The following is a 144,179-nucleotide window of genomic DNA, read 5'->3' on the forward strand; positions in this document are numbered from 1 at the left end:
CTGGCTATACTATTCATATACTATTTATTCCCCAGCCACAGTATTATCACTCTGTTTATATTGACTATATGAAATTACCTTAAATTATGAATTGTAAATGAAATTTTGGTGTGTCTATTTATTGTCATCCACTAGAATATAAGCTCTATGAGAGAAGGATTTGATCTATTTTGAGTTCACTATAGGCACAGTCCCTAGATCAGTACTTGGAACAGAATAGGTATATAGGAAATAATGGATTAAATCCTGGTATTAAATAGTGGATGTTAATGTTGTTCATACATATTTGTATTTCTCTTGAGATTATTTCAGGAAACCTCAGAATATACTCTTTCCCTTAAGTGTTTGGTGCTAACAGAGGATGTATCTTAAACTATTACTTGTAGCATCTTGAAACAGCAATGCTGTTCCTAGCTTGCTTCATGTGGAGAGCCCCAGTATGTTTTTTTTTTTTAATGTTTTATTATTTATTTTTGAGAGAGAGAGTGTGAGTGGAGGGGAGGCAGAGAGAGAGGGAGACACAGAATCTGAAGCAGGCTCTAGGCTCTGAGCTGTCAGCACAGGGCCCGACACAGGGCTCGAACCCATGAACTGTGAGATGATGACCTGAGCCGAAGTTGGACGCTTAACCGACTGAGCCACCCAGGTGCCCTGAGCCCCAGCGTGTTTTAAAACCTAGGCCATCCTGGGGTGCCTGGGTGGCTCAGTCGTTTGAGTGTCCGACTCTTGAGTTTGGCTCAGGTCATGATCCCAGGGTCATGGAACTGAGCCCTGCATTGGGCTTTGCACTGAGTGTGGAGCCTGCTTAAGATTCTCCCTCTGCCTCTCTCCCTCACTTGTGCACTTTCTCTCTCTCTAATATAAAAAAAAATATTTTAAAGGAACTGGTCTGGATTAAAAAATAAATAAATAAAACTTAGGCCATCCTTAGGAGGGACTTCTAAACCAAAGTTAGAACTTAAAAATGTGTTAACTCTTTGCATCATTACTCCTGTTGCCCTTGATGTAGGAGATCAAGTTTTATAAGTAGTTGGGAAACAAACAAAAATGTGACAGTAAAGAATTTACTCAAATTTTCTCCAGGTTAATAGTATCAGAAGTGAAGAGTGTGGGGATGGGCTAAATGGGTAAGAGGCATTAAGGAAGACACTTGCTGGGGTGAGCACTGGGTGTTACACATAGGAGATGAGTCACTGGAATCTACTTCTGAAATCATTATTGCACTATATGCTAACTAACTTGGATGTGTATTTAAAAACTAAAAAGAAAAGGAGATGAAGAAAACATTCTCAGGATCTAATCCCTCTTCTGATACTAGACCCTAAACAATTTTAACACTGTTATCATGGTCTCTTAAGATCTTTTTGGGCCAGACCAATAAACAAAAAAGGATTTGAAAAAAAAAAAATAGTACCAGAAGTGAAGAGATGTGTGACTGTATTTATAGAAGACATTTTTCTTTAGACTATCATTCTAACTCAGATTTTTTTCACTTTTTAATCTACATGGACTTTAATTTATTTCTTTTTCTTTCGGTAATCTTTATCTTAAAAATTACAAATTTATGTCACATTTCCTATGTGCAAAACCCTGTGCTAGTTCCATTATAAAATAGTTTTTACTGTTGTATAAGGCGTATACAGGCGTCTGGGTTCAGATTGTAAGAATATGTTTTCTCTGTTTAGGTGTTGAGATTTGCTTTGAACTTTATAATCCTCGAATCCAAGAGATCCAAGTGGTCAAATTAGAGAAACGGCTGGACGATAGTTTGCTATACTTACGAGATGCCCTTCCTGAATATAGCACTTTTGATATGAATATGAAGCCAGTCGTACAAGAAATGAGCCACGACGTTCCTGTTAATCAGGTATGAGTTGTATTTGTAGAAATGAAAGTTCTATATAGAGTAAGAAAGAGTCACCTTAATGAAAACTTTTAGAAGAATTTTGCTTGCTACTAAACAAATTCTTTCTTTCTTTCTCTTTCTTTTCTTTTTTTTCTTTTTTTCTTTTTTTTTTTTTTTTAATATCATCTGTAGCTGAAAGTAAAAATGAAGCCTAAGCCCTGGTCCAAACGCTGGGAACGTCCAAAATTTAATATTAAAGGAATCAGATTTGATCTTTGTTTGACTGAAGAGCAAATGAAAGAAGCTCAGAAGTGGAGTCAGCCGTGGCTTGAGTTTGATATGATGAGGGAATATGACACTTCAAAAATTGAAGCTGCAATATGGCATGAAATTGAAGCATCGAGAAAATCCTGATTCTGAGACTCAGTCTGGTTATTTGCAGAGGATGTGCTGACTCCCAGAGGATTTACTTAAAGACCAATTTAATTTTGTATATAAGGACATAGTCATCAAATCAATTAAACATTCATTAGTTTATGAGTACTGTTGCAAAAAAATAAAATTAGCATGTCAGTTTATTACTTCAGAGTCAAATCATTACCAAAATTCTTTTCATTGAGCCTGGAATCTGAACACGGAAGTGATGGGATTTCTTTCAGTTTGTGGAATAAATTATAAAAAGTGTATGATATAAAGAGTAATAATAGAGTGAGTATTGATGTAGCCACCTCAGGGTTAAGAGGTGAAACATGTAGTAAGATCCAGGAAGGTTAAGAAATAGAACATTTACTAGGGTTTGAGAAGCTTCTTATGTGTCTGCAATTGCATCCTTCTCCCCTCCCAGATACAAGCACTATCCTGACTTTGTGTTAATCATTCCCTTGTGTCTCGTTTGATTTTATTGTATACATATACATTCTAAAACAATATAGCTAGTTTTGGAAAACCTGTTGGCAGATAAAAAAAGGACAAAATTATCATTATTACATGAAGGCTTCATGGAGAAGGTAACAGTCTTTTGCTCATAGTCTGGCTGCATTTTCTCTGATTGTTTGCAAAAGTCACTTTGAGGTAGTTTGTGGCCAAGGTCATGAGTGAGTCCTGCTTAACAAGAAGGCTCACCACAGGGCATCTGACAATTGATGTCTGGCAGAAATGGGGTTGGAGGGAGTAGACTTCTATATTTTCTGGTTTTCAGCTCATGAAGAATCAAGCTCCAGCTCACAGGATAGGTCAGAACTATGCTTCTGTAGGACAATGTGTGTATCCTTGCTGATCCATGTAGCTGAGAGTGGAATGGAAATCTGGCATATAATGGCATATGGTATTGAGGGCAACCCTCAACCTGTTTTGAATTATGCTGCTCAGATCTACCCTCTGGTGCCTGGCTAATTTGGGATTTGCATTGACTTCTGTGCTGATTTTTTTCTGGATGTTTTGTTTTTTATTTTATTGGTTACTAGTTTATTTTGGTGGAGCACATCTTTTGGTAGCTTTCAGAGGAAGTAGGTATGGAGGTAAATCTTTGGAGTCCTTGCATGTCTGTCCTATTTGATTGTTAATTTTATAGAATTCTAGGTGTGAAGTAGTTTTCCTTCTGAATTTTGAAGATATTGCTACACTGTCTTGTTTCCAGTTGCGTTGAGAACTGGAACTATTTCGATTTCTGTTCTTTGTGACCTGAAAGCTTGTAGACGATCTTGCTCCTCAAGGTAATGAAATGTCACAGTGATGTGCTTTCGTGTGGGTCTGTATCCATTATGTCCGGTATTTGATGAACCCTCTCAGTATGATAACTTGTGTCTTTTGTTTCTGGGAAACTTCTTGTTCATTGATGATTTCCTCTCCTCTGCTTTTCTCTTTTGGGAGAAGTTAATTTGATGTTGGTTCTCCAGGACTGGATCTCTTTCCCCCCTTCCCCAACCTCATCTCTCTTTAATTCAGTCTTCTAACTCTTCTTTGCCCTCATAATTTTAAATCTGAAGATCCCTTTTTGATTTCTGGATGCTCCTTTTCTTACATGGTGCTTTGTTCTTATTTTATATTTTTGCCTATGGATGTCTTCTGTTACCATTCAGTACATTCATGATAGTGTTTGTGTGTTGTTGTTTTGTTGGGGTTTTTTTATGAAGTTGTTTTTCTGTAGGATCTGTTTTCTTCAAATTTCTTCTTTGTGTGTGTGTGTGTGTGTGTACACACACTTTTTTTTTTCTTTTCCTGTTTTAGGCTTTTCCAGGACATCTGACAATCCTTGGCTGTCTATTTCTGGTCAAATAGTGGACTAAAAAGCTGATTAGGAGCCTTGGACTTGTGAGAAGGGTTGTTTTTAGGGTTATTGGGGTGGACTTGTTTTGGGAGTTCTGTCCTCCACGTATGTGAATGTCTTGGATTGGTCACATTCTCCAGAGTAGAGGCTTCCAGTCTCCCTCCTGGATGGCAAGGATCTGTCTGCTGGTGTTGTGAGAACCTGATGGGGGAAGAAGCATGGGGTTTCAGTCACTATATGTGTATGTGCTAGCTTGTCCAACTTTCCCCTCCCCACCAACATGCTACTGGCTTGCTACGCTCAGTACCGGAAGTCCAGAAAAACCGTCTTTCAGATGTCTAGAGAATAAACTTCTGGCCTTTTACTGTCGTGGGGAAGGGCTAGACAAGCAATGGTGAGGAATAGAGGAAGGGATATTAGGCATATAACCTCCAAATACTTCTCATTAGGTTCTTCTATTAGCCACTGTCCTTAACCCCCAGCTGCCGGGGTATTGAATCTGCTGACTGGACAATTATGAGGGCAAATTAGGTTGATTCTCACCTTTCTCCACTGCTGGCTTGATTTGCCTTTCTTGAGTCTGCTAATCCACCCGTTTGCTTTGTCAGAATTGTGTTCTGATTGTTTTTTGTCCTGTTCTCTCCTCTGGTTTTGTGTCTCATTCATAGGCTTTCAGTGGTTTGTACTGCTTGCCTCTTGTCCTGTTTTCTCTGTCCTTGTGGATTTGTTTTTTCCCTATGGTGTATTTTAATGGTAATTTGAATAATTCATCTGACAAATTAGCCTATGTAGCCATTTTTTCAATAATAGATTTCTTCTCCAAAATAAATTTTTAGATATTAACCTTGGGGTTCTCAACATTCAGTGCATCCTTCATCTTTTTTACTAATAGTTGTTACACAACATTCTGATTACACTTAGGAAGCAGTGGAATTTACCACTTATATGTATTACTTGCTGAGAAAGCTCAAAAATTTTAACAAGAGTCTGATATTTTTCTTCTCTTTTTTTTTTTTTTTGGGAGAGAGAGAGAGAGAGAGAGAGAGAATGAGTGGGGGAGGGGCAGAAGGAGAGAGAGAGAAAGAGAATCAAGAATCTCAAGCAGGCTCCATGATGCTGGGCTCAGTCTCATGACTATGAGATTGTGACCTGAAGCTGAAATCAAGAGTCATGCTTGACAGACAGCTACACCGAGGTGCCCGATACTTTTTTTCCCTTTAACTTGTCAAAAGATAATCATTAAAGCCTGTTCATTTTTTACCTTGGTAAACATACTTCATTCAACCTTGGCAGAGGAGCAGATGAATGATACATTTCAAGATCTAAAGCTGGGGAAATATGATCAGCTCGTAAGTACATGTGTTCATAACACAATGAATACTGTTTTCACTCTAAAATTATCTTTAAAATTCTTGTGAGTTTTCCTCCAGAAACAAAGTAAATCTTAATATATTAATGTGTATAGGATAAAAATTTGTATTGTAAGATAATATATAGCAAAATTTGCCCTTTAACCATTTTTAAGTGTATGATTTGGGTGGCATTAATTACATTCACAATGCTGTGTGGCCATCACCACTAGAACTTTTTCCTTACCACAAACAAACTCATTAAGTAACTCTCTATTCCTATCCCCTCTCTTCCAAGCTCCTGGTAAATCCCATTCTACTCCTTATTTATTTTTTACTCTTTATTAATTTACCTATTCTAGATACTTCTTTTAAGCAGAATCACAAAATATTTGTACTTTGCGTTTGGCTTATTTCGCGAATATGTTTTCAAGATTCATCCATGTTATAACATCAGAATTTCATTTCTTTTTATGGCTAAGTAATATTCTACTGTATAATCACTATATTTTGTTTATCCATTCATTTCTTGATGCACACGGGTTATTTTCACCTTTTGGTTATTGTGAATAATGCTGCAATGAAGACTGACATGCAAGTATCTCTTTGAGTTGCTATTTTTATATTCTTTTTAAACATATTCCAGGTTTATACCCTGGAATGTAATTGCTAGTACATATATATTTAAATATTCCTTTCCATTTCTTTAACCCCTTTTCTGGATTTGCATTGGGGCTGTTTAATTCCCACCTATTTATGAATTTTCCACTTTCCCTTTTGTCAGAGAGGATACTTTGTATGATTTCAAAGTATCATTTTAAAATTTATGGAAAGTTGTTTTGTAGCTTAACGTGGTCTGTCCTGCAGAGTGTTCCACGTGCAGTTGAGAAAACTAGATTGTGTTGCTGGGTGGAGTGTTTTGTAAACATCTGTTAGGTCTAGTTAATTTATAATGTCCAAGTCTTCTGTTTTCTTATTGACCTGGTAAGTGTTTTATCCATTTTGACAGCAGAATGCTGAATTTTCCAACAATTATTATAGAACTCTCTAGTTTTCCCTTTAATTCTGTCAGTGTTTGCTTCATGTATTTTGGGGGCATATTGTTCACTACATAAGTTATTCTATCTTTTGGATGAATTGACTTATCAATATGTAATATACTTTGTTTCTTGTAACAGTTTTTTGCTTATAGTCTATTTTGCCTGATATTACTACAGCCACCTCTGCTCTCTTGATTACTGTTTACAGAGAGTATCTTTTTCGGGGAGCTTGGCTGGCTCCCCAGTAGAGCATGGGACTATTAATCTCAAGGTGTGAGTTCAAGCCCCATGTTGGGGGTAGACTTTACTTTAAAAAAAAAAAAATTATATATATATATATACATACATACATACATACATACACACACACACATATCTTTTGTGTCTGGCACTAAAGTGAGTTTCTTATAGACAGCATAGAGCTAGATCTTGTGTTTTGGGTTTTTTTTTTATCTGTTTGAGAATCTCTGTCTTTTGTTTGGAGAGTTTAATACATTTACATTTAAGTCAATTAGTAAAAAGAATGGACTTACTATTTTGTTATTTGTTTTCTTTATATTTTATACCCCTTTTGCTTCTCGTTTTCTCCATTACTGCTTTCTTCTGTGTTGTTGATTTTTTTGTAGTGAACTGATTGTCTTCTCCATTCCTTTACAGGTATATTTGTTAAATGTTTCCTTTGTGGTTACCATGAAGATTACATTTAACATCCAAAATTTATAATAATCTAGTTTGAACTGATACTAACATAACTTCCATAGCATACAAAATCTCTACTACAAAGTTCTGTTCTGCCTTTATATTATTGATGTCACAGATTTTATAGAGTGCGTGCTCCATAACGGGTTTATAATTGTTTTGTATGCATTTGTCTGTACTTACCTTTACTGGAGATCTTTATTTCATCATACAGATTCAGGTTACTGTCTGATGTTCTTTTTTTTCTGCCCACAGTACTCCTTTAGCATTTCCTGTAGAGCAGCTCTGATTGCAAGGAACTCCCTCGGGTTTTGTTTATCTGGGAACATCTTCATTTCTCCCTTATTTTTGAAGGATGGTTTTGCCAGATAAAGAATTATTGGTTGGCGGTATTATTATTTGAGCACTTTAAATAGTCACCCCATAGCATTCTGGCCTCTATGGTTTCTGCTGAGAATTGGCTGTTACTTTTATTGAGGATCTTTTGATCTTGAGGAAGAACGTTTCTTTTTTGCTGCTCTCAAGATTCTCCCTGCCTTTGTTTTTCGACAGTTTCATTCTACTGTCTTGGTGTGGGCCTCTACATTTATCCCACTTGGAGTTCACAGAGATTCTGGGTTTGCAAATTCATGTCTTTGCTCAAATTTTGGATGTATTTGGCCATGATTTCTTCAAATATTCCTTCTGCTTCTTTCTTCTGGGACATTGATAATATGCTGGTCTGTTTGCTGGTGTCCCTCCAGTTCCTCAGGCTCTATTCACTTTTCTTCTTTCTATTTTCTTTCTAGTCCTCAGACTTGGTCACTGTATTTGTCCTGTTTTCAAGTTTGCTGATTCTATTTTCCATTTTGGTACAATTAGCTGTTAAACTCTACTAGTGAACTTTTAATTTCAATTATTTTACTTTCTAGCTTCAGAATTTTTTGGTTCCTTGTGATAATTTCTGTGTATTTATGGATATTCTCATTTTGTTCACCTATCCCTTTTCTGATTTTCTTTAATTCCTTGTCCCTGGTTCCCTTTAGTTCTTTGAGTATATTTAAGACAGTTGCTTTGAAGGCTTTGTCTATTAATTCCAATGTCTGTGGTTCTCCAGGGATGTTTTCTATTATTTTGTTCCTTTGAGTGGCCATACTTTCCAGTGTCTTTGAATGTCTTTTGACTTTTTTTGTTGAAAACTGGACATTTAAATATTATGGTATGATTCTGGATATCAGATTTCCCCTCCTTCCCCAGAGTTTCCTTTATTACGATTATGGGACTGCAGTCCATTTGTTTACTGATGTTTCCAAGCTATTTTTGCAGAGATTTGATTCCTTATTGTGTGTGATCACTGAGTCTGTTTCTTAACCTGTACTTAGATAGTATTTCCTTGAAAGCCAGGAGCTAAAACAAATACCTCTCCCAGTCTTTGCCAATTGTCTCTTCTGGGTTACTCCCTCAACACTTACCCAGGCTCGCACTAAGCCTAACAGCCCGAGTGGAAAACTTGGGATCCTCTCGGATCTTTTCTTACCGTGCTTCTTGCCCTTGGCGTACGTGTGGCTTTCTAAATTTCTTTTGAATATATGCTTTTGAGTATCTTAATTTCCCAAAGGAACTCCCCCCCGTTTCCCCTCCCCACCAAGCTTTTTCTCCCAGTGTTTAGGTGATCTGTTGTGTATCTCAATGATATCTTTTCACCCAGGCCTTTGTGGATTGTTGGTTTGCCTTACACCCGTATTTGAGCAATACCTGTTGCTTTCTGGACCGAGTTTAAGGTGAGAGCAGAGATGAGTGCTCCGCTTCAGTCCTTCCACTCATGGATAGGCTAGTGTAGATATAAACCATAATTTGTCAGTGGTCTGTTCTGTTCCTTCCAGCAATGGGGACCAAGGTCCAACACAGAAACTACCGCTGCCATTTTCAAGACTGCTGCCACATCAAAAGGGCAAATAAAAATGTCACAAAGATTTCCTATCATTATGTTTATTATTTTTTCCAGTTTTATTGAAATATAGTCGACCTATAGCACTGTGTAAGTTTAATGATATGACTTTCATGCATTGTGAAATAATTACCACAAAAAGTTTATTAATAATCATATATAAAACAAAACAAACAACAACAACAAAAAAACATGGGAAAAGTTCCATCCGTATCGTCACAAATGGCAGGAATTCCTTTTTTATGGCTGAATAAGATTCCTGTGTGTGTTTTCCCATTCTGCAGGTTGTCTTTCCTTTTGCTGTGCAAAAAGCTTTTTTAATTTCATGTAGTCCCAATCATTTTTACTTTGTTCCTTGAGCTTTATGTAGGTGGGTGGCATATCCAAAAAATCATTGCCAAGACCTATGTGAAGAATCTCTTTTCCTATGTTTTCTTCTAGGAGTTTTATGGTTTCCAGTCTTTTATTTAAGTCTTTAATTCATTTTGAGTTAATTTTTGTGAATGGTGAAAGACAGGGGTCTAGTTTCATTCTTTTGGATGTGAATATGCAAATTTTCCACCACCATCTATTGAAAGACTATATTGAGTATTGTCTGTTTTGTCATGTATGAGTTGCTTGTGTAGGCATGGGTTTATTTCTGGGTTCTCAATTCTATTCCACTGGTCTGTATGTCTGTTTTTAAGCCAGGACCATACTGTTTTGATTGCTATAGCTTTAAAATATAGCTTGAAATCAGCAAGTTTGATGCCTCTACTTTGTTCTTTCTCAGGATTGCTTGGGCTATTTGTTTTCCATGTAAATTCAGGATTTTTTTTTTCTTTTCTGTAAAAAATGCCATTGGAATCTTAATGGGAATTGCATGTAATCTATAGATGGTTTGGGGTAGTATGGGCATTTTAACAATATTAATCCCTCCAATACATGAACATGAGATACAGTTCCCTTTATTTGTGTCTTCTTTGATTCCTTTCATCAGCATTGTATAGTTTTCAGTGTATAGAGTTTTCACTTCCTGTTTAAATTTATTAAGTATTTATATTATTTTTGATGCTATTGTAAATGGGATTGTTTACTTCACTGATTTTCCAAGAATCACTGTTAGTTTATAGAAACACTACTGATTTTTGTAGGTTAATTTTGTTTCCTGGAACTTCACAGAATTCTTTGGTTAGATCTAAACGTTTTTTGGTAGAATTGTTAGGAGTTTGTACATATAAAATCATGTCATGTGCGAGTAAAGTCAATTTTACCTCCTTTCCAATCTGATGCCTTTGTTTCTTCCTCTTGCCTGATTGCTCTGGCTAGGATTTCCAGTACTACGTTGAATAGGAGCTGTTGAGAGGGGGTGCATTTGTCTTGTTCCTGATCTTAGTAGAGGGAAAGCTTTGAACCTTTAACCATTGAATATGTTAGCTGTTGACTTGCCATAAATGGTCTTTTGACAATTTATAATGTGTCTCAGTGTAGGTCTATTCAAATTCAACCTATTTGGGATCTTTTGGTCTTCATAGATCTGGATGTTCATTTTTCTCTCAAGGTTTTGGAAATTTTCAAGGATTATTGCTTTAAATATACAATTGATCTTGAGCAACACAGGTTTGAACTGTGTGGGTTCACTTGCGCGTGGGGTTTTTTTTCGACACTATGGTACTGTAAATATATTTTCTCTTCCTTGTGATACTCTTAATATTTTATCTTCTCTAGCTTAACTGTAAGATTACAGTATGTATTATATATTAAATCCATATGCAGAATATGTGTTAATTGTGTTATCAGTAATGCTTCCAACACTCATAGGCTATTAGTTAAGTCATAGGCTACTAGTTAAGTTTTGGGGGAGTCAAAAGTTTTATGTAGATTTGCAAGTGTGTAGGGGTTGGCACCCTTAACCCCTGCATTTTTGAAGGGTCAACTGAACTTTCTATCCCTTTTTCTTTCTGGAATTCCCATAATGATATTGTTTCTTTTGATGGTGTCCCATAAGCTCCATAGACTTTCTTCACTCTTTTTCATTCTTTTTTCTTTTTCCCCTCTGGATAATTTCAAATGTCCCATCTTCAAGGTCACTGATTCTTTCTTTCGTGTGGTTGAGTCTGCTATTGAAGCTGTCTATTGAATTCTTCAGTCATTGTATTTTTCAACCCTAGGATTCCTGTTTGTTTGGCTTTTCTTTCTTTGTTGGACTTCTCATTGTGTTTATGCATCGTTTTCCTAACTTCCTTTAGTCGTGTGTGTGTGTGTGTGTGTGTGTGTTCTTGCAGTTCACTAAATTTCTTTAAGAGGATTATTCTTTTTCTGACAGTGCACAGATCTCCATTTCTTTAGGGTCAGTTGTTAGCATTTTACTAGTTTCCTTATGGTGTCATGTTTATCTGTTTTTTTTTTTTGCAAACCCTTGACTGCTTATGTTGGTATCCACACATTTGAGTAAGCAGTCTCTCTTCTAGACTTTTTAGGATTGCTTTGGCAGGGAAAGCTCTTCACCATCTTCTCAGTTTGAATGTTTAGACTTGTCAGCTGGTAGCATCCTTGGGCAGGCGGGACTTGCTATTTTGGGGTGAGGCCACTGCTGGAGCTCTGAGGTGGGCGTGGGATGCTGCTGGCTGAGAACATTGGATAGGACTGCTGGCTTATTTCCCTGATCAAGCAAGGCTGTAGATTGGGCTCTGTGGTTGCCTGGGTTCTCTGGTCAGGCTTACTAGGCAGGATGAGGTGCTATATTCAGCAGCAGGTAGGATTATGAATTAGCCCCCCTGTGCTAGCAGGGCAGCAGAACAGGTCCCAGGTCCTGCACCGCAACTTGTTTGGGGATGTACATGGGACAAGACTGTGCACTGAAGTCTCCGGCCCGATGGAGCCAGCTGACCCTGCTAGAGTCTCCACTTAAGTGTTACTAGGCTCATGGAGCTTTCCTGGTGTTCCAGCCAAGCTTTCTGGGCCAGCGGGATTCAGGAGCCACCCTCAGCAGTGGGAAGGGCTGTCAACTAGCTTCCCTACCTAAATAGAGCAGGAGAGTGAGCTCCAAGCAGCCTCCCAGCTGTTCCTGGTTAGTTTTCCCACTCAGATGGGGCCAAGAACTACTCAGCAGTGATTGGGCCTATGATGTAGCTTCCCGCCCAGAAAAAGCAGGAAAGCCTGCTCTTAGCATCCTCTTAGGTGTTTGTAGTCAGGCTTCCCGGTTAGGAGGGACCAGGAGCTACACTCGGCAGTGTTACAAACTTTTCTTCTCCACCCTGGGTGGAGCAGGGGGCCTAGCTTGAAGTCTGGATGAGTAGGCTGTTTGTGGTCTTGACCAAAGCTGACTTGCCCCCCAGGTTCTCCCGCTGAATGGTGCCACTGGCTTTGCTCGGAGGATGGTCAACTCTGCCCTGCTGCTCTCTCTGCTCGAGCACAGTGTCCAGTGTCCTGACCAGGCTTTTCCTGGAGGTAAGACTGGGTGGGAGTCCCAGTAAGTGACCAGATGTGCGGGGGGGATGCCGGACGTCCATCCTGTGTTCTCTTTTCCCCCTGGGGGAACCACAGGCTCAGGGAAGGCCTCTTGTTGTGGTGCTGCCTCAGCCTAAAGAGGGGCAACGTGGAGAGCGTGTAGATGCTTCTCTTTTTTAATGCAGTCTGTCTTGGTCCCTGTGGTGTGTGTGTGTAGGGTGCTTCAGCCTCACTTCTGTGTTCCAGGTTTTTTCAGTGGTGTCCATGCATACTTGTCAATTCTCGTGAGGAGGCGCGAAGTCTGGAACAACCTATGTTGGTATCTTGGTGACTTCCTGCCTTTTTATAAGTTGCCTTTTATTTGATCCTGTGTTCGCTTGGTTAATATAAACATGACTGCTTCCCACAGTTCTGCAAAAGTTGGTTGTGACCATTCCTGCTTGTCTTTCAATGTTTCTGTGGGAGGACAAGACCTTGAATCTGCACATTCCATCATGTTGCTCAAGAGTGTGTTGTGTTTAAACCTCCATTTAGCGTTGCAGTAGGGCAATTAATGGTTTAAAAGAAATAACTCCCTGAGCCTTTTGTATAATGCACAGCATTCAAACTGTTAGGTTTTTCCTATTAGAAAAAGAATGATATATTTAACTTTTCAGTTTTCAGGGATAAGCTAGTCTTTAACCCATTAGAAGGGCTCCTCTGTTCCAGACACTGTGCAAGGCATCTCATGTCTCTTATTGTTCATCAAACCTTATGAGACAGGTGCTTCTACTCCATTTTACAAATGAGATCGCTTTAGAGAGGTAAGCAGCTGTTCTGAAGTGGCACAGATGGTGGCTGGTGGGGCTAATGTTGAACCTCACAAATGCCTGAGTCAGATCTCTTTGGTTTTCTTTTTAAAGTTTATTTATTCATTTTGAGAAAGAGGGGGTGGGGAGGAGCAGACAGAGGGAGAGAGCGAGAAATCCCAAGCAGGCTTTGTGCTGTCAGGGCAGAGCCTGACATGGGGCTCGAACCCATGAACAGTGAGATCATGACCTGAGCCAAAATCAAGAGTCAGACGCTCAACTGACAGAGCCCCACCCCAGAACTAACTATCGATCTATCTATCTATCTATCTATCTTTATAAATGTTTATTTTAGAGAGAGCACGCGAGCAGGAGAGGGGCAGAGAGAGAGGGAGACAGAATCCCAAGCAGGCTCTGTACAGTCAGCACAGAGCCTGATGTGGGGCGGGAACCCACAAACCGCAATATTAGGACCTGAGCTGAAACCAAGAGTCGGATGCTTAACTGACTGAGCCACCCAGGCGCCCCCTGAGAATTCTTTTAAAATCGGTTTTTAAAAAAGTCTCCAGGGGTGCCTGGGCTGCTTAATTAGTGGTCCCTGCAACCCTTGATATTGGGGTTGTGAGTTTGAGCCCCATGTTGGGTGTAGAGATTACTTAAAAATAAAAGCTTTTTTAAAAAAATGTAAAAAGTCTCCAGACTTTATCAAAATACCAAGGACAGTGATGGATTTTAGTGTTTTAAAAAGCTCCTGTGTGATTCTAATGTACAACTGGTTCTGAGAATCACTGCATTTAACATTTTGCCTCCTATAGAAACAGCAGAATGGAGGTGAAATTCAAGGCAGGTCATTTTGCTTTAAATTAGGCCTCTAACTAAAATGCTTGGGGCGTTTTCAGTGAAGGCAGTAGAGTGACCAAATTGTCCTGGTTTGCAGGGGACTTCTCCGATTTTAGCACCAGAAGCCCTGCATCTTAAAAACACCTTAGTCCTGGCAGACTGGGAAGGCTGGCCACCCTACCAGGCAGAAATTTATGAAATTTAATGGTCTATAATAGTCGTTTATGATTTAAAAATCCTAGAGGTGTTCCTAAAAATTTGAGCACAATAGGGAAATCGTTTCCCTATGTTTTTCCCTCTCTAGCTTTAAGAAATCCAAATGGGGCACCTGGCTGACTAAGTGGATAGAGCGTGCAACTCTTGTCCTTGGTGTTGTAAGTTTGTGCCCCACATTGGGTGTAGAGATTACTTAAAAATAAAATCTTATACAAAAATAAGTCCAAATGTGTCTAGGAACATTCTGTGTTTTTCAGTGAAAAAGCTATCAGTGGTTCTTTCTCACTTTATAGAACATTTAGTTTTTAAGACATTTTTAATCTTTTTTTTTTTAAAGTTTACTTATTTTGAGAGAGAGAGAAGGGGTTGGGGGAAAAGAGAGAGAATCCCAAGCATACTCCTCGCTGACAGCATGGAACCTGACTTGAGACCTGAAGTCATGAACCTGTGAGATCATGACCTGAGCCAAAACTGAAAGTCAGATGCTTAACCAACTGAACCACCCAGGTGCTCCTGTTTTGTTCATTTGTTTTTGTTTTTGTTTTTAATTTACATGCAAGTGAGCTTATAGTGCAACAATGATTTCAGGAGTAGAATCCAGTGATTCATCCCCTACATATAGCACCCAGTGATCATCCCAACAAGTGGGATGGGCCCCTTGCCCATTTAGCCCATGCCCCCCACCCACAACTCCAGCTACCCTCAGTTTGTTCTCTATATTTAAGAGTCTTTTATGTTTTGTCCCCTCGCTGTTTTTATATTATTTTTGCTTCCTTTCCCTTATGCTCATCTGTTTTGTATCTTAAATTCCACATATGGGTGAAGTCATATTTGTCTTTCTCTAATTTCGCTTAGCATAATATCCTCTAGTTCCATCCACGTAGTTGCAAATGGCAAGATTTCATTCTTTTTGATTGCCGAGTAACACTCCATTGTATGTATATACCACATCTTTATCCACTCATCTGTCGATGGACATTTGGGCTCTTTCCATACTTTGGCTATTGTCGATAGCACTGCTATAAACTTTGGGGTGCACATGCCCTTCTGAAACAGCACACCTGTATCCCTTGGGTAAATACCTAGCAGTGCAATTGCTGGGTTGTAGGGTAGTTCTATTTTTAGTTTTTTGAGGAACCTCCATACTGTTTTCCAGAGTGTCTGCACCAGTTTGCATTCCCACCAGCAGTGCAAAAGAGTTCCTCTCTCTCCGTATCCTCTCCAACATGTTGTTGCCTGAGTTGTTAATGCTAGCCATTCTGACAGGGGTGAGGGGCCATCTCATTGTGGTTTTGATTTGTATTTCCTTGATGATGAGTGATGTTGAGCATTTTTTCATGTGTCTGTTAGCCACCTGGATATCTTCTTTGGGAAAGTGTCTATTCATGCCTTTTGCCCTTGTTCTCTGGATTATTTTTGTGTGTGTTGAGTATGATAAGTTCTTTACAGATTTTGGATACTAACCCTCTATCTGATATGTCATTTGCAAATATCTTCTCCCATTCTGTTACTTGTCTTTTAGGTTTGCTGGTTGTTTCCTTTGTTGTGCAGAAGCTTTTTATTTTGATGAGGTCCCAGTAGTTCATTTTTGCTTTTGTTTCCCTTGCCTCCAGAGATGTGTTGAGTAAGAAGTTTCTGTGGCCAACATCAAAGAGGTTTTTTTTTTAAATTTTTTTTAACGTTTATTTATTTTTGAGACAGAGAGAGACAGAGCATGAGTGGGGGAGGGGCAGAGAGAATGGGAGACACAGAATTGGAAGCAGGCTCCAGGCTCTGAGCCATCAGCCCAGAGCCCGACATGGGGCTCGAACTCATGGACCACGAGATCATGACCTGAGCTGAAGTCGGACGCTTAACTGACTGAGCCACCCAGCCGCCCCTCAAAGAGGTTTTTGCCTGCTTTCTCCTCGAGGGTTTTGATGGCCTGTCTTACATTTAGGTCTTTCATCCATTTTGAGTTTATTTTTGTGTATGGTGTAAGAAAGTGGTCCAGGTTCATTCTTCTGCATGTCACCGTCCAGTTTTCCCAGCACCACTTGCTGAAGAGACTGTCTTTATTCCATTGGATATTCTTTCCTGCTGTGTCAAAGGTTAGTTGGCCATGTGTTTGTGGGTCCATTTCTGGGCTCTCTATTCTGTTCCATTGATCTGAATGTCTGTTCTTGTGCCAGTGTCATACTGTCTTGATAATTACAGCTTTGTAGTACAGCTTGAAGTCTGGGATTGTGATGCCTCCTGCTTTGGTTTTCTTTTTCAAGATTGCTTTGGCTATTTGGGGTCTTTTCTGGTTCCATACAAATTTTAGGGTTGTTTGTTCTAGCTCTGTGAAGAATGTTGGTGTTATTTTGATAGGTATTGCATTGAATACATAGATTGCTTTCGGTAGAAATGCTATTGCATTTTTAACAATATTCTTCCAATCCATGAGCATGGAGTATTTTTCCATTTTTTTGTGTCTTCAATTTTTTTCATAAACTTTCTATAGTTTTCAGCATGTAGAAATTTCACCTCTTTGGTTAGGCTTATTCCAAGGTATTTTATGGTTTTTGGTGCAGTTGTAAATGGGATCAATTTCTTCATTTCTCTTTCGGCTGCTTAATTATTGGTGTATATAAATGCAATCGATTTCTGTGCATTGATTTTATACCCTGCAGGTGCCCCTGTTTTTTAAGGAATTTTTAATGGGGCCCCCTAGACCGCAAGAAATGCTTAGCACCATTTATTACTTTATTTAAAAAATTTTAATCATTATTAAAGACAGAGTGTGAGCAGGGGATGGGCAGAGAGAGAGGAAGACCCAGAATCTGAAGCAAGCTCCAGGCTCTGAGCTGTCAGCACAGAGCCCAATGCGGGGCTCGAACTCACAAACCGTGAGATCATGACCTGAGTTGAAGTCTGATGCTTTAACCGACTGAGCCACCCAGGTGCCCCATGCTTAGCACCATTTATTAACCAGTTAGGTCTAAATATTTAAAAATAATACACATTTAAAATATTGCATCCTTAAATTATAATTACTAATTGGGTTTTGTGTATCTGCCCCTAAGCAACTTATCAAGCCTTGGAATCAAATTGGACATCACTACTCATTTTCTGTTCCACATGGAATTTCATGAGGTACTTGCTTTTATCACAGTGTCAGAAGTTCAGAAATAACAAGTAAAACCAGTGAATCACCAAAGTAGTAATTAAAAATAGTTTGTAAACTGGGAGCACTTAAACCAAAACGTGGAATAAAGCTCAGGTGTGTGTGTGTCTTTAAGTTTTATTCATTTCAGTAATCTCTGTACTCAATGTGGGGCTCGAACTCATGACCCCGAAATCAAGAGTCTCACATTCTGACTGAGCAGCTGGATGCCCCTCAGTTGTATGTTGGTGTGAGCAGTTTATATGGTGAGAAAGCAGTGACAGTTTATTCTAAATTCATTGGTTATATTAGAATTTTCTTAAATGGTAGTGAATTGGTCAGTGGTTACCTCACACCAACCTTGGGAAACAGTTTAAGTTTTATTTATGATTTTTAGAGGTGTAAACAAGAAATGACCCAGGTCATCAGTCTGGCAAAATAAGCTAAATTAAGCTTTGCTTGTAGGACTAAACTGGTTTTGCCTGCCTAGGGAATTTTCAAGGCTGGTCTCCATTTGCTTTTAACAGCGGCCTCTGGAAACCCAGCTTCACAAATACGTGTTGTCTTCTAAAGTACTGTAACATGATGTAACGTTGACACTGAACAGCCTTGAGCTAGAAGCTCCAGTGGTTTGTGAGTGGTGTTGAGTACTGCTGTCTCCCTTGAGAATTTAAAATGTCCCACAATGTCCTGTGGGTTACGACAGTGCCCAGGGCGTCTCAGCTCAGTTTGGGAACTGTTGGGGCTATAGATACTTAATTCTGTCTTGAAACCATCTACATGAAAATACTCAATTGAATCCTCAACCTGAATCCTCTTTTTACAGGCTTTTTATTAAATGTCAAATCTTTATTGACATTAATTCACATTTCTCTGGACTACACGCGACTTGACTAAGAGAATATTGTCAACAAAAATTAGTCCTTGATTCTCTTACAGAATTTTCCTGGGGGCATTTCTGGTTAGCAGATCACACTGAATCCCTTATGTGAAATCCTTCAGGGCAGTGATTCTAAGGTACTATTCTTGACGGAAATGTGTTAGGTTTAGGTTCATTTGGGTGGAAAAGGGGTTGAAAACCACTGGTCTAGTGGCGCCTGGGTGGCTCAGTCGGTTAAACGTCTGACTCTTGATTTTGACTCAGGTCATAATCTCCTGGTTTGTGAGTTTGGGCTTTGCGCTGACAGTGCAGATTGGGACTCTCTCTCTCCCCTCTCTCTGCCCCTCCCCCACTCACTCTAACTCCGTCTCTCTCAATTATAATAATAAACAAATCCAACACTGGTCTAATGGACTAGGCATGTTAAAAACAAAAGTATCTCTGGATATCCCTACCAGTTTTCCTCGGTTAACATCTAATGACTTTAGAATGTATCACGAAGAACAATTAGTATGGTATTCAACGGTACTCAGCCCATGGGTAACAGTGTGTGAGATAGTTCACTATTCCAGACACTTGTCTGATCTATAAAGTATTTTAAAAAATTGATGCACCACTATAACATTCAATAAAACACACAGATCTTAGGTTTTCCATTCAACAAATTAACTTTGAATACACTCCTGTACCCATCGTGCAAATCATGTTATAGAGTATTTTCATCACTACCAGATTCCTCGTCTATTTTCATTCCTCCATCATTTTAGGTCTGTTCTTACGTTGAATCATAAAGTATGTATTCTTTTCTAACTTCTTTCATTTAATGATGTTTTTGAGATTAAGTTATATGCATTAGCCCATTTCTAATGCTGAGTAGTTTTCCATTTTATGAATACACCAGTTATACCTTCTGTTTTGGGCTATTAATAAGGCTCTTATCAACAGTTATGTATACTCATGTTTTTGTGAACATATACATTTTGAGAGAGGGAGAGAGAGAGGGAGAGAGAGACAGAGGGGGAGCAGGGTAAAGGCAGAGAGGGAGGGAGACACAGAATCCGAAGTAGGCTCCAGGCTGAGAGGTCAGCACAGTGCCTGACGCAGGGCTCAAACCCACAAACTGTGTGATCACGACCTAAGCCAAAGTCGGATGCTCAACCGAGCTACCTGGGCGCCCCGACATATTTTTTCTTGCATAAATGCTCAGGAATGGTTTTGCTGAATCGTATGGCAAATGAATGTTTAACTTTACTAAGAAACTGATGAATAGTTCTCCAAAGAGGTTGTTCCATTTTATACTTCCAGCAACATAGGAGTGTTCCAGGGGCTTCACATTCTTGGCATTTGTGGATGTTTTTTTTTTTTTTTTTTCCCCATGCTAGGGCATGTGAAATGGTGTATCATGGTGGTTTTAATCTGTACTTCCCAGAGGACCTAAGATGTGTAAATTTTGAATTTTGATTAAGTCCAACTTGTCCTTTTTTTTTTTTTTTCTTCGTTTAGTACTTTGTGTCCAAGAAATCTCAGATATTTTTTTTTCCTACATACTTTTTGGGTTCTACGTTTAAATCCATGATTTTGTGTGTGTGTGTGTGTGTCCGAGTAGAGAATAAGAGTCAAGGCTTTTTATTTCATACATTTGTTTCACCAATATTGTTATACTTTCCTTTTCCCACTGAATTAACTTGCCATCTTGGTCAAAATTTGTGTACATCTGTTTCTGGACTCTTGACTGATTCTAATACCACAGTCTTGATTACTTAAACTTCATGTAAGTTTTTTGTTAGTTTATTTTAGTAATCTCTACACCCAGTGTGGGGCTCGAACTCACACCCGCGAGTTCAGGAGTCATAGCTCTTTCCACTGAGCCAGCCAGATGCCTCCTTTAAATTTTGACAGCAGATAAGCATGTCTTCCAAATTAAGGTTGTTTGGCTCTTGTAAGGTCTTTGCACTTCTACATAATTTTTAATATATTAACAAACCAGTCTTTTTTTTAAGTCTAATGGAATTTTGATAGGGATTGCGAAGTATAAATCAATTTATGGAGAATAGACCCCTTAACCGAAAACTGTTTTCCAATTCACGAACGTGATGTCTCTCAAGTCCAAGTTTTCATCTCAGCAAAGTTTTGCTCTTTAGTGCCAAGGTCTCATAGATCTATAAATTTGTTCCTAGGTATTTGATGTTTTTTTTGCTACTAGAATGTTACTGTTTTTAAACTTTAAGTTTCTAATCAGATCACCAGCATGCCCCAGGCTTTGATTTTTCTAAGATCTTGCTAAATTCACTTAGTTCTGGCTGGTTCTCTTTTTCTTGCGGAGTAAGATTTTCTGTGTAAACAGCCATATCATTTGTGAATGACTATTCTAAGCTCCTGTGTTCCATTCTTTATGACTTTTTCTTGACTGATTGGCTCTTACAGAACAGTGTTGAACAGAAATGGTGAGAGCAGACATCCTTGGTTTGCTTAGTATTTCACCATGAAGTATGATGTTAAGTGTAGATATTCTTTTGCAGATGCTCTTTGTAAGACTGAGGAATTTAACTCCTAGGGTTTGTATTGTGAGAGGATGTTGAATTTTGTCCAGTGCATTTTCTATAATCATTGATAGGATATTTTCCTCTGTTCACAGGTAAATCATATTGATTGACTTTCTAATGTTAAATAGACCTTGCCCTCCTGGAATAAAACCTATTTGGTCAAGATGTATTATCAATACATTGCTAGGTTCAATCTGCTAATGTTTGAAGGACTTTTATTCTTGTGTTCATGAGGGATATTGGTTATTGTTAACAGCTTTTTCAGGTTTTGAATCATATATGGTATTTCTTGGGAGTCCTCTACATAAATATTTTGTCACAGGCCTAAGAAATGCAAAAATCAATTGTTTTGAGGTGTTTTTAGTGTCCAATTTTGGGTTCCTAAGAGCCAATATAAGTTTTTTTTACAGAATAAGAAAGATGACTTTTTAAAATTTCATATTCTTTATATGAACGAAAAGCTGAAAAAAATCCGGGGAGAGAATTGAGATGTGAGATGAATTGTTAACAGGAAGAAGAGAAAAAATCTGCACTGGGGATTAAGGAAGTTTCACAAATGTTTTTGATTATCCTCCATTATAGCATATGACAGATAAAAATCTTGAGGTTCAAACTCCAAGTATAATGAAGCCTACTATAATGAAATTTAAATTATTGGGAGTTTAAAGCAATTTGTAGTTTTGAAAGCAGTTCTAATATTTCCCATTCTACAAAAAGAAAAATCTCTCTAACCAAGTTAAAAATGTAAACATGTCCAACACAGCTTTAATTAAAAATGCAGGGGCACCTGGGTGGCACAGTTGGTTAAGTGTCCGATTCTTGATCTCAGCTCAAGTCATGATCTCAGCTCATGAATTTGAGCCCCACGTTGGGTTCTGTGCTGATGGTGGGGAGGCTTGTGGGATTGTCTCTCTTCTCTGCCCCTCCCCTGCTTGTGCTCTCTTTCTCAAATAAACTTAAAAAATTAAAAAAATTACAAAAGTCAGGGAAATTTCCAAATGTACACTTTATTAAAACTAAAATTTCATATGCAATAAAGATCTGCCTTTTGTGTTAACATACACATGTACGTTTGTGTAAGTAGAGAAAAAGTCTGAAATGGTAACATTAAAATGAAAACAGCAGTTACCTCTGGGACAGTAATTGGTGCAGGAATGCTAAATGCTTTCTAGAAGAGATCCTATTCTTATATAATTTGTGTAACTAAAAGAGCATTCAAACTGTTCATACTAGTGAATCACCAATAGAAATAACACATCAATCTGTTAAAATATACACAGCTTCAGGGACACCTGGGTGGCTCAGTCGGTTAGGCATCTGACACTTGATTTTGGCTCAGGTCATGATCTCATGGTTTCATGAGTTCGAGCCCCACGTCGGGCTGTGTATGCTGACCATGCAAAGCCTGCTAGCATTCTATCTCCCTCTCTCTCTGCCCCTCTCCTGCTCATGCTCTGTCTCTCTCAAAATAAATAAATGTTAAAAAAAAAAAAATACACGGCTTCAAAACTAGAGGTGAAAATGTCAGAAGCCACATGCTGAAGTCCTATAATATAGTATTTTTTTTCCTGATATTCTTTGGGGCAATAATTTACAAAATATATACTCAGGGTCACCCTGGAGTTAATGAACAGATTTAAGAAAAAATTATTAGTAAACTCATTTTGAGAAACTTTCAGTCTCTTTTCAATTACATAAATATTTTATCGGAAAGTTTATTACATGTTCTGAATATTCAAAATATGTGTATCCTGTCTAAGCCTATCACCAATGACAAAAACTCTAACAGAAGAGAAATCTAAATACCTAACAAGTAATGTTAGCACACTAAAAACATCATACATTAAGAGAAAAAATGACAATATGGAAAATAGTAACATAGGATAGACAAAACATTGGTATCTTTAAAACAAAGTTCTTACAAAGCCATTAACATGAGTGGATTTCAAAAAGAATTACAAATGGCCAAAAAAGTACTTAAATTAATAATTTAAGCCAAAAGAATAATTAAAATTTTTTACATCTACTGAATTTGTACTGAGTTAAAAAAAAAAAACAAAACACCTATGGCGGGGGGGGGGGGGGGGGGGGGGTTTGCTGGCTTATTACACTTGTTTTGGCCCAATACATTGGTACAGATTTCTGAAGGTCAATTTGACAATCAATAGTTAGCAAAAGCCTTAAAATACCTTAATCAGTTAACCCTTAGCAAATGATTCATTCCAATTAAGATTTCCATTTTAATTTTTTGTGAATAGAGACGGGATGAAGAGAAGTAACAGATGTTGCTACGATCAGTTCAGAAGACTCACCAATGCCAAAGCAGCAAGGTTTCCCCAACTCCTCTCTTACAGTGGAAAAGAAGTCCAAAGAATCAAAGGGAAATATGTTAACTCTTACTGCTCCTGTGGGCTTACTTCCTGCAAACACCACAGAGGGGCAGCCTTTCGCGATACCAGAAGGTAAAATAAGGCGAAGGAATGGAGGGAGTCCTGCGGGCACCGCCGCCCAGAGCAAATGAGCCATGAGTGATTATATTAAAATCTCACGTTAGTACTTCCCCCAGTTTGCTCAAACTTCTTTAGTTACTGATTTAAGATGGTCTAGGTGACATTCTTCTATGAAGGATTCTGCTTGATTCAAAGCTTTTATTTTCACCAGAATAAGAACTATTTCTTTGACTTCATCCCTGGGAAACAAAAAAAGGAAAATGAAGTGCATGAGACAGGGAACCATTAATTGTTAATCTGAAAAAAAGTTTAAGCCAGTATCTCATATTCCACACTTTACCTTTTCCAAATAAGCATTCCAATACAGACTCTTATTAGATGTGTATGCTGGCAAATTTTAATGTGAATGGCTGTAAAAAGTTAAAGCTATCATCAGAAAGCTGAGTTGCGGCATGGGGGCTATCAGCTTGTATGGGCTATTATGGTGGGAGTCTCAGTGGGAATATTTACCCACAGAAATACTACAAATCTAGGTTTTTTTCTTAAAAAAATTTTTTTTTTCAACATTTATTTATTTTTGAGAGACAGAGACCAAGAACGAGCAGGGGAGGAACAGAGACTGAAGGAGACACAGAATCCAAAGCAGGCTCCAGGCTCTGAGCTGTCAGCACAGAGCCCGACGCGGGGCCCAAACCCACGAACCGCGAGATCATGACCCGAACCGAAGTCAGTTGCTTAATCGACTGAGCTGCCCAGACGCCCCTTGGTTTTTTATTTTTAAAAATGCTTTAGTTTTATTTTGGAGAAGTGCTTAATCAGAATGCAACTGTACTTAAACCCCTAAACATCTAGTGAGGTGAATGAGACACCCAAAACAGACCTAGCTACTCCTGGGTAAACATCAGGCTGCAGACCTGCACTTAACAATTACTGAGGTTTTAAAATGGCTAGGAAAATGAAAAACACTTTGAAAACATGCTATAAGAGGTTTTTGATTTATAGTTTCCCAAATCCCCTGTGCAATAGTTTTCTGGAAATGCTTACTTTGGAAGAGATTTACATTTAAAAATACGAACTACTGGGGCGCCTGGGTGGCTCAGTTAGTTAGGCGTCTGACTCTTGATTTTGGCTCAGGTCATGATCCCAGGAACTGTGAGATCGAGCCCCGTGTCAGGCTCTGTGTTGCACTGACCGCGCAGAGGCTGCCTGGGATTCTCTCCTTTTCCTCTTTCTCTGCCCTTCTCTGCTCAAAATAAATATGTAAATGTTAAAAAAGACATGAACTATTATGCGTGAGGTGTGAGTATAAAATAGTGATTCCTAAGACTGCACATGAAAATATCTACTAATTCTATAGTGATAGTCTCTAAGGACTTATTATTTATTGATTTAAAGATTTTGTTTTTAAGTTATTTCTGTGGGGTTTGAACTTGCAACCCCGAGATCAAGAGTTGCATGCTCCAGCCGAGCCAGCCAGGGGCCCCTCCACAGAGTTTTTCCAGATGTAGAGTGAAAGTACAAATTTTCCTAAAAATTGCTGAGTGTAAAAAAGAAACCTTGAACTATGCTTATGGAGATACAAATGTGCACAATTACCTGAATTCACTTCTGGATAATTTCTGTGCAGACTGCAACAAGAACTGAATGAAGTTTTCTAGCTGGGGAATAGACGTTCTCATGGCAGAGCTTTGGAACCATTTTGCTGGTAAATATGCTGCTATCTGTTAATCAAAATACACAGTCATTTTTTAGTAACAACAGTTATCTAAGGCCTTTTGCTAACATCAATCATCTCATTTAATCCTTATAGTGATCATGCAGGTTGTATATTTTCCCATTTTATGGCTTATGGTTGATTATATTTTGAGAAGTTTTCTCGGTCAAGGGTTATACTTTCAAAAAAATCCTGTATTTTAATGCGAAGAGCTTAAAATAGGCTATTCTTTATGACTAATCATTAGTGGTATTTGTGGTACAGAATAAATTTAGTGGTACAGAAGAATTATGGCTCTGATCTTCTAATTTAATACACTGCTTTAAAAGTTGATGGCAGCATAAAGAGTCAATTACATTCAATTTTTCTTTTTTGGGGAAAATACCACTTTACTATTATGCTATAGGTAATGCATGATTGGGGGAAGTTTGGTAAAAACAGAAAAATGTTTAAGTAAAAAAAGAAAATTTCCTCAGAGCAGAAGAAGACTAGAAGGAAAGAGAGAATGAGAGAAAGGAAAAACCTGAGATCATATACAAAGAAACTCTTTGACAAACAGGTTATGCTATAGTTGGTAATATCAAGATCAGTACTTACAAATGTAAAGTTGGGGGGGGAATATATACCCTGTACACATTACAAAATGTTAAGTGGAAGTTCTGGAATGTATGCTTTTCAAAACACAGTTGAGGCAAAGATTTAGCCTATTCTTTAATCACCTTTTTCAATTATCCAGAAAAAATGGGGAAACATGGACTGCCGAGGGGTAGAAATATTTAGCTCTTTTCCAAGGTTTAAATACTAGTCCTTACTGGACTGAAATTTAAAGTTATTTGCACATGCTTTTCACTTGTTTGTATCCCCAATCTCAATAACATTTCCACAAAACTCCTTCACTTTTCCATAAATGATCCCAGGACTTAAAGCCACACAGGACTTAGCATGGTTATCTAGCCACAAGCTGTGGAGGGAATGTCCTGTGTCGTCTTCTCTACTTCTGATAGTAGACTCTTCTGGTCAAAGAGGACTAAACTGAACGTGAAATACAGAGCATGGGCATTGAATTCAATTTTGGGGAGATAATGTAGTTTAAAACTATGTGATATAAAAACCATAGCCCAAGAAATCAGAGTGGGGTAGGAATTGCTATCCAATGTTTTATGTTGTTTTAAAGTTTATATTATAAACATTTTTCCATATTCTGAAATTCTTAAAAATGACTTATCTGATGAACAATGTTTTTGGATATCTAAGTTGTTTCCGACTATTATAAGTAATGCTACAATAATATTCTTTGTACTTAAATTCCAGTAGAAACAGCTCTTTACAACAGCAAACCCAAGACTTCACTGTAGTTTCAAGTCAGCCCAGGAATGCCACTTCTTAACCTTCAATCCTGAAATTTCTGGAGAGGCACTAGTGAGGTTGTCATCATGATTAAAAAGGTGGCCTTCTCCTCCCCAGTATAAGACAAACTCCTGGCCTGAAACAATCCTTTTCTTTTGCTAATACCTTTTTTGCTCCACCCTCTTTCTTATGAAAATCTTCCATTTTGTACAACTCCTGAGAGATGTCTCTGCTTGCTCTGTGGAATGCTGCCCAATTCATTAGATCTCAAATTTACTCCACTGAATTTTCTGTTTTAACAAATTTTTATGTGCATCTCGGATTTTTAACTTAGTAATTTTACCTCAAGGAATTTATCCTAAGTCAAAGGTAAGAACTTTAAAGGTTTTGTAGCCATCATGCCAGAAGTCTCCAGAGTTCTATCCCCTATTGCAGCAGTGGACTGTTTCTCAGAACCTCTGCACCACACGTTGGAGGTGTCCCTGACATGATGTGACTGTGGTTTCCTCATGCTTTTGACAATACAAGCAATTAGGAAATAACAGCAAAAAAAAAAAAAAAAAAAAAACAAAGCAAAACAAAACCCAGCCAGCATAACAGGTAAAATAATATTCTTACTGTATTATTTTGCATTTCTCTGATTATTAGTATTCTTAATCTTTTCTGTGTGTTTAGGAATTATTAGAAATTCTTTTTATATATTCTTTTTTTGGTGAATTTCCTGTTACATGTCTTTTGGCCATTTTTAATTGGAATACCTGAATTGTTTACTAATTTTAAAGAGCTTTTTAAAAATGTAGATATTAATCCTTGTTATGGTTTACAACTTTTATCAGTTTTTCAGCTCCCTTTCTTTTAAACTTTTCATTGTAGAAAATTTCAAACAGGAGAAGGAAGAAGTATGGTAACCCCAACGAACCTATCCTCCAGTTTTAACAATAATCAAATAAATAATCCTGATATTTAATGCTTTTTCATTCACTGAAGTTTTACACTTTCATCATCAAATCACTTACCTTTTTTCGCTTATTTCTTCTTTTAAGTTCAAAAGGATTCCCTTACCATCAGCTATATTTATCTTCTTGGTACAATATTTTATAGTTTCATTTTTATACTTTATTTCATCTGAAATTTATATTGGTATTTACTGAGAAGTGAGGATTTAATACTATTTTAGTTGGTTTACCACTATTTACTACTTTTTCTTCTCCCTGCTGGTGATAATTCAAACCAGTATACTAATTCTTACTGAGGTGTTGGTTGCTTTTGGGTTTCTAGTCTATTAAATTGATTTGTTATTATGTGAGTACCACAATTTTAATTACTCTGTTACAAAATAGATTTTAAACTTTAAGGAAAAAAGTAATCTCTACACCTAAAATGGGACTTGACCTCATGACCCTGAGATTGAGAGTCACATGTTCTACTGACTGAGCTGGCCAGGTACCTCACAAAACAGATTTTAAGAATCCATTCCTACATACTTACCTGGCTGCACTTTTTAACAACATCTGGCCCAGGACTGGCAGTAAGAAGAGCTGTCATAAGGTAGCGATTCAGCAGCTTCCCGAGTCCTAGTTCTTGCAACGTGTCATCTGGGAGGAGTCCATTCCAAAGAAGGATATTGCGGAAAAGCTAAAGTGCAGTATCAAGTGAGTATGTGTAGCTGTTTCTCTAAAGAAAAACTGTAATAGTTTCCAGCAAACATAAAACACTGGTCAAATTCTTTTAAACTCTCCTTATTAGTACTGGTAGAAGTGTCAGTTTTATTTATTTTTTAAAGTTTATTTATTTTGAGAGAGAGTGAGAGTGAGTGATCATGAACAAGCAAGCAGGGGAGAGGCAGAGAGAGAATCCCAAGCAGACTCCCATGTTGTCAGTGCAGAGCCCAACATGGGGCTCGATCTCAGGAACTGTGCGACAGTGACCTAAGCCAAAATCAAGAGTCAGATGCCTAACTGACTGAGCCACCCAGGCACCCCAGACGTGTCAATTTTAGAAACAGCAGAAAAGATTTTTTATCAATTACCTAATTCTTTCCAAGCTCTATATATTTGCTCATCGTATCTCAATTTTTAGGACTATCACCCCAAATCCATCTCAAATAAGTTCACTGGAGCCTTCCTTTCCAGATCAAAAATTTTCCTCCTCAATTTACATGCCCAGAGCCTGGGGCCATGGGGAAGACCACAGGACTCAGGGAAGGATTCATAAAGGACTACTGTTAAGCCAGTGGTACTGGGGCACTTGAGTGGTTCAGTCAGCTAAGCGTGTAACTCTTGGTTTTGGCTCAGGTCATGATCTCACACTTGGTGAGTTCAAACCTTGCATCAGGTTCTTTGGCACTGGGCTCTCTGCTGTCAGCACACAGCCCGCTTTGGATCCTCTGTCTCCCTCTGTCTTACCCCTCCCCCACTCACTCTCTCAAACATAAACACTTAAAAAAAGAAAAAGAATGAAAAAGACAACTCCTCAAAAAAACAAAGCCAGTGCTACTGTTACCAATGGATGATCCTGATATACCATCAAAGCTGACAATCTTATTGCTCTGATATATAAGATTAATAATCTGTGAGTCTGGAGATAAATTGGGTAAAACACTCATAAGAAATTCTAACAAAATTAACATTGGTTGCCTTTTTTCCTCCAAATCCATCTCTTTCAGTGCATTTTATGGTGTTTTCCATTTTCTTTCCACACTTTGTGCTATATTTACTGCAGTGTCTTTCCACACTTCGTGTCATTGTTGATGCTGCTCCCTCTTCCTGGGAAGTCTTTTCCCTGACTCAACCATGTGATAAATAATGGATTCACCCTATTAAAATCTAGACTTGCTGAGGTCACTTACAACCTTCCAATTGTCAAATCCAGTAAACATTTTCAGTCTTTCTCCCAATTCTTTTCGGTGGCATTTAATACCCTGCCTTCATTCTTAAAAACCCTTTGATTAGTTCTCATGATGCCACCCTCTTGTGACCACTCTAAGCTTCACAATAAATTCTAAGGTTTCTTTTAAGACTTCATTTCTCTGCCTGCCTCTTACGTCAGTGTTTCCCAATGTTCTGAGCCTTCTTCTCGTACTTCACCTCATGAACCTCTCCTCAGAGGCTGTCATTTCTGACCATGGCTCCAAACACTGCCTAGATGTGGCTGACTCCCAAATTTCCAGCTCAGATCTGTCCCCTGCAATTCAGACACCTATATCTATTCCTGTATTTGTCTCACGGGTATCTTCAATTCACTATATCTGAAACAGACCTTTATCTTTCTCCAAACCTATTCCTACTGTATCCCCTCCAATGCCCTCAAAGAATGTCATTATAAGTTACCAAGTTGCCAAAGTCAGAAACTTGGCTGGCACCCTACATAGTCTTCATATGTAATTAATTAGTCATTAAGTACTTTCAGTGCTTCATCCTAAGTATCTTCTGAACCCAACTTCTTACCATCCCTCCCTATTACCACTAACTTAGCCATGACTTCATCCTTTATCTTATTTTTCTAAATGTTTATTTATTTTGAGAGAGAGAAAGCAAGCATGCGCCTGAGCAGGGGCGGAGCAGAGAGAGAGAGAATCCCAAGCAGGCTCTGTGCTGTCATTGCAGAGCCTGACGTGGGGCTCGAACTCACAAACTGTGAGATCATGATGTGAGCCGAAATCAAAAGTCAGATGCTTAACTGACTGAGCCAACCAGGTGCTCGCCTTCCTTTATCTTTTAGACCAGGATAGGGCAATGAGGGATTATGGGTTAAATCTAGCTGGCTGCCTGGTTTTGTAGAGCCAATAAACTAAAAATGGTTTTTATATTTTGAAATGATTAAAAAAAAAAGTAAAAGGGTAACGTGAAGATTGTGATGTTAAGATTTCAGTGTCCAGAAGTGAAGTTTTACTGAAATACAGCCATGCTCATTTGTTTACAAATTGTTTATAACTGTTTTTGCACTACAAAGGCAGAGCTAAATGGTTCAACAGAGAATGTATAGCATTCAAAGCCTAAAATATTTACTATCTGGTCCTTTACAGAAGTTTGATGATCTCTGCTCTATAGTACTCTGGATTTAAAATTTAAAAAACTTATTTTTGTAGTTTTTGCTTACCTTTACACTCGACCAGAACTGTCTTTCTTGGAACTTTGAATGTGGTGATGTTTTGTTTTCTATAGTGCTAATTTGAAACAGAGAAAGAACAAAATGCAAACTGTTAATCTTCCAGAACCAGAGTTTAAAAAAACTCAGTTTTTTTTTTAACCAAACTAAGCCTTAACACATTAACAGAATGTACATGGAATGCTCTGATGACATCGAAATTACAAGTACACTTTGATCCAACAACCCTATTTCTGAGAATGCCTTCTATACGTACACAGGATGGTAGGTCTATAAAATTATTCCTAGCATTGTTGCTAATGGTTTATCACTCACATGCCCACCAGTTACAGTACATTATATGAAGGTATATTATGCAGCTTAAAGAATGAAGAAACTACTCTTGTGATGACGTGAAATGACCTCAAAGATGTACTAAGTCAAAAAAAAGTAAGGTACAAGACAATGGTTACAACTGTACTCCTTTCCTATAGAAAAGGGGGGGGGGGGAGTAAAGACTCCATCAAAGCTACTAGAACTGATAAATGCATTCTGTAGTCACAAGATACAAAATTAATCTAGAGAAATTTGTTGCATTCCTCTACACTAATAATGAAGTAGCAGAAAGAGAAATTAAGAAAACAGTCCCATTTATAACTGTACCAAAAAGAATAAAATATCTAGGAATAAACTTAACCGAGGAGGTGAAAGACCTATACTCTGCAAATTATAAACTATGGATAAAAGAAAGAAACTGAAGATGACAAAAACACACGGAAAGTTAATTCCATGCTCAGGGACTGGAAGATCCAATACTGTTAAAACGTCTGTATTACCCAAAACAATCTATATAGATTTAATACAATCTCCATCAAAATACCAATGGCATTTTTCACAGAACTAGAACAAATAATACTAAAATTTGTATGGAACCACAGAAACTCCACAAAAAGTCAAAGCAACCGTGAGGAAGAGGAACAAAGCTGGAGGTATCACAATTCCAGATTTCAAGATATATTACAAAGCTGTAGTAGTCAGCGGTATGGTACTGGCACAAAAACAGATACATAGATCAATGGAACAGAATACAGAGCCAGAATTAAACCCAACCTCATATGGTCAATTGATGTACAATCAAAAGGGCAAGATACACAAAGTGAAAAAGACAGTCTCTTCAACAAATGCTGCTGGGAAACTGGACAGCAACATGCAAAACAATGAAACTGGACCACTTTCTTACAACACACACAAAAATAAACTTACACCACACATACACAAAAATGGATAAAAGACCTAAATGTGAGACCTAAAACCACAAAAATCCTAGAAGAGAGCATAGGCAATAATTTTTTGACATCGACCTTAGCAACATTTTTCTAGATCCGTCTTCTCAGGCAAGGAAAACTAAAAACCAAAAATACCCTACTTGTTTCATAAAGTAAATCCACAATTCACAGATACTTTCTGGCTTTCTGTGCCAGGCACTATTTTGAGCGCTCTCTTTATCTTCACAAGGTCCTGTAAAGTAGGCATGAATTTACATACAAAGATACTGATGCACACAAAGGCCCAAAGTCAAATATCTAGTAATGCTAACTCTGGGCTCCCAGAATCTGTGGACTTAACTACTCTGTGATGCCACCTGTCATGTTCTTAACATAAAAAAACCTATGTCCAGGTGTCAGGCATCATACATGGCATACAAAATGTGACTAATATTTTTTTGAAATCTCAACTTGCATCTTAATAGGTGTATTTATATTTGAGAACACTTAATATAGTTCCTTTTGCATTACTTTCTTAAATCTGTATTACATGATTAACTATTTCATATAATCTAGATGTTAACAGCTCTTACCTCTTTGGATACAGAGGAATAAAAACATCATCTTCTATTGCTTTCTTCACTCTCAAAACAATGGATTTAAGTAAGTCCTATTATATAAAAATTTAAAAGCATCAGTGATAGTCATAGGTCTATTTACCAAAAGAAGTAATTTTAACAGTATGGTACAAATATCAATTAGGTACAAGAGAACTTTATTCACCATGTTGGTGCATTTTCATTGCTGTATAGTATATTCTGTTGCATGAATACTAATAATGGGACATTTAGGTGGTTGTGAGTTTGGGGACTATTATACACAATACTGCATAAAAGTTCTTGTACGTGTCTTTTAACATACATAGGTATAAATTTCTAATGGAATTTAGTTTATGTCTCTACATTCAACTTTGTACACAATGCCAAAATGTTTTCTGAAGCAGCGATATTCCGTTTACATTTCCACAAGCTACATACAAGAAATCCTGCCTCCCTACATCTTTACTAATAGGTGGTATCCTTTTGTTTTTTAATGTTTGCAATTCCTGGGATATGCAGTCATACTTTATTATGTTTTTTAAATATTTTTTTTACTTTGAGAGAGAAAGAGAGAGGTTGGGGGGAAAGGGTCAAGAGCGGGGAGAGAGAATCCCAAGCAGGGTCCATACTCAGCCTGGACCCAGTATGGGGCTCGATTCCACAACCTGGGGATCACAACGTGAATTGAAATCAAGAGTCAGTCCCTCAACTGACTGAGCCACTCAGGTGCCCCTGTTATGGTTTAATTTTTATTTTCCTTTTGAGTAATGTCATGATGAGCGTCCACTCACTCTTATTTGGCATTTGGACATGCCATTTTGCTAAGTACCTGATTAAAAGCTGCTTGTCTTTTTTAAAAATTAGATTCTTTCTTACTGATTTGTAGAAGCCTTTTATATATTCTAGCTATGGGTCCTCTGTTGGTTTATCAATGCACTTTGATGTAGTAAATTCACTTTGGCACATGCATTTTATTGTTTGTGTATCAAAAATTGGGAACCAAAATATTCAATCATAGAGACTTTTTAGTCATCATGATATATCCATTCATTGCAAGAAAATATTAAAGTTTATAAAGACTACTGTAGTAACATACAAAATTAAATATTTAATGAGATAAGGGAAAGAAGTAGGATCCAAATGTACACAGTCACTAAGATTATAACTTTGAAGTAACAGGCTGGATGAAAACATCCTATAATGGTGTCTAGTCCTTGTACTAGGATGAAAATATAAAGGGAGTTTGAATTTTTCTTCATGTATTACCAAAATTTCTATATTACCCTCCTTCTTAAAAAGAAATCCATATTTGAAAAATAAAAATTCCACACAACAGGCTATTTTTCAAGTCAGTGACAATGTGTGTTATTACAAATTAAGCTGTCAAAAAACTCTATACTGACCAAATTACTCATAAATGTAAAATTCAACCAAATATATTTTTTTTCACAAAAAGTATTTCTAACTGAAGTCCTGTTTCTTTTTCCAGTTATCTATGACATATTCCTCCATGGCCACATATCAATGTTTAATTAATATTAAAAACAAAAATTCAATTTTTTATATTCCAGTTCTTAAACATTCTGATATTTTAAAAGAATAAAGATCATTTTTCTAGGCATTGTCTCCATGGAGTAGTATTTGGAGATATATATATATATATATATATAAATTACTGAGTTAGTGTTTGTACTAGAAAAGTTATGCTTTTTCTTCTTCCATTTAATTTAAATGTTTTTTTTTTTAATTTTTTTTTTTCAATGTTTATTTATTTTTGGGACAGAGAGAGACAGAGCATGAACGGAGGAGGGGCAGAGAGAGAGGGAGACACAGAATCGGAAACAGGCTCCAGGTTCCGAGCCATCAGCCCAGAGCCTGACGCGGGGCTCGAACTCACGGAGCGCGAGATCGTGACCTGGCTGAAGTCGGACGCTTAACCAACTGCGCCACCCAGGCGCCCCTAATTTAAATGTTTTTGAATGCTGGCCTGGACAGTTTTTTTCTTTTTTAAGCAGGCTCTATCTGGGCTTGAAACTCACAACTCTGAGATCAAGACTTGAGCTGAGATTGAGAGTTGGATGCTTAACTGGCTGAGCCACCCATGCACCCCTCCATATTGTTTGAACTTTTGTTTCTTAAAAATAGTTCTCTCAAACAATGCTATAAAGGACATTATTGAGTCAAACAATGGAAGTGGAACATGGATGGTAGATTAAATATAGTCAAGTTTACTGAAAATGATTAAGTGTCTCATGGTTATGTAACAGACTATCTTTATTCTTAGCAATTAGGCAGTTTACTCTCAAATTTGTTCAGGAGAAACAAATCATCATGTGTATATATGCAATGGGACAGCAAATAGTAAAGCAAATGGGGCAAAATATTAATGATAAGTGAATCTGGGTAAAGGGCCCATGAGCATGCTATTTTTACTTGTGAGAATTTTCTCTGAGTTTGACATTTTTTCTAAAAAGACTGTTTAAAACAAATTAGTATATTTTAAAATTCTGAGCTTATTAACTTTGAGTATTCAAAATACATTATTTTGTGGGGGAAAAAAAAGTTCTCCAAACAGTAACCACACAACCACACACACACACCTCTATATATGCTTTAAACTAGTTTTGAAAAGACTCTTTAGCTAGCTGGTTTTTACACTGCTCTTTATATTCACAGATAATCCTGGGTGGCTTGGGCAGATGTTGAGGTCCTCAAGGGAGAGTGTGGGCAGGCACTCACTACAGCACGAGCAGCTGTGCTTTTGTGTGTTTGTGTATAGGGGTATGTAAGAACTAATTTGATAAAAGGTCTGCTGATGAAAAAAAAATTTTGAAAATTAGCAATCTAAATACATAACTGATATTATTTTCACATTTGCACTAACTAGTCAACTAACCTATGCCTAAAAACATTTAATGATAGGTAATCACTATCTCGTGAGGCCACCCATATCTTTGGGCAGCTATTAACTATTAGATTTCAGTTAACAATGAGAAACAAACTTCTCTCCTGTTCTTCCACTCGCTGGTCCTGATTTACTTCTTAGGATTATACAGAACAAACAAATCTAATTTCCCTTCCACATGACAATTCTTTAGATTCTAAGACTAATACCTCACTTTTCTACATTTTCTCTTTCCCATATCATCTTAGATACTCTCCATTTAATATACTTATACCCAGAATTAAATGCAACACACCCAGGAAAATCTTATCCATGAGTATAGCACATATAACATTTTTACTCAAAACAGCACACACCCAGTAAAAAGAGTTCCCCTTAGTCTTTCTGTTACTCAAGTGACACTGCTGACTCATATTGGGTTTACTGTTGATTACAGATCTCTCTCTGGTTTACCTATATTGTTTCAAAGCTATTTCTTTCCTTTTATTTATGCAGCTGAATTTTTGAATGCAAGGGTAGTACATAATGTATATTCCTTTCACATCGCAGATTTTGAGAGTCCATTTTCTCAGTATTTGAAATCTTTTTGGATACTATTCTACTATCCAGAAGTCTGTGATAGAATTCCTAGCTTTGTGCCATTGACAAACTTTATTACCATGCATTTTACATCTTCATCTAGTTCAAAAAAAAATATTGAACAGGGCAAATACTGAGAAGATATCTCATACTAAAAGACTACCTCCATAGGTAGCCACATCCCTCTTGGTCAGTATTCTTTAGGTATACACTACCAGTTTCTTGTATCTCACCATACCACTGTTAAGCTTATCATTCTCCATTTGATCCATAAGAACGATCATAGCATACTTAAATACATCACCTGCTCTAACTGCACAGTACCTTATTTATCATGAAAGTAACTGAGACAGTATGAGAGAATTTGAGTTTATAAGCAATCACCTGTATTTAGGCACTCTATCAATGACAGATTACAGTAATCACTACTGTTTTTTAAAAAAGTCTTCATAATCCACCTCTGTAATCTATTTTAGAACTTAACAAGAATCAAAACTATTCTCACCAGGGATTAGCTTACAGAATCATCTGGTTCTTACTTCGAAAACAGGAACTATGCTGTATGATTCCACTCTTCTGGAACCTTTTTCATCTCTTCAATTTCTTACACATCACTGAAAAAAATACAGTGATCTCACTGGCAAGGCCAACCGTCTTAGTAGCCAGAAACATTATGTAGTTCAGTGATTCTTAACTAGGAGTGACTGTGCCATGCCCAGGGAATATCTTACGATGTCTGGAGATATTTTTGGTTGTCAAGACTGGGGAGCACTACTGTCATCTAGCGGGTAGAGGCCAGGAAAGCTGCTAGCATGCTACAATGCACAGGACAACTTCCCACAACAAATAATTATCTGCTCCAAGTGCCAAGGCTGCTGGGTCCAAGTGCCTGATATAGTCAAGTGTCTTACTAATCACACAAAGAACCCATTTTCCATATTCATAGGAGGAGGGCTTCCAGAAGAAAAAATTACTGGTCTAAAAACTTCATGAGTCTATCTGTAACACTTTTGAAAGATTTTAGTTATTATAAGTTGCAAAGTGTCAGACCTATTGCTTACTACCCAAGTAACCTTTTACAAGTGACATGGCCCTCTGGGCCCCACCTTCTTCCATCTGTAAAATGCAGTTAAAGTCAACACATTTTACAAGGTTGTGAACATCAAGTGAGATAATGTGAAAGTGTTTAATAAATGGTAAAGCACTGGGGTTACCTGGTGGCTCAGTCGGTTAGTGTCTGACTTTAGCTCAGGTTGTGATCTCACAGTTTGTCAGTTCAAGCCCCACATAGGGCTCCCTGGTGTCAGCACAGAGCTCGCTTCGGATCCTCTGTTCGCCCCTGCTCTCTGTCCCTGCCCTGCTTGTGCTCTCTCACTCAAAAATAAATAAACATTAAAAAAAAATGGTAAAGAACTATTTATATTTAGGTTATAATTACATAGTCTCATACAAGGAGCAAACACAGGATTCCATATCTACTTCCTTATAGATCTTCTCTACTAATCCTGGTTCCATGCTCTGTAACAACACAGAATAAATCTATTCCTTCTTCAAATACACAATCTTCACGCATATCTTCTTCTAAGTTAAATATCTCTACTTTCTGCAATGATTTTCATATGTTATCTGTCTTTATCCTTTTGGAGAAAGGTGAAAAATGCCCTCTTTCCCATCAGTTGCTATGTTTAAATCCTTTACTTTCCATTAGGTCCCAGTTCAAATGCACCATGAACATAAAGTCTTCCACTGTGAAACATAACTTCTTTCTCCTGTTTCTCTTTTGAAGTTTCATAGCATTTTATCTGGGCTGCTCAGGGAAGGCCACGTGGTCAGTGACATGGGCTTAGGCTTTAAAATAAGATTAACTAAGGTTCAAATCCTGGCTCCTGACTCAAGATATTACTATGAACAAATTTCTGACATTCAGTTTCTTCATCTGTAAAATGAAGCTATCATCCAATTTTTAATAGAGCTGCTAGAACCAAGTGAGATGTCACAGGTATAAGACCTAACAGAGTGCCAAGTACACAGTGGGAATTAAATAGGTGTTCCTTGTCCTCCTCCACCTCTCACTTCCTATTTATTTTTAAAGTTCATTTATTTTGAGGGAGAGAGAGAGAGAAAGCAGATGGGAAGGGTAGAGAGAGAGGGAGAGAGAGAATCCCCAGCAGGCTCCACACTGTCAGAGTAGAGCCCAATGTGGGACTTGAACTCACAAACCATGAGATCATGACCTGAGCTAAAATCAAGAGTTGGTTGCTTAACCAGGAGCCATCTGGACGCTCCTCACTTCCTATTTTAAGTAACAATTTATGTAAATCTTATTTCCTTTAAGATTACATGCTTCTTGAAGGCAGAATCATGCCAACTTCCCTCTTCTCCCTCCTACTTCTTACAGCTTCCCTCCTTCATAATAATTCCAAGTGCTAAAATTTAATGGTGTTCAGAATATGAATGTGACATGTCTCCTTGCTTCTCAACCACCTTGGTTATTCTACTCCAGATACTCTCTAGATAGTCAATCTCTCTCAATTCCTTTAAAGTTCAACATATAATTGGTTTACTGAATTAACTGCATGAATATATGACATTCTCATCAACAGAATGATTAAAAAACAGAGTACCACAATAAAAGTATAAGATTTACTGGACTCTCATCAAGGCCTCTATAAGGTCCCTCCTTATATGTTAAGTAAAACTCAATTCTAAATCATGGTAAGATGAAAACCTATACTCTGAACTTTTTTTAAGGATTTTTTTTTTTTTAATTTTAAGTACAACTACACCCCAATGTGGGGCTCGAATTCACAATCCTAAAATCAACAAGACTCACATGCTCTACCAACTGGAGCCTACCAGGTGCCCCATATCCTATTGAACTTTGAATCTTAAAGGGATTACCGTTCTTAACTTTGGCAGACTACAAATATACAGTTAATATCATGAATGTTAACCCAATTTTAAAATAACCATTAAAGCAAAGCCAAAATACTACTAGATTTTTGCCAAAAGAACAAAGGTAAAGAATTCTTTTCTTTTAGAAGGAACAAATTTGCACTAATTCATTTATGCCTGCTCATCTCTGCAGTGCCAATGTACATTCACAAACCTACAAGATGGCTGGCTGGACCACGAGAACAAAAATCAGACCACTGAACAGAGAGGAATAAACTAATTAGAATAAAAGCAATAATATGGGTCTTATTACATGTATGTGTATTTTATAATTAATAACGATTGCCATCCCTGTTAAAGTGTTCATAAATATCAAGGTATAGTCTTTCATCTAATTATTACAAAGAGCAAGAAATGGTCAATCCTAGTTTTTATAAATCAAAAGTAAATCTATCTTTCACCAAATTGCGTTCTGGTAATTATTTCTTCTGCATCTTCTGTAAACAAACATTTATAACAAAATTACATTAAGTTATAAATAAGAAGTTTGTAACTCTAGAAATTACCTGTTTGCCTTTACTAACTTCATTTCCACAAGTGGAAAGTTCTTCAAGAATCACTGTGCAGTGTGTTATTAAACTTGTTGTCTGTGAGGTCGACAAGGGATCCCAAATGAATTCTACAAAGTCTGAAACAAAAGTTTCAGTGGTGTACAATTTATTTCCTAGATTGCTTTGCCTGTCACGTGTAACTAACTCAGGTCTTCAGAAAAGACTTCCCTCCTTTGTATTAAAATCCATGCCATTCATTACCATTATGTATTTGCATACATCTTCAATTTCCTTGTCCTTTTTGGGCTCTGCTGAACTTGTCTCACTCAATCACAGCCCTAGTTAAATCCACTGGTCATTGAGTCTGTGGCTCCAACTATGTGGCTAAAACATGGCTAGAAAAAAATACACTTTAAATTTATCACTGTGAAACCCCAGTGAACTCTTCAAGCTGTCTAGTAATCATTGTTTCCCTGGCCCATTCCCCCTCCCTCCCATGCAGATGATTATTTCCTGTGCTTTCCTTCCTCTTCACTCTGTTAATGGACTTGACTCTTCTAGATGACTACTTTTTTTCTTCTCTTCCCTTGCTCTCATCTTCAGCTGATTACTTCCTCAACGATGAGAAAATAGATCAGAAGAGATGTTCTATAAAGGACTACCACAGAATTTACACACCTACCTGCATCTATACCCACATATTCTTGTCTTCCATTCTCATGGATAAAGCACCACACTCCTCGCTAAGGCCAATCTTTTATTTGTGCAAAAGTTATCAACCCCTTTGGCTTACTGGAAGATTCTGTTCCCAGAATTCTACCCTCTTTATTTAAATATTTTTAAAATATTTATTTATTTTTGAGAGACGGTGGCGGGGGGCGGGGGGAGCAGGCAGAGAGGGAGACACAGAACTCGAAGCAGGCTGCAGGCTCTGTGCTGCCAGCATGGAGCTCAATGTGGGGCTTGAATTCACAAACTGTGAGATCACAACCTGAGCTGAAGTCAGGTGTTTTAACTGACTGAGCCACTCAGGCACCCCCAGAATTCTGCCCTCTTAACTCCGGTATTGCCATTGCTTCTACTGGATCTTCCCCATCAGTCTCCAATTATTCTCTTACATTAAAAATAATGCCTCCCTTGACCCTTCTTTCCCCTCTAGTACGGCCTTATTTCTTTCCTTCATTTTATAATAATTCTTCAAAAAACTCTCTGAACTATTTCCAATTTATCTCCTCCTATTAACTCTCGAATACACTTCAATTAGGCCTGATCTCCAACCATTCTACCTAAACAACTACTTTTACCATCATAGGTGACCCTCACATTGCAAAACCTAATGGTTGATTCTAGTCCCCATCTGATTTATCTGCAACAGTTGATCATTTCCCTCACAAACATTTTTAAAAATTTTTATTTATTTTTGAGAGAGAAAGAGAGAGGGAGAGAGAGAACAAATGCAGGAGGGGTAGAGAGAGAGAATCCCAAAAAGGCTCTGCCCTATCAGTGTAGAGCCCCATATAGGGCTCGAATCCACGAGCCACGAGATCATGACCTGAGCCGCCCAGGCATCATCAAACATTTTTTTTCTTGGAGTCTGGGATACCACTCCGAGTTCTGCACCTACCTCTCTGGTCTCCTTTGCTGGCTGCCTTTCATCTCTTTTGACTTTAAAAACGCTGGAGTAACTCAGGACTCAGCTCACTTACCTTCTCTTTCCTATTCATGTTTATCCCTTAGTATTTAAGGTCAGTTTTGCAGCTTTAAATGTCATCCACGTGCTGATAAATTCCAAATTTATGTCTGCTACTTGGACCTCTCCTTTATGCTGATATATTCAACAACCTAGCTGATATCTCTACCTGGATGGTAGGCATCAGAAACTCAACATTTGTCAAACTGAGCTCCTGATAACACCTCCTTACCCTAAAGCTCCTCTCAGTCTTTTCCATTTCAGGAAATGGCGAATCTGTCCTTCCAAATGCTCAGGCCCAATCCCATGCGGTCACTCTTGATTCCTCTCTTGCTCACACAACAAATCCATTCTCAAACTGTTAGTGCTGTCTTTGAAATGTATGCTTAATTCGACCACTTTTCAGCACCTCCACTTTTAACACTCTAGTCCAAGCCAGTATCACCTGTTGCTTAATTACTGCAAAAGCTTAAGTAGTCTGCCCACTGTTCATTCTCAACACAGTAACTACAGCGATTCTGTTAAAATGTTAGGCAGATAGTATCATTCCTCTGTTCAAAACTCTCTGGGCACCTGGGTGGCTCAGTCAGTTAAGCAACCAACTTCAGCTCAAGTCATGATCTCGTGGTTTATGAGTTCAAGCCCTGCATCAAGCTCTCTGCTGTCAGCACAGAGCCCACTTAGGATTCTTTGTCCACCTCTCTCTCTGCCCCTCTCCTACTTGTTCTCTCTCTCTCTCAAAGTAAGTATACTTAAGAAAAATAACTCTTCAATTACTTCTTACTTTTTCACTTACAATAAAAAAAATGAAGTCCTTACAAATGATTATAAGGACTCACATAATGTAGCTCATGTCATTTTGTTAACTTCTACCTGCTTTCCACCCTTCCTCACTCTAGTATAGCTACACTGGCCTATGTGCTGTTTTTCAATCAAATTAGGCCAGCTCCTGCCTCAGGGCCTTTGTGTTTGCTGTTTCCACTGCCTTGGATTCTGTTTCCTCAGATATTCATATGGCCCACTTCTTCCTTTCGGAATTGGCCAATCTATTTTATTTTATTTATTTATTTTTTATTTTAGAGGGAAAGCGTACATGAGTGGGGAGGAGAGGGAGAGGGAGAGAGAATCTTAAGGAAAATCTTAAGCTGGCTCTAGTCTAAGGAAGAGCCCAACATGGTACTCTATGCCATGTCCCTAGGATCATGACCTGAGCTGAAATCAAGAGTTGGACGCTCAACTGACTGAGCCACCGAGGCACCCCTAGCCAATCTATTTTACATTGCACTCCTCTTCAATAATTTGTATCCCTTTCCCTTACCTTTTCATCTTAGCCCTCATAACTAATATGTTCTAGATTTTATCTTATTATTATTTTTTTTTACAGAATATAAGCTCCTGGAGGGAAGGGATTATTATTCACTATATATGCTGAAGCAACAACAGGGTCTGACATAGGACAGATCCTTGTAAAACACAAGTTAAATAACAGAAAAAATGAAATAGGTTAAAAAAAAAAAGCAAAAAACAAAACAGTGATTTCTCAAGCATCTGGAAAGTTAGGCTTCTAATAACTTTAGAGATAACTGGTCAACTAATACTGAGAGCCTACTATGTACCTAATGTTCAGTACAAGAGACAGCATAAACAAGATTATCAGGTAGGTAGCTGCCTTTGAAGAACTCTAATGGCAAATACATTTATATCAGCAATTACAATTCAATGTGTAAGTATCACTACAAGTTCAGAGTGCTACAGGAACCCAGAAAGGTGTGCCTAAACCAGTTCCTAGAAGTGATGTCCATACTGAGTCCTGACAGATAAAGAGGAGTTAGCAAGATAGAAGAAGTGGGCTGGGAGGTTTGTCAAAAGGATGAAACATAGAAGATACAAGAAGAATACAGCTGAAATACACAAGTGGGGATGAGGGAAGAGAGGAGTGGAGCTCAGCAAGAGATGGGGTTGGAGAATTACTAAGCAGAGAGGTGATTCTGAAAGACTAAGAAAGTCATGTTAAAGAGTTTAGACTTCATCCCAAGGGCAGTTAAGAATAATAAAGTGTTTTAAGTGAGGTATGACAGAAGCAGATTCACATTTTAGACAGATTACTTTGGTTGTTGTATAGAAAATAGGTTAGAAAATGGAAAAAAAAAACAGATGTGGCAATTGCTTATGGAGGGAAGGAAGGAAGGAAGGAAGGAAGGAAGGAAGGAAGGAAGGAAGGAAGGATGGAAGGAAGGAAGATGGAGGAGCGAATGACTTGAAAGTCCTGGTTTGAATACACGGGTAGATAGATGGAGATGTCACTTTCTAGATAACGAATATAAGAAGAACAGATCTACAGCAAAGGATTTAAGTATGATCTGACATGTGGACTGTGAGGTGCCTGTTGAACATCCAAGTGGATGTATTCGGAAGGTACTTTGATAAGAAAGATCCGGATTTTCTCTCCGGTTCCTTTGGACTTAAAATTGTGTAGAGGAGTACCATCCAAAGTAACTTTCTAAATGATGGAAAAAACACATTATATCTGCACTATTTGATGGATACGACCTACATATGACTACTAAGAATTTAGTGTCATTAGTGTGACTGAGGGACTGAACTTTAATTTTTATTTCCTTGAAATGTGTATTTTAATAACCACATTTAGTTACTGGTTACCACAATGAACACAAATATAGATAACACTAAAAGAGAGCATGAAATAGCCTAGGGGTTCATGAAGAGTACAAGGGCATCCATGACAGAACTTAAGAATAAATACACAGTATTAATTTCTCATAATTCTACTTACTTGAGGTTTAATTTTAAGTGAAGTATTTGGAGTTTTCAGAAGAGTATTTAAATCAGTCATACACATTCTGTGCTATCATTAAGACAACTAGGTAAAAGTAGTAACTTAATACAACCATGACTGCACTGCAAGATATGCTGAGAAAAATCTTAAAGTTTTAGCCGAATTGGCTAAGAAGCAATAGAAAGTAGTTGCTTCATCATTTAAGACAGTTCTATAGACTTTGCTATCAAAATCCATTCTCAGGGCCATGGTGAAACAGATCTTTATCAAGTACAATTTCAGTTTAAATAAGCCTTCAGACTGAAGCACAAGCATCAATGCTAAATGCAGATATGAAGATGTAGTAATGTTTTTTAAAGAAAAAATAACAAGGGGCGCCTGGGCGGCTCAGTCAGTTAAGTGGCTTTGGCTGGGGTCACAATCTTGCAGTTGGTTGAGTTCAAGTGTCTCGTCATGCTCTGTGCTGACAGCTCAGAGTCTGGAGCCTGCTTTGGATTCTGTGTCTCCCTCTCTCTCTGCCCCTCCCCTGCTCATGCTCTGTCTTGCTCTCTCAAAAATAAACAAACGTTAAAAAAAAAATAACAAGAAAGGGGAAGAAGTCAAGGGAAAGGAAGAAATACATGCAGTAGGAATCAAATAAATGACTTAGGGGTTATAAAAGCAACACTAATGTCACAAATGCTAAAGGCTGAAGAATACTAGCTAGTCTAGTAGCCAATTACTTGTGCAAACAAGCTCTTTTAACCACCTTCAATTATGACATCTCTTGATTTTTAATGCATATTACTTTCCTTGTATTTGAAAACTTCTGATAAAAGAATCTGTGACTGTAACAGAAATTAATGATCTTCGATCTGCCAGAGAAGAATTTAATTTTATCAAGTTTACAAAGCAGTACCTGTAAGTCGAGGAATAACTGTTTTATTGATGATAGCAGACAAGATTTTCTTATCAGAACCATCTTCCTTCTTTGAATCTTCCATACTGCTAGCCATATATTCTTCTATAGATGTGAACCATGGCATCTGTTTTAAGCCTGCAGCATCAAACTTATAAATAAAATTATTAAAGTTATCAATAAATTCTTACACAGTTTATTTTTAAAAAGTTAGTTTTTTCAGTAATCACTAGAGCTTTTCTGAGGAAAAAAAAGAGTAATTCCATATTTTAACCCCCTGTATAAAGCACTAGACCAAGGGTAGGCAGGATGGCATGACTAGGACAAGATGTCTCAAAAATATGACAGAAAACTACATTCCATGCATCACTCGTATGACAAATATGCCAAAAATACCATATTCAGAACCTACCACACTTTACTACTGAAAAAAATATATACATTTGTAAGAATATCACTTAAAATAAATACAGATTTTGTTTACAAAAATTCAATTTACATCATACAAAATTCACTTTTGGTTCCCTCAATTCTCATAGGCACAAGTGTGTATTTTATAGGTGGTTTAGCTTATGAGGCAAGTAGCAGATGGCCAATTATGATCTGTTGAATGAATGAATGAATGAACAGATCTCCACTAGGTGTAACAGAGTACTCAATTTGGCCTGAGTGCTTAACAACGAGGCTCCTGTGCAACAAACTGCTTACCATCTTCTTAGGGATAAGCTTAGTTTCTATACTATGAAGACTGCCTGGCTGTGAACCCAACACAGTGAGCAACAGACATGCATCACTGGGGCAGAGAAAAATAAAAGGACGTGGTTCTGTCGCCTTCACTTCGTCAAATGTTTTTATCTTCAGTTTTCCTCTATTCTTATAACTTTGTTTTCTCATTTCCATTTTCTTACTAGGCACATCCACATGGATGTTCCACTATCATTTCAGCATCCATGTACAAAGTAAAACTTCCTTCAAAATCTTCTTCCCTCTGGAAAGTTCCCGTTTCTATTAATGGAACTACCGCTGTTCTAATAACCCGGAATCAAAACACTGGGGTCACCTTTCAATGTGGTGTGTTAAGGTTATTCTTGGTATTTTACTAATTCTTTAATTTTAATTCCAATATAGTTAAAATAGTTATATTAGTTTCAGGTATACAATATAGTGATTCCATAATTCCATACATCACTCAGTGCTCATCACAAGTGCACTCCTTAATCCTCATTGCCTACTTCACCCATTCCCTTAACCCTCTCCCTTCTGGTAACCATCAGTTTGTTCTCCACAGTTACGAGTATATTTCTTGATTTGTCTCTTTTTCCTTTGCTCATTTGTTTCTTAAATTCCACATTTGAGTGAAGTCATATAGTATTTGTCTTCCTCTGACTTATTTCACTTGGCATTATACTCTCTAGCTCCATCCATGTTGTTGCATATGGCAAGCTTTCATTCCTTTTTATGGCTGAGTAATATTCCATTGTGTATGTAGAGACACACACACATACCCCACATCTTCTTTATCCTTTCATCAGTCGATGGACACTTAGGCTGCTTCCATACTGTGGCTACTGTAAATAACGCTACTACAAACGTAGAGGTGCGTGTATGAATTAATGTTTTTGTATTTTGGGGGTACATACCCAGTAGTGTGATTACTGGATCAGAGGGTAGTTCTATTTTGTAACTTTTTGAGGAACTTCCATACCATTTTCCATAGTGGCTGCACCAGTCTGCATTCCCACCAACAGTGCATGAAGATTCCTTTTTTCTGCACATCCTCACCATCACTTGTTTGTGTTTTTTATTTTAGCCATTCTGACAGGTTTAAAGTGATGTCTCACTGTGGTTTTGATTTGTATTTCCCTAATGATCAATTATGTTGAGCATCTTTTCATGTGTCTGTTGGCTGTGTGGATGTCTTCTTTGGAGAAATGTCTATTCGTGTCTTCTGCCCAATTGTTAATTGCATTGTTTGGTTTTTTGAGGGTGCTGAACTGTGTAAGTTCTTCATACATTTTAGATGCTAACCCTAATTTATTAGATATGTCATTTGCAAACATCTTCTCCTGTTCAATAGGCTGCCTTTTAGTTTTGTTGTTTCCTTCACTGTGCAGAAGCTTTTTACTGATTCTTAATTCACAAAACCTCCTATAACCAACCCTTTATTTCTCTTCCCTTTATCACTATCACTGTATTTAAGGGATTCACTACCTTGGACTTGGGCTACAGCAATAGCCTTCCAGTATTATCTCACCTGTTTCTTCCCTCCAAGTTAGCCAGCTGCTAGGACTTCCTAAAACACTACTTTCATAATTCTACTCTTCCCATTATTTATCAAAATAAGTTCCTATCTCTTAATTTAGGATCTGAACCTCTATGCAGCCTCTAGCTCCTGAACTAGGATTTCTCCTTACGTACCTTGACAAAAAAAGTTTTCCTTTTTTTCTCCTGTTTTAAATCTTATATAACCTTCAAATCCTCATTTAAATCCCTCCTCCTCAGTGTAGCTTTCCAAACCAAATAGTCCCAATATAGCATCTCCAACTTCAAAACTCTTGGTACCTATATCACACAGACTAAAATTCTTAAAAGCTAATACTACCTTCACATTTTTCAATGATTTAAAAATGACCTTAACTTACCATAGAAGAAGCTGAAAGACAACAAAAAAGTGTTTCCTTGACAGATGTTTAGTGCTATTCAGCCTTAAATATAAGAGAAGAACCAAGAAAACATGAATGCAGACTACCACCCCAAAGCACTAATTATCAATTCCAACTCTGTGTATTTTAAAGCTAACCTAATAACAAGGGCACTTCAGTAATGAACAGGACAGAATTATTTCTTTCACATGTTAAGCTTAAATACCTTAAGAGGATTCCAATCAATCAACTGAAGTCGGATTAGGGGATTTAAAAGCTTCGGTATGCATAAACTAATGAAAGCTTCATAATAAGAATCAGGAAACTTTTCTCGCCATTGTTGAAATTTCAACAAAATATTTTGGATATTACAAAAATCATCATGTACATCTTCAAAAATCTGCTTGTGATCCCGTAAAATTTCACCTGTAAACAAAAGGAGTCTCTGTATATTTTGCATTTTAAGTTTCTGAGCTTTGCTTCCTATAAACATCATCACATGTAATGACGTATGTACTCAACAGAGCTGAAAACTTTCCTTTGATATTAACAGATAAATTACCTTTTATTTTTAAAAAATCACTTTAATAGCAATAGTGACACTAACAAAATCGACCACTTATTGATTCCCTGCTATTTCAGCATCATAGCTATCTTCTCTACAAGGTAGGTGTGACTATTTATAGACAAAAAAATGAGCAAACAACATGAGACTCAGGGAGGTCAATGGATCGAAGGTCACACAAAATAGAGACAGTCTTCAAACCCATCTGTTTGACTGTAAAACCCACATTAAAAAAATTTTTTTTTAACTTTTATTTATTATTTGAGAGACAGAGTGGGGGATTGGAAGGGGCAGAGAGAGAGAGAGAGAGAGAGAGAGAGAGAGAGAGAGAGAGAGAGAATCTGAAGGAGGCTCCAGGCTCTGAGCTGTCAGCACAGAGCCTGACGCAGGGCTCGAGACCATGAGCTGTGAGATCATGACCAACCTGAGCCAAAGTTGGACACCTAACCGACTACACCACCCAGGCAGCCCTGTAAAGCCCACATTCCTTCAAATATGTGACATTTTACCTATGAATCACTAAAATAATGTTATTAAATTTAAATGTTTTATTTTCAAAAGATTTTATTTTTAAGTAATCTTTACCCTAAACATGGGCTCTAACTCCTAACCCTGAGATCAAGAGTCTCATGCTCTACCAACTGAGCCAACCAGACACCCCTAAATTTAATTGTTTTCAATTAAAAATGATAATATAGAAGGTATACAATAGAGAAATGAAACCAAATTGTTCATGGCTCCTTTATAAAAAATGAGAAAAGCTGAGGGAAAAAACTGTAAGGATGCAGAAAACTCACGATGTTCCTCCATTTTATGCCATTTTTTCAAAGGTAGGAAAAATCTTTTTTTTTTTTTTTTTTTTTTTTAAGTAAACTCTACCCCCCGTGTGCAACTCGAACTCATGACCCCAAGATCACAAGTCATATGCTCTATGGACTGAGCCAGCCAGGCACCCCAGGAAGTCTTAAAGGGGAAAAAAACATGTTCCTTTTTCCTTGAATTTCCCCAACGATATTTAAGAGCAATCACAGCAAAGCATTTCCTACCATTTCGATACTTCAAATTAAGACATATTAGAAACCTGGTAACTGACCTTGGGTTTTTTGGAAGTCAATCATGTCTGCTGAAGACAGTTCATCATCACTAGATGTCCCTTCCTGATGATCACAATTCCCAGAAAGTGCCCTTGCTTGTCTTCTTTGTGACCTATGTTTTGCAATAAACCGAAAACAAATTTAAAACAGTTCCTAAAAACAAAAACAAAACAAAAAACAGTTCCTGCTGAAAAGAAATACTTTAAAACAAAAACTAGGAGTCATCATTTATTTACAATGTCTAGAATATATACCATATTATTATTATTAGCACACAATTTTGTTATTATTTTTGGCATTTTAGCTTCGTTAATCTGAATTGGTGGTTCTCCCTCTTTTTCTTAAAGTACATTCCCATGGGCTACCCAGATTTTAAAGAGGGGGTAACAATAACTGGCTTCTAGTTATAAGCAAGTCCCAGACTGATAAATGCCATCTTACCCATTCCTTTTGACTGATCCAATATACCAATGTGTCTTTAAACCCTGGGGGTAAGGACTGTTTAACTAAATTTTGGTTTTATGTCATTCTCACAAATTAATGTTCAGTTACGGTTATTATACCATATGGGCTAACTATGGTTAAGTAGTGAAAAATACTTGCTCAAGTCTTCACTTTATATATAGCTACCTTCGAGATTCAATCTCTTCCAAAATCCATGGAGTTTTTTCACCTACAGCCAAACTTCCATTTGTTGATGTCTCAGCTTTGCCTGTTAACAAATATAATTAATTTAATACTGCAAATTCTTAAAAGAAATAAAATGAAACATTCTGAAAACAAAAGTTGTATTTTGGGTGTAACATGTAGGTATATATATAAACACACTTACTTTGCTTAAATCGCATACTTCATCATATAACGAAATTATAATGTTAACTCCCTATCACAATATTGATAGGCATTGAGCCTGCTAGCCTAAGATACCCTGGCTGGTGAATATAGTTCAGCACTTGAGAACAGTAATAAAATTCTACCGTGTTTCTTTTTCTTGTATTCTTTTTCAGGTGTTTTCACCAGTTTTTTTTTTTTTTCTCATCCCTGAATTACTAGAAATATTTGCATTACCAGTAAGTTATTCATATTATTTGTTACTTTGGTATGTACCATAATTTATAACTAACTACAAGTCATGTGTTTGAAAGTCATTTTGCTTTAATCAGCTACTTGGTTACGATCTCATCTCCTTCACTATTCCCCAACAGAACCTAATCAAAGGAAGGCATCTCTGAAAATACAAAACCAGTGTGAGAACTAAAAGGCAGCATCCAAATCTTGAGATCTTACAGATGATTCTCTACTAAAACCCACCAAAATGTCTTTAACCTCCACACTTAATCCGTGGATCAGCCATGAAATCTTTAAGTTAGATTTCTGACACAGCCTACAGACTTATGTCAACTCATCTCAACAAAGTCATTATATAGCCATATACTGTCTCAAATACCAAATGATTAGAAGTTGTCATTTTTATTTTTTTTGTCTTAGGCTTAATTCAAGATATTTTGAAGCCCTAGTTCTAAATATTTTGGGGTTTTTGCAAAGAAATAGGTGAAAGGTTAGTGGGAAAATACACAAAAAGGCATTTTTTTATACAGAAATAAAAATACTTTTATTCTCTAGCTGATAAATCATAAATGATATTGAATATGAAAAACACTAACGTGATAATTGTTGTAAATACGTTGATTCATGTTTTAATTCATCTTGCCTGCGTTTCATAAAGGTCATGGCTTGTTTTAAAAGGAGTGCATGCATGGATGACTCTATTTCTTGGATGCTGATAATCTGAAATACACATATAAGTAACATTTTGTAGGTCATCAATAATCAATTATAAAAAGTAATACTCAGATAAGCATATGTATGTGCTCAATACTCATATAAAAGAAACACTTCCAATACTACCACATTTTAATTAAAAAAAAGATTGTGAGATAGAGACCTGGCTGCCAATACTTTAATATTGATAATCAACTTACTGCACTGAAACAGCTATAAATATCATAAAAAATGAAAGCAAATGGGTTCGAGTCTGGAACATGGATAGGAGTGAATAGATAAGAAATAGGATTTTTTTTTTTTTTTTTAATTTTGAGAGAGAAAGCACACGTGCGTGAGTGAGAGAGGGGTGGGTGGGGGGTGGGGTGGGAAGAGAATCCAAAGTAGGCTCTGCACTGTCAGTGTGGAGCCTGATGTGGGGCCTTAACTCACGAACTGTGAGATCATGACTGAGCTGAAATCAAGAGTCAGACGCTCAACTGAGCCACCCAGGCACCCCCAAATAGGATTCTTTTTTATTTGAGATATTAGGAGGAGAAAATAAAGGGTGCAGATATTTTTCATAAGCCGAGGGGGCAGACTGTAGGAGAGCACTTGAAGAAACTGTTAAATCTGAAAAAAGGGGAGAATGGAAGAGACCTAACCAGACAGGTAAGAAAGCTATGAAGCAAAAATGAATGATTAGTTTCTTACATTTCTTGAGCAACAATTCTCCCCACTCCAATGATGTTCCCATAGCAGCTGCCCTGGGTACATCAATGTGTAGGCCAATGAAACTTTAATTCTTCAAGGATCAATGAATTAAGTTGTATTGCAATAAATACTTCAGAAAGTAACTACCAAGTGACAGTAAAAGGTAGTCAACTTGAAACAACTGGAGAGAAAAAAATCCAATTATTTGGTAATATTTTAAATGTAAATAAAAAGCAATGAAGAAAGTAGAGTGTATTTTTTAAATGGTTTGTCTACTTAAAAAAAAAAGTCAACTCAAGACCCAAATGTAAGGACTTAGTATGTATAAAACAAAAGCAGACTTATAAAGGGAAAGAATGATTCATAAATCTGATTAACACAAAAATGTCAAATGATCAGGATGTCAAAAAAAACACTGCAAACGAAATCAAAAGACAAACTGGAAAGTTTACCTATATCAAGTGGCATTAAAAATTTTAAGCAATAAAGAATTTTCACCATATAAGGAAAAAAAAAGGAAAAAAAGAAAAATTGCCAATATGAAAAAAGATAAGGCAAAGACAACTCACAAAAAGAGACTGCATGTGTTAATAAAACAAAGGTTTTGTTTGAGATCAAAATAAGTATGTACAAGCAAAAAATATTATTTATTAAAAAAATTTTTAATGTTATTTTTGAGAGAGAGTGTAAGTGGAGGGGGGAGGGCAGAGAGAGAGAGAGAGAGAGAGAGAGAGAGAGAGAGAGAGAGAGAGAAAGAGAGACAGACAGACAGACAGAAGATCCTAAGCAGGCTCTGTGCTGACAGCAGAGAGCCCAATGTGGGGTTCCAACTCATGAACCATGAAACCATTACCTGAGCCAAAGTCGGATACTTAACTGACTGAGCCACCCAGGTACCCCTGCAAAAATCATTTTTTAAATGAAGTAAGCTAAAAGTAAAACTGATGCAATCTTTCTGGTATTCAAATAATTTAGCAATGTTTCATAAGCCTTAAAAGATATTTAGAAACTTTGACTTAATAATTCACTTTCTAGGAATTTTTTTAAACAAATGGAATTTTAACACAAAAATTTATATACAAAACTTTGTTATTTATAATACCAAAATAATCGCAAAAAAACCCCAACTGTCCAATATTAAGGGGATACTTAATATCACAGCATGTCAAAAATGTGTAGGAAAACCCTGAAGGAAATTAGTTGTGGGATTTTAGACTTAAAAAAAAAATCTCATGGTAAGGGGATTTCTTTATAAAAAGGAAATATTGTATTTATGACCATGTACCTTTTCATTAAGACAGTCAATTAAATTTTCCACATAAATTTTCATGCTTTTATAGAATTTAAAATTTAGAGCTTGATTTGATGAATTCTCTAGTTTCTGGATGGTACTCTTCGAACTCTTGACATCTTGTATGTATTTTTCATATTCCCTCAGGTGTGAGCGGTGAGTATCCTGTAGCAGTGTTAATCTAAATAAACAAAATAAAAATAAATGAAAACTGCCTTGTTTCTCCAACTTTGATTTCTACCACGATAACTACCAATCTAATGAAATTTTTTTAAAAGCTATCTTATAGAGCCCACCAAGGAAACGGACAAGCCTATAAACCTGTGTTTATGAGACTTGCTGAGCAAAGGACACCACAATGAAAAAGGTCTCAAAGGAAAAGGGAGGAAAGGACACTTACAGGTTTCAGGTGCTTGAGCTAATCAGAGGATAATTTTACAGTGAAAGTAAGTGTGGACTGATCAGAATTTGTAAACTAGGTGAGTTGCTAGACAATCCAAGGTCTTATATTTGAAATACGGGAATCCATGTGGAGTTACTGTTAAATCAGTTTGTGGTCTTTCTTCGAATATGGGTATTACTGAATAAGCTGGTATTAAAACCATTTGAACATGTTATGATTTGGTATAATGTTTTATGACTCGATGGTTTTATCTGTCATTAGAATTTGATGTTCTTTCAGGCATATTTCCTGTTTTTGCTGTAGTCCCCCATACACTGCTTTATTGATAACACAGCCTACTTTTATTTATTTTTTTTTATTTTTAAAAATTTACATCCAAATTAGTTAGCATATAGTGCAACAACGATTTCAGGAGTAGATTCCTTAGTGCCCGTTACCCAACAGCCTACTTTTTTTTTTTTTTTTAACTCTTATTAGTATCACATGTATCAACTAACGTAGCAAGAAACAAATGTCAAATATAATTCAATGTCTGCTTATTTTTTAGAAGTCAGTTATCTCTCTCTATATTTGCCAGTATAGGAATAAGAAACACTATTTCTTTAAAAATATCTGGAATGTGTTTTCCACTAACATTCGACACTGTGAGTACATTACAATTTGAGAATTAACGACAAATGAAGTAACAATTCATAGTATGTAGACTTGAACTTTCTTAAAAAAATTCAACTCCTTCAGCTAACTTGCTGTGGATAATGAAAAATCATTAGTAAACACTTGCTTAGACCAAATGTCATCTTTTTTTTTCTTAAAGACCAAAAATGTCTTCTAAGTTTCCCTGGAACAATGACTAATGCATTCGTCTTTCCAAGTTTTTCCTTGCATTATGTAAAGAATAGAAACAGTTAAGAAATAAGACAATAATGTACAGAAAGCATTAAAAAAACTGCTTTAATTAAGTGGAATATTATTGGTTATAGCAGTAAGATCATAAATACATATTAAATGAAAAAAGCAAGGTAGAGAACAGGGGATATAATGTGCTTTAGTTCTGTATAAAAAATGGGGCAATATATAAGTATATATGTACTTGTATAGACATACATACAGACTACTTCTGGAATGAAACATAGGAAACCGGGAGGAGTGGTTCTTTGGGGAAGGTGACTTCCTTTTCTCTGTATATCCTTTTGTACCATTTGATTTTGTCTAGACAATAAAAACGTATTTTCTTTTTAAAATAAACTCAGTTAATGAAAAAATAAAATACACTAAATTTAAAATTAAAACCTATCCAGATAAAATGAAATGCTACTCTCTATTAGTGATCTGCTACCTTTTTTTCCCTATAATGCATGCAAGACAACTCTCTCAAACACAATTCCAAAAAAGGCAAAAAAAAAAAAAAAAACCCGCTAAGTCCTGAATTATATGCAATTCTAGATGCAACAGCTGTAATTCTAGCTCTTTTCTTTCAGTTAACAAAGGACTATCAGAAGGACAGTAAATAGGGAAGTTATTACAAAAATAATACAGAATCAAGGCAATTTTCATCATTTAACATCACTACTGAAAACCAATCATCTAGAATAGAGGTTGGCAAACTTTTTCTGTAAAGGTCCAGATAGGAAATATGGTTGCTGTTGCAACTACTCAATTCTGTGATGTAGCTAAAGCAGCCACAGACAATATGTAAACGCACAAGTATGGCTGTGTCCCAATAAAACTTTACTTACAAAACAGGGAGTGGGTGGGGAGTTTGCCAACTCACTATAATACAGAGGTAGCCTAATATCTAAAAACTGGTATCATCTAAAGACTTTTATGTTTATTTCACTATACAATGCTCTTGAATGTCCTTTTCTTTGTCAAACCATATAAATGAACAACTATGACCAATATATTTTAGCTGCAATATAATTAAGAAGTGAAGCTACTTTAAAGCTGATTTATATAAAAGACACAGGGTAAGAAAATTTTGAACCTATTACCAAGTATTAGAAGAAAAGTTCCTAAGTATTTAAAAAAAAAAAAAGGCAAAGAAAATGTTCTTTACGAATACTAACTTTGGCAGGAGAACCAAGTTCTCTCTTTGTATCACATGTTACATAGGACTATTTAAACTTTTCCTATCATACTCATTCTTTCAAACATCTAAAGAAGCACACTAGATTCTGAGTAGTAAAACAGAAAAATATTTAAGACAAAACAACCTATCATGATGGGTTTGCCTTATCTTTAGCAAAACATACTATTTATATTAATACTCTCCACTTAAGAGGTAAGTTTTAATAGTAGGAGAATAAAAGGTAGATGTGTCCAGACTGGCAATCTATTTCAAGAGCCATAAAAATATGCATAATTTTACCCAGGTCACCTTTTCTCAGACATTTAAGAAATAATGTAACAGATTAAATAACTTACAAGAACATTCATTATCTTTATCATTATTTATGAGAGAAAACTTAGAAGTCAGAATGTCCAACAGAGAAATATTTAAGTAAATTATTATAAATCAAGTATATTAACAAAATACGCTTATTTTACTGCAGTCAAAAAACATGTAACAAAATTTATAATCTTAACCTTATTTTTAAGTGTGCAGTACAGTATTAACTTTATGCACACTGTTGTGAACAGAACTCTAGAACTTTTCATCTTGTAAAACTGAAACTTTATACCCACTGATCAACAATTCCTCCTTCCTCTCCTCCTCCTAACCATGGCAACCACCATTCTATTTTCAGTTTCTAAAAGTTTGATACTTTAGAAAGATCATGTAAATAGAGTCAATGTAGTATTTACCTTTTGTGAATGTCTTATTTCATTTAGTCCTCAAGGTTCTTGTTGTAGCATATACTGAGATTTCCTTTTTTAAGATTGATAATACTCCACTGTATGTAAAGATATTTTTTTTTAAAGGTTTATTTATTCTCAGAGAGATAAGCACCTGCTTGTGCACAGGGGAGGGGTAGAGAGAGGAGAAGGAGAATCCCAAGCAGGCTCCACGTTGTTAGCACTGAGCCCTACGCAGGGCTCAATCCCATGAACCCGTAAGATTATGACCTGAGCTGAAACTAAGAGTTGGATGCTCAACTGATGAGGCACCCAGGCGCCCCTGTAAATTGTTTTCTGTCTTGTGTTATTTTGTGCACATACACACACACACACACACAAAAGTGGAATTGCTCGATCATATGGTATTTCTATTTTTAATCTCTTGAGGAATCTCCATACTGCTTTTCACAGCTGTGGCACCATTTTACAGTCTCATCAATAGTGTATAAGGGTTCCCTTTCCTTTGCATCCATGAGAACACTTATTGTTTTCACAGTGGCCATCCTAATCATTGTGGCTTTGATTTATAATTTCCTGATGTTTAGTGATGACCATTTTTTTCATATGTTTTTTGGCCACTAGTATGTCTACTTTAAGAAATGTCTATTTTTCAGTTGGATTTTTGTTGTTGCTGAGTTGTACGAGTTCCGATACTTTGGATCAGATAGTTTGCAACTCTTTTCTTACTCCACAGTGTGCCTTTTCACTGTTCATTATTTCCTTTGCTGAGCAGAGGCTCTTTAGTTTTAGTCTGATGTAGTCCCACTAGTTTATTTTTGCTTGTATTGCCTATGCTTTTCTTTCTCAAGACTTTTCATTATTGGTTTGAATAATCAAAACAGTCTTGGGTCCTTCCAGATTCCATATGAATTTTAGAATTTTTTTCCTATTTCTGCAAAAATTGCCACTGAAAATTTGATAGGGAATGTACTGTATCTGTTGACTGCTTTGGGTAAAACTGGGTATTTTAACAATATTAAGTCTTCTAATCCATGAACATGAAATGTCTATTTATGTCTTCTTCAATTTCTTCCAGCAATGTTTTATAGTTTTCATTGTACAAATCTTTTACCTCCTTCGTTAAGTTTATTCCTGAATTTTATTCTTTCTGATGCTATTGTAAATGACTTTTTTTAAACACACTCTTTGGATTTTGTATGGTTAGTCCATAGAACCATAACTTTTTGTGTTGATTTTGTATCCTGCAAATTTGCTGAATTAGTTCTAACAGAGTTGTGTGTGTGTGGAGTCTATTTAGAGTTTATGACATATAAGATCATATCTATATAGAGTTAATTTTACTTCTTCCTTTCTTACTTGGCTGCCCTTTATTTCTTTTACTTGCCTGAATTCTCTGGCTAGGACTTCTAATTCTTTGTTGCACAGAAGTGGCAAGAATAGGGGTCCATGACTTGTTCCTAATCTTACAGGAAAAGCTTTTGGTTTTTCACCATGGATTATGTTAGCTGCGGGCTCTTCCTATATGGACTTTATTATGTTCAAAAATTTCCTTCTATCCCTAGTTGGTTGTTTTTATCATGAAAGGGTATTGAATTTTGTCAGGTGCTTTTTCTGCCATCAACTGAGATGATCATGTGGTTTCTGTCCTTCATCCTGTTAATGTAGTGTATCACACGAACTGATTTTTGCCACCAATCATCCTTGTATTAAGTAGATCTCACTTGGTCATGATGTAGAATCCCTTTAATATGTTGTTGAATTAGGTTTGCTAGTGTTTTGTTGAGGACTTTTGTATCAGTATTAATCAGGATTAGTGGCCTATAATTTTCTTGTTAATATTTTTGTCTGGGCTTTGGGATTAAGGTAACACTGACCTCATAAAATGGGTTTGGAAGTGTTCTCTCTTCTTCAGTTTTCTGGAAGGGTTTGAGAAAGAATAGTGTTAATTCACCTTTAAATGCTTGGTAGAATTCTCCAGTGAGACCATGTTATCCTGGGCTTTAGCTAGTAAGGTTTTGATTCAATCACCTTACCAGTAATAGGTTTCATTAGATTTTTAATTTCCTCATGAATCAGTCTTGGTAGGTTGTACATCTCTAGAAATTTAACAATTTCTTCTTGGTTATCAAATTTGTTGGTATATAATTGTCCATATTAGTCTCTCTCTCATGGATCCTTTTAATTTCTGTGACATGTTTTAATTTTTTGATTTGAGCCCACTCCGTTTTTTACTTAGTATAGAGCTAAAGGTCAATTTTTGTCAATTTTACTAATTTTTGACACAAAAAAACAAACCTAAGTTCGTTGATTTTTTTGTTGTGTATTTTCTGTTACCTCTGCTTTGATCTTTATCATTTCCTTCCTTCTGTTAATTTTGCACTTAGTTCTTTTTCTAGTTCACTGAGGTGTAAAGTTAGGTTGTTGATTTGAGATCTTTCTTTCTTTCTAATATAAGTGTTTATTGCTATAAATTTCCCTCTCAGTAATGCTTTAGCTGTGTTCCCTGTTTTGGTATATTGAGCATTTGCTTTCATTTTTCTCAGGAGATTTTAAAATTTCTAATTTGATTTCTTCTTTGATCCACTAGCTGTTCAAATGTGGTTTAATTTCTACATATTTATGAATTTTTGCTTTTCTTCCTGACTTACAGTTTCATTCCATTGTGTTTGGAAAAGACACTTGGAAAGACTTCAATATTAAACTTGTTAAGACTTGTCTGTTACCTCACATTAGATCTACCTTGAAGAGTATTCCATGTGTGCTTGAAAAGAATGTATATTCTGCTGCTGTTGGGTAGAAATGTTCTGTATGTCTGGTTAGGTCCATTTTGTTCAAGATCACAGTTTCCTCATTGATTTTCTGCCTGGATTTTCCATCCGTTATAGAAAGTGGGATACTGAAATCTAATATTATTACTGTATTACTATTTCCCTCTTCAGCTCTGTCAGTATTTGCTTTACACAGGTGCTGTCATGTTAGAGGCATATATAACTGTTTACTATAATTCCTGATAAACTGATCCCTTTATATCCTATGTCATTCTGTCTTTTAAAATAGTTTTTAATGGGGAGCCTGGGTAGCTCAGACAGTTGAGCATCCAACTTTGGCTCAGGTCATGATCTCACGGTTCGTGAGTTCAAGCCCCACGTTGGGCTCTGTGCTGACAGCTCAGAGCCTGGAGCCTGCTTCAAATTCTGTGTCTCCCTCTCTCTGCCCCTCCCCCTCCTGCACTCTCTCTCTCAAATAGTTTTTATGTCACTACTGTTCTTTAGTGTACTATTTGCATGTGATATATTTCTCAATCCTTTCAATCTCAGTCTCTATGTATTCTTAAATCTACGTCAGTGTCTTACAGACAGAATATAATTGGATTTTGATTTTTTTAATCCATTCAGCCATTCTGCTTTTTGACTGTAAAGTAATATTAATACAGAAGGACCTGCTATTGCCATTTTGTAAACTGTTTTTTTTTAAAGTTTATTTTGAGAGCGAAAGCACCCATGCACACTACTGGGGGAGGGGCAGAGAGAGGGAGAGAGAGAATCCCAAGCAAGCTCCCTGCTGTTGGTGCTGAGCCTAATGTGAGGCTCAATCTCATGAACCTGTAAGATTATGACCTGAGCCAAAATCAAGATTCGGATGCTCAATGAGGCACCCAGGTGCCCCTGCAAATTGTTCTCTAGCTTGTGGTTATTTTGTGCCTTTTCCTCTCTTGCTACCTTAGTGTTTTGAATTTGTAGTGACATGCCCTCAGTCTTTTCTCATTTTCTTTTGTGCTTCTATACATTTGTGTGTGTGTGTGTGTGTGTGTGTGTGTGTGCACATACCATGGGGATTACAAAAAACATCTTATAGTTCTAATAATCTATTTTAAGCTGATAACAACTTCAATCACATACAAAAATTCTTATTCCTTATTTCCTCCACTTGTTACTGATGTCCCAAATCACATTTAAAAACGTATTATTCATTAACAATGTTATAGTTTTTTGTGTTTATCTTTTAAATTTTATACCTGAACTGATTTTTACATCACCCTTAGAATACTACATGATTCTCTATTTGTCTACATACTTAACCTTTACCAGCTCTATATATATGTATTTTAAACTTTTTTTTTTTTTAATTTTTTTTCAACGTTTATTTATTTTTGGGACGGAGAGAGACAGAGCATGAACACAGAGCATGAACGGGCGAGGGGCAGAGAGAGGGAGACACAGAATCGGAAACAGGCTCCAGGCTCTGAGCCATCAGCCCAGAGCCCGATGCGGGGCTCGAACTCACAGACCGCGAGATCGTGACCTGGCTGAAGTCGGACGCTTAACCGACTGCGCCACCCAGGCGCCCCTATATATATGTATTTTAAACCAAAGCTGTGTCAAGTTATTATTTTCTTTAAGTAAACTCTACACCAAACATGGGACTTGAACTCACAACCCTGAAATCAAGAGTTGCATGCTCGCCTACTGACTAAGCTAGTGAGGCACCCCAGACAGCCTTAGATTTTCATATGCTTCATGCTACTGGCTGGCCTCCTTCCATTTGAACTCGAAGGACTTTTTTTTTTTTTTTAAGTACACTTCCTTTATTCAGGGTGATAAACCAAACCAGAATCCCAAACATGTAAAAACCCAAGGTGCTAGAAATACAAAATTAATTCACATTCAAGCTTGTCCAGACCCTGGCCACAAACCCTAGTGAGGTGCATGTGAATACTAAGTCATGGAGAGAGGGACAGGAGTGAGGCCAAGAGAAAGGGTAGAAAGGGGCTCCCATAGTCCCCTTAGGGATCACTTCACAGTGGTACCTCTACCTTCCCAGTGACAGTGAAGGCTAAGTCCTAACCTTTTAACCCCCACCCATCCCTAGCCAGGGCTTTGAATGCCAGTCCCAAATGGTTTTACCCTCTCTTGCCCCATCCTCACTTGCTCAGACTTCCAGCCTCACTCTTCTCCTCCTCCATACTCTTCTCTGTGATTAGTACCAGATTAGGGTACTATTTGAACTACAGTGAAACTAGGGTAGAGAAGTTAGGTACTACTTGAACTACAGTGAAGCAGGGTAGAGACAGGTGAAAAAAGAGCAGTCCAAGAATCTCCCTCTTCATGGGATCCCAAACTATACAATCAGCTCCTCTTTTGCGTCTGCTTGGATTTGAGAAAGTGCACTGTAGGCATAAGCAGCTATCCTGGAGACCCGCTGCAAGTCAGAAAAGGAGATGGGCTTGCTGGCCAGCACTTGGGACTGGCTGGTAAGACATGGCAGCAGCAGCAGCTTCTTCCAGTGGGTTAGGCTGCTCAGCACAGCCAAGTGGGTGCCGTACTCCCTTGCCTGGCTCGTGTACTTGTGCTGCTTCATGCTCTGGGAGTCTGTAGCAGACACGTCAATGATATTGCTGGCTCCCTTAGCAAGCATGGGGAGAGCAGGGCCTGCTCATCTATGTGAGTGGAAGGCAGGCTGGTAGTTGGGCTCAGCTCCATTGAAGGCTTTGGTAGGGGCGCTTCTAGGGTCAAGCAGTAGCAACTGCTCCTCTTGATCTTTATCTCAGTCCTTATTCTCACTGCTCTAGCAGTGACCCATGGCTGGGTTCAAGTGTTCAAGTTGCGCCGAGGAGGGACATGTCCAATGGCAGCCCTTTTAGTCACATCTTGAAGCACTCTCTTTTTAAAAAAAATTCTAGGGGCGCCTGGGTGGCACAGTCGGTTGAGCGTCCGACCTCAGCCAGGTCACGATCTCGCGGTCCGGGAGTTCGAGCCCCGCGTCAGGCTCTGGGCTGATGGCTCAGAGCCTGGAGCCTGTTTCCGATTCTGTGTCTCCCTCTCTCTCTGCCCCTCCCCCGTTCATGCTCTGTCTCTCTCTATCCCAAAAATAAATAAATGTTGAAAAAAAAAATTAAAAAAAAAAATAAAAAAAATTCTAATATTTGTGTTTTTATTTATTATTATTTTATTTTTAATGTAATTTATTGTCAAGTTGGCTAATATACACTGTATACAGTGTGCTCTTGGTTTTGGGGGTAGATGCCCATGACTCATTGCTTACATACAACACCCAGTGCTCATCCCAGTGCCCTCCTCAATGCTCATCACCCATTTTCCCCCTCCCCTCCCATCAACCTTTCTGCCTCCCCCCATCAACCCTCAGTTTGTTCTCTATATTTAAGAGTCTCTTATGGTTGTAATAAACGATTTCACATCATGATCCCATCTATGACCTAAGTCATATACGGATTATATCCTTCTTTTAACAGAAACTAAAACATAAAAAGGAAAAATGATCTGTTTAAGATTACTTATTGAGTCAAAGACATAGAACTCAAATATAAGCTTTCTGTTATTTAATTCTTGTTCAATTTTTTTTTTTAATTTACATCCAAGGTAGTTAGCATATAGTGCAACAATGATTTCAGGAGTAGATTCCTTAATGCCTCTTACTCACTTAGCCCATCCCCCCTCCCACAACCCCGCCAGTAACCCTCTGTTTGTTCTCCATATTTAAGAGCCTCTTAGGTTTTGCCCCCCTCCATGTTTTTATATTATTTTTGTTTCCCTTCCCTTATGTTCATCTGTTTTGTCTCTTAAAGTCCTCATATGAGTGAAGTTATGATATTCGTCTTTCTCTAATTTCACTTAGCATAATATCCTCCAGTTCCATCCATGTAGTTGCAAATGGCAAGATTTCATTCTTTTTGATTGCTGAGTAATTCTCCATTGTATATACATACACCACATCTTCTTTATCCATTCATCCATCGATGGACATTAGGGCTCTTTCCATTCTTGGTTATTGTTGATACTGCTGCTATAAACACTGGGGTGCATGTGCCCCTTCAAAACTGCATACCTGTATCTCTTGGATAAAAACCTAGTAGTGCAATTGCTGGGTTGTAGGGTAGTTATAATTTTAATTTTTTGAGGATGCTCCATACTGTTTTCCAGAGTGGCTGCACCAGTTTGCATTCCCACCAGCAGCGCAAAAGAGATCCTCTCTCTCCGCATCCTCGCCAACATCTGTTGTCTGAATCGTTAATGTTAGCCATTCTGACAGGTGTGAGGCGGTATCTCATTGTGGTTTTGATTTGTATTTCCCTGATGATGAGTGATGTTGAGCATTTTTTCATGTGTTGGTTGGCCACCTGGATGTCTTCTTTGGAGAAGTGTCTATTCATGTCTTTTGCCCGTTTCTTCACCGGATTATTTGTTTTTGGTGTTGAGTTTGAGTTCTTTATAGATTTTGGATACTAACCCTTTATCTGATATGTCGTTTACAAATATCTTCTCCCACTCCATCAGTTGCCTTTTAGTTCTGCTGAGTGTTTCCTTCGCAGTGCAGAAGCTTTTTATTTTGATGAGGTCCCAACAGTTCATTTTTGCTTTTGTTTCCCTTTGTGTGGTGTTCTTTTTTCTGCATGTCGCTGTCCAGTTTTCCCAGCACCATTTGCTGCAGAGACTGTCTTTATTCCATTGGATATTCTTTCCTTTGTCAAAGATTAGTTGGCCATATACTTGTGGGTCTATTTCTGGGTTCTCTGTTCTGTAGATCTGAGTGTCTGTTTTTGTGCCAATGTTTATTTATTTTTGAGAGAGAGAATGAGAGAGAATGAGAATGAGCGAGCGAGCAAGCAGGGGAGGGGCAGAGAGAGAGAGAGAGAGAGATACAAATCCGAAGCAGAGTCCAGACTCTGAGTTGTCAGCACAGAGCCTGACGTGGGGCTTGAACCCATGAACTGCAAGTTCATGACCTGAGCTGAAGTCAGCGTTTAACTGAATGAGCCACCCAGGCGGTCCTTGAAGGACTTGTAATAACATTTTTTTGTAAGGCAATTCTAATGGTGATGGACTCCCTTGGTTTTTATTTATCTGAGGTCTTTATTTTTCCTTCATTGTTGAAGGACATTTTTACTGGTTATAATTATCTTGGCTGGGAGTTTCTTTCAGCACTTTGTACACATCATCGCAGTCCTTCCAGCTTATAAAGCTTCTGTTGAGAAATCTGATAATCTTAGGGGGCTCCCTATTATGTGAAAAGGTGCTTTTGTCTCACTGCTTTCAAAATTTTTTCTGCCTTTGAAAATTTGATTGTCTCAGTGTGAGCTTCTCTGGTTTATCCTTCTAATCTTTTGAGCTTGAACATGGATGTCTACTTCCTTTCTCAGATTGGTAAGTTTTTGGCCATTAGATCTTCAGACAAGTTCCTGCTCCACTCTCTTCTCCTATGTGGACTTCCATAATGTGTACATTGTTCTGCTTGATGTGTCCTGTGAGTACTTTATGTTTTCTTCACTCTTCATTCTTTTTTCTTTCTGTTCCTTTGACTTGTAATTTCAAACCAATGGCCTTTGATGTTACTGCTTCTTTCTTCTGCTGGATCAAGTAGGTTGTTGACCCCCTCTAGTGGATTTTTCAATTCACTTACTGTATTGTTTGGCTACAGAATTTTTTTTTTTTAATAGTTTTGTTTTGTTGATATTCTCACCTTGTTCATGTATTATTTCCCTGATATTGTTGTGTGTGTTCTCTTATAGCACATTCATCTTCTAGAAGTAGATTATTCTGAATTGTTTGTCAAGTAATTCATAGATCTCTGTTTCTTTAGAATTGGTTCTAGAGATTTATTTTGCTCCTTTGGTTGTGCCAGGTTTCCCGATTTCTCCATGTCTTGTTATTTTTTGTTGTTGTCTTATACATTTGAAAATGCACTTAAGGGAAATAGCTTCATATAGTGGAAGAACATCACCAATCAGCCTGGCTAGAGATTTGGAGGGCAGGGAGAGGTCTTCTCAAATCTTTTACAAGGAATACATCTCCTCTGGGTTTCTATATGAAACTTCCCTATATGAATTTGTGGGTTTTTTAGGTGTTTGTACTCTCTTGCTCCCTTTGGTGTTTGTCTGAAGTCCTCTAGGCTTTCTGGGTGTGCAGGAACTGAGCTCTCTTTTGTTCTCTGTGGCCCCCAGATATCCAAGATATGACATTCAGGATGCTGACATAGCCAAGGCAGGCAACAGTCCCTCAGGCAGTTCCTCCAAAAGCCCAAACATTAGATGTATGTTTCACTCTTCTTTTTTCCCTCTCAATGGAGAAGCTGTGAGCTGGGCTTTTTTGTTCTCTCACAAGCAGTGTGGGCTTGCAAGAGTGGCTGATGCCACTGAAATGAAATGGCTTTTCTTACCCATTACAATGTGGCTCTTGGCTTTGAGCTTGTTTGGGGTAGTGCAACTTTCTGTTTTCTGGAGTTCTCATAAAGGTTTTTTGGACTGTATATTGCTAAGTTGGTATTCTAGGAAGAAATGAGGTATAGAGTTTCCTACTATGGCATCTTGCCATCACTCCCAACTTATTATTTTCAAAAATTAAAGGTTATTTAACAATGCAGATACAAGCTTACAAAAATATTAAAACAAGAATTTAATACTTATGAATTTTAACCATGTGGTATGTATCTATTATAAAGATTAAAATGACCTATATAGAAAGGAAATCAGTTGTACTAGTGGGGTAACACAGGTGATGCTATTTTTTCCTACAAATATGTTTAATATTAGTGTTCGTACTTAATAATTAAAAAGAACATAGTGCTTTTTTCACTATTAAATATCTGGGACAAATTATTTTAAAATCAATACTACTTACCTAGTATTTAATTGCTTCTTTATAATTTCTAAATTTACTGGTGGAAATGAAGTGGAAGTATCAAACTTCTTCACTGTCTGAGATTCACTGTTGTAGGAAAGATCTAGATCTCGTCCCTAAAAATATGAAAATTTGTATTGTTTTAAAAAACTCGTTAATCTTACAAATATCAACAGCATGAGAGAAGACTGGGTATCCAATGTCTCACCAGATCAAAATTCCATGCCTTTGACATTTTTCATAGTTACAATAAAACGTTTTTATAATTCTCACAGTTTTAAAATATGGAACTTTAAATATGCATGCAAGAGGCAAATTACAAAATCTTACTTTTCACAAAAGCTTGCTTTTTGGTTATTTATTTTAGAGAGAGAAAGAGAGAGTGCACAAGTGGGGAGAGGGGCAGAGGGAGAGACAGAGGGAATCTTAAGCAGGTTCCATGCTCAGTGAGGAGCCTGACGTGGGGCTCAATGCCATGACCCTGGGATCACGACCTGAGCCGAAATCAAGAGTTAAACCCTCGACCAAATGAGCCACCTGGATGCCCCCCATATTATGCAATTTTAAAATTAGTTATAACTATGTAATAGAAACAGGGGAAAACATTTATAACATTTATAACAAGCAAACAAACCAGAATTTGAAATTGTATGCTATTGTGGTTCCCAAACTACATGCCAAGGCATCCACGTGAACTCAAAGGGATGCTATGAAATATTTTAAACATACATTTTATTTATTTATTTAAAACAATTTTTTTTAATCTTTTATTTTTGAGAAAGAGAGAGAGAGAGACAGAGCATGAGCAGGGGAGGAACAGAGAGAGAAGGAGACACAGAATCCAAAGCAGGCTCCAGGCTCTGAGCTGTCAGCACAGAGCCTGACACGGGGCTTGAACCCACAAACTGCGAGATCATGACCTGAGCTGAAGTCGGACGCTTAACCAACTGAGCCACCCAGGTGCCCTTAAATATACATTTTAAATATAAATATTTTAAATATTTCCAGGGAATACATATTCATCATTTATTGAACTACTAGTTTTAACTAGTTCATAGCTCCAACATTAGATTGTGCTACAGTCCTTTGATGAAGTCTTATTAGTGAAGGTGGGTTTTTGGTGGATGTAATAAAAAGCAAGTACCTACTGAAAATCAATTTAGAAAGGAAAATGGCAGTGTCTAATCTTGAGGTGTCATGCAGTGCCCAAGAGGTGCACACATTTCATTAGTAAGTGTGGTTATTTAAAAATGAAATTAAAAGATTTTTTTTCTTCAATTTATCAGTGTTATTTTTTTCAAAGACCACTGAGTTATTAGGACATAAATAGTATTAAATTCTATCGCCCTAAGTACTCAATAAATGGAATTGCTTTAGTACTTTTGGCCTAAGGGCATCAGAATAAAGTTAAAGACACTGTGGGTTCCATGAATGGGAAGTCTGGGAATTTCTGATATACACTATGCCTATAATTAAACAAATACTTAAAAAGGAATTATGCAAACCTGAGCAGAGTAAGGACTGTGACATGTTTTTTTCTCCAAGTATTTTTTTTTCATGCTGTTGCTACACTGATTTCACTAAAAAGGGGAGGGGGATCCTAAATCTATTATAGTTATAAAAATAGCCCTCTAAATCATTTCTCTGGTCAGAGATTTCTAAATATTGTTACAACCAAAGACTTACTTTACTTAGCTTCTTAGTTTTAATAACACGGAGATCTTAATACTTTATTTAGAAGAGCAAATAATCTTTCAAAGCACTGTTTTTTGCTTTGTTTCTTGTGTGTGTGCAAGCAGGGGAGGGGCAGAGGGAGAAATTCTTAAGCAGGCTCCATGTCCAGTGCGAAACCCAACATGAGATCTCATGACTACGAGACCAGGACTGGGGCTGAAATCAAAAGTCGGACACTTAACCAACTGAGCCACTCAGGTGCCCCTCAAAGCATTACTGTTAAACAGATTAAAAAATAATAACTTTATATTTATGTAATATATCAGCACTTTATTTTAAATCATTATGATTTTGAGACTTATAGCCACCTACTCATGTAGGTAACATTATCTTCCTATTTTATTGATGAAAAAACAGATTTAGAAACTTTGGGGAGCCTTGGTAGCTTAGTCCATTAGGCATCTGACTTCGGCTCAGGTCATGATCTCATGGCTCCTGGGTTGAAGCCCTGCATCGAGCTCCGTGCTGACAGCTCAGAGCCTGGAGCCTGCTTCAGATTCTGTGTCTCCCTTTCTCTCTGCTCCTCCCCGCTCACACTCTGTCTCTTTCTCAAAAATAAACACTAAAAAAAAAAAAAAAAAAAAAAAAAAAGAAAATTAAATAATTTGCTCAAAGTTTCACAAATATTTATTGACCACTCACAACATTAGGCACAGAAGGATAAAACACTGAATAGTTCATAATTGTCGACCTCACGGAGCATATATTTCAGTGGTGTAGCCAGAACCCAAATCCAGGACTTTTGAGCTCAAGAACAATTATTTTTATTAGTTTTCCTCTAAACATATTTGTTTAAACTTTACATTTACACACCTACCGTATGTTGCAGTCACCATAAAACTAAAGATAAAAAAAACATGGTCCGCTTAAGTGGCCTAATAATATGTGGAAGGTGTTTATAATCTAGTGGGAAAAGAACATGGTATATAAGGTGTAGTGAGTTGAACAGTGACCGAACGATAGGTCTATGTCCTATCCCCTAGAACCTGTGAATATGACGTATTTGGAAAAAGAGTCTCTGTGTTTGTAATTAAGCGAAGTATCTCAAGATGAGAACATCCTGCATTATCTAAGTGGGCCCTAAATCCAATGTTAAGTGTTCTTGTAAAAGACACATAGAAGCACAGAGAAGAAGGCCATGTGAAGGAGACAGCAAGGGGTTATGCAGTCACAAAGCAAGGAACACCGAGAGTGACCAGAATTTGAAAGACAAGAGAAAATTCTTGCCCCTAGGTCTTCAAAGGGTGCACAGTCCCGCTAACACCTTGCTTTCAGATTTCTAGCCTCCACAACTGTGAGAAAATCAACGTCTATTTTAAGCCATCAAATTTGTGATAATTTGTTATAGCAGCCACAGAAAATTAATATACATGGTATAAAAAAATTATTACCTCTGTGATTTTAACTGCTTTCCTCATCTGCTGCCATTCCCAAATATCTTGAGTTTCATCTTCCTGACTCTCTTCACTTGTTTCTTCATTTCTAGGTGCTAGGGGGAAAAACAAAATCATGAATGGTATTTATCCCTTCTAATAGCATCAGCTAACATTTTTGGGGGGCTTATAATGTGCTGCTGGCTTAGCAGCTTTACATATGTTAACTTATCCTTCACAATTCAAGGAAGAAAGCACTATTATCATCCTTATTTTATAATGAGGACACTCCTATCAGGAATTTAATAATAACTTGTCTGAGGAATGTGCTGAAGTGGAGACCTGAATCTGGGAATCTGTACTCATCACCAAACCGTCCCACTAAAAACACTTCCATAGTTTCACATATGGAGAAAAAAACTTGAAAAAAAGTGAAACATTTGGTATTCCTTTACAGAGATTATAAATTCTTTTTTTTAAAATGCTTATTTAGGGGCGCCTGGGTGGCGCAGTCGGTTAAGCATCCGACTTCAGCCAGGTCACGATCTCGCGGTCCGTGAGTTCGAGCCCCGCGTCAGGCTCTGGGCTGTTGGCTCAGAGCCTGGAGCCTGTTTCCGATTCTGTGTCCCCCTCTCTCTCTGCCCCTCCCCCGTTCATGCTCTGTCTCTCTCTGTCCTAAAAATAAATAAACGTTGAAAAAAATAAACATTTAAAATGCTTATTTATCTTGAGAAACAGCAAGAGCCCACACACGAGCAGGGGAGGGGCAGAAAGAGAAGCAGAGAATCCCAAGCAGGCTCTGAGCTTGATCTCATGAACCATGAGTTCATGACCTGAGCAGAAATCAAGAAATCAGATGCTTAACCTACTGAGCCACCCAGGTGCTCCCAGAGATTATAAATTCTACCTGAGAATCTAAATATTGAAAAATAATTTCTGGGTTATAAAGAACCAAAAGTCTCATTCCGAAAAAATATTATTTGAAGTGACAAAAATTTTGGTAAAACATATTATTGTTTATAAATGAGAAATGTAAGAATAGTCCTTTGAGACCCAAAGACTATTGGGTGAGGAAATTTTTTTATTAGAGCAGGGGAGATTTTAATAAATGAAGCCTAAAATCTCTGTATATGCTTCCATGTTAAAAAAAAAAAAATCTTTACAAAGGTTATGATGAAAGTTTTCAATGTCAAAAATAAGACTGCACAATTTTTTCATCTGTCAAAAAAGATCAAGTGGAGGTCAATTAAATATTATTACACGTTATGTTTGGTAATAGCATTTTAATAGATTTATCTTTTACAGACGATGTCATTGACCAAATTGGTATTAAATAAAAACCAACTTCTAACACTTTTTAAAATATGAGATATTACATTAAGTTTTTATGGAGATTTGATCACGATAGTATATTCCAGCAAAAAATCCCTTAATGTTCACATATTGTAAATAAATTAAGTATGTACTTGTTTCATCAGCCATCCTTTGTCTAAGTGTTTGAGGCTTTGGGGTAAACAGTATTCTCTTTTCATGGTCATCAGGCTCACTCTCAGGATCTTCATCACTGTTTTTCTTCATCCCAGTGATGACAGAGGTATGTTTTATATCCAAAGAAATATAGTCATCTTGGGTCCTGGCCAATTCACGTTTCCTGCGGGCTGCCTGAATAAAAGCTGCATCAGGGATATTTACTGAAAGAAACAAAGAAGGAGACACTGAAAACCAAACACCAACAGAAATACATATTCCCTGTATTTAAATAAAATAAAAAAGGCACATTTTTCTAATTTTTTCACTATTCTGATAGAATGTAACTACACAGCTCAAAACTTACATCCATTATGAAAATTATTTTTATAGAGATTAAATGTAAATTAGAAAATTAACCAAGTCTAGAAGTTTCAGAAAATATACTGATACCACTTCATTTTATCTTTGAGCTCTCTTATTCATCAGATGTTGTTGCTGACTTTTTGTTGAGGGGTATTTCTCACTTCCAGAAGCTCTGAGATTGTGAGGGAAGTAGGGATGTGGAGAGCTGAACATGGAGTTGCTGAGTCAATGAGAACTGTAGACGTGAGAATGATGGGGGAGAGGCCAGTTAAGACTCACAAAGACGGACGCTGTATTATGCCCTGCCCTACCCCAGACCATCCAAGCATATAGGGAGTGAGAAAGAAACTAAAACCACACAGCCAACTCAGTCTCTAAGGTCCTGTGGTGATTTCCACATGAATAAGTGAAAAAGTGTAAAGAAAATAATCAGGTTCATTGAAGAATATTTAAGTGACAACTTTTAATAGAGCCTTGCTTTAGTTCATTAGTTTTTTGTTTTCGTGTTTACTTTTGAGAGAGTGAGAGCATGGGTGGAGTAGAGAGAGAGAGACAGAGGATCCAAAGCAAGCTCTGTGTTGACAGCACAGATGTGGGACTCAAACTCACGAACTGTGACATCATGACCTGAGCCGAAGTCCGATGCTTAACCAACTAAGCCACCCAGGCGCCCTTAGTTTTAGTTATTTTATAGAGTATAAACCACATTAATGTGGACTCTTCCAACTCAAAACAAGTTTCTTCATGCATGATCTAAGCTGAAATTTATCTTAACTTTCTGGAAAAAGAACAGTTTCTTAAGCAAAATACTAAGGTAAACAAAATGGGAAAAGAAATTTTCACTACTTGAAGCACTTCAAAATGTTACTTAGGGATGTCAAGCCACCAAGGCTCAAGTAAAATGTTCTAAACTTTACCACAAACTGATCCAGATTCTTTTTTTTTTTTTTTAAGTTTTTTTTTCTTAATGTTTACTTTTGAGAGAAAGGGAAAGAGACCCAGAGCATGAGCGGGGAAGGGGCAGAGAGCAAGCGAGACACAGAGTCCAAAGCAGGCTCCAGGCTTTGAGCTGTCAGCACAGAGCCTGATGTAGGGCTTGAATCCACAAACTGCAAGTTCATGACCTGAGCTGAAGTCAGATGTTTAATTGACTGAGCCACCGAGGCACCCATGATCCAAATTCTTTGAGAAACAGAAAAGGTGATGTGCCTGGAGACATGAAAACGTTCCAACTTTTGAAACAGAAAAAAAGAGACAATTCAGAAATTACTGACCAAAATGCTTGACAGCAGTCCTAAGGAAAACAAAAAGTGCTTGAATTATGAAATGATAAGTGGTGATCACTGAAAATCAGTATGTTCATTAAGAACAAGGAATATCAAATCAAGTGATTTACTTTTTACAGACTAGTACTAATTTATAGATTAAGATCAGGGAAATGATGCAGGTCAGATGTTTCTCCATCCTCCCAAAGCATTTAATAGTTTCCTTGTGGATAATGTTAAAATACGCGGGGAAAATTACATATTGCACTGGATTCTTAAGTGGCTGAATAATTACTAAAAAAAAAAAAAAGTTGATCATGAAGCGCTGTAGTCATCAGCTACAGGGCCTCTGTATTTTGTCTTGTCTGCACTGCCCCTGTTTTAATGATCTTAATGTGATATGAAGATAAAAAGACATGTCTTTAAAGCTGGGAGGGACAGCTAATATAACCTAAAACAGAATTAAGACTCAAAACCTTCACAACAGGCTATATAGCATTTCTTGATGCTGGTTACACATTAGTATCACCTGGGGATCTTGATAATCTACTGGCACCCAAGCTCCCCATCCCAGAGATTCAGATTCAGTTGATCTGAGGTGGAGCTGAGCAACAGTGTATTTTTACAGCCCTCTGGGAAACTTATTGTAAAATCAGGGTTAAGATGATATACTCAGGTTCAAATACTCAAGTGTGTGAATACAAAAACAAATACTTGAAGTGGAAATGATGTTTGCAAATGACTTGGTGGGGTTTAATAAGTCACAAGGATGGACTCAGCAGTGAGATACTAGTTGTACATAAAGCTAATCCTCTCTCAAGCTACAATAAAGAAGTAAAATTTCAAGAGTATTATCCTCTCTTGTCTAGGCACCAACATCTAGCTCAAAGGTTCCCACAGAGCAGATGCTGGCCAGACATGGAATGAATTAATAAAGTTAGCATACTGCTGTATAATAACAACATGCAGATTTATAAGTTAAATAATTTTCACATATATCGTCTTATCTAAGGAGTAGAGATTGAGATCATGCTCCATGAGTAACACACTGTATCTGCAACAATATCAAGGCAGATATTTCACTACTGGATCATTCTAATAATTCCACTGTATGAACAAAAAAATAAATGCACTCCTTGGTCCATGTACCAATCTCCAAACTTCTCCCATGCCTTCATATTTTCTCCAGAAGAAAAAAAAATGTATCCCTCACAGAACAAGTTTTCAACTCTCAGTGTTTCTGAAATGCACATTTCAGAACGGAAAATTCTTCTCTGTGCTGTACTGTCCTGTACTCTGAGAGACACTTATCATTTCTTGTCTCTAGGGCACTACAGGCCAACAATACCTCAGTCACAATGATGATTAAAAACTATCCCACACATTTGCGAACACTGTCTTCTGTCCTTAGGTGGACATTGCTACCAACACTTTATAACTACTGGCTTAAAAGGCCTAATGTGCCATCTTCTATAGCAGTACTGTGACCATTTAAATTTATCCAAATTCAAAATCCAGTTCCTTAGTTGCATCAGCCACATTTCAAGGGCTCCACAGCTATATGTGGCTAGCGGCTAATGTACTGGACAATGAAGACACAGACCGTTTTCATCATCAAAGAAAGTTTTATTGGACAGCCCTCTATCTAGAATCTAGACAAAGCTTCACCTATCTACTAGGTTTCAATTCTTAATACTGGTTTCATCATTAAGCACTTTTGTACCTTGTGAACTTGTATAAGAAAAAAAAATTACAAGAGCCACTGTTTGTTATTTAATGTTGATAAAGCAGTTATTACTACGTTGCAAGTGTTTAAAAACGCATTTAGGGGCGCCTGGGTGGCTCAGTCCGTTTGAGCGTCTGACTTCGGCTCAGGTCATGATCTGATGGCTCAGAGCCTGGAGCCTGTTTTGCATTCTGTGTCTCCCTCTCTCTCTGCCCCTCCCCAGCTCATGCTCTGTCTCTCAAAAATAAATAAATGTTAAAAAAAAATGTGTAAAATAAAAAAAATGCATTTAAACAATTACATTTTAAGTTAATTTATTTCTTTTATAAAACTACATAATTTTATTTTCTCAGAAGGGGTCCCAGACTTGATGAGACTGACAAGAGTCCACAGCACAAAACAAGTTACAAATCCTTAAGCTTGAGTAATAAGCCAGAAAAATACTTTCAGCTGTGAGCCATCAATTCTCTGGTACAGCTTCTAAACTCTGTCACTGTAGAGCAAAAGCAGCCACAGACACTTATTTGCAAAAGCAGGTGATGGATCATATTTGGTTCACAAGTGGTAATTTACCAACCCCTGACCTGATCTTTCTAAAAGACAAAGATGGTCATGCCATTTATTTGCATAAAATTTTCAGTAGTTCTCCCAAATCCTGTATTATCTGACTCCAATTTGTCTCTCTGCATTTTTTGTTGTTCCTCTATCTTACGCTCCAACCAAATATTTTCATTCCAACAACTATTTTTAGTTCTCTGCATATGTTATGTTGTCTTCCCTAGAGTTTTACATTTGCTATGTCCTGTACCCCAAACATCCTAACAAATTCTTACCACCCTTCAGATATTGGCATTAATCACCAAGTGTAGCACACTGGTTAAGAACACAGCTTCTGGGGCAGATTGCCTGGGTCTGAATCCTGGCTCTGCCTCTTACAAGCAGTCTGACCTTGAGCGTGTCATGTAATGGAAAAGAGCAGTCAAATCTGGCACTTAGACAATCATTAGTAATGATGTACTTGCCTCATACTTCACTAGAGTTAGTTGTGTTACCAATAATAAGAACCAGTGGTATAGAAAATACTATTAGAAATAAAGTTAACCAAAATCACAATATTTACCAACCTACTGACGAAAATTCTTCTTCCAGAGAGCTGGAGCTGTTGGATGATGAACTGTGATCATCTTTACTTTCTGGGGAATGATGTGTTTCACTCTCTTCATCCGTTGAAAGATCAACCACTCTGGATTCTAACAGGACATTTTTTGAATATAACAAAGAGTCAAGATAGTGTAATCAATAACCTAAATTCTACACAACACATAGCATATATACAGTACAGTGTTTTAATTTTCCTCCATGTATTTGAAGCAATGTACAGATCTTTCTCCATTTCCATTGTTTCTGAAACCAATGATCTAATACATGTACAGACTTACCCTATTTATACAATCTACTTATCTAATAAAATATTCTCTTAAAAGATGCAATGAGAAAAGGAAACCATACAGAAAAAAAAGACAACAAAAAGTGAAGGCACATTTAAAACAAGAAAGAAAAATAATGGTAGTGAAGTTGAAAAAAACCTAATGTACACTTACTATATGGTAGGCACTGAAATCTGCTTTACAAGGTCTATTTCACACAATTGTAGAATTTCACAATTCCGTAAAGTAAATGCCTGCTATTATTGATGAGGACATTAGGGACTAGAGAGGCTAAGTAACATGTCCAGTGTCACAAAGTTACTAAGTGGAGAAGAGGGCTTTCAATCTAATTTCACTCAACTCTGGAATTTAGACTCTCTTCATACCATACTTCAATGGCTGGTGGCAAGCAGTCCTGTAATGAGCACTGTGGTCTCAAATCACGAATCTCTTTGCTTCTACTCTGTGATTTTGGAAAGGACAGTCTGCCAAACAGTCTATTAAACAAAGATAACATTAAGAGATAACACCCATAAGGGTGTTGTGAGAACTGAATGAACAAAATATGAAGGAATTCATGGTATTACTGACAAGAAAGGGCTTGTCAGTTCACAATTATTTTGTATTTTTTTATGAATTTTAAAACTTAAAGACTACATAGTACTCTTTATCTTTTTTTTTAATTTTTTTTTAATGTTTATTTTTGAAGGAGAGAGAGACAGAATGTGAGTGGGTGAGGGGCAGAGAGAGAGGGAGACACAGAATCGGAAGCAGGCTCCAGGCTCTGAGCTGCCAGCACAGAGCCGGATGCAGGGCTCGAACCCACGAACTGTGAGATTGTGACCCGAGCCCAAGTCGGACACTCAACCAACTGAGCCACCCAGGCGCCCCAGTACTCTTTATCTTAAAAATGTTCTGCAATTAACAGACCTATGTAGAGTTAAAAAAAAAAAAAATCTGGAATTAAGATCAAAACTTAGAAGACAAAGGAATACAAGTACAGATTCCCTCTTTCTTTGCTACTATTTATGACAACCCCTACCTGTTCCCAAAGTGGATGAACACCAGAGCAGTGGTTCTCGGAGCATGGTCCATCAACCTCTGGAAGTCCCTAGGACCCTTTCAGAGGGTCTGTGAGTTCAAAACTACTCTCATCACAATATTAGCATGTTATTTGCCCATTTTAATCTGATGCTATTTATATAATGAAGCAACAGCAGAGGCGGGTAAAACTCTTGGCTTCTTAGTATAAATCAAGACAGTGACAGCAATGTGTAGTAGCAGCCATTGTATTCTTCATCACCATGCATTGCCAGGAAAAAAAAAATCCAGTTGCACTTACCATCCTCAATGCAGCAGTTAAAAGTCACTAACTTTATTAAATCGTGACCTTTGAGTCCATAGCTTTTAAATATTCTGTGGAACAAAATGGAAGTGTGTATAAAGCACTTCCGGGTCACGCTGAAACACAATGGTTGCCTCACTGAAAAGCACTTGTGTGAGCAGATGCAAGGTGAACTAGCCATGGTCTTCAAGGAGCAACACCATTTTACTTGAAAGAATGACAAATTCTAGTTATTTCTACATGTACAACTGACAAATTGTCTCAGAAATGAGTAAAGCTGTGCCTATCACTTCCAGAATTAGAGATTTCAAGTGAAAACTGGAATTGTGGAAAACATATCCTGCACCGTGAGCATCTTTGCAATACTTAAAGACTGATGATTAGCAGTAACACAGCAGTAACACACTAACAGTAACAGATTTTGGGGGAGATACTGTATCATAAAATGTACCAACATTTGCAAACTCTGTGAACCAATGCTTTCCATAGTCCGTGCATGATGTAACCAATCATGCACGGGCAAAAGTTCCATTCAAGTGCAAAACAGACCCGTGGATTTTAATTTAACAGACTGGGGAAAAAAACCTGACAGATAACTGTTTCAGCTGCTTGTTGCAAACTGACCTTTAAGAAAGTACTGTTTGTTGACCTTTGTTGTAACACCAAAGCAGAACGCCCTCAATCACCTAAAAGGCTATTAAGTATTCCTATTACACCCTGTACCTGCGGTTTTCTTTTTCATATTTCAAATGAAACAACCTATCACAAGACTGAATGCAGAAGTATCAAGATTTGCAAATGGAAAACAATGTCACTATTTTTTTGTAAAATAGTTACGTGGGAGAGACAATTTTTTTCTTTAACCTCAAAACTAACTGAAAACTGCATTCTTATTAAGCTCCAATTCTAACTGGAACACATTTTATGTAAATATCTTCATGCTGCCTAAATTCCAGATTTAAAAACGCAAAGGTACTTCAAAACTACTGCACTGTAGTTCCCGCCATTATTGGTAGTCTACGGCGTCTTCAATTCATTGTGCTACTTGGTGACATCCACCGTCGTTGTAATCTGCGTTCCTGCAAATAACTGATGAAAAATACAACAAGCAAAGGAAGCGTGCCAAGACCTAGATTCTTCTGATGTACTATTCTGGCTAAGTGTTTTCTAGAAAGCTAACTGGGGACGTTTCCAAAAGTACATGAAACTTTCCCCTAACAGTACCAGAAAGCTTTTTTTTTTTTTTTTTTTAATTCTATGACGATTAGGTTCTTCGTAAACAGCAAGTACCGCACTAAACCTATAACTGGGGAGAGTTCACCCGACGGTGCGAACACACACGAGCCACAAACCCCAAAGGATTCTTTGTGGTCGCCCCAAGGAGCCCGACTTGGGAGATGCGGGCAGCGGGCGAGTGAGTGCTGGGAAGCGTGCAGTCTGGCTCCAGGTCCCCGGAATTCAGCACTGCTGGAAGTTAGAGCGGTCACGGAAACCACCGGAGAAGCCCGAGGGCCTCTTCCCGCAGCCCCGCCCCTCGCCCCGCGTCACGTCGGCTCCCCAGCAGCCCAGCCTCACCTGGGACCGCGGAGCCTTCAGCGCGCGGAGCCGCCCCCGCGGCGCGCCGGGAACTTGCCCACACTCGGCCACGACCGCGAGGGCCCCGGGCCCGAGCACGCCAGTCCGTCACCTCCGCGCGGCCCCCGCCACTGGGCGGCCCTTCCTCTGGAGGGCCCGGGGCCGCCTGCTGCCCCGGAGCCTCGGGTTCAGCAGACCGCTCCTCGGCGTCATCGCTATCACTGGAGTGGGCTCGGCGCTGCCGGAAAGTCCTCTTCGGCCTGTGAGCCATGGCTGAGGCCCGGGCGCCAAGCGCGCGGCCTCTTCCGGTACCCGCCTGCGGGATCTCTGGCGTCCACGCTGGTGCGCGCTCCCGCTTATAAGGCCTGGCCGCCGCGTGCGCGCGCTCGTTTCGCGCGCCGTCCGCTCCGCCTTCGCCCTGCGCATGCGTGTTCTGCCTCTTGCTCTTTCTATCGAGTTCGGTTCCCAGGGCCGCCCTGGTTCCCTGGGCTGGCCTTGCAAGGTGTTCTCTTTGCAAGGCTTGGCTGTGCTGTAGTGTTATGTGGTTGAAAGAGTCCTGTAGCCTCCTCGCGGTGAGCGCCACGATGGGCAGCACTCACAGGCTCTCCTGTGCAAACCCTATCTAGGAATCAGGCACTATACCCACATCCTAGACTGGAACTGCATCTGCTCTTCTCTCTCCAACCAAGAATTAAACAAGAAACCTGAAGTGTGTGGGGGTGGGGGGTGGGGTGGGGAGGGTGGTGGGGAGATTGCTTCTGAAAGCTAAACAGTAAAATCTACACATAAATGATAGGTGCACGAATGAGCAAATATCAAACAATTGCTCTCAGGTGGCAAGGTTTCAAAAGAACCTGGTTAAATGCCTTCGTCCCTAAGAAAAAAGAATATCTGAGAACAGAGAGTGATGTTGACAAAGATGCACAGCTGTAAGAAGGATGGCAAAAACCGTGGGAAACTCGGACTGTATTCATTAGCTCTTCGGAGAGTGAGGAAGCCTTCACCAGGGACTCTGCGTTGTTGGTCTCCTTGGTAAAGCCCATTCTTATTGGATGCCTCTGATCATACCATCTGAAGCAAATAACCATTCAGTTCATTTAAATTCTCTTGCTGGGCTTTTTCAGTCCATGCTTTAAAGTTCAGGAAGTCTTTCCAAGAGGCTCGTGGAAAAGATTGTTTTAAGAGAGAAATTTCCAGGTGCTCACCTCCCTCCGTACGTAGCTGCCTGAGAACCCCTACATTCATTCAGCTTCTGCCAATGTAGCCTTTCCTCCCCTTCTTATGAAGAAGAGACACGATTCTTTGTCCATTCCAAATGTACTACAGTACATACCCCCACATGTAAAAGCCTTTGCAGCATGTAAAATTTTATTGTAGGACAAGAAAAAAAATACCTCTGAAGTCATCATAACCATTCTGGAAGTCAGAGGTTTCCAATGGCTTACTTTCAACAAAAATGGAGGACCAGTAGCGTCAGCATTGCTGAGTTGGTTAAGTAGCCTGCAGACTCTTGATTTTGGCTCAGGTCATGATCTCACGGTTTGTGGAATCAATCCCTGTGTCAGCCTCTGCCCTGATAGCATGGAGCCCGTCTGGGATTCAGTCTCCCTCTCTCTGCCCCTTCCCTGCTTGAGTGCATGCACACGTGCTCTGGCTCTCAAAAACAAAACAAAACAAACAAACAAAAAACTTTAAAAAGTGGAGGGCCAACTTGAGCTGTCAACTACTCAAAATAATGTTTAATTATGAATCACTGATTTTCGCATGGAGTTCAGACAGAGTTCTAAGAATAGATAGGCATTGAGAAAACATACCCTTTCATACGTGGAGGGTTTTCTCAGTGCCTGTATAATATAAAATCAAAATATAATAATGTAACAATTAACCCTATACCATTGTAGCAATAAGTTACAGCTGTCTGTGGATGCATGAACTAATGTGTGTGGGCAGACCATCTTTGTCATTATGGGATGCTTTCCCAACAAAAATGTTCTTTTGTCAAAAAAATGTAATGTGTTTTTGATGTATTTATAGTGTTTTTCAAGTGTGTTGAAGTTCACTGGCCAAAAGCTACCAGGAGGACACTAAGTCAAATAAAGTTTATTTACCTTGTCTCAGAAAAAGAACATACAGACCAAAGAAACCATGCATTTCTTTGTAAGAGGGAGTAGAGTGTGGCTTATTAAAAGATTTAAGTTTGTGGTAGGAACTTTTTTTTTCAAGTTTTTAAATTCTAATTATTTAACATACGATGTATTATTTGTTTTAGGTGTAGAATTTAGTGATTCATCACTTACACCCAGTGCTCATCAAAAGCACCATCTTTAATCCCCATCACCCTATTTAACCCATTCCCCTACCCTCTCCCCTCTGGCAACCATCAATTTGTTCTCTATAGTGAAGAGGCTGTTTCCTGGGTTTCCTCCCTTTTTGCCCCCATGTTCCTTTGTTTTGTTTCTTAAATTCCACTTATGAGTGAAATTATATATTTGTCTTTCTCTGTCTGAATTATTTCCCTTTCTGCTGGGAGTTTTTTTTTTTAAATGTCTTATTTATTTTTGAGAGAGAGAGAGAGAGAGAGAGAGAAAGAGAGAGAGAGAGAGAGAGAGAGAGTGTGTGAGTGAGGGAGGAGCAGAGAGAGAGGGAGACACAGAATCTGAAGCAAGCTCCAGGCTCTGAGCTGTCAGCACAGAGCCTGACTTTCTGCTAGGAGATTTTTGAGAGCTCGGGGAAGCAGGGTCAGATTTCGATTGCATAATGTCAAAAAGCTGGGAGAGTTCAGCACCTGGGTACTTTAGTAACTTTTTTCAAGAAATGGGAGGAACAGAACAAGAATCTGGGGTTGGAGTGTCATTAGCAAGAAAGTGGCAGTCACTCAGAAGAAAATTTGCAGTTACAGTATGGTCTTGACTTCTAGTTGAGTTGATTTTCACTTTCTTATTATTAAAATTAGAATGATGACTCAATCCAGGATAAAAAATTAGAGCTTTGCATCACAAAAAATTATATATATATATATATATATATATATATATATATATGTAAAATACACACAACACACAGATACATATATAAAATGTATACATACACACCACACACACTTTTATAGGGAAATATACATTGATAAATAAGAGACTTTCAAAGGGCACCTGGGTGGCTCGGTCAGTTAAACATCCAACTCTTGATTTCAGCCCAGGTCATGATCTCACGGTTCCTGAGACTGAGCACTGCATTGGGCTCTGCACTGATAGCACGAAGCCTGGTTGGGACTCCCTCTCTCCTCTCTCTGCTTCTCTCTCTCTCTCTCTCTCTCTCTCTCACACACACACACACACACACACATACATACATACATACATACACAAAATAAATAAAATTTAAAAAATTTAAAAAATATGGGGCACCTGGGGTGACTCAGTTGGTTAAACATCTGACATCGGCTCAGGTCATGATCTTGCAGTTGGTGAGTTTGAGCCCTGCATCCGGCTCTGTGCTACAGCTCTGAGCCTGGACCCTGCTTCAGATTTTGTTTCCCTCTCTCTCTGCCCCTGCCCCACTTGCTCTCTATTATGCGTGGGCTCTCTAAGATGGATAAACATTAAAAAAAAACACTAAAAAATTAAAAATTAAAAAAATTAAGCATAAATGATATTTTATTAGATAAAATTTTGTAGGGCATAAGAATATGAATTGGAGGAGAAAAACAATGGTGTAAAGGGCTTGCCTTTTTTATTTTATTTTATTTTATTTTATTTTACATTTATTTATTTTTGAGAGACAGAGAGAGATTGAGCACCAGTGGGGGAGGGGCATAAAGAGAGGGAGACAGAATCCTAAGCAGGCTCCAGGCTCTGAGCTGTCAGCACAGAACCCCACTCAGGGCTCGAACTCATTAGCTGTGGGATCATGACCTGGGCCGAAGTCAGATGCTTAACTGACTGAGCCATCCAGGCGCCCCTAGATTACATTAGGTACATTTAAATGAATGATAGAACACATCCATTTAAAATAAAAGTGCCAAAATGTACAATACACCAGAAATTACATCCTTGGCAACTGTCAAAATTTATGATGAGAACTTATAAATGTATACCTGAAAATGTGATGAGATAATGGATTTATTATTTATTTATTGACAGAGGGTGGGGAGGGACAGAGAGAAAGGGAGAGAGAGAGAGAGAGAGAGAGAGAGAGAGAGAGAGAGAGATTGAATCCCAAGCAGGCTCCGTGCTGTCATTGCAGAGTCCCGATGCAGGGTTTGGTCCCACAATGGTGAGATCATGGTCTGAGCTGAAATCAAGAGTCAGACGCTTAACTGACTGAGCCACCCAGGTGCCCCTGAGATAATGGAATTTTAAAACTTCTGAATGAGTATTAAAGGAAAAAAAAGTGTGGAGTTCACCATCACAGATGACTAGAGCACCTCTAGCTTCTTTCTACTGACTATGGAAACCCCAGTTGCTCAAAAGACAGAAAGAACACTTCTTGCCTGGAAAGTGTCATAATAAGGATTGTATTTTTAAAATTGATTGGAGGGTAGAGTTATGGTTAAAATAGACATTGCAGTGCATTTTAAGGGTATATCCTATCAGTAAGCCAATTCTCCTCTAGAAATCCACCCCCTTTCCCAAATCAGATTTCTGTAGCTATGTCCACCTCCTGGGAGAAGGCTAGCGGGATCAAAATAGATACCAAACGATGGCAGATGAAATAGAATCTTTCACTAGGATATTAGCTTTGAGAATGAACCACAATTTATTGTCTCCACACAGTCTTGAGTTAACACTGCTGCTGGGAATGAAGAACTTGACAGCTGAGGCCAGGGTAGTGGCAACACGTTTGACATGAGGAAGGTTGGTGGCTCTTTAGTTTCTCAGGTGAGAGAGTGTCAGAGGAGATGTAGTGGGTGACAGGGGAGAAACAGGTTGCTGAGCATACTAACTTTGGTGCAGCTGTGAGAAAGACCCCTTCCCCAAGTGTACCCAAGAAGTTGCAACTTTAAAGGGGAAGATGCCCCACGTGTTTACACATGGAGATAGGAAAGGAGTAGCCAGAGAGCAAGAATTGCTCTTTTTCATGAATGCTAGGAGTTTTTCTCCAAAGAGGGCAAGGATAATGCCAATCTCTTTTTCGCCCTACACCCTATTTACAATAATAGGTTGTTAAATTAATCCAGTGATTATTAGGAGGCTTTGTATTATTTACCTGTTATATAATTAAAAACTCCAAGTTAGTAATTGGCATATGAAAAATATCAGCTTCTGGAAATCAGTGTCATATTTACTCAGACTTTTTCCCCTGAAATGAAATGACATTTTATTTAGCTTCTCTTGCCCTTGATCTGTGGGTTCTGAGCTCCCTCTAGTGAGACACAGGCTACTTACAGAAGAATTGTGTCAAATAATCATTTGGAAATTGCTTCCTTTTTATTATAGAGGTATTTTTTCACTCTTGTTACAAGTAATGGGTATATATTCACTTTTTAAGCCAAACTATGTCAAAATTTCTCACATGACAAAATTTTGCACAGTCATGTTTATAAGTATCACTCTCTCCCCTGAAAATTGAAAAAAAAGAAGTTATTGTGGAAATACATCCATAAAATATGGACCTAACTGTACTTTCACTTTTCCGTATCTAATATTTGAGCACTTACTATGATAGAAAATTTGTGCTGGGACGAGAGAGTCACAACATACATGGGATCCTGCTTCTGATGGTCAAGTGCTATTAGCCAAATTAGCCCTAGAGGATGACTTAACTGGAAATGCTTTTTTTTTTTTTTTTTTTTGAAAGGGCAAAGGAAGCAAGAATGGGGAAAAGACAGTCTTTTCAATAAATCATGTAGGGAAACTGGATAGCTACTTGCAAAACAATGAAACTGGACCACTTTCTTATACCATACATAAAAATAAACTCAAAATGGATTAAAGACCTAAATGTGAGACTCAAAACCATAAAACTCCTAAAAGCAAACATAGGCAGTAATCTCTTGGACATTGGCCTTAACAACATATTTATGGATGTGTCTCCTCAGGCAAGGGAAACAAAAGCAAAAATAAACTATTGGGATTACATTGAAATAAAAAGCTTTTACGCAGTAAAGGAAACCATCAACAAAACAAAAAGGCAACCTAGTGAATGAATGGGAGATTTTTGCCAGTGATATGTTTGATAAGGTGTTAATATCCAAAATATGTAGAGGACTTATACAACTCAACACTAAAAAACTCTAAAGAATCCAATAAAAAAAAAAATGGGCAGAGGACCTGAATAGACATTTTTCCAAAGAAGACATACAGACGGTCAAGAGACATATGAAAAGACGCTCAATATCACTAACCATCAGGGAAATGAAAATCAAAGTCACAGTGAGATATTACCTCACACCAGTAAAAATGACTAGTATCAAAAGATAAGAAATAACACGTGTTGGCAAGGATGTGGAGAAAAAGAAATCTTCATGTACTGTTGGTAGGAATGTAAATTGGTACAACCAGTCTAGAAAATAGTATGAAGGTTGTTCAAAAAATTAAAAATAGTTATGCCATATTATCCAGTAAGTTCACTGTTGGATATTTACTCTCAAAACCAATGAAAATAGTAATTTGAAAAGATATGTGCGCCTCCATATTCACTGCAGTGTTATTTACAATAGCCAAGATATGGAAACAACCCAAGTGTCTATAGATAGATAAATGGATAAAGAAGATGTGGTGTATATGTACAATGGAGTATTACACAACCATAGAAATGAATGAAATCTTGCCATTTGTGACAAGATGGCTGGAGCTAAAGGGCCTTATGCTAAGTGAAATAAGTCAGACAGAGAAAGACAAATACCATGTGATTTCACTTATACTTATAATCTAAAAAACAAGCAAATGAACAAACAAAAAATGAACAGACGCAAATACAGAAGACAAATTGGTGGTTGCCAGAGAGGAGGTGGGTAAGGGGATGGGTAAAATAGATGAAGGGGGTTAAAACAATTTTGGGTATAAACTTCCAGTTATAAAATACACAAGTCATGGATATGAAAACTACAGCATAGAGAACATAGTCAATAATATTTTAAGAACATTGTATGGTGAGAAATGGTGACTACACTTTTTGTGGCGAGTATTAGTAATGTATAGAATTGTTGAATCAATATGTTATATACCTGAAACTAATATAATACTGTATGTCAATTATATTTCAATAATAAAAAATTGTGGTAAGAACACTTAAAATGAGTTCTACCCTTTTAACAAAAATTTATTTATGTAAAGTTTATTTATTTATTTTTAGAGAGAGAGTGTGGGGAAAGAGAGAGAGGGAGAGTGAAAATCCCAAGCAGGCTCTGTGGCCATTAGCTCAGAGCTCAATGTGGGGCTTGATCTCATGAACTAAACTAAGATCATGACCTGAGCCGTTTTCAAAAGTCAGATGTTTGACCAACTGAGCCAGCGAGGTGCCCCACTAAAATTTGTTTAAAGATTTTATATTTTTAAGTAATTCCAACATGGGGCCTGAACTCATAATCCCTGAGACCAAGCGTCACATGCTCTACCAACTGAGCTAGCCAAGCACACACCTTTTAACAAGACTATAAGTGTACTGTACAATATTGTACAGCAGATCTCTAGAACCTTTTCATTTTGTGTAACCGAAACTTTATACCTGTTGAACATCAACTACCCATTCTTTCTCCTCCAAGATTCTGGCAACCACCCTTTTCCTTTCTGCTTCTAAGAGTTTGGCTATTTTAGATACCTTATATAAGTGGAATTATATAGTATTTGGCTATTTTAGATACCTTATATAAGTGGAATTATATAGTATTTGTCTTTCTGTGACGTAACATAACATCCTCAAAGTTCATCCATATTGTTGCACATGGCAGGATTTTCTTCTTTAATGCTGAACATTTCATTATACATGTATACCACATTTTTATCCAGTTGTTGGATGAAGGACATTTAGGTGGTTTCCAAATCTTAACTATTGTGAATAGTGCTGCAATGAACATAGGAGTGCATATATTTATTTGAGATCTTGATTTCAATTCTTGTGGATAAATACCCAGAAGTGGGATTGCTGGATCACATGGTAGTTTTATTTTTAATTAAAAAAAATGTTTATTGATTTATTTTGAGAGAGAGAGAGAGAGAGAGAGAGAGTGTGTGTGTGTGTGTGTGTGTGTGTAGGGGAGGGGCAGAGAGAGGGAGGGAGAGAGAATCCCAAGCCGGCTCCTCACTGTCAGGACAGAACCCAATGCAGGGCTCAAACTCATGAACCAAGAGATCATGACCTGAGTCGAAGTCAAGAGTTGGATGCTTAACTGACTGAGCCACCCAGGTGCCCCTATTTTAAATTTTTGAGGAACCTCCATACTGTTGTCCACATTGACTCTGCCATTCTACATTCCCACCAATAGTGTGCAAGAGTTCCAATTCCTCCACAACTTTGTCAACACTTACTGTTTTTTGTTTTAAATACTAGTTGTCCTAACAGGTGAGTAGTGATATCTCATTGTAGTTTTGATTTGGATTTCCCTGATGATTAGTGATGGTGAGTATCTTTTACATACCTATTGATCACTTTGGAGAAACTCTATTCAAAACTTTGCCCATTTTAAAATGGGATTATTTGTTTATTTGTTTGCAAATGAGTCATAGGAGTACCTCATATATTTTGGGTATTAGTCTCTTATCATATGTACAATTTGCAAATATTTTTCTTCCTTTTCATAGGTGATTTTTTCTGTATGTTGGATATTTCCTTTGCTGTACAGAAACTTTTTAGTTTGATGTCATTCCACTTATCTATTTTTTATTTTGTTGCCTGTGCTTTTGGTGTTTCATTGAAAAAAAAATCATTGCCAAGACCAATGTCATGAAGATCCCTAACATTTTCTTTTATGAGTTTTATAGTTTAAGGCTTTATAGTTTAAGGTTAGAACTCATTGCATTAATATATTTTGAATTGATTAGTTTGTGTGTGTGGTGTAGAATTAAGTTCCATCTTTTTTTTTTTTTGTTTTTTTTTTTTTTTTGAGAGAGAGACAGTGCAAGTGTGAGTGGGGGAGAGGGACAGAGGGAGAGAGAGAAAATCCCAAGCAGGCTCCACACTCAGCATGGAGCTTGATGTAGGGCTTGATCCCATGATCCTAGGATCATGACCTGAGCAGAAACCAACTCAGTCAACTGACTGAGCCACCCAGGCAACCCCTGGGTTCTCTATTCTGTATTGTTGTTCTATTTGTCTGTCCTTATGGCAGCACCATACTGCTTTTCATTATGGTGGCTTTGTAATATGTTTTGAAATCAGGAAATATGAAGTCTCCAACTTTGTTCTTCTTTCTTAAGGTTGTTTAGCTATTTGGCCTGCTTTATGGTTCCATGTAAATTTTAGTTTTTTTAAAATGTTTTTCTATGAATATCCAATTGATCCAATTAATTAAAAATTATGGAAAACTTCCAAACATATATAGTAAGTACACAGAACAATTTAATATACTCTTATCTCTCAGCTTTGATAATTTTCAACTTATTGGTAACTTGTTTCATCTCTACTCCAGTTCACTTTTCTCCTCATATGTGATTTTTCATCCATAATATTTCAGGTATCTCTAAAATGTAAGGACTATACTATTAAAAACCATAATTATAATACAATTATCTCACTTAAAAATAATTAATACTTTTTAACATCATAAAATGTCAATTACTATTCAAATGACAAATATTCATAAACATATATGTACACATATATATGTATATATTTACTTTAAATTTGAATCAGGATCTAAATGAGGGTCAAGATAGTGATTAGTTTATATCTTTTAAGTTTATTTTAATCTGTGATAACCTCTCTTTCTCTCACTCTTGGTCTTGCTTCCCTCCCTTGCATTCTTATAATTCATCTGTTTAAAACACTGCAGATTTGTTTTCCAGAGTTTGGTTGTTTTTTTGCTGATTGCTATGTACATGTTGTCATGTTTAACATGCTTCTTTGTCTGTTGTATTTCCTATAAGTAGAGGTTTACTCAGATTCAGGTTCAACTTTTATAGCAAGGATATCTCATAGATAGGGTTATTTTCTGCCATCAAAAGGCATATACTGTTTAGTTGTCTGTGTGTGTGTGTGTGTGTGTGTGTGTGATAACAACTGCCATCAAAGCTTAATATCTAGGTCTGATAATTCAATAGGGTTTGAAAATGGTGATATTCTATCATTCATTAAAAAAATAACTTATTAGCTGGAAGGTTTTTTAGAAAAGAAACTTTGGGACACCTGGGTAGCTCAATCAGTTAAATGTCTGACTCTTGATTTCAGCTCAGGTCATGATCTCATGGTTCATGAGTTTGAGCCGTGCTTCAGGTTCTGCACTGACAGTGCAGAGTCTGCTTGGGGTTCTCTCTTTCCTTCTCTTTGTCCCTCCCCTGCTTGTGTGTGAGCCCTCTCTCTTTCTCTCTCAAAAATAAATAAATACACTTCCAAATTTTTTTAAAAAAATAAGCGTTCCTCGTTGGCTTAGTCGGTTAAGTGTCTGACTTCAGCTCAGGTCTTGATCTCACAGGTTTGTGAATTTAAGCCCCACGTCGGGCTCTGTGCTGACAGCTCAGAGCCTGGAGCCTGCTTGGGATTCTGTGTGTATGTGTGTCTCTCTCTCTGCCCCTTCCCCGCTCGTGCTCTGTCTCTCTCTGTCTCAAAAATAAATAAACACTAAAAAATAAAAAAAATAAAAATAAAAAAGAGAAACTTCTCATCTAATATTGGGTATTGAATAGTATCATTCATGCAGGAGAAAAAGAGTCTAAATGCTTATTCCTTTCTCTTTATTTAAACATTTTCAAAAAAAAGTTGCTTCATAACATCCCCCTATAATGACCAATTAGTATTTTTCAGGTTTTATATGTGCTCACAGTTTAAACACAGAGGATGTGTTTCAGATCACTACAGTTGTTCTTCTAATTGACAGTCAAATTATCGCCACTTTAGCCAAGGGAAACAAATAACGTATACCAATGTTACTTAGGCAAAGAGGAAGAAGGAAGAGGAAGAGGAGGAAGAGGAGGAGGAGGAAGGGGAAATATTATCAAAATACAGGGTGTTTTATGAATGGCAATATAGGTAGTTCTTGTACAGACCTGGAAAGTAGAAACTGGACTCTTTCCATATCTTTTGTTGGCATGTCTGCTTCCTTATCTCTCATGAGGAATGAATCAACTCATTCTCTCAACTTCTTAATTTTCATAGTGGGTAGAAATCCTTCTGAGTTTTACTCCATTCTAGCTTTATCTTTTCCTCAGAACCTCCACTATTCTTATCATTGAGAACCCTCAGGAAAAAATGAAGAGAACATGAAGGGAACAAAATGAAGGGAACTCTAAAACTATAACTATTAAACTTTCAAGAAACTTCACATTTTCAAGGCTGAATTCTTGCCATTAGCCATGATAGCAATAATGATTCTCCTTCTTGGAACCCAAAATTATCTCCTTGTGAGTTAAAAAGAGGTTGCTTTGAGAATTTAGGCATTGTTCTCAATCCTAAATTCTAGCCTATTATAAGCCGATTAAGACTGAATGCTACTGGAGACTAATACGGAGCTTCCAACTTAATTATCAACAAGCTGCATTTCTAAAACCTACCCACCTAGGTAGACTCTGCATGATCTGAAACCTGGATATTTAGTCTTGTAAAGGAAACATTAGAGAAAAAAATTTCCTGAAGCCTCAATGGAATAGACATTACCTGGTGATGCTAACAACTGACATCTTGGTAACACTCCAAGATTTTGATCTCAACTTAAAAGACATATATTACTTTCCTCTGACTATTTGATGTCCATTCCATTCAGAGACCTTAAATTTATAATTTTTAGGAATTGTCCAGAAGGCTCTGACTACAGAAATCTTTTGCCCAAGATGACAGAACACATTGCTAATTCCAGAAAAAGTAGCTTCCACCCAAGAAAAGATTTATTTTCTAATTTTTTTATCACTCGTTTGCTTTTCCTTTACTGTACCGTCAATCTTATTTATTATTGTAGTTTTGATACCCTCTCTGAACTAAGTAAAAGACTTCTCAATGCAATCTCCCTTATCTTTATTCTATTATTTTGGACTCTGTATGGTGTTTGCCACTTAAGAAAAAAATGAAACTTCCTGATGTGTTTTTCTCAGATCACAGCTAGGCTGTGAATTTAACTGTCTGCTGACAAATTTAATAACTGTTCCCTCAAACCCTTCAAAAGGTAGATTATCTTTTATAGGACCTTTCATAACTTAAATTTTCCTCACAACATTAATCTCAAACTTTATTTAGTCTTGCAGAAGTGAAACCTTGATTTCATGTTAGAAAAATGCTTTTGCTAAAATCATTACAAGTATATCAGCAAAACCTAGCCTTTCAAAAATAAGAACTAATATTAGGGACATTCTTCCTATAGTAGTCAGTTTGTTCTCTTCAGAGATACACGTACTTTGCACCTCCTTTAACTCCGCTCAAGGAATCTGCCCAATTTGAGGAACAAAAATTTTGCCTGTTCCTATTGTATTAATGTATACTTACACTCTTCGTATACTGTCTCTGTTAGAGTACTACTTACATGAAATATACCTGCTTTCCACGCACTAATGTAATCTGTGCATTCAGAATAATGGTTAAAGATTTCCAGAAAATTAAAAGTATTGGGAAATCATGTTTCCCTGAAAACAATGTCCAGAATATATAAAAAGAAGCAAGCACAGGCTATTTGGAAAAATTTCAGGTAAGGAAAACGAATTCCCTCTTCATGCTTGGAAAGCATAAAGGAAAACTAACTCCTTCTATACATAGGCTACAATTCCCACAGTTAAAAAAAAAAGCACTACTGAAAAACAATGTAAAAAATTAGTAAAACTCACAAATTATACACCTTTGCCTCTTATAAACCGATAAACCAGTTTAAATTTAAGTTCATTAGCTAGAGTTATTGTAGAAAGTCACATAGCCTTAGAATTATTTTTAACTAGTGAAGGAAAAACATACGCTATAGCAATTATTTTTTTGTGTTTATGTACTAGAAAGCAAGTAAAACAGTGCATGACTAAGCTAAGGAAAAAGCTACCTGGCTTTCTCTAAAATAGACTCAGGTAGATTCTGGGACATATTTTCATTGCCTAGGATTTATATTGTAGGCCCCTGGCTCTGAGACTTATTACAAAGGTGAATAAATAATCATTTTGTTTCAGGTAATTGCCCTTTCTTCTTTCTTTCTTTCTTTCTTTCTTTCTTTCTTTCTTTCTTTCTTTCTTTCTTTCTTTCTTTCTTTCTTTCTTTCTCTCCTCTCTATTTTTGCAGTTGGCCAATGTATGTCATCCAGAATCTTAAATGTTACAGCATGACCATTGTCCTGTGAGATGACTCAACAACTCATCCTATGTCAGAAGGGAAAAGGGATGAACTGAAACCTTATTAGCTGTAAGTTGCAGAGCACCTAAGCTGGTCAAGTACAAGTAGAATTCCCAGACACACTGAGGAAACTGTGAGGCTGTATACCACAGATTTAAATGACACCAACGCTCAGGACTATGACGTTTTCTCCAGCAATGCTCGGGTGCCATTGGATGCCATGAAATGGAGTGGGGGAAAGTCATAGATTCCATGAATTCATAATTGGGGACATTGAGACAGGGTAGGGCTACGTAGTTAAGGGCAAACAACAGAGAAGTCTGATGGGGCATTGATTGAGTCCAGACTGATTACAGAAGGAAGAGAGGCCCAGGGAAGGTGCCTGGACAAAGCAGACAGGACAGGTGAAAGGAATAAAAGTCTATAGCCGATGAAGAGTTAAGGCAGCAGGAATCAAAGTGTAAGAGAGCTTAAGGAATGGAAGACTAAGTAATAAGAATAGTGGTGTTTTGGTAAACAGCCAGCTCTTTAGGAGAAAAGCCCTAATTTGTAGTGTTTTGCTACAAATTAGCAAAACCATGGTACTGGTTTAGATACTGTCACACTTACCTAGCTGGCCCCTTCAGCTGCTGCTGAAGACCCATGTAAGACTTCAGTTCCCTGAAAGTTCAGATCCTCCTCTTTCTTCTTCTAACTCTGCCTCCCCTTTCAGAGAGCACCTCTTCCCTGTGTTGCAGGTGCTCTGTGTTCAGTGAGCAAAGATCCGTCTCTGTGTCCAGTGCACTCAAACACTGGACTGCAATCAAACACTGCTCCTGCCTCTCCCAGAAGGAAAATCACTTGTGAAACTCTGCTGCTCTTCCCTTGCCAGTGACCATGCCTTACGGTCCAGTACCAATAAGTGTGTCCCTAGGAAAGATAAATAATTGGATACCCATTCAAGCTGCCTTTAAAAAATAATTCACCTTTAGGGGCACCTGGGTGGCTGGGTCGGTTAAGTGTCTGCTTCAGCTCAGGTCATGATCTTCCAGTCCTTGAGTTTGAGCCCCACGTGGGGCTTTGTGCTGACAGCTCAGAGCCTGGAGCCTGTTTTGGATTCTGTGTCTCCCTCTCTCTCTGCCCCTCCCCCACTCATGCTCTGTCTCTCAAAAATGAATAAATGTTAAAAAAATTTAAATAAATAAATAAATATATAAATAAAAATTCATATGGTGTGTACTTCTCTGCAATAGAAAATATGATATAGGGGCACCTGGGTGGCTCAGGCTGTTGAGCCTTGGACTTCGGCTCAGGTCATGATCTCACGGTTCATGAGTTCAAGTCCCAGGTCGGGCTCTGTGCTGACAGCTCAGAGCCTGAAGCCTGCTTTGGATTCTGTGTCTCTCTCTTTCTCTCTCTGCCCCTCCCTTGCTCATGCCCTGTTTCTCTCTCTCTCTCTCTCTCTCTCTCTCTCTCTCTCTCTCTCAGAAATAAATAACAATATTTAAAAAAGAAAATATGATATCAAAAAAGTAAAAATAAATAAATAAAAATTCACCTTTATTTACTGGGGACAGGAAAAGTGGGTTTTCTATTAAGTAGATGTTACATTTACTTCTTTATAGTAAAAATAATTTACCTGGTTTTGTTGAGCCCCATACAACTTCTTAAATTTTATAGGATAACATTAATCATTTGTTCTTTGCACATAGTATTTTGTCGTGTAGTATTTGGCTTCAGGATTTTAGCCATCTTGATCTGTGGAGGACTGTTAGCTGGCTACTCTTGGTTTGTAGAGTATAATTAACTTCCTGCATATTTCTGAAAAATACTCAATAGCAATAGGTCACCCATAGGAGTGTTTTTCTTTAAAAATTATATATATTTTTTTCCACATGAGGGCACTGTCTACTTTGGCTTTGGCAGTTCTCTGAGGACACATTTCCCATTTTGCCCATTGCTGTCGTAGCACCCCTTCTAGATCTGCTTAACTCTACTGCATCTATAACGGTCAGGCTGCAGTTTTACATGGGAGTTGAGCATGGCAGGTCCTTGCCTTACAGAAAAGGAAAAGTGGGTAGTACTTCTCCAAAAGCTCTTGTCTGTTGTTTGAAAACAATGTGGTCCTCCAGCCTGAGCCAAGCAATCTCTTTGGTGGCCTGGCCTGACATAGATGGTCAACAATGCCATCCATAGACCCTGGCAGAACTTGGGTGACTGGCAATATCTATGGGTCAGCTTCAAGGCTTGCTGGGTGAGGTATTAGATAAGGTTTCTGAGGCCCTGAGGATTTCTGAATAGATATATTCACTGCAAATAGTGAAGTACATTTGGTACCATGTCTACAACTTACTGGCTATTGTCCCGGGACTGCTGGCCCATCTATTCTCCTAATTACTACAAATCCCACTGGCAAGCACACACTCCTGTGGGCAGACAAATTCCTCCAAGGGTGCTGGGTCTATGGGTGGACGTTCATTCGAATACAAGACTGAACGCTCCGAAACTTTGTACCACATCCTAGGTTCTGGCTACAGGAACTGATGCTTCATGGAATTCTGGGTGATTTGTTCTTGCCTTTGCATTTAAATGATGATGGACCCAGTGTTTTGACCCAAGGCCCAGGAAGCTGGGCACATCTAAGGCCAGTTATCTCATGAGGAGACAGCTGCTACTGACACTAGGCTGCATGAAGTCCGCCCCAAGAGGGCACAGCATGCCAGAATAAGACACACAGACGACCTAAGGTCGGGGCAGCTGAGGGAGACTGGGGCATTCACAGTGCTCCAGAGATGTATTATCTGAATCTCTCATCATCCTGTAACTGTCAGCCTGAACAGCCAAGGCATGTTCTATCCTGGAATCTAGGGTGCTATGGGTTCGAGCAGACACTTGCACCCTCAGCAACCCTGTCACCTGAGCTTTTGCTGCAAGAGCAGCAGGCAGATAACTACACACAAAAGTGCTGCTCTGAGAATCAGTTGCTCACAGCTGCCACACTGGCCGGGGCCAAATAGGTAGGGGAGCTAGTCTCGAATGTGGGAGACTGTGTATCCCTTCTGGATACCTTACCCAGGCACTTTGACTATGCCATGATACCATCTGGCTAGCTGAATCACAAAAGATGATCCAAATGGGCTTTTGTTGGATCAAAGGCACAACATCATCACTTCTGATATTTTTGACAGGACCATGAAAAGACCCCTGTACCTAAAAGAGCTGCTGTGTCCCCTTGAGATGGTCTTGCTTTACAGGACATTCCTTTTCATGTTTCCATTCATGTTATGCTTTGGGAGTGATGGACGTTTTCTCTAAGATGCCATACCAGGCATGATCCTGCATGCATCTCGTCCCACTGGCGTCTTGATATCATCCTGCTGTCTGCCTTCTCAGGCTGCTAATCCCCTTGGGATTGGACACAACTCTTAGTTTGTAGCCTGATTTGAAGGGTGTTATATCAGACTCAATTCCTGAAGACACATGGTCAAACAGGACAAATAATTTGAGTGCTTAGCCAATCCATGTTGGCTATCAAAATATTTATTGAGTGAGCGTTTATTGTTTGCCAAGAAGTGCTACCTGTAAATTGAGTATTAGTTAGTAAGACAAAGAGGTAGAGAAGGCAGCTTTCAGGCAGAAGGGAAAACAAGAGCCTTTTGATGGGAGAGGCATGGTGAGTTCAAGGAGCAAGGTGATGCTCATTGTGTTGGAGTGGGGAAGAGCTAGGGAGTGGGGCTACATGGTGCTGGAAAGGCAGGCCAGTGAGAGACATCCATAATTTTACTGACCCTGCTAAGCATTTGGGGCTTTATTCTAAATGCAGCACGACTCAAAGATAACTTACATTTTTATTTCTCCTTCTGGCAATGCTTTCTAACTATAATGGGATTTATATCTGTGATGAGAAGGAAAACTACTATTTTAAGCAAAATTGACTGTAGCAACTTTTATATTATCGGGCAGTGGTATAATCTCAGGGAAGCTGGTTTTGTTCCTTTGTGTTTTTTTGGATTTGTTGTAAGAAAACACCATAATAAACACACCTCAACATAATAAAACGCATCGATGAAAATCCCACAGGTAACCCCATACTCCATGGTGAAAAACTGAGAGCTTTAACTCTAAGATCAGGAAGAAGACAAAGATGTCTATCTTTACACTTTTATTCAAAGCGTCCATCCACTTTACACTGGAAGTCTAAGCCTCAGAAATCAGACAAGAAAAAGAAACAAGAGACATCCATATTTGTCAAGAAGAAAAACTGTCACTGTTTACAGATGACATGACACTATACATAGAAAACCCTGAAGACTCTATCAAACAACTACTTGCAGTGATAAATGAATTCAGTAAAGTTGAAGGATACAAAATTAATATGCAGAAATTGATAGTGTTTCTATATACTAATGACAAAGTAGCAGAAAGAGAAATTAAGAAACCAATTCCATTTATAATCGTACCAAAAAGAATAAAATACCTAGGAATAAACTTAACTAAGGAAGCGAAAGACCTATACTCTGCAAACATAAAACACTGACAAAAGAAATTAAAGATGACACAAACGGGGGTGCCTGGGTGGCTCAGTCATTTAGACACCTGACTTTGGCTCAGGTCATGATTTCATGGTTTGTGGGTTCTGGCCCTGCGTCGGTCTCTGTGCAGACATCTCAGAGCCTGGAGCCTGCTTAGGACTCTGTGTCTCCCTCTCTCTCTGCCCTTCCCCTGCTTGTGCTCTGCCTCTCTCTCTCTCTCTCTCTCTCAACGATAAACATTAAAAAAATTTTTAAAAAAGGATGGCACAAACAAATGGAAAAATATTCCATGCTCATGGATTGGAAGAATTGATATTGTTAAAATGTCCACACTCCCCCAAACAATCTACAGATTCAATGAAATCCCTATCAAAATACCAACCGTATTTTTCATAGAACAAGAACAAATAATACTAAAATTTGCATGGAAACACAAAAGATAGCCAAGCAATCTTCAGAAAAAAAACAAAGCTAGAGGTATTACAATCCCAGATTTCAAGATATACTACAAAGCTGTAATAATTAAAACATTATGACACTGGCACAAAAATAGACACATAGGTGAACAGAACAGAATAGAGAGCCCAGAAATAAACCCACACTTATACGGTCAAATTATCTATGACAAAGGAGGCAAGAATACACAGTGGGGAAATGACGGTCTCTTTAATAAATGGTGTTGGGAAAACTGGACAGCTACATGCAAAACAATGAAACTGGACTGCTTTCTTACACCATCCACAAAAATAAACTCAAAATGGATTAAAGACCTAAATGTGAGACCTGAAAACATAAAAACCCTAGAAGAGAGCAAAGGCAGTAATTTGTCTGACATTGGCCAGAGCAACATTTTTTCTAGATAGGACTCTTAAGGCAAGAAAAACAAAAGTAAAAATAAACTATTGGTACTATATCTAAATAAAAAGCTTTTGCACAGTGAAGGAAACTATCAAGAAAACAAAAAGACAACTTTGTGAATGGGAGAAGATAGACATTTTTTCCCAAAGAAGACATAGCTAGCCAACAGTCAAATGAAAAGATGCTCAACATCATTAATCATTAGGGAAATGCAAATAAAATCACAATGAGATATCACCTTATACCTGTTAGAATGGCTAAAATAAAAAAGACAAGAAATAACAAGAGCCTTTTGATGAGGATATAGAAAAAAAGGAAGTCTCTTGCACTGTTAATGAGAATGTAAATTGGTACAACCACTGTGGCAATAGCATGGATATTCCTCAAAAAATTAAAACTATAAATACTATATGATCTAATAATTCTACTACTGGGCATATACCCAATGAAAATGGAAACACTAATTTGAAAAGATACAGTCACCCCTATATTTATTGCAGCATTGTTTAAAATAGCCAATATGTGTAAGCAACCCAAATGTCCACTGATAGATGAATGGACACACACACACTCTCTCTCTCTCTCTCTCTCTCTCTCCCTCTCAGTCACTGGAATATTACACAGTCATAAAAAAGGATGAGATCGTGCCATTTGGGACAACGTGAAAAGATCTGCAGGGTATAATGATAAGTGAAATAAGTCAGACTAAGAAAAACAAATGCCATATGATTTCACTCATGTGGAATCAGCTCCCCCCCGCCCCGCGACAAATGAATAAATAAAAAGTAGAATCAGACCTATAAATTCAAAGAACAAACTGATGGTTGACAGAGGGGAGGAAGTTGGAGAGATGGGCAAAATGGGTGAACAGGAGTGGAAGATACAGGCTTCCAGTTAAAGAATGAACAAGTCACAGGAATGAAAGGCACAGCATGAGGAATACAGTTAATGATATTGCAATAGTGTTGCATGATGATAGATGGTCGCTATACTTGTGGTTAGAGTAGCATAACATATAGAGAAGTTGAATCACTATGCAGTACACCTGACACTAATGTAACACTGTATGTCAAATGTACTAAAAGAAATTATTAAAAGAGACCATTGTAATATAGCTTGATGTGTTTTGGGGTTGAGGGATCGGAGCCTCCTCTGACCTAGTCTGGAGGGGGTAAAGGTAGGATAAAAAAAGAAAATTAAATTGTTTTGCATAATAGATAAGAAAGTTTTCTCAAGGGTGTTTATTTACAAGTGCAATTTGCTGGGTTATGCAGTCTCACATTCTCTACTTTACTAGGTATTATTAAATTGCCTTCCATAGTGCTTGTTCAAATTCATACTTGTGTCTGCAGTTACAGAAGAGTTCCTGTTGCTCCGTATTCTCACTGATCTCTGGAATCGTCAAACTAAACTTTACCAATCTCATGAGTGTGCATGTTTTCTCATTATTGTTTTAATTTGCATTGACCTGGTCACTGCTGAGGTTGAACATTTCCTCATATGCTTAATGGCCATTTGTTTTTCATTTTTTGGTGTGAACATTTTTCTTTTCATAATCTCTTTGTCCATTTTTCTTTTGGATTTTTCATCTTTTGCTCACTAATATTTAAGTATACCTTATGCATTCCAGATCTATTTCTTTGTTAGTTTTATCATTATAAATATATTCTCCCAGCCTGGACTGGACATAGCTTTTAAACATTCTTTCTGTGAAACAGAAACAGAATTTTTAAAATTTAGGGTAGTAAAATTTATCAATATTTACCTAAATAAGTTGCGCTTTGGGGGATGTTGTTTAAGAAATCTTGTTTAAGATACCCGAGTACAAAGTTGTATTTTCTTCTAAAATTTCAGTTCTTTTTTTTTTTAAAAAAGTTTATTTATTTACTTTGAGAGAGAGAGAGAGAGAGAGAGAGAAGGGAGAGAGAGAGAATCACAAGCAGGCTCCACACCGTCAGCGGGGATCCCCATCTCCCAAACCATGAGATCATGACCTAAGCCAAAATCCAGAGTCAGGCACTTAACCAACTGAGCCACCCAGGTGCCCCTAAAGTTTTCTTTCTTATGTTTAGGTCTTTAAATCACTTAGCACATATTTTTGTATAGGATGGAAAGTAGGAATGTAATTCAGTTTTCTTTTTTCCTTTTCTTTTTTCTTTTCTTTTCTTTTCTTTTCTTTTCTTTTCTTTTCTTTTCTTTTCTTTTCTTTTCTTTTCTTTTCTTTTTTTTCCTTCCCTTCCCTTCCCTTCCCTTCCCTTCCCTTCCCTTCCCTTCCCTTCCCTTCCCTTCCCTTCCCTTCCCTTCTCTTTTAATTGTGGATAAACTGTCCTAATGGCATTGACTGAACAGGACATTCTGCTTTTCAATGCTATTTCTGTCACATACCATGTTCTGTATATTGTTCCTTTGGACTATTTGTCTGGTCCTGTACCAGTCATGCAATCTTATTACCATGAGTTTAAAATGAGTTTAATATCTGGTGGGGAAAATTGTACTCTGTTGTTTGTTTCCAAATCATCTTGAATATTCTTGGCCTTAATTTTTTCATATGAATTATATGTATATATTTAAAGAATTTATTTACTATGTTTTAAGTGAGATTGGGCTACGTATTTTTTCTTATACTGTTCCTGTCTGGTTTTTGCATCAGGGTTTTCTATGCCTCATTAAATATCAGACAGGAGCACCTGGGTGGCTCAGTCAGTTAAGCATCTGGCTTCAGCTCAGGTTATGATCTTGCAGTTCGTGAGTTCAAGCCCTGCGTCAGGTCTGTGCTGACAGCTTAGAGCCTGGAGCCTGCTTCGGATTCTGTGTCTCCCTTTCTCTCTGCTCCTCCCCGGCTTGTGCTCTGTCTGTCTGTCTGTCTCTCTCAAAATTAAATAAACATTAAAAAAATTAAAAAATAAGTTGGACAGTTCTTCCTCTTCTATTATATGAAATGGTGTATCTAATATAGGAATTACACTTATGCCATATATTATAGTAATCAGTGGCTATATGTGGCTCGTGAGCACTTGAAATGTGGCTACTAGGAACTGAATATAAATACTCAGTGGATTTCAAAGGCTTAGTGTGGAAAAAAAGTATGTAAATTGTCTCACTAATACTTTTTTTTTTATGTGTGAAAGAGAGAGTGCACAAACTGGGGAGAAGGCAGAGCAGAGAGAGAGAATTTCAAGCAGGCTCCATGCTCAGCACGGAGGCCGATGCATTGTTTGATCCCACGACCTGGGGATCATGACCTGAGTCCAAGTCAAGGGTCAGATGCTCAACTGACGAGCCACCCAGGCACTCCTCTCACTAATGCTTTGAAAATAAACTTTCTACAATCATTATCAAAATGAAATATTTTCATTATTGTAAATAAAAATATTATTAAAATGAATGTCACCTTTATAGTGTGGCCACCAGAAAAAATAAAATCACACAGGGGTTCACATAATATCTCTATGGAAAAACACTAGATTAGATGTTCCTTTAAGGTTTAGTAAAACTCATTTATGAAACTATCTAGGCCTGTTGTCACTTGTTGGGAGAGAGAGGATATTTTTGATTGTTTATTCATTTATTTAAATTCCATTTTTTTTATTTAAATTCCATTTAGTTAGCATACAGTGTAATATTAGTTTCAGGAGTAGAATTTAGTAATCCATCACTTGCATATAACACCCAGTGCTCATCCCAACAAGTGCCCTTCTCAATGCCCATCACCCATTTTCCCCTCTCCTCCTCCCCCCTCCCCCCAATCAACCCTCAGTTTGTTCTCTGTATTTAAGAGTATCTTATCATTTGCCTCCTTCCCTCTCTGTAACTATTTTTTCCCCTCATGGTCTTCAGTTTCTCAAGTTCCACATATGAGTGAAAACGTTTGATATCTGTCTTTCTCTCACTGACTTATTTCACTTAGCATAATAACCTCCAGTTCCATCCATATTGCTGCAAATGGCAGGATTTCATTCTTTCTCATTGCCAAGTAGCATTCCATTGTATATATATACCATATCTTTTTTTATTCATTCGTCAGTTGATGGACATTTAGGTTCTTTCCATAATTTGGCTATTGTTGAAAGCACTGTTGTAAACATTGGGGTACAAGTGCCCCCATGCATCAGCACTCCTGTATCCTTTGGGAAAATTCCTAGTAGTGCTATTGCTGTGTCATAGGGTATTTCTATTTTTAATTTTTTGAGGAACCTCCTCATGTTTTCCAGAGCGGCTGCACCAGTTTGCATTCCCACCATCAGTGCAAGAGGGTTCCCGTCTCTCCACATCCTGGCCAGCATCTGTTGTTTCCTGGTTTGTTAATTTTAGCCACTCTGATTGGTGTGAGGTAATATCTCAAAGTGGTTTTGATTTGTATTTCCAGCATTGAGCATCTTTTTGTGTGTCTGTTCGCCATCTGGATGTCTCCTTTGGAAAAGTGTCTATTCATGTCTTCTGCCCATTTCTTCAGTGGATTATTTGCTTTTCCAGTGTTGAGTTTGGTAAGTTCTTTATAGATTTTGGATACTAACCCTTTATCTGATATGTCTTTTGCAAGTATCTTTCCTCATTCCATCGGTTGCCTTTTAGTTTTGTTGATTGTTTCCTTTGCTGTGCAGAAGCTTTTTATCTTGATGAAGTCCCAGTTCATTTTTGCTTTTACTTCCCTTGCCTTTGGAGACGTGTAGAGTAAGAAACTGCTGTGGCTGAAGTCAAACAGGTTGTTGGCTGTTTTCTCCTCTAGGGTTTTGATGGCTTCCTGTCTCACATTTAGATCTTTCATATATTTTGAATTTATTTTTGTGTATGGTGTAAGAAAGTGGTCCAGTTTCATTCTTCTGCATGTTGCTGTCCAGCTCTCCCAGCACCATTTGTTAAAGAGACTGTCTTTTTTCCATTGGATACTCTTTCCTGCTTTGTCAAAGATTAGTTGGCCATACATTTGTGGGTCCAATTCTGGAGTCTCTATTCTATTCCATTGGTCTATGTGTCTGTTTTTGTGCCAATACCATGCTGTCTTGATAATTACAGCTTTGTAGTAGAGGCTAAAGTCTGGGATTGTGATGCCTCCCGCTTTGGTTTTCTTTTTAACATAAGCTTGGCTATTTTGGGTCTTTTGTGGTTCCATACAAATTTCAGGATTGTTTGTTCTAGCTTTGAGAAGAATGCCTATGCAATTTCGATTGGGATTGTATTGAATGTGTAGATTGCTTTGGGTTAGCCCATCCCATTTATTTAATAGTTATTGCTTCATTTTGGTTTTTATTTCATGTTGAGTCAATTTTGCTAATTTATATTTCTCTAGGAAATTTTCCATTTTACTCAAGCTTATGAGTAAACTTGGGGTGACAAGGTATTTTTTAATACTATTCTATTATATAAAAATCTCAATTCTATGTGTATTTTTTTGTTCCTAATACTTCTCACTTTTTTTTCTTGGTCATTTTTGCCAGAGATTTTAAACCTTATTCATATTTTCAAGTAAACTGCTTTTTGTTTTGTTGATAGTCTCTATTGCTTTTTTTTCTAATTAATGAATTAATTCTGAGTCTTCTTTAGTTTTTATTTTCTGTCAACTTTTTTGATTTTTGAGATGTATAGTTAACTCATTTAATTTTTATCTCTTTGGTTTTTTATATATGCATTTAAAGACCTAACTGTAACACTGAACATTGCTTTAGTTATATCCATTAGTTGTGTGTGTGTTTTTTTTAACATTTATTTATTTTTGAGAGACAGAGAGAGAGAGGAGGGGCAGAGAGAGAGAGGGAGACACAGAATCTGAAGCAGGCTCCAGGCTCTAAGCTGTCGGCACAGAGCCCGATGCAGGGCTTGAATTCATGAACCATGAGATCATGACCTGAGCCAAAGTCTGATGCTTAACTGAGTAAGCCACCCAGGTGCCCCTAGTTGTTGTTTTTTTTTTTTCTTTTAAAGGAATCTCTACACCCAACATGGGGTTTGAACTTACAACCCTGAGATTAAGAGTCTCATGCTCCATCGACTGAGCTAGTCAGGTGCCTTGTCAATATTCACTTGTTTCAATACATAGAACTTTCATCATTATCCTTTTATTTATTTAGGAATTTCTATTATTATTTTGTTTTAACCTATGAGTTAAGAAACCATTTTATCTAGGTTTTCAAACATATGGCTATCTTTGAAAAAATGTTCTTTTTACTATTGATATGTAATTCAACTTCATTGTGGTCATAGAAAGAAGTCTGTATGATATGGATTTTTAAATTTTACTTTATTTTTAAAAATGTTTATTTATTCTGAGAGAGAGAGAGAGTGTGTGTGTGTATAAATGCTCACATGAGTGGGGGGGGTGCAGAAAGAGGGAGAGAGAGAATCCCAAGCAGGCTCAGTGTTGTCAGTACAGAGCTTGACATGGAGCTTGATCTCATGAACCATGAGATTGTGACCTGATCCAAAACCAAGAGTCAGATGCTTAACCGAGACACCAAGGCACCCCAAATTTTACTTTATTTGTTGCGACTTTTTAGTTTATAAGTTTTTTTGCTCAAATAATCCATATACTATTTTTTTCCTTTGCTTAATATACTAACTTCTGACTGTGGTAACATGATTGTTTTGTTTTTAAAAACATTTCTTCATCTAATCCTGTCAAGTTTTGCTTTATCTACTGTAAAACTTTGCTGCTACTACACGCAAGTTCAAAAGTATTACTCTTTTGTAATTATGTAATGCCCCTCTTTATCCCTTTTAAATAATTCAATTCCATTTTATCTGGTATGAATATTGTTACACCAGCTTTCTTCTGGTTAGTATTTGTCAGTGTGCTTCCCAGCTTCCCTGACTTTTTATTCCTCGTTTTCTTTTACTTCTTCTTCTTCTTCTTCTTCTTCTTCTTCTTCTTCTTTTTTTTGTAAACACAATTATAGAGTCAAATATCCTGTGAGGCTTGTTGTAAAAAAACTAGCACACCCTATTTCTCTCCTCCTAGATGAAATACCTTTAAGTTCTTTTAGATGAGTCTCTTAGTATTTATCTCTCCCTCCGTAGTATGCTAATATTGCTCCTTCTCCACTTTTTTTTTTGTAAATATATCTGTTGGCTTCTCACTATGGAGCAATAACAGCGAACATATATAGAAGACTTGCTTTGTGGCAGACACTACTCTTACGTGTTTTACATACATGACTCATATAACCCTCAATAGCCCTATGAGGGGATCTGGGGAACTGCTTCTTAAACACTCTCAGCCAGTGTTCCATTTGCAGTATAACTTTCATTATTTCTCCCCATTCCAGAGATCCCTGGTGCTACCGAATCCTAAGCATTTGTGTCTGCAGTGTAAATCACGTTGCTTTCTTGTTTTTTTCACTACCAGCTAAGTCAGTTACCAAGAACCCACTTGCTTTACAGCTTCCAAAATTTTATGGCTAATGTCTCTTTTGTCTTCCTCTTTGTTTTTGTAGGTGTAGGCCTTAAAAGCATTTACTGCTATTTTTAGTGGAATTTCAGACTGGATCACAAATAAATTCATGTGTTTCATCTGTCCTTTTTTTTTTACCTGCAAGTCTGGTATAGCTTTTTATCCATTCATTCTCAACCTTCCCGTATTGTTTTCATTTAGGTGCATGTCTTAGATATAAAATTAGAATCAAAAAATACTTCTGTCAGTTAAGAGAGGCATTTAATCTGTTTATATGTATCGTGAATTATTTCTACCATTTATTTTATGTTTTCTCTTTATTATCCTTTTCCTTTGCTTTATTTCCCCCCATATACTGGAAGGTGAAGGTTTCCATATTTTCTCCCTATTTTTTTCCCAAGGAGGTTTGGAAACTATAGACTGTATTTTTTAGACTTTTGTTGGTTTTCCTTACATATTTAATATAAAGTTGTTCAATATCTCTAATCAACTCCTAAACAGGACAAGGGCCATATCAATCATCTGTTTATCATTGAACCCTCCTTTTTTGTCTAGAGTTTTAGTGGGCATATTGGTTTTTTTTTTTTTTAATTTTTTAAATGTTTTTATTTATTTATTAAAATTTTTTTTTAACATTTATTCATTTTTGAAAGGCAAAAAGAGAGAGCGCGAATGGGGGAGGGGCAGAGAGAGAGGGAGACACAGAACCTGAAGCAGGCTCCAGGCTCTGAGCTGTCAGCACATAGCCCGATGCGGGGCTCGAATTCACAAACTACGAGATCATGACCTGAGCCGAAGTCGAAGCTTAACCGACTGAGCCACCCAGGCGCCCCGAGTGGGCATATTTTTAAACATACAAAATTAGTTCCTAATCAAAACATTTTTACAGTTGATAGCTAATTACATTTATCAGCACATTTAAGCACTTGCTGCACCGCCATTATTTTTTTGTGTTCCCTGAAATCTCTCTGGTTTTGCCCTTCTTCTAATAAAGGATTTTTTTAGTAGTTCCTTCAGTGAGGGTTTGTTCTTGACAAACTTCCATAATGTTTGTTTATCTGAAAACGTCTTTATTTCCTTCCATCTTGGAATTATAGTATAGATATATTTTTTCTTCCTTCCTTCCTTTTTTTTTCTTTTCCATTCTTTTAACAAATAACAGTGGTGTGCTGAAGCCAACCTATGTTGGCTCATGAGAACCAATTGTCCCTATTGTTCCTTAATACCATATTTAGTGTCACATAGCTTGAAATTGGATGGTGGGAGTATATTCCCCGTTGAAATTGGCAAATGCTACAAATCAGAGTTTTGTTTTTGTTTTTTGTTTCTGAGAGCTGGTCACTAAACATTTATCAGCACAGTACTATATATGGAGCACCTATAGTATGCCAGGCCCTGTTTTAGTTGTATGATTCATCAGGAATCAAAATGGATAAACATCCTGACCTTGGGGAACTTAACACTCTAGTGGACAGAGATAGCAAGAATTGATTAAATAAATTGATACATAAATAGTATTTCTAATTATCATAACTGCCGTGGTGAAAATATAAAGTGGGGGAGGGGATAAGGAGTGTTGGGTAAGTGGGTGGATTTGCAAGGGAAGATTCACTCTTGCAAAGCTCAGAGGAGGTGAGGGAGTGAGGACTGCAGATATCTGATGGAAGAGTGGTCTGAGTAGAGAAAACAACTGCAAAGCCCTGATGCGGGAAGGCGTGACGTCTGCTGTGTTCAAAGAACATCAGTTGTCTGTTGAGCTTCTGAGTGAGATGAAGGCTGGCAGGTGGTGGAACAAGAACACTTTGAGATGAAGTCTAAGTAGAACAAAAAATCAGATTAGATAAGGCAATGTCATTCAGTATGAGGGCTTTGCTTTTCATTCTGAATGATAATGGGAAGCCATTGAGGGGTTTTGGTCAAAGAAGTAACATGATCATAGATTGAAAATAACCACTCTGGGGTGCCTGTGTGGCTCAGTCGGTTGAGTGTCCGACTTCGGCTCAGGTCATGGTCTCGCAGTTCATGGGTTCGGGCCCCATGTCAGGCTCTGTGCTAACAAACAGCTCAGAGCCTGGAGCCTCTTTGGATTCTGTGTCTCCTTCTCTCTTTCTCCTTCTCCCCTGCTCATGCTCTGTCTCTCTCTGTCTCTCTCTGTCTCTCAAAAATAAATAAATGTTAAAAAAAATAAAAAAAAAAGAAACAACCACTCTATAAACTGAGGGTTGATGGGGAGTGGGTGGGGAATGGGCTAGATGGGTGATGGGCATTGAGAAGAGCACTTGTTGTGATGAGCACTGGCTGTTGTATGTAAGTGTTGGTGAATCACTGAATTCTACTCCTGAAACAAATATTGCACTGTATGTTAACCAACTAGAATTTAAATAAAAATTTTAAAAGAAAAAAAAAAGAATAGAACCACTCTAGTAACTGTGTTGAAAACACACTCTAAACCTTAGTGATGTTTCTTAACCAATGGTATGTGGTAAAAGTGCTTTTCTAGGACTTTCAAGGCTGAGTGATAAGAACCCTTGCACTTCTGCCTGGGTCTCTTAAATATTTACTTTGGGCATCAGGCACCATGTAAGAAAGATCTATTACTCTGAGACTACCATGCTGTGAGGAAGTTAGAACACTTCATGGTGATAGAGATGCCTAACTGGCCTTCAACTGTAGAGTTATCCTAACCTAGGCACCAAATTGGTAAATAAATAAACTTTATGTGCCTCCTCCTTCAGACTGCCCAGCTGAGTCTGTCAACCCCAGAACAGTGAGAGATAATAGTAAATTGCTATTTTAAGCCATTAAGTTTTAGAGAAGTTTGTTGTGCAACAGTAGATAACTGAAACAGAATTCTTAGATAGATGGCATAAGGCTATGAGGCCAGAGGAGCTCATAAGGAAGAAGAGATAAAGGAAGGAAGAGATCCAAAGATTGAACCCTGGACTGTTCCATCATTTACATGTTGGACAGATCATGAAGAACATACATACATACATACCTACATGTATAAATGCAAGACAGACAGTATCTCTCAATGCTTTTAAGATTTTATTCTGTTGTCTTCTGAAATGCCTTTCTGGAAGAGATAAATCTGCTGTCAATCTCAGTATTTTTTATTCTATTATTAATATTTAAAAAAATTAAAAAAAATTTTATGTTTATTCATTTTTGAAAGACAGAGAGAGAGAGCACAAGTAGGAGTGGGGCGGAGAGAGAGCGGGAGACACAGAATCTGAAGCAGGCTTCAGGTTCTGAGCTGTCAGCACAGAGCCGGATACGGGGTTGGAACTCAGGAACCACGAGATCATGACCTGAGCTGAAGTCAGATGCTCAACCGACTGAGACACCCAGGCACCCCTTAAAAAATGTTTTTTTAACATTTATTCATTTCTGAGAGACAGAGAGAGACACAGTGTGAATGCAGGAGGGGCTGAGAGAGAGGGAGACACAGAATCCAAAGCAGGCTCCAGGCTCTGAGCTATTAGCATAGAGCCTGATGTAGAGCTCGAACCCACTAACAGTGAGAGCATGACCTGAGCCGAAGTCGGACGCTCAACTGAGTCACTCAGGCACCCCAATCTCAGTGTTTTTTTAAATAATATCTTTTCTTTCTGGTAGCTTTTAAGATTTTTTTCTTTTTTTTTAATGTTCTATAATTCCTCTCTCTAGTTAAGTCTGGGTTTATTTTTATGTATCTTACTCAGTAGTTGGAGTAAGTGTTTAATGTGAGGACGTATGCTTTTGATGCTGGAAAAATTTCAGCCACTAATTTCTCAAAAATTGCTCTTCCACTCCTCCCTCTAGTCTGTGGGATTCCTATGAGACATACGTTGACAGCTCTCAATTTTTCCTCAAGGTCTCTTACTGCTCTCTCTCTCTATGCATGCATGTGTGTGTGTATGTATGTGCATATATGCACATGTATAAATGTATGTATGTATAATTTTTTCCTGTCCTCACTGTTGTACTTGTGGTGAATCTCAGGCTATTTTCTGCTTAATCAATTCTCTCTTCAGCTATATCCTTTCTACAGTTTGTCTCATTCATTGATTTAAAGTTTTTTGATATTTTCATATTTTAATTTTTCCAAGTATCTTTTCTATATCCACCTATATTTTAAAAAACTTCTGCTTGCTTTTATTCTATAGTTTCCTTTTCTTTTTTAAGGCTGTATATCCTTTATTTACATAATTGAAAGGCCTAAAATGTTTATTTAAGACTTATTCAGACTGTTCTATAAAATTAATCTCACTTGGAAGGAATTCAAGCTCATATTCAGTTTGTTAAATGTCTTTCTTAGCATTAGGTATCATCTTGTTATTTGGAATTCTGTTTTATCTGTGTCTTTGGCCTCCCCATGGCTCTTATTATCTGCAGTCCAGCCAGAGCTGATAGTTTTCTTTAGCCTGCTTTCGTGAAGTGCGGATCCTTTACTGAACCTTGTCTTAGGCAGTGGGTGTGCTCTGATTCACTGCCTGGTTTAGTGAATCATTTTTATTCCCCATTACTTCCTAGGAACTGAATTTCTTTCTTTTTTTTTTTAAATGTTTATTTTTTTATTATTGAGAGACAGAGAGACAGAGCATGAGCAGGGGAGGGGCAGAGAGAAGGGGAGACACAGAATCCAAAGCAGGCTCCAGGCTCGGAGCTGTCAGCACAGAGCCCCACGTGGGGCTTGAACTCACAAACTGTGAGATCATGACCCAAGCCAAAGTCAGACGCTTAACACACTGAGCCACCCAGGCACCCTGGAACTGACTTTCTAATAGCTCCTGTTCTGCTTCTTGATCCAGAGCTCAGCTCCCATTTTGCATTTCTTTTCCATGTATGGCCTATGAAGGTATTTATCTTTTGTTTTTGAACACTTTTTGCTTGTTTTGCCATTTTCATTTTTTAAATTATTACTGCTATGTATTTGCAGCAGAAAGAGTGTTTCAAAGTGTGAATTTACTGCTCTCCCTTCCCTGAGCTCTTGCTTTGTATCTTTTTGTTAGAGGTTTAGTGAAGTTTATTGTTCAAATCCTGCTAATTGCCCCTATTCCCTATTTAGGTTTTTGTAGATGAAGTAGAGTCCCAAACTGAGTCAAGGAGTTCAAAGCATTCTAAAGTATAGGCCTGTTTTTTTTTTAATTAATTAATTTATTTTGAGAGAGAGAGAGAGAGAGTGAGTGCGCTAGTGGGGGAGGGGCAGAGAGGGAGGAAGAAAGGAGATCCAAGCAGGCTGCAGGCTGTCAGTGCAGAGCCTGATGCAGGGCTCAATTTCATGAACTGTGAGATCATAACCTGAGTTGAAAGCAAGAGTCAGACGCTTAACCAACTGAGCCTTGCACGCGCCCCTGAAGTATAAGCCTGTTGAGTAAAGTGGATTGAAGAACTGGTGGCACCTCTCCTTCCAATCCTAGACCTTGGGATCTGCTAATTCTGACTTCCTACTGCCCACCCCCACCCATCTCACTTATAGGTCGTGAGGCTTAAAAATGCAGTCACTCCTGTGCGCCTGGGTGACTCAGTCAGTTAAGCATCAGACTCTTGGTTTTGGCTTAAATCATGATCTCAAGGTTTGTGAGTTCGAGCCCCACATTGGGCTCTGTGTTGACAGTGTGAGCCTGCTTGGGATTCTCTCTCCCTCTCTCTCTGCCCCTGCCCCTCTGCTCTCTCTGTCTCTCTCTCAAAATAAATAAATAAACTTAAAAAAAAAACCCAAAACAAAAAACATAGTCACTCCTTCCTGTGGTGGTGGTTATGGTGGGGTCCCAGCCTGGTGATCTTATTTCAGGAGCTAAGTGAGAAGATGTCAAGGGATGGGATGTACTTCACAGTAACCAAACCTCCAAACCTATACCAGAGGCTCACTTTCTCTAATTCTCCAACCATATTAGCACTCTTCCTTCTTATGGGGGGGCCAAGTTCAGGGTCCATGCAGGGTCTGGAAGTGTTTGTACCTGGCCTATCCATGCACTGTAAAGACATGGGGAGCTGAAAATAGAGTATTCTCTTAACACTTCTAATCCAATAATTCTATTTCTGGAAATCAATCCTAAGGAAATAATCAGAGATGTGGTCAAGATTCATGCATAAATGTTTTCCTTAACTTTTACCTATAATAGTAAAAAAATTAAGGAGAAAACCCCTAATGTCCAAAACTTACAGTTCATTTATATGATAGAACATCATATAACTTTTATTCTCAGGATAGTTAGTGACATGGCACATGGTCACAGTATAATACTAAATGGAAAAAAGCATAGTTAAATGTTACAATATGTACTATAATTTAAAATTTTAAAAGCAGAATAAGAAATGTAGAAAACATTCTTAGAAAAAAAGAACTGGGAGAAAATATTCAACGTATTAATAAGTTTCTCTTCTATATTTTCAAAAATTTCTTATATAAATATATATTACTTTTACAATCATAAAAATACATGGTTAAATTAAAAAACATCTGTCCCTTAACAGATGATACATTTTGATATATAAAGTAGCAGAGTCAAAAATTGGAGGTTAAGCTAATACCCAAACACCTGCCGTTATGAAATTTCATTGTTTGTAACTGTGTATAACTTTCTGTTCTAGATAGTTAATGTAAAGATAAGGAAAAGGATAGGAGTTGTGTGCAATTTAAAAACTTTGCTTGCAGGCACTTAAAAAATCTCTAACAGAAAATAAGATCGCATACAATCTTTTTATAGCAGGGTGACAAATGTCTCATTAGGTAAAGTGCATGTTGGCATAAAAATGAATGTAATTTATATTTGAATTTTTGGCTAATCAAATGACATATGTTTTATTGTCTTGCAGTTATATTAATGAGCAATATTTAATTAAAAGCTAATTGAATATTCTAGGCAGCAATTATCTTGCAATAGAGATGCCAAATCTGACATGAGGAGGCAGGTGAGCAGAAAGCAGAACTTGTGTAATTATTCCTCTGGGAGATGGAAGAGAAGGAACCACATCAAGCATTGCCACAGAGAAGGATTTGGGAAGATCTGCCCTAAACCACACGGTTTCTTTTGTTGAGTTTTGTTTACATTTTCTCCATAGGGTAAACCATGTTCGATCTAAGGCTACTGCAGTCAGTATTTCTTGATTCACAAATGCAGTTCCGTAGTCTCCTTTGAACCCAAGCCGGGGAGAGGGGGAAGGAGTCTCACCCACTTTCATGAATTCAGACACGGATTTTGTGTAATGGGGCTTGCGTAGGTGTCCTTCCACCTGATGTGGCAGAAGAGAAACGAATAAAAATAAGAAAACTCTTTTAAAGTCAGAGGAAAAGTGGGCAGAAGCCACAGGTTGAATTAAATGGAATCTTTTTATTTTTGGAGACATTTCATTTTATATGTACACATATATTTCCCCTGATTTAATGATTCATAATTTATATGTGGTAAACGCACTCTTTTTTAAGTGCACAGTTTAGTGAGTTTTGACAGTTGTATACATCTATGAAACCACCAGCACAATCGATATTTAGAACATTTCCATTATTCCGAAAAGTTCCCTTGTGCCCCTTTAGAGTCAATCCTTTCCCCATGTCCCCAGCCTGAGGCAACCATTAATCTGTTTTCTGTCACTGTACTTTTGTTATTTCTAGGATTTTATGTGAAGAGAATCATACAGCATGTAATTGGTGTTTGATTTCTTTCTCTTAGCGTGATGTTTTTGAGATTCATCCATGGTATTGCTTATTTTATGTAAATCATGGCACAATCTTTATTAATGAGACCACTTCATTTTCTCCTATTAATCTGCCCACCCAGAAGAATTCAGCCCTGTCATCTCAAAAGAGTGAAATATCTCTCAAGCTTGTGTTTTTGGTATTTTTGTGGCAGAGAATTGGCAGAATGGAACGTGGGAGATGAGATTATAGAGGTGGGAGGAAAAGAGGACACAGCCAGAGAAACTAGAATGATGTACATCAGAGACTCTCAAAGAGGGATCTCTGGAGCACCCAGCATCGCTAGGGAACTTGCTAAAAATGCAGATTCTTTGGTTCCATCCTAGACCTCTTGAATCAGAAACTCTGAGATGAGTAATCTGTGTTTTAACAAGCTCTCCAAGTGATCCTGATGCACATGAAACACATTATATAACAAACTAGTGAGATAGGAAAAGAGAGAGAAGACAGATAAATCCAGTGGGCTGGGGGTGGAAAAGGAGTTTCAGAGAGAGGCCCAGGAGCAGCTGTGGTATATGAAGGAGGTAAAGATTTAATTTAGAATTTCTGTGGATTAGGTACTAAGATCTCTTCCTGGTTTTCAAGACACCCAAGTAAAGATTTGAGCCATTCTGAAATTGTTGTTGTTGTTGTAATTGTTGTTGTTGTTGTTGTGTGTGTGTGTGTGTGTGTGTGTGTGTGTGTGTTTAGTAGCACTTTTCTGAGTACATGTGACTGAATTTATGAGATCTATAGGCATATATCTGTTCATTCTCTACTCCACAAGTATAATTGCCCAAATGGGAAAATGGTGGTATTGAGTAACAAAGTCTGGACAGCAGTTAGAATATAGGCCAGGAGCACCTGGGTGGCTCAGTTGGTTGAGCGTCCAACTTTGGCTCAGGTCCTGATCTTGTGGTTTGTGAGTTTGAGACCCACATCGGGCTTGCTGCTGCCAGCCTGTCAGCCCGCTTGTGATCCTCTGTCCCCCTCCCTCTTTGCTCCTCTCCTGCTTGTGCTCTCCCCAGAATAAATACATATTTTAAGAAAGAAGAAGAATGTAGGCTAGAACTTGTCTTTTAAACTTTGATCCAATATTTTTTCACCACACTTATACAATATTTCTAGGCTCAGAAGACAATGTGAGGAAGAAAAGAAAAACTGCAAGGCTCTGACATTGAGGAGGGGGGTGATGGAACTTTTGAATGAGTGTCTTAAGCATGTTGCAGATGAACCATGGTTTCACAGCACTAGGCAGGTGCTTCAGGGGGCACAGCGTGAAGGGTGAGCAAGATACGCTGTGTGAACATTCAGTTGCTTACTAAGACAGTAGTTGCAGTGTTTAGGAGGTGAGGAGAACATTTTGCACAATGGAAAGCTAATGGTGCATTGATTTTATTTAAATCCTCAATTAAAAAACTCCACTGTATGATCTTGGCACCCCTGTGAAGGATCAGTTGATCGTATATGTGTAAATTTATTTTATGAGTACCTTGAATGGCAGTGGGGGGGAAGGATAGTCGCTTCAGCAAATGGTGTTGAAAAACTCGATATTTACACAAAAAAGAATAAAATTGGATCATCATACCATACACTAAAATCAACTCAAAATGTATTAAACTCTTAAACATAAAATTTGAAACTGTTAAATTCCTAGAAGAAAACAGGGGAAAAGCTTCATGATATTGGTTTATCAATCATTTTTTGGCTATGACAAGAAAAGCACAAGCAACAAAAGCAAAAATTGATTAGTGGGACAACATCAAATTAAGAAGCTTCTGCACAGCAAAGGAAATAATTGAGAGTGAAATGGCAACCTATAAAATGGGGGAAAATATTTGTAAATTCACTGATAAGGGGTTAATATGTGAAATATGTAAGGAACTCTTACAACTCAAGAGCAAAAAAAAAAAAAAAAAATCCTGATTAAAAAATGAGCAAAGGAGGAGCACCTGGGTGGCTCAGTTGGTTAAGCATCTGACTCTTGATTTCAGCTCAGGTCATGAATTCATGGTTTATAAGTTCGAGCCCTGCATCCGGCTCTATGCTGGCATTGCAGAGTCTGCTTGGGATTCTCTCTCCCCCTCTCTTTCTCTGCTCCTCCCCTGCTCATGTTCATGTTCCTTCCCTCTGCCTCTCTCTCTCAAAAATAAATAAACTTAAAAAAATTTTTTAAAAAGGGAACAAAGGACTTAAACACACATTTCTCTGAAGAAGGCATACAAATGGTCACCAGGTATATGAGAAGATGCTCAATGTCACTAATTGTCAGAGAAATGCAAATTAAAATTATAAGGATAAATCATCTCGTACCTCTCAGAATCACTGTTACGTGTATATATAAAAAAAGACAAGTGTTGGTGAGAATCTAGAGATATTTTAACCCTTGCACACTGTTGATGGGAATGTAAAGAGGTGTAGCCATTATGGAAGACAGTACAGTGGTTCCTTCCAATATTCAAAGTAGAACTGTCATATGATGCAGTAATCCTACTTCTGGATATTTATCCAAAGGTATTAAAGTCAGGATCTCAAGGACATACATACACTCCCATGTTCATTGAAACACTATTCACAATAGCCAGGATGTGGAAACAATCTAAACGTTTATCCACCAATGAATGGATAAAGAATACAAGGTATACACATACAATAAATATTATGCAGCCTTAAGAGAAAAGGAAATCCTACGTGATATCCACATATGATAATGCAGATGAACCTTGAAGACATCATGCTAAGTGAAATAAGCCAGTAACAGAAAGACAAATACTGCATGCTTCCATTTGTATGAGATGTCTAAAGTAGTCAAACTCATAAAACAGAGAGTAGAGTAGTGATGGCCAGGGGCTGGAGATAGGGGGAAACTGGGGAGGTGTTGATCAGTTGGTACAGGGTTTCAATTTTGCAAGATGAAAAAATTCTAGAGATCTGTACAACTTTGCACCCAGGCTTAACAATTTTGCACTTAAGTATTTTGCACTTAAAATTTGTTAAGAGGATAAATCTCAGGTTGTGTTCTTATCACAATAAAAAAAAATAAAAATCCCAACAAGCAAATAGAGGAGGGTAAACAAACCCATTCTCCCTGTCTCTCATCAAAAAAGGAAAAGAAAGCTTGGCTAACATGTGTTATAGACCTCTCCAACATTATTGGGGAAACCCATGTCAACCATACATGCTAGTTTACTCATGTTCTGAGAACAAAGGCTCAATGCTGTTTTGAAAGAGAATTTATAGGGCCTGGGTGGCTTAGTCGGTTAAGCATCTGACTTCAGCTCACAGTTCATGGGTTCAGGCTCGTGTCAGGCTCTATGCTGATAGCTTAGAGCCTGGAGCCTGCTTTGGATTCTGTGTGTGTGTCTCTCTCTGCCCCTCCCAATTTGTGCTCTATCTCTCTCTCAAAAATAAACAAACATTAAAAAATAAATTAAAAAAAAAGAGAATTTACAGAATGGTTTTTATCAGCCTAGGATTGGAATTGGGTTTAAAGCTTGGGTGACTTGAGGATATAATTTAACAATTTGGGATTAGGTGACATAGGCTGGTTGAAGTCACTTTCAATTGTTTCAGGGGCATAGAATGGGGTTTTCAAGCAGGTTGGTCACTAGAACTTTTAGGGTTTTAGCTTTTTTTCTTCCAGAGAAGTATGTGGCAATGGGGGTAGGCCTTGCTTTTTAAAATCATCTTGGTAAATTTCTATGTTTAGTGTTCTAAGTTCAGATCTCATTTCTCAGTCTTTCATTCTCATAAGAAACCATAACAACAGACTATTTTAATCTTTTGTATCTTAAAAAAACACATTTGCATATCATCTATAGAATGATTAAGTGCATGTCAAGTCCATTTTGTACTGTGCTTTGACGAATTTTAATCTGGGGTTATCAGTGACCTCTATTCCTCTTCATTCACCTTTTTTTTTTTTTGATACAGATGTTACTGAATTTTGGAATTTCTAGAACAATTCCTTGTCATTTGTATTCATGGAGTTTATGATGCTAGAGATTTTAATTACATTATCTTGTCTGACTTTGCGTTAAGTTAAAAACAAACATAAAAGAATTCCCAATCTTCTTATAAGGCAGTTGTCAACCTCTTTATTATTCATTTTACCTGTCCCTGGACCTTTAAGAGATCTATGAATGGTGGGATATTAATTGATACATTTCCCTAGCTGCTCTACAGCAAACTATACTGGTTATCTCTGTGACTTGAGAAATGACTGCAAATGTTGCCTCTATTTTGTAGTACTGATGGCCTGTCCAAGGAAATTAGCAACTAAAACAGTGTTCAATATCTAATCTGGAGATAAAGCCAAGAATTAGGTACAAAGCTTGCAAAACAGATTAGATTGCAATCTGAAAGCCCACACAGCCAGCTGGGCAAAGAAATATTAATGATGTACTGAAATGTGATTTCTGACATCTCTTTTAGTCTCAGAGCTGAGTGATGAAAACATGATCCTCTTTGAGCTACAGAGGAGCTTATAGTAAATTCCAAAATATGAAAAGAGATGTGGTCTTTTTATTACCACTATATCATTATCTTGCATTAATAGCTGTAATTAGTCTGAGACAGACTATCAGCTGCTATTGAAATATATGGAACTAATTAGACATGAGATATGTTACTGGAACAAGATTGGGAGACTGAAAATTTACACAAATGAGGCCTTCTGAAATGATGAACACAAGTCATAATAATGTTTCTGGAATAAAGCGAAAACAAGACCAAAGAGAGAATGAAATCAATCAGGTAGACAGAAATCCTACTTTTCCTACATGCGTAGTAGGGAAAAGACGCCACAGGTAGGGAAAAGGAAATGGGGAGGGATACAGAGACAAGAGACCATAAGATCTGGGGATTTCAGTGAGCCTTCAAAGGAGCAATCATTCTTTGCTAACACCAGGATCAAGTGGGTACCCAGTTTTTTTTTTCTTATTGCTGTCTGTTGCATGTACAAGGATAGTCTTCATGCTATTATTTATAAAAGTGAACAATTGGAAACCATTTTAAGCCCCCAAATGAATGAATTCAAAAGATTACATTTGGTATCTGCACGTGGCAAAATACTAAGTAGGATTTTTAAAAGCATTTAAGAAAATATTTATGCTGTTTTCTGTAATTGAAAAATGGGTTTCAAAATCTTACACAAAGTATTATTCCATTTATTCACCTAAATGTATGTCTCTGCATAGGAAAAACACTTATTGACAACATATATAATTTAATATTTAGCACTGCTTATCTTTGGGTGGTGATATAAGATTTTTGTCTTTATGTCATTTGTTGTTACATTTTTAAGGATTTTTTTGCTTTAAGTATGTGTTAATCCCATAGTTAGAAAAATATATAATGAATGCTATTTAGAAAAGAAAAACTAAATGTGAAAACCAAATCATAAGAGAACCAGAAAGAGATATAAATGAATATTTAGTTCATCATTAGCAAAGAGCTTTCAGTGAGGAAAAGCAAAGAAAGAACCTACAATTTTCAAAACTGGAGGTATTTGCATTATAAAAATGTTTATAAAGTCAAAAAATTCCAAACTAAATTTAAATTAGAAGAAAAATATTGGAAAAAGATTTATAAATGTATCAGTAGGAATAGACTAGGTTATGCTGAAGAAACAAGCAGCCCCCAAGTATCAAGAACCTAACACAACAGTTTACTTTTTGTTCATGTAATACTCCAGTGTGGAGCAATTCGAGGGTTCTACCAGGTTTAGCCACTCAGAGATCCAGGCTGGTGTAGTTTATTATGTAACTAATAAAATATAAAAACATATATTAAAATATAGCATTGGGAAATAGCTTAGTTCTGCTATCTGAATGCCTCATTGGGAGTGTAGTATTAAATTGCAAATTTTATGGGGGGGTACCACCGCATACAACAATATAAATACACAATAATGGTTATTTATTAAATATGAATAATGAATCCAAATTCCATAATGATATACAATCACTAAAAATAATATTTCAGAAGAGTATGTAGAAACATGGAAATAAGGACTCAATGTATTCTCTAGAGTAATAAGTGGTTTGTAATGTATCAGATACAGAGTATATGATTCTCAGTAATCAATTTGCATAGAAATCCCACAGATGCAGACAATCCCTTTTTCCCACCAGAGCCCAGGGCTTGACTGCAGCCAGAGCCCTTATTGCATTCTGTGTGGATGTCACAGAACTCTGAGTGTTCAACAGTAATGATTCCGAAGTCACATTTCTTTTCAATGGATTCATCTCCTGAAATTCATCTTTCTAATTTCTGCTGTTCTGAATCCCAGCAGAGTTATGATGAGTTTAAGTGTTCATCAATTAATGTCAAAACTCAATGTAACACCTTCAGAACTGCCTTTGACAACCACTAGAATACAAAATGAATTTGCTAATGATCAGTTCTTGAACGGAAAGAGTCCTAGGAAATTTGTGATGATGGGACATGTAAGCTCAGTTCATAAAATATGCATGGGTTTTTAAAATGGGGATTAAAAAAATTGGGAGCACAGAATAAGATGAGGAAACAAAGAACAGTCACATGATACCAAGATCCTGGAACTCTTATTTTTTCAAATTTAGAACTTTTCTGTTCTTTTGGTTAACTACAGTTTACCCTGCTGCTGTTGGAAAAATGCACAGGCTTTTCTGAAATCTCAATTCTTCCCAAGTCATATTTTATTGGTATTTATTTTGTTGTTATGATAGAAAACATGGGCATTTCTATTACTTGTAAGTGCTTCAAGTCAATTCTATATTGATGATTTTCAACAGAATGGGCTTACTTTCTTCTGGGGACAAAGCAATAGTGCATGTGTGTTCCCGTGCAAATTCTCACATGCTCTATTCCTGCTTTATCACACCCATATTGTGAACTGATAGGGCCTTAAAAGTACTGGTTTGGACCCAATTTCTTCAAGGGAGGTTTCCAGTGCTCCTATATTGAGTGTCTGCAGCTCTATTCCAAGCCGGGCTACATGGCTTTTTGTCTCTTCTACATGGGCAAGAGCACAATCTTTGGTTTGTTTTTGCATGAGAAAGCTTTACTTTTATTTTGATACCCAGAGGAATGCATTGCTGTTGTGTTACAGGCCATGCATAGGTACAGATTTAAGAAATACTGGCAATCGTTTTTTACATTTTTTTCCCAACGAATTCCTGCAATGAGGGTATATTCACATCCTCACTGACATCATCTCAGATTCCTTGATATCTTTCTCTCTGCCAAGCTAGCTCGCTGGGACCCCAGGAGATTGCATTCCTTAGTATGCTGGGGGATGCCCACTGGGGTCTGATGTCTGCCCATCTTTACAGTCTCCTCCCACCCAGACTCTAATTCTAGATGCTAAGATTAGAGTCCACTTTCTGGGCAAACTGAGCTCTTTCTTTCACAAGAAAGGAGGTGCTCCCCGCCTGGAATGCCCTTTACTCCTTGTCATCCAGAAAGACTCCTTCTCAGCATTAGGCAAAGTCAAGTTCTTTCTCCTCTTCTTGCGGCATTTAACACTCCCTTACAGCCTTTATCACATTTGCTGAAGTTGTTTCCACATCTGACTTTTGTGTCACTTTATCCTTGGCGTCTGGGAATGGAAGCAGTGCATACTGGGAACCTGATATGTCTTTGTTAAATGAGTAAAAAAACCAAAAAAACAAAAAAACAAAAAAAACAGGGGCTGCTGGGTGGCTCAGTTGGTTAAGCGGCCAACTTCAGCTCAGGTCATGATCTCGTGGTCTGTGAGTTCAAGCCCCATGTTGGGCTCTGTGCTGACAGCTCAGAGCCTGGAGCCTGCTTAGGATTCTCTGTCTGCCTTTCTCTGCCCTTCCCCTGCTCATACTTTGTCTCTCTCTCTCTCTCTCTCTCTCTCTCAAAAATAAACAAACATTTAAAAAAATGAGAGAGAAAACCGCTGAATGACAGGGCTGAGTTGGGTAGTTAGTTGGTATGTGATTTGATTTCAGATTAGTTTGAAGATCCTTCTGCCCTTGTCTCCCTTCTCTGGTAACAAATGCCTAAAATGTCTATTTACAGGCAAATGTAACAGATAGATAGATATATTCAATGCATTTTCCAAAATGCGTTACATGGAACGTGTCCCATAAGTAGTTTCTTGAGTAAGGGACTCCATGGATGAACTAACTTTGGGGACTATGCCCGACCATACCAGCCTGTGTCAGTTCAGGTCTTCCAGGAAGCAGGTGCCAAAATGGGATTAGACATAAGAGATTTATTTGGACAGTGCCTGAAGAATATAAAAAGAAGCAGGCACCAGCAGAAAAGGAGAGGGGGGGAAGGAGGAGGACAGGTAGGAAGAATCTCAGGTTACAGTGCAGTGCTAGGAAAGCTTCAGTGAGGATGGAGCTCTAGAATGGAAATTACCTGTGGGAGGAGTCCCATGTCCCACAGGAATGGGCTTGCACTGGGACCCACACTGTGCCCTCCCAGAGGGAAAACATGGCATCTGCACAAATGCAGTGGTGGATCCAGAGGGCTGGCAGCTGGAGCCATCAGTCAACTTTTCTTTCTGCGGCAGGAGGTCTGAGAGGCATATTTTCATGGCTGTCACACAGGTTTTATTCTAAAAGTACTTGGTATGTATCATTTCACTTGAGCTTTATAACAAACTCATGAAAAAGATAAATTCTATTATTGTCTCCATTTCATAAGGCATAGGAAGGCTGGTAACTTTCCCAAGACCCTACTGACAGATCTGGAATTGGAGCCTAATCACTCTGGCCCCAGACACGGTGAGCTTAACCACTGCATCATATTGTCTCACAATATCCCCTTTTGGAGAATCACAATGCACCTTCTCAATACCCCACTCCACCCTATTGCCATATCCGCTTCTTGTTTCGGTGTGCATAACCACAACCAAGCCTCTGAGAAGTTCTGAAGTGAACATACATGTTTAAATGTGTTTAGTCCAGTGCTTTCCAAATTTATTTGCCTATGGAACCCATAATTCATAGTACCGATGTTCTCTAGAACACATTTGGGAAAATAGACCAGTTTTAAATGATTGACAACAAATTCTTCCCCCAAAACAAGGTTCTACGGGAATTGAAAAGACACTGTGAAGGTAAAGCCCCTAGTTGGGCAGAGATAAGTTGTCATAAAGGCAAAGGAGGTTCAGCATAGAGTTCAGGCCTCAGTTTCTCTGCTTTCTGAAGGAGTGGCTTGGTTTGCTAACCCCTTAGCCTCAGCATTTTAGCAGTCAATCATGGATCACAGTGCAGGCTTCCCAGGGTTATGATTCAAATTAAGTATGAATTTACATAAAGGTACTTATTCCAGTGTCTGGCACATAACAGCTGCCATCAAATATTAATTTCCTTTCTTAGTTTTCCCTCATAGAAGAACTAACTGCACTTATTTACCCCTCAGCTGAGGGCTGGTTTTCTCAGTGACAAAGTGTGCCTGCCTGACCAATGTGCAATGGCTCTTTGCTTTAGGATAGTTATTGGGAAAATTAACTGGAAATAGAAATTTTCTGTTGAGAAAAGAATTAGGGGAAATGTTGTGGGTTGGAGGGAATTTCCATATTAGGACTTTGATTCAAATCTAGGAGGATTTGGGGCACCTGGGAAACTCAGTTGGTTAGGTGTTGGACTCTTGATTTCAGCTCAGGTCATGATCTCACGGTCATGAGACTGAGCCCCGCATTGGGCTCTGTGCTGACTGAGCTGATCCTGCTTGGGATTCTCTCTCTGCCCCTCCCCTGCTCTCTCTCTCTCTCTCTCTCTCTCAAAATAAATAAATAAACGTTTCAAAAAAAAATCCAGAAGGTTGTGTCTTTAACCTATGTCTTGGAGGGCAGGAGGACAGGATTAGCTGTATCCCCACTTGCTTCCCTCATATCATAAAGAGAAGAGTTGAGCACCAGGAATGAAAAGGGGAAAGGTAGAGGAAATATCAGCTCTGGAGGGGAGATGAGCAGAGACAGGCTGCTGTATTCTCTTTGCTCCCTGGGAAGGAAGGCCTGAGCACATCCCTGGGCTGATGGCCCTGTGCTCCTCCCTCTCCTCTCCTGCTGTGGGACTCACTGGGTAGCTCCAATTAGTAGGTCCCCCTCTCTGGGCTGTATGGGTGGGGATGGGTGGTTAACAGTTTCTGGGCATTAGGACTTGCTACACATGAGCAAATATAACACTGGAGACATGATCACTTGGCTCTTCTGATTGCTCTTCCACTTTTTCTGTAATCCCAAAGTACAAAGTAGTCCATTGCCCCTTCATTTCCCCATGGAGACTTTGCCCCCTTCTCTCCCTTCTGGGCTCACAATGGACTCCCCAGAAAGGCTCCTCCTCTCTGGCCCTTCCTTCCTCATTCAGCACATTTTACATCTTCTTACACATTTTGCATCTTCGTTTTGTTCCTATGTTGGCTCAATTTTTCATTCTGACCCCTTCTCTTGGTCCCTTCTCCACTCTCTGCACAAGTTATTTATATGACAGCCTCCCTTCTTTCCTCTTCTAGGATTTGGCACTTTTCAGGCTTCCTCCTGCTACACCTGTGCTGCTATTTGAGTATCTTCAGCCTTTAAGGGCTGACCAGGGGCAGAGATGCTCCCTGTCAGAAGACAAGACCAATTGCTTCTGGACACATATCATTATGTAGCTGGCCCTGGCCTTTATGTCTTTTCTGGTACAAAGAAACAGATACAGCAAAGTATAATAGGTGGGCTGTTAGGAGAATTATATGAACAATCCCTTCCCTCTAGCCTAAAGAGACCAGGTTTTATTTTTGAGCCCCGTAGACTCTTTCCCTTGACTAAAATTTTTTAATTTTTTTCAGAAGTAGCAGGTTCATCTTACTTTGCCTTTTTGTTTTGAAATCCCACTGATCCTTCAAGGTTTACTACACATGCTGCACCATCTGGGAGCCTTCCCTGAGCTCTCTGTCATACAGAATTACTCCCTTCTCTCTGTTCTTGGGGCACCTTGTTTTGATCACCCTAATAGCCCTCTGCCTCAGTGCAGTTTGCATGGGAGGTAGTTTTCATGTTATTCTCTTCTGCTGCACTGTCAGCTACTAAAGGCACCTTTTTCAAATCTTTAGCACTGGACTCAGCCAGGTATTCTGGAGGGAGCAATGATTCTCAAGCTTTAGTGGCTGAAAGGTAGAATATACAAACAGACAATTGTCAGACTATCTATGACAATAGAACCTGACCGACAACCAGTGTCACAAGCAGCCTGGGAAGCCAAACCACAACCTTTATAGCCATTTGCCCAGAGCGGTTAGATCTTGGTTGACAACTGCCAGCTTTGCTAATTTTTGTTCCCACTTTCAACTCAGGACCAACCAGAGAATGTGAAATATGTTTCCAAACCAATCCCATAGGATGTCCCACTTCTATTTAGCCTCCTTCAGCTTTCTTACATCAAGAGCCTCCAATCAGGGCACACCTGAAGCCTTCCCTTTCTTCCACTATAAGGCTTTCCCACACCTCTGCCTACCTTTGAGTTTCTGCCAATTGGTGGCTGGTTCTTTTGCTATAGCAAGCTCTGAAAAGTAAGGCTCTGCTTGTGCTCATTTGGATGATCTTCTACGTGGCACAAGAATCACCCAGAGAGGGACACCTGGGTAGCTCTGTCAGTTGACTCTCCAACTGTTGATTTTGGCTCGGGTCATGATCCGAGGGTTGTGATATGCAGCCCCATATTGGCCTCTGTGCTGAGCATGCTGCTGGCTTGATATTCTCTCTCTCTCTCTCTCTCTCTCTCTCTCTCTCTCTCTCTCTCTCTTTCACCCCTCACTCCCCCACTCACACACACACACACACACACTCTCCCTCTCTCTCTCAAAAAAAGAATCATCTGGGGCGCCTGGGTGGCGCAGTTGGTTAAGCATCCGACTTCAGCCAGGTCACGATCTCGCGGTCCGTGAGTTTGAGCCCCGCGTCGGGCTCTGGGCTGATGGCTCAGAGCCTGGAGCCTGTTTCCGATTCTGTGTCTCCCTCTCTCTCTGCCCCTCCCCCGTTCATGCTCTGTCTCTCTCTGTCCCAAAAATAAATAAACGTTGAAAAAAAAATTAAAAAAAAATCATCCGAAGAGGTTGTTAAAATACAACCAAGACCCTAATTTAGTAAGTATGGTGGAGCCTGAGATTCTTTCTGCATTTTTTTAAAAAAAAAAATTTTTAACGTTTATTTATTTTTGAGACAGAGAGAGACAGAGCATGAATGGGGGAGGGGCAGAGAGAGAGGGAGACACAGAATTGGAAGCAGGCTCCAGGCTCTGAGCCATCAGCCCAGAGCCTGATGCGGGGCTCGAACCCACGGACCGCGAGATCGTGACCTGAGCTGAAGTCGGACGCTTAACCGACTGAGCCACCCAGGCGCCTCTCTTTCTGCATTTTTAATGAGCCACCAGATGACTTTGAGTAGCACTGAGATGGAATGTTTAGGTGAAGTGACACTTTCATGAAATATTAATCTATGTTCTCCTTCCACCAAATTTCCTTTCCTTGTGCCTTGCCCCATCACACAGGGAGGCTGTTCTGAGTTCAGGTTCTCAGGGGAGAAAAGAGGCAGGCAGGAAGGAAATACTCAGGGACTTTCCTTCTGGTTTTTGTTTCCCAAAAGTTAAAGGTTTCAAGGTAGTGATTTTTGACATGGGGCTCTTTTTCTCCTTGCAGGAAATATTTTGTCTTTCTGGTTGTCACAGCTAGGGGTTATCTAGTGGGTATGTGTAGGATGCTGCTAAACATACTACAATCTAGAGGATACAAAGGATACAGTCTAGAGGATACAAAGAAGTATCATGTTAATGTTGGGGGAAGGATGAGAAACCCTAATATAGAAGAGTAGAGAGTCATAGATGGAGTGTTTGAGAGCAGCAAGGGCTTCCCCCATCTTTTAAGGTTTCCCGGATTGCAGGAGCTGGACAGAGGAAAAGAGATGAGAGCAGAGCCATATGTGGGCTATCTCCCTATATACAGGGGCCTTGTACCAATGTTCCCTGGATAGAACTGCAGGGAGACAAAAGACATAGCAGGGAGGGCTGCGAGTTGAATCCAGATCAAGAGGGACTGCTGGACAGCTTCAGAGATGACCATCCAAAGCTACAGTTGTCCCTTAGCCCAAAGCATGGAGGTGAGAGAGAGAGTTGCTGCAACGTAATCATACCAGGTGATGGGGGCGGGGGAAGGGATATCTCAGGGATAAACGATGAATTGATGACCAATAGCCATATGGGAGGGCTCCTTGGAGAACAGATGGCATAGAGAACCAGAAAGGACTCCCTCCCCTTGCCTTGTACTTCGAGAGCCCCTGAAACCTAGATACAGTCCTGAAATAAGAGGCATGATGGACCCTAATAGGCTGAGATTAATTTCTAGTATAATCAGGACCTGTGGGAAAATAAATCTTCCTGTATTTTTCATTGTTCATGGATAATCTGCTCTGCTCCAGAAACCTCACATGTGTATTCAGGATAATATTAATGAATATGGATATTAAAAACTTAACAGGATCCCAAATAGAAAACAGGCTGAATTAGAGAAAAATAAAAAGAATATTTCCTGCACATCTGAATTTTGGCCTGAGATCCTAATAATTAAAAGCATCTAACCCCACATTCAGCCTGGACATTGAGAATTAAAGCCATGCCTTATTGTCCACATTAATATGACTTTATGCTATTCCTCTGTCTTCATTAGCAGAACTTTACTATTTGGGCAAATGGTTTGATTGTTCATTATAGGAACTTCCCCAAAGACCCATCAACTCTTCAATGGAAAACATCAACAGACAGTTTAAGCTTTGAGTTTTTAAAATCCCTCTCCCTAAAATCCTCACTTTACTGTTTCCACCAGTCCTAGACTATTGAATTGTAATCTTGCACAATCATAATCCAACCACCAAGTTTTCTCCTCAATCCCCCCTTGAAAAAAATCAAACTTCCAATTCTTAATACATTATGACCTTACCTCATCCTTTCTTGGCTGCTGCCAAAGCACTGCTAGATGGTTTTCTTCCTTAGTTTTGATAAGCAGTGAACTCAACTTTGTCTATTAATAGGTTGTGTTGGTGATATTTGGGGAGCCAACTTTCCATGCTCGGAGATGACAGTAACAATTAAGGGATGCTGTCTTGTTCCCAAAATTTCCCCTTTTCCTGGGCCTCCTTGTGTCCTCAGGCATTCTGATTGCATACATTAACCCACACACATTACGGATGGCCTACTGGATGCTTGGAATGGGTGCAATTTGTTCAGTATTCCTTTGTTGATTGCAAAAGATTCATGTTGTGTCTAGAGGCAACGAGGCAATGACCAGCAGAAGCAAGTGATTTGGTTCATAGGATTCTTATCTGGCCAGATGCTTCTGGGCTTCATGGTACACCTGGATAGGTTGAGTACTGCTGGGGAAATATAACTAAAAACAGAGTCTTTTTCCAACCTAGAAAACCTTCCCACAAAAGTAGTAGAGAAAGAAAATGGACTTCTTGAGTAAGTATTAAACCAGAATGTGATGTGCATCACAGGCAATCTGCTAAGAGATTGCAAAGACAGAAAGGAAGCTCACTCCCTAATATAGCCAAGCAGACACAACCTATTCCACACATGTTCTTGAGGTAAACAATAACTAGTCCTCAAGTAAAAGGACTTGATCACACACAGTTCCCTTGATCACACACAGTTCATCTTAACTTTATTTTGTAATTGGGGTAATCACTCGTGTTAGCTAAACTGGCTTTATCCAGAGGAAAAATGAGTATCTTTATGACAAGAGGTAGTTTTTGCAACTTGGAGCAAGGCACCCACCACAGCTGAATTCCTAGCCTCTCACAGAAATAGCAGTGCTGTCTCTCTTGATGTCTCCAGTTCAAAAAGATAGTTCCTAGGTCCTTAAGAAAGACATTCCTGGGTCATAAAGCTGACAAAAGCTCTATCTAGTTTTCAAAAAGATTTATATAGATCTCAAAGAGAGAAGAAAGTACTTACAGTTTTAAGTTTTCGAAAGTCAGTGCAATGCCCTAAGAAAAGGAGAGGGGACTCTCTTTTAGTTTCCACAGGGAGAGGAGTGTCTTATTTTAAAGTTTTCCTTATGTTATGCAGGGATCCAACTGAAAGGACCAGTTCTGCCATGATGGTTATTTCATCTGTATGGGGAAGACTCTGTGCTTCAATGGAAAGCCATGCACTTTCTAGAGCAAGACTTCAGGGTTATTCAGTTCCACTTCTGATATCTTTGTGCTATTTTGCCACTCTAAATAGATAATGGACGGCAATGCAAAATAATTCCTGTGTGTATGTTAGAGTAAGCAGCTAGTTAGGTTTTATTTAACAAGATGCCTGGAGGCCAACAAAGGGGGGGTTAGGGTCAGCTAGTGGGAAAATCAGATACCTATCCTGGTAGCACTCCACAACAAAGCCACAAGAGAGCCAGATCAAACCAGATAGGCCTAAGACCCAGAAGGCTGGAGACACTGACCAAGTAAGGGAGACAAGGCAAAAAACCCAGCTCCCCAAAACATCCCCTCCCCGTATAATAAATATTCCTCCCTCAGTTAACAACTGTCAATAAATATAGAGACCCAAACCCTGGAGCCTGCAGCTACCCCTTGATCTCACGTGTTCTCACATCTCAAGAGTGAGCTCTCTCTTGCACCTCTCAACCGCTGTCTGGTCTGGCCTGTTATTCTCTTCTCACGACAAGACTAAGACCCTCTGGTGACATCCAGAGGATAGGCTGGAAGGAGGTCTCCAGGCCGGAGGTCTCCCTAGTTCACCTGGCAACATAGAGACATGCAAATTCTGTTCTATCCAGTAGAAGTTCAACTGACCGTTCTCTACTGTGGCAAGGAACAGTTTTGCCTCCATTTGCACATTAATTTTAATATTTATTTTGTAATATTTTTTAAAGTTTTTTAATTTATTTTGAGAGAGAGAGAGAGAGAAAGCAAGCAGGGGAGGGGAAGAGAAAGAGGGAGAGAGAGAATCCCAAGCAGGCTCCACACTGTCAGCACAAAGCCCAATGCAGGGCTCAAACTCACGAACCGAGAGATGATGATCTGAGCTGAAAAGAAGATTTGGATGCTTAATTGATTGAGCTACCCAGGTGCCCCTAATTTTAATATTTCTGATCTATAGATATCACGTCTTATTTGAACCAGTTTTCCATCTGGCTAGGTTCCTGCAATGAGTAATAAGTTAAATAGAATGTTTAGTATATGTTTGTTTTATATCTGTATGAGAGTCAGGAGTTTACTGTTTTTGAAAAGTACCCTAAAGGGTACCTGGCACAGATCCAGTCTTATCAGCATTCCTGAGTTCCATTCTCTGCTCTAACCTTGGCTGTGTGACTTTGGAGAAACCCTTGAGTTTATGACTTACTTTTTAGATGCTACTTAGGAAAAAATAGTAGAAATGGACACTGATTGGGAATAGAACCTGGCCAGATACCTCTGACAGAACCACAGATAACCACTGTGTAACCTGGTTTATTCAGTCAAGGGAGTGGGATTCATTTTGTTCATCTGTTTTCCATCAGTAGTTCCCTGTGTCCTTTGTATTGGATGGTCAGCCTTTTATTTATCTAATGTACTTTATTCTTATATTCAGGGGGAAGGTGATATTTGTTCATCTTCTTGCTCTATAATGTTATGGGTTGTTTGCTTTTTACTGTTCTCAAAATGGCATCAGGATTTATGGTATGATTCTTCTGGTTCAGTGAGCCTCTTATCTCCTGTCATTGGCAGTGCTCCAATGCCGGGAGTTTCTGAGGGAACCAAATAATAATAATGACAATAATGATTTGCCCAGGCATTGTAAGATGCTGTACATGAAGGAAGAAGTTTTGTTTCCAATACCTTAAGAGAAGAGGCATTTGATCTGAAGCATGAAGTGTGATGAATTTACCCTTGTAATAATTGAGATTGAATTGTTGTTAATTTCTATGGGCACCTTCATTTTTGGAGTTCTGGTATTACACTTGTATTTGACTCCTAGCTTGCAGCTTACTAGCTGCATTGCCTTAGGCAAAGTTGGTTAATCTCTCTGTGCATTAGTTGACCCCTTTTTTAAATGGGGATAGGGATAGTATTTACTCCCAAAGCTTCTGCCCAAGATCTCGATCTCTCTACAGTGCTTGTCCTCCCACCAGCTGCCAGATGAATGCCTTTCAGGTGAGGACTCAAAGGACATTTTCTCAGTGAGGGTTTCCCTTCTCTCTCTTTCAATTATATTCTCCTTGAGCATCTTAATTTTTTTTTAATCACATTGTTCACGGTTTGTAATCATGTATGGATGAGTGTGTTTATTCAATTTCTGCCTCCCCTGATAGGGTGTATGGTCTGTGAGGGTGTAGGTGGGGTAGGATTCTACCACTCTATGCCTAGCACCTCATACTGTGCCAGGTGATGAGTCAGTGTTCAGTGACCATTTGTTGAATGAACAAATGAAATATTTAAAACAGTACCCCCAAACAGAAGCACTTAATAAATAATGCTAGTTGGCATTGTTGCTGCATTCAAAGAAAGAAAGTCAGGGCATTTAAAAAGCAGTAGATTGAACATGGTCTATTTTGGATATTCAAGTAAACTAGGAATGATGGGTTTTTGGGGGGTGCTGGTGGGGTTCAGAGCTGATGGCCAGGAAAGAATTCTTGAAGACGTCTTTGGGGCAAAAAGGTGATTTTATTAAAGCATAGGGACAGGACCCATGGGCAGAAAGAGCTGTACTGGGGTTGTGAAGAGTGACTGGTTATATACTATGAAATTGAGGGAGGTAAGTCAAGAGGAAGTTTCTTTTCTTTTTTTTAATTTATATCCAATTTAGTTAGAATATAGTGCAACAATGATTTTGGGAGTAGATTCCTTAATGCCCCTTACCCATTTAGCCCATCCCCCCTCCCATAACCCCTCCAGTAACCCTCTTTGCTCTGTATATTTAAGAGTCTCTTAAGTTTTATACCCCTCCCTGTTTTTATATTATCTTTGCTTCCCTTCCTTTATGTTCATCTGTTTTGTATCTTAAATTCCTCATACAAGTGAAGTCATTTGGTATTTGTCTTTCTCTAATTTCGCTTAGCATAATGCCTTCTAGTTCCATCCACATAGCTGCAAATGGCAAGATTTCATTCTTTTTGATTGCTGAGTAATACTCCATTATATATATATATATACACCACATCTTCTTTATCCATTCATCCATCGATGGACATTTGGGCTTTCTCCATACTTCAGCTATTGTTGATAGCACTGCTATAAACATAGGGGTTCATGTACCCCTTCAAAACAGCACACATGTATCCCTTGGATAAATGCCTAGTAGTGCAATTGCTTGGTTGTAGGGTAATTCTATTTTTAATTTTTTTGAGGAACCTCCATACTGTTTTCCAGAGTGGCTGCACCAGTTTGCATTCCTACCAGCAGTGCCAAAGAGATCCTCTTTCTCTGCATCCTCGCCAGCATCTGTTGTTGCCTGAGTTGTTGATGTTAGCCATTCTGACAAGTGTGAGGTGGTATCTCATTGTGGTTTTGATTTGTATTTCCCTGATGATGAGTGAGGTTGAGCATTTTTTTCATGTGTCAGTTGGCCATCTGGATGTCTTCTTTGGAGAAGTGTCTATTCATGTCTTTTACCCATTTTTTCACTAGATTATTTGTTTTTTGGGTGTTGATTTTGATAAGTTCAAATAGGTTTTGGATACTAACCCTTTATCTGGGATGTCATTTGCAAATATCTCCTCCCATTTCATCAGTTGCCTTTTAGTTTTCCTGATTGTTTCCTTCGCTGTGCAGAAGCTTTGTATTTTGATGAGGTCCCAGTAGTTCATTTTTGCTTTTGTTTCCCTTGCCTCTGGAAATGTGTTGACTAAGAAGTTTCTGTGGCCGAGGTCAAAGAGGTTTTTGCCTGTTTTCTCCTCTGGGATTTTGATGGCCTCTGATCTTACATTTAGGTCTTTCATCCATTTTGAGTTTATTTTTGTGTGTGGTATGAGAAAGTGGTTCAGATTCATTTTTCTGCATGTCGCTGTCCAGTTTTCCCAGCACCATTTGCTGAAGAGACTGTCTTTATTCCACGGGATATTCTTTCCTGCTTTGTCAAAGATTAGTTGGCCATACATTTGTGGGTCCATTTCTGGGTTCTGTATTCTGTTCCATTGATCTGAGTGTATGTTTTTGTACCAGTACCATACTGATGATTACAGCTTTGTAATACAGCTTGAAGTCCGGGATTGTGATGCTTCAAGCTTTGTTGTTGTTGTTTTTTTTTTTCAAGATTGCTTTGGCTATTTGGGGGTATTTTCTGGTTCCGTGTAAATTTTAGGATTGTTAGTTCTAGCTCTGTGAAGAATGCTGGTGTTGTTTTGATAGGGATTGCCGAAGGAAGTTTCTTAAAGGGATTTTCCATATGCTAAAGACTCACAGATTACTGGAGGCCTAGCTATTGTCAAGCTAAGGTTGTTTTTCCCTCTGGCAAAGCACTAACATTAAGACAGTAGGGAGTCCCTGGACTTTAAGCTATTGATAAATGGCCCTTTTTTCATAATTGTACTAAGATATTTGTAAACTGATGGAGACTCTTAACAGTTTAACCATCTGTTTTCTGTCCTTTCCTTTGTTCTGGGGCAGCCAGGAGCTCCTGAGAAAAATTACACATATCCCAGCTTGAAGGGGAGATGGTGTGTGTGCTAGCCTGTGCTTGGCCCTTAGCTTGCCTTCTGATCCCTCATCAGGAACATTTTTTTTTTAATGTTTATTTATTTTTGAGAGAGAGAGAGAGAGAGACAGAGTGCAAGCAGGTGTAGGGCGGGGCCAAGAGAGAGAGGGAAACACAGAATCTGAAGCAGGCTCCAGGTTCCAAGCTGTCAGCACAGAGCCCAACATGGGGCTTGAACCCACAAACTTTGACCTGAGCCAAAGTTCGACGCTTAACTGACTGAGCCACCCAGGTACCCCAGGAACACCTTTTTTTTTTTTTTAACGTTTATTTATTTTTGAGACAAAGAGAGACAGAGCATGAATGGGGGAGGGTCAGAGAGAGAGGGAGACACAGAATCCGAAACAGGCTCCAGGCTCTGAGCTGTCAGCACAGAGCCCGACGTGGGGCTCGAACTCACGGACAGCGAGATCGTGACCTGAGCCGAAGTCGGCCGCTTAACCGACTGAGCCACCCAGGCGCCCCAGGGAACACCTTTTAATATAACTTTATTCTACAGGGTATGTATTCTCTCTTCCCCATTATCCATTTAAAAACTATATTCCACCCCAGCACGCTCTGAAATGCTGTTAATGTTCTGCCTCAACTTCTTGTATCATATTCTATATACTGAGCATCTTGTGTGCTGATGATATCCGGCTGATAATCAAATTAATTTTTATCAAAAAATGTAAAGGCAAATGAAGTGATTTCTTGACAGATTTGCAAAGCTCTGTGCCAGGGTGCTACTAGTTCTGTAAATGCTACTTACTGAAAACAAACAAAACTGATTATTTAAAATGGTTCTGCATTCTCTTCTGCTGTGCATCCCAGATTATTATCATGTGATGAGACAAGCCGAAAAGTGAAAACAGAAACACTGGGAGAGCATGGGAGATTCTTTTGTTGTTTGAGACCATCATTTTGAAAGAGTAATTTCACTAAAACCAAGGTTTCTAATTCTGTTTTTCCCCCCATACGGTGAAGCCTTGAGTGTTCTCAGGGAGGCCATAAAATCGAGACATTGTATTCCTTTGAAAATCAAATTCAGTCTGCTCAAAAGACAAGCTTTAAATTACAGCCATAGTTTTCCTTTTGGCTCCATTCTGGGGATTTCTGCAGCACAGCCACTGCTCCCAGCATTAATGTGTGCACACAGGTCCCATTAATGTTGGTTGGAGCTCCGAGTGTGGAACAAGCTTAGATCTGTAGGTGGAAGGTCAGCACAGCTACACTGACCCTTGGCACGTGGCTCCCCCATCCAGAGAGACACAGGCAAAGCCTCCAAATCTGTCAGTGTCTTCAATGACCTTCCTCCATGGTGCTTTCTGTTGTCTTTGCCCACTCAACGGGAAGCTTCCAATCCATTACTGTGTCTGAGAGGCTCCACGTTAGAACAGAAGAGAGCCAATTTAGAGGTCATTTACTCCAACTCCTTCATTTTGTAGAAATGGAAGGTGTGGCTTGGAGGGGTCAAACACCCTGCCAGAGTCATCCCACCGGGAAGTGGCAGTGCTGGTGTGACAATCGAGATCATCTAGTTCCTGGGAAAAGTACTAGTACACAAAACTGCTTGGCAAATGAAAGCAACGAGGTTGTCCTTTCCTTTATTTTTAAAAATACCTTTTCTTTGTGCTTGGAGTTTGGAACCTGCAGAGAGGAATGCCTATGTTTTACAACCCTTCGCAGTTGTTAATTGTACTTGGCAAGTCAGTCTGTTCCCAAAACAGCTCAACAAAGGTTCTTGCAAAACGACTGAGGTCCGTGTAGCCAAGAAGCTGGGTAAAAACTGATTAAACATTCCTTTTAATCAGAATCTGCCCATGTCCACCCACTGGTGGCTTTGATCCTCTTCGAGAGCTTTAATGAAAATTGCCAAAGTATTCCTTTAAGTATTCATATCATTAATACTATTTAAGTGAGGAAGCCGGGTAGAATCATCCGGAATTTCCACAAAAGGGCTTACCAATCCTCCTTCGCAGCAAGCTGGTTTTCAGAAATTACAATGATTTTTCTTTCCGTATCAGCATTATTTCATCTTGGGCCCCTTTTTCTGTCATTATACCTAATTCTGTGAATGGAATTGCTTCTATGTCAGACAATGGGCCGCCTGCCTTGTGTAAAGCCCTCCAATCTCCTTATTTTCATTCATACCATTTATACTAACCCTGTCTCAAGTAAGCAGCTCTTTTGACAAATCACCTGTATCTTCGCCCTTTAAGGCAGAAATGAATCTTCTGTGTTCTTGCAAAACACCATGTACACAGCATGTAGAATCTTGAGTTATTTAAAACACACCAGAAATATATTGGAGCACAAACCAACCCCTTAATCATGGGTTTCTGAAATAGGCTAGGGGTTGATTTCTTTTAGAAAATTCATCAGAGGCAGCTAAGCTTGTAGATAATCCTCCAGGTAAGTGGGAGAACTACACACTGAATTCTGTGAAACGAGCATCTTCTACTGATCCCTCAAATTTGGAATTATGTTCACCTTCTTTTCCCAGATCCTTTGATACTCAGATTTGTCTAATGTGGTATTTTGATGTGTGAAAGGAACCCTAACATTTTCACTTTTCAAAACCAAAGTCTTAGATCAAATAAAGGCAGCACATCCCTTAACATTTTAAATTCTCAGCTACAGCAATATACTGAAAGTCTAGATGAAGGGAAAGCATTCTACTGCCTAAGCCTGATAAATACCAAATAAACATGACTGCTCTGGAAACACAAATTATTATTTGCTTGTGTTCATGTCCGTGGTCACAAGAGGAGTCAAATCTATTTTGTCACTCTAGTTTGTCAATATTTATGTGCTAAACTCAGTATCATCTAGAATTTCTTTCTGAACGTCAGTACTAGGATGCTGATGTCTCTTTCATCATGTATGTGTATCTTCCTGGGGCCTCACTTTCTAGGCATCTGAGTCCCAGGACCACTAAGGCATGTCTGACTATTGCCAAAATGCAAGGTCTGGCAGCTACCCGTATGTCCTATGCCTCATATGAGATGAGTGAGATGTGCACTTTTGGTCAAGCAGATAACTACTACTTCTTGGGGTTGCCAGATTCGGTTCTTTCCATCTTCATGATCACTACACTTGCTCAATCCACAACAGCTTTTGGCTTAGACAATAAAAGAGTCTCATTTCTAGTGTCTCAACCTCACCTCTCACCCCTTGCCAATCTTCTCATGACTTATAGATAAATAATTTTAGAAAATATCTTGGATAAGATTATCAGGTTGCTAAAAATATTTTCATATCTTGATGATAAAAATATCCAAAGTTCTTAGTGTGGTCTATACTACCCCACAAAATCTGTCTCCTTTTCTGCCTTAACATCAGTAAATTCCTCTGTTTTCCTTACCCACCTCACTTCAGTCTCTTCTTTCTGACCTTTGAATACAAAAGGCTCTTTCTGTCTGGAGGCTGGATCTCCCATATTCAGTTCCTTCTGGCTGGACCCACCCTCCCACAGCTTTTCACAAGTCTGACTTCTTGCTATCCCTTAGATCTTTTCTCTAGTATCTTTTCCTCAGAGGGCAGTGAGGGCGGAGATGCCAACATCTGTGTTCCTTTACAAAGTGTGTAGTTGTCTCGGGGAAGTGACTGATCAGTTATGAACTACACTTCCAAGTTTCCCTTGCATTGGGATGGGGTCATGTGACCACTTTTCATCGCTGGGTTGTATACAGAAGTGATGTGGCCATTTCTGTGCTCAAGGGCTTAAAAAGTACCCTTGGCTTTTCTATCCTCTCTGTTTCCATCCATTGGATTAAAAAAAAAAAAAAGGATTCTGAGGTTCGAGGAGATGACAGAGACAGGGGATGAAAGGAGCCTGGGTCTCTGAATTACTATATGGAAGGCTACCTAGTGAACAACTGATTGGATTATATGTGAGTGAGAAATAAAAATCTATTGTGTTAAGGGTGCCTGGATGGCTCAGTTGGTTAAGCATCCAACTCTTGATTTCAGCTCAGGTCATGATCTCATGGTTTGTGAGTTTGAGCCCCATGTCCAGCTTCACGCTGACAGCATGCTTTGGATTCTTTCTCTCTCTCTGCCCCTGCCATGCGCTCTCTCTCCCTCAAAGTAAATAAATAAACTTAAAAAATCTGTTGTGTTAAGTCATTGAAATTTTGTAGTTTATCTGTTAAAAGCAGTTGCTAGTATTACCTTAAACCAGACCAGAGGCTTTCCCAAAGAGGTTTTTGTTATTTTTGATCACTGCATTTTATACATTTTCTTTACAACACATATGACAAATTGTACTTATATATTTGTTTATGTTAATTCTTCTCTTCTGTTTCCCCACAAGGTTATATATTTCATGTAGGCAGGAAAAGTATGTATATCCAGTGTCTAACCTAGTACTTGGAACATTAATAGGCACTCAATTAGTGTCAGTAGAATGAATTGATACATGACAGAAGAAAAGGTGAAAGTAGTGGTGAAGTGGTAAAGCTTTAAAAAAGGTACAAAGAGGTGCTCCTCTAGGGAAGATGGTGGAAAGGAGGATCCTGAGCTCACTTGGCCTCATGGCCACACTGATGTAACAACTACATCTACACAGCTCTGCAAACAGTCTGAAGGCTAGCAGAACAGACCTTCTACAGCTAGTCATAGAGAGAAGGCCACATTGAAAATGAATGGTAAAAGGGGCAGGGATGTGGCTGGCAACTACACAGCTAACTACAAACAGCAAGGACATCACAAGCATGCAGAAGCAAGAGAATCAGATCCCACACTGAGCACAGCACCCCCAGAACTGGGGACTCACAGTAGGATGGTGAGTCCCCATGACATCTGGCTTTGAAAATCAGTGGAGTTTAATCTGGAGCATTAAAAATCAGTGGGCATAACTCTAGGAGAGCCAGAAGGTAATAGGAAATGGAGTCCCTGCCATTAATGAGATAGCATACTAAATAACCCAGCCTGAGACATGACACAGAAGAAGCAGTTTGAAAAGCACCTGGAGCACACGTGAATGAGACCTATTGACTAATCAATCTTAGAATATTTGCTGGAGGGGCATGGAACTGCAGGAGATTTCACAGGGAACAAAAGTGGGGATGGGTGCCACTTTTCTTCCCCTACTCCAGCCTAGATAGCCAATGCTTGCAGGGGCCAGGGCTAACCCTGTCTGTCTGCTTTGTGCATCACATGCCCCCCCCCCCCCCACCGGAATTCCCCTGGCAGACTGCTCTATTAACCTTCCCTCCTTAGCAGGCATTCCTCCAAAGTGACTCCTGCCTTGGAGAGTGAGGCAGATAACTGCCACATACCGGTGTGTCTACAGTTCCTGTCGCTGGACCTCTTAGCTGGCTGTCGAGGGAGTAAGCCCTTTGGTACACCTGCAGCAGTGGCAGAGAGGCTACTTACAGGCAGTTAGGCTGACTGCCAATTCTGCCCAACAGACTACAGTAGCCAGCAGCCAGGCCTCTCAACAGCACAGGGAACAAATGCTCCCAGTGTGCTCATAGCAGGCCAAGCTCAAAGAAGCCACCTGGGCTGAAAGCAGTCATGGCTCAGTCACAACAGGAGGGTACACTCAGCCTATACAGGGGAAACCCTGGTAATGCCTGGTTCTAGTGACCAAGAGGTTCTAGCACCACAAACCTCTCCTATACAAGGTCACTACTTTCAAGGCCAGGAGATGTAGCCAGCCTATCTAATACATATAAACAAACACAGAGAGGTAGACAAAATGAAGAGACAGAGAGAGGTGTCCCAAATGAAAGAAAAGACAAAAATCACAGTGAAAGAGCTAAATGAAATGGAGATAGCAATATGCCTCATAAAGAGTTCAAAGCAATGGTCATGAAGACACTCACTGGACTTGAGGGAAAAAAATGGATGAACTCAGTGATAAATTCAACAGAGACAGAACCTATTAAAAAACGAAGCAGTCAGAGCTGAACAATTCAATAACTGAAATGAAAGATACACTAGAGGGAATCAACAGCAGATTAGAGGATGCAGAAGAATGGATCAGTGATCTGGAAGATAGGGTAATGGAAAGCACCCAAGCAAACAGCAGTAAATGAATGAATGAATGAATGAATGAATGAATAATTAAGGGAACTCTGAGACATCATCAAGCATAATAACATTCATATTATAGGGATCCCCGAAGGAGAAGAGAAAGAAAAGGGCAGAAAACTTACATAAAGAAATAATAACTAAAAACTTTTCTAATCTGTAGAAGAAAACAGACATCCATGCCTAGGAATCACAGAGATCTACTAACAAAATGAACCCAAGGAGGTGCATACCAAGACACATAATAATTAAAATTACAAAAAAAAGATAGAGAATTTTTAAAGCAGTGAGAGAAAACAATGACATACAAGAGAAATCCCATGAGTCTATCAGATTATTTTTCAGCAGAAACTTTGCAGGCTAGAAGAGAGTGGCATAAAATATTCAAAGCGGTAAAAGGAAAAAAGAAAACCCTGCATCTACCCAGCAAGATTATTATCTACAATGAAAGGAAAGATAAAGAATTTCCTAGACAAACAAAATATAAAGGAGCTCTTACTATTAAATCAGCCTTATAAGAAATGTTAAAGGGAATTCCTTAAGTGGAAAGAAAAGTCCATAATTAGAGGTAAGAAAATTATGAAAGGAAAAAATTACATAAGTAAAAGCAAATATATATTAAAAGTAGTAGATTAATCACTTATAAAGTCAGTGTGGAGGTTAAAACACGAAAGTAGTAAAATCAATTATATCTACAAAAATAGTCAAGGGATACACAAAATAAAAAGATGTAAAATATGACATCATATACATAAAACATGGAGGAGGGAGTAAAAACTTTGTGCTTTTAGAATGTGTTCAAACTTAAGCAACCATCAATTAATTAACTTAATACATTAACTTAATACAGACTGTTATAAATATAGGATGTTATATATGAATCCAATGGTAACCACAGATAAAAACCTGTAGATGATGTACAAAAAATAAAGAGAAAGGAATTAAAGCAAAACACTAAAGAAGCCATCAAACCACAAGGGAAGAAATCAAGAAAAGAAGAAAGGAACAAAGAAGAACTACAAAAACAACCAGGAAACAACTAAGACAATGGTAATAAGTACGTACATATCAATAATTACTTTAAATGTAAATAGATTAAATGCTCCAGTCAAAAGATGTAGGGTGACTGAATGGAAAAAAACAAGACAAATTTACCTGTTGCCTATAACAGACTCACTTCAGACCTGAAGACACAGACTAAAAGTGAAGGGATAGAAAAAAGATATTTCACACAAATGGAAGTGAAAAAAAGCTGGGGTAGCAGTACTTATATCAGACAAAATATACTTTAAAACAGAATGTAGCAAGAGACAAAGAAGGGCATTATACAATGATAAAGGGACGAATCCAACAAGAGGATGAAACCATTTAAAATATCTATTCACTCAACACAGGAGCACCTAAATATAAATCAAATATTAACAGATATAAAAGGAAAAATTGACAGTAACACAATAATAGAAGGGGACTTTATCACCCAACTTACATCAATGGATAGATCATCTAAACAGAAAATCAACAAGGAAATAGTGGCTTTGAATGACATATGGATCTAACATCTATATTCAGAACATACCATCCTAAAACAGCGAAATACAATTCTTTCAAGTGCACATGCAGCATTCTCCAGAATAGATTGTATGTGAGACCACAAAACAAGTTTCAACAAATTCAAAAAGATTGAAGTCATACCATGCATCTTTCCAACCACAACACCATGAAACTAGAAATCAACCACAAGTAAAAAATCTGGAAAGAACACAAACACATGGAGGTTAAAGAATATGCTCCTAAATAATGAATGGATCAACCAGGAAATCAAAGTTATTATCAAAAACTACATGGAGACAAATGAAAACAAAAACACAATAGTCCAAAATCTTTGGGATGAAGCAAAAGTTGTTTTAAAGAGGGAAGTTTATAGAAACATAGGTTTATCTTAAGAAATGAGAAAAATCTCAAACAACCTAAAGGAGCTAGTAAATGAACATACAAAGCCCAAAGCTAGTAAAAGTAAAGAAATAACAGAGAGGGCTCAAATAAAATTATAAATGAAGGAGGAGAAATAACAATACCACAGAAATACAAAGAATTATAAGAGAATATTATTAAAAATTTTATGCTAGCAAATCAGACAACCTAGAATAATGGATACATTCCCAGAAACATACAATCTTCCAAAACTGAACCAGGAAGAAATAGAAAACTTAAACAGACTGAATATCATAGCAAAATTGAACTGGCAATCAAAAAGCTTCCAACAAACAAAAGTCTAGGACCAGTAGGCTTTATAGGTACATTTGACCAAATACTTAAAGAAGAGTTAATACCTACTCTTCTCAAATTATTCCAAAAAAAAAAAAAAAAAAAGAGGAAGGAAAACTTCCAAATAAAAAGGTAAAAAAGGGGAAAGTTCTTCCTCTAAGATCAAGAACAAAACAAAGATGTCCACTTTTACCACTTTTATTCAGCATAGTACTTGGAAGTCCTAGTTGCAGCAATCAGATAAGAGAAAGAAATAACATCCATCAAAATTCGTAAGGAAGAAGTAAAACTCTCACTATGTGCAGATGATATGATACCATGTATAGAAAACTCTAAAGGCTCCATCAAAAAACTCTTAGAACTGGTAAATCAATTCATTAAAGTTTCAGGGTACAAAATTAATATACAGAAATTTATGTTTCTATACAGTAATAATGAAGTAGCAGAAAGAGAAATTAAGAAAATCCCATTTACAAAAGCACCAAAAAGAATAAAATACCTAGGAATAAATTTAACCAAAGAAGTAAAAGATCTATACTCTGAAACCTATAAGATATTTTTGTGTGTGTGTAACTTAACTTCTCCTGTAATTAATGATCCCAGAGATTTTTCAAATGATTTGTCTATCTTATACTCTTCATCTGCTTACTTAAAAGTTTTGTGAAGTTGGAAAAGTTTTGTGAAGAATTTCCTTTTTTTCCTTATTATTAGTTTTTTAATATGAAATTTATTGTCAATTTGGTTTCCATGCAACACCGAGTGCTCATCCCAACAGGTGCCCTCCTCAATGCCCATCACTGACTTTCCCCTCCCTCCTACCCCCCCATCAACCCTCAGTTTATTCTCAGTTTTTAAGAGTCTCTTATGGTTTGGCTCCCTCCCTCTCTAACTTTTTTTTTTCCTTCCCCTCCCGCATGGTCTTCTGTTAAGTTTCTCAGGATCCACATAAGAGTGAAAACATATGGTATCTGTCTCTCTCTGTGTGACTTATTTCACTTAGCATAACACTCTCCAGTTCTATCCATGTTGCTACAAAAGGCCATATTGCATTCTTTCTCATTGCCAAGTTGAAACCTATAAGATATTGATGAAGAAATTGAAGAAGACACAAAAAATGGAAAGATATATTATACTCATGGATAGGAAGAATTGATATTGTTAAAAGGTTCATACTACTCAAAGCAATCTACAGATTTAATATAATCCCTATCAACACACCAACAGCATTTGTCATAGAAGTAGAGCAAATAATCTTAAAATTTGTGTGGAACCACAAAAGACCTTGAACCACCAAAGAAATCTTCAGAAAGAAGAATAAAGTTGGAAATATCACAATCCTAGATTTAAGTATATACTACAAAGCAATAGTAATCAAAACAGTATAGTACTGGCACAAAAGGAGACACATAGATCAATGAAACAGGATAAAGAGCCCAGAATTAAACCCACATTTGTATGGTCAATTAATCTATGACAAAGGAGGCAAGAATATACAACGGGGAAAAGACAGTTTTTTTCAATAAATGGTATTGGGAAAACTGGACAGCTACATGCAAAAAAATGAAACTGGACAACTTTCTTTACCATACATAAAAATAAACTCAAAATGGATTAAAGACCTAAATGTGAGTCCTGAAACCATAAAACTCCTAAAAGAAAACACAGGCAGTAATCTCTTAGACATTGGCCTTAGCAACATATTTATGAATATGCCTCCTCAGATAAGGAAAAAAACCCAAAAATAAACTATTAGGTCTATGCCAAAATAAAAAGCTTTTTGCACAGTAGAGGAAACCATCAACAAAACAATAATGCAACCTAGTGATGGGAGAAGATTTTTGCAAATGATATGTCCAATAAAAGGTTAATACTCAAAATATATAAAGCACTTATACAACTTTGGGACACCTAGGTGGCTCAGTCAGTTGAGCATCTGATTCTTGATTTTGACTCAGGTCATCATCCCACAGTCATGGGATTGAGCCTCGCATCAGGCTCTGTGCTGAGTATGGAGCCTGCTTAAGTTTATCTCTTTCTTCCTCTGGCCCTCTCCCCTGCTTGCACACATGCTCTCTCTCTTAAATAATAATTAAAAAGAAATTCTACAACTCAACACCAAAAAAATCAAATAATCTGATTCAAAAAATGGGCAGATGACCTGAATAGACATTTTTCCAAAGAAGACATACACATGACCTACAGATACATGGAAAGATGTTCAGCATCACTAATCATCAGGGAAATTCAAATCAAAGCCACAATGAGACATTACCTAACAGTCAGAATGGCTAGAATCAAAAAACCAAAAAATAACAAGTGATGATGAAGATGTGGATAAAAGGGAACCCTCATACACTATTGGTGGGACTGAAAATTGGTGCAACCATGGAGAACAGTATGGAGATTCTTCACAAAATTAAAAGTAGAAATCCCATATGATCTAGTAATTCTACTACTAGATATTTATCCAAAGAAAATGAAAACACTAAGTTGAAAATATATATGCACCCCCATGTTCATTGTAGCATTATTTATAATAACCAAGATATGGAAGCAACGCAAGTATCCATTGACAGGTGAATGGATGAAGAAGAGGTGGTATGTATGTGATATATATATATATATATATATATATATATATATATATATATGAATATAATGGAATATATATATAATGGAATTATATTATATAGAATTATATATAAATATATATAAATAGATTATACATAAATAAATATATATTATATGGAATTATATATGTATAAATGGAATTATACACATTACATAATTCCATTTATACATATATATAATTCCATATAATATATATTTATTTATATATAATCTATTTATATATTATATATAATTTATATATAATCTATTTATATATTATATATAATTTATATATATAATATGTATATATAAAATTGAATGATACATAGCCATAGAAAGAATGAAATCTTGCCATTTGTGACAACATGGGTGGACCTAAGTGAAATAAGTCAGAGTAAGACAAATACCATATGATTTCACTTATACGTGGAATCTAAAGAACCAAACAAATAAAAAAACCCAGATTGTTTCTTATTTAATGTTTATTCATTTTTGAGAGAGAAAGAGAGAGAGACAGAATAGGAATGGGAGAGGGGAAGAGAGAGAGAGGGAGACACAGAATCTGAAACAGGCTCCAGTCTCTGAGCTGTCAGCACAGAGTCCGACACGGGGCTTAAACCCACGAACCATGAGATCATGACCTGAGCTGAAGTTGGAGGCTTAACTAAGCCACCCAGGTGCCCCCACTCCCCAAAGCCCAGATTCTTAAATGAAGAGAACAAACTGGTGGTTGCCAGAAAGGAAGTTGGTGGGGGATGGGTGGAATAGATGAAGGGGATTAGGAGGTACAAACTTCCAGTAATAAAATAAATAAGTTATAGAGATGAAAAGTACAGCATCAGGAATATAGTCAATAATAATTAATAACATTATTTGGTGACAGGTGGTGACTACACTTGTGGTGAGCACTGATTAATGTATAGAATTGTCAAGTCAATATGTTGTACACCTGAAACTAATATAGCATTCTATGTCAATTATAATTCATTAATAAACAAACAAATAACCATACAAAGACAATAGCTATCACTCATCAGAGTCAAGAGTAGAAGCTTGAGTAGTTAGGTATAAGCTCTGGAGGTGAAAATGTCCTACTTCTTAGTTTGCATATGACTAAAAATTATGTTAACAGCCAGAATCACTAAATCTTGTATCAGTATCAGTTGTTGTACAAGATGTGGAAACAACTAACTAATCATGGTACTCTTTGCTTGCATAGTTTTGTTTTTTTTTGCTTTTTTAAAAAGAATTTATAAGAATGCTAGTCCCTTGTAAATGGACTGATAACGTACAGAAATGTTGAATCACTATGTTGTATACCTGATAGTAATATAACATTGTATGTCAACTATACTTCAATAATAAATGAAAAAAAATAAATGTCACCGTCGTCAATAAAAATACTCTCATATTTTGAGGAGCGTGTCTCTTAGAATATATGAAAACAGATTTAATATCTATATGGTAATCTCAGATGTTTCAGAAATATCACAGACTGGGTGGCTTAAAAACAGAAGTTTATTTTCTCAGAGTTCTGAAGGATGGAAATTCAAGATCAAGGTGTTGGTAGATTTGGTTTCTCCTGAGTCCTCTCTCTTTGGCTTGTAGTGGCTACCTTCTCACTGGGTCCTCACATAGCCTTTTGTCTGTGGGCATGCATCCCTGCCATCGCTTCCTCTTCTGATAAGGACACCAGTCATATTGAAGTAGGGCCCTACCTTTATGACTTTACTTAACCTTACTTACCTTTTCAAAGGCCCTTTCTACAAATGCAGTCACATTGGGGGTTAATATACGAATTTGGGGGGACATAATTCAGTGCATAACAGCAGAGAAACTCCACATGAGAAAAGTTAACCCCAAAGATTTTAGGTTAGAGCCATCTCCAGAGAATCCAGGCTGGGAT

General features: G+C 38.0%; 2 protein-coding genes and 1 pseudogene across 8 annotated transcripts in view; 1 reads left to right on the forward strand and 2 right to left on the reverse strand.

The window, feature by feature from the left end:
- MRPL19 (mitochondrial ribosomal protein L19) overlaps window positions 1-2,427 on the forward strand; it is a 10,521-nt gene extending 8,094 nt beyond the window's left edge. Inside the window, exons 5-6 of the mRNA XM_003984162.5 lie at window positions 1,686-1,867; window positions 2,039-2,427. Of these exons, the coding sequence (XP_003984211.2) occupies window positions 1,686-1,867; window positions 2,039-2,260 (404 nt within the window). The 3' untranslated portion in view covers window positions 2,261-2,427. The remainder of the gene's footprint in view (window positions 1-1,685; window positions 1,868-2,038) is intronic.
- A 20,602-nt stretch (window positions 2,428-23,029) lies between these two features.
- GCFC2 (GC-rich sequence DNA-binding factor 2) lies at window positions 23,030-78,265 on the reverse strand. 7 transcript variants are annotated; one of them, XM_045054461.1, is made up of 18 exons: window positions 77,906-78,263; window positions 74,683-74,808; window positions 70,201-70,425; window positions 68,753-68,850; window positions 65,628-65,743; window positions 57,870-57,911; window positions 52,788-52,974; window positions 50,692-50,815; window positions 49,658-49,739; window positions 49,027-49,139; window positions 47,595-47,794; window positions 44,727-44,877; window positions 39,357-39,478; window positions 32,406-32,482; window positions 30,560-30,626; window positions 27,950-28,096; window positions 24,997-25,121; window positions 23,030-23,639 (listed from the first exon to the last, which is right to left on the reverse strand). In XM_045054461.1, exons 1-18 carry the CDS (start codon window positions 78,174-78,176, stop codon window positions 23,522-23,524), a joined length of 2,391 nt encoding a protein of 796 aa, XP_044910396.1. In that variant the 5' UTR covers window positions 78,177-78,263; the 3' UTR covers window positions 23,030-23,521. The 7 variants fall into 7 exon arrangements, 4 of the variants coding, with proteins under 4 accessions (XP_044910396.1, XP_023107568.2, XP_044910397.1 ...); XM_023251800.2 differs by lacking the exon at window positions 57,870-57,911 and having other exon boundaries at window positions 77,906-78,261; XR_006595679.1 differs by lacking the exons at window positions 23,030-23,639; window positions 24,997-25,121; window positions 27,950-28,096 and adding an exon at window positions 36,401-36,509 and having other exon boundaries at window positions 30,571-30,626; window positions 77,906-78,265.
- Window positions 60,360-61,754, reverse strand: LOC101090762 (annotated as a pseudogene).
- Window positions 78,266-144,179: the final 65,914 nt, after the last annotated feature.

Source organism: Felis catus, chromosome A3 (assembly GCF_018350175.1).
Source record: "Felis catus isolate Fca126 chromosome A3, F.catus_Fca126_mat1.0, whole genome shotgun sequence".
Taxonomy (NCBI): Eukaryota; Metazoa; Chordata; class Mammalia; order Carnivora; family Felidae; genus Felis; species Felis catus.

Bases quoted from the DNA above. Each gene is read 5' to 3' on its own strand.
- GCFC2 (XM_045054461.1), bottom strand. From the start codon at position 78,176: ATGGCTCACAGGCCGAAGAGGACTTTCCGGCAGCGCCGAGCCCACTCC. The intron at 50,816-52,787 runs GTACATGGTCAT...TGTGTATTTCAG, and splicing joins TTGACTGTCTTAATGAAAAG to ATTATCAGCATCCAAGAAAT. The intron at 32,483-39,356 runs GTAATTTCTAGA...TTTATATAATAG, and splicing joins AAGTTAGTAAAGGCAAACAG to GACTTACTTAAATCCATTGT.